The sequence below is a fragment of the Tenrec ecaudatus genome, chromosome 4, assembly GCF_050624435.1.
Source record: "Tenrec ecaudatus isolate mTenEca1 chromosome 4, mTenEca1.hap1, whole genome shotgun sequence".
Lineage (NCBI taxonomy): Eukaryota > Metazoa > Chordata > Mammalia > Afrosoricida > Tenrecidae > Tenrec > Tenrec ecaudatus.
In genome coordinates this window covers 200,460,682-200,568,622 of record NC_134533.1, presented here as the reverse complement: position 1 = coordinate 200,568,622, position 107,941 = coordinate 200,460,682, and the positions used below count along the sequence as shown (strand labels likewise).

The window sequence follows — 107,941 nt, the reverse complement described above, 5'->3', positions numbered from 1 at the left end:
TCTGATATGAAACATACAGAACAGGCACATACACAGGGACCAGCTTATTAGAGGTTGCCAGGGGCAGGAGTGAGGAGAAAACAAGGGGTTATTGCTTCACGGGCGCTGCGTTTCCCGTCCCGGTAGTGAACACAAGTGGAAGCAGATCATGGTGCCGGTTGCATAGCAAGGTGAACAGAATCAACGCCACTGAATTGTACACATAAAACAGTCAAAATGACCACTGATTTGTTCTTGATAAATCTCATCACAAAATGACGTAAAAATAAAACCAAGGAAGGGCAAGGAGAATTACGAGCGCTCTCTTTATTTCTTTGGTTTCTTAACACAAACATCATGCGTGCTATAAATAAAAAGGGGAGGGTTCTTGGGAAGCAATACGTCGGAGAAGGGCAGAACTCCCGTCCAGGCGCTTCTCTGGGGTTGTCAGAACGCTGGTCTTCAGCTCCCGTCCTGGCTTTGATCTTGGGCGAAACCTGGAAGGCTCCAAGTGTTCTTCAGGGGGAAATGCCCAAGGAGCGTGGGCACACCAGTGTCCTCTGCTCAGAGCTGGGCTAGACCCCAAGGCGCGTCGAGTGCCATGTCTGTCCTACCTCCTGACTCAACTCTTCCCAACATCCTGCGGTGAGGCCTCCTGCTTCAGCGATGTTGCCACAAGGGTTCCAACGCCCAAGAGCCAGATCAGCAGACCAGCCATTTGCACATACTCATTCACCGTCTGTCCGAGGAACCTGTGTTTGTGTGTGTGTAAAATTTGCTCACTTGTGCTTGATCTTACTTGAAAACCCTGACCTCGAGTACAGCTGTGTGAGGCCCACACCAACAGGTGGGAGGGTGGGACTGTCCTCCAGCCCCAGGAAAAGGAGCCATCTGGCGCAGGTGTTTGAAGGACCCAGTGAGGCTCACTCACCAAGCAGCACACAGGCTGTTTCCGAGCCCACTTCACAATCGAGGCCTCAAATTCACCGGCGACGATGGGCATTTCTCTGTAACGGGAGATTCGGAGCCCGCCCTCCGTCACAAAGTCTACTCCTAGAGGCAAAGCCTGCACAGGGAAGCACGTGTGGGCTGGTGGGCGGAGAGGGTGCAGCCCCACCACGGACCCAGGTCACACCATATTGGATGTGAGTAATTTACAGTTAAAAATAAAACGCAACGTCAACACCAAAATCCCCACCCTGTTTTCAAGTGCTTGTGGCAGAGGCCCCGCTCCCACGTTTCGGGTGCAAAGGTCCTTTTCCCTTTGGATGGATGCGTGGCGACTGCACCACAGGGAACCTGAGGGGTCCCGGGCTGGAAGGCTTCCCACAGGCTTCTGGGTGCCCCTCCAGGCAGGTGCAGAGGGGAGGATAGCCAGATGGGGAGTTGGGACCCTAAGACCCAGCATTGGGTGACAGGGGTCAATTCCTCCTTTTGTGTCGACCGGAAGAATTTTGTGAAACCAGATTTTGGCAGCAGCACTTGAAGGAAAGGCCTGAAGTACCACAGACTTGACGGGTTTTCTCTCTTAGTCCTTCCTCCTTCTCCAGCTTGTTCTGGCTCGATTACAAAAGCTGCAGGGAGGCGGCGGCTCCAGTGCCGCCCAGTGCACGGGTTAGAGAAGGTGTCCCCCCTTGTGTGAGGCTCCGCCAAGGGAGGAGAAGAGGAACAACAGGCCTGGGGTCCTTTCAGGAGGAAATAAAAAACACTGTTGTTCTCTGCAGCAGCGGCCAGACATTCTTTCGGCCTGTAGTCCATAAAGTGGTGAAGTCAGCTTCACCTGACTCAAAGGTCTGTTTTGCTGGTCAGTCGGAGGGGGCCAGACCCCTGGATTGGGCGAGTGGGTGGAGGGGCAGTGGGCTGGCAGAGTTGATGAGGGTACTGGGCCAAGCCAGCTCCCAGCTGGTGGACAGAGCAAGTCCCTAGTGAAGGGACTGGAGGTACAGTCACTGTCTCCAGAAACATCGCAATGGGTAACATGACCCCAGAAGGAAAGTGAGAATCTGCCCAGACCAGTTTGTTCCCTGGGCCAGACCAAGGAAAGGGTCCGAAGTGGGGTGGAGGCGGGCGGGGGGGGGGGGGGCATCCACCAGCCTCTGGAGCTGAGCTCTGGGCTGGGGCTTCACTCTGAGAAGGTCGGCAGTCATTCGGCAGACTGGCTGAACCACAGATTTAAAAAGTCCTCCGACAACGAGTGTGAAGACAAACACAGGAGCACCCTGCTTCAGGGGCAGGCGAGAGGGCACCGACCACACCGGAGCTCCGAGGGAACCCCAGGGCAGAGGGACCAGGCCTTGGGGCCCTGGGCTCCGCAGGTGGGAGTGAAGGCTGCACTTTGCACGTCGGGCGGCCTTCCGTGTTCACGTGTGTGCCTTTTAGTGTCTTTTGTACTGTTCCCTTCTGGCAAAAAAAAAATCCACTTTAAAAAAGGTGTTCTTTTTCTTTCCAGTTTCTTGCAAGTGTTCTTTGCTGTTTCATGTCCCTTCTGTTTCGTTCCAGGCTCTTTTCTGACTCTTCTACCTCTCCTCAATAATAAGGTGACGACAATACCCACATCAACCCTCCCGGGATCTCCGCTGCCCGGAGGTGTGCCCGGTGCCTCCTGTGCACGCGCACTTCCTCGCCGGCCCGGCCCGCAGCCACCCCAGAGCACGCTGGCCACCACACGGCCGGCCGGACACGGCAGGCGGGGAGGGCGGGGCTCGCCCCGTGGTGGCAGGTGGGCGCAGGGGCAGCGGGGCCCAGAGGGGCTTCTTGGGGCCCCGGCCCTGCGTCGTGATGGCCTAGGCCCGAAGGGCGCAGGGGCAGCCCAACAAGGACGGCCTTGAGCACCTAGAAACCCCATACCTGGGGAGGGGGGGCGCACCCCACCTTCGGGTCCACCGCTTCTCCCCGCGGGGCTGTGCCGGAAGGAGCGTCTGTGTGTGAGGCAGACCCCCTACCACCCACCCCTGCGCATCCCACCCTCTCGGCCTCAGATGGTGAGGGGGATGCAGCCCACACCGACACCCCCCTCGTGACACGCCATAGGCGCCATAAAGGTCCAGCGGTCCAACTCTGGGTCGTACATCTCCACCGAGCTGAGGTTCGACTGCCCGTCGTAACCGCCCACGGCGTAGAGGCGCCCGCAGCTGGCCACCAGGGAGACCCGGCTCCGCCGCGTGTGCATGGGGACGATCAGGCACCACTGGTCGGCCACCGAACTGTACACCTCGGCGATGCTCAGGAAGCCGGAGCCGTCGTAGCCCCCGCAGACGAACAGCTTGCTGCCCAGGGAGGCGGCGCCGTGCCGGCAACGCTTGTTCAGCATGCTTGCGGCCGGGTGCCAGGTGGCCGTGTGGCGGTTGTAGTGCTCCACCTACGGCAGAGGGAGGGGACGGGCAGGCAATCAGGGCCAGTGCTTAGGCCACTGGGCCGGCAAGGGGGGGCACTGGCGGGTAGCCCAGAGAGGAGGGCCTCTGCCAACGGCACACCTGCCCTTGAGCTTACAACCAGGAGGGTGAGAGGTGCCCTAATCTGACCCCTTCTGTTTACAACTAACGATTAGCCCAAGGGTGCACTGCCCATGGGGGTCTCAACACAGCACTGGCTGGCTCCACAGAATCACTGGTCAATGGTGGTTGAGTCGATTTTGGGGGACAAAAAAAATGCAATTTCAAGCTGATTGCACAGAGGAACAGAAAACTATTTTAAAAAATCACTGCCATCAAGTTGATTCCGACTCATGGTGCCTCTACCAGACAGGGTGGAACTGCCCCTGTGGGTTTCCAAGACTGTCACTCTTTCCAGGAGTAGAAACCTGTCTTTGTCCAACAGAGCAGCTGGTGGTTTGAAACTGCTGACCTCACGGTAAACAGCCTCAGCAGCCCAACACGCATCCACCACTGCCCCCAGGCCTCCTTGCAAATTCACGCTCTGTGCCTGAGATTTCTCTGAAAGGGGTTTCACAAGGGCTCATCAGCCAAGGGTGGACGGCTGGGCTTTGCGCTCCTCCCTCCAGCCCCCCACTACTGTGGGCCCTGTGCACTCTGGCACCTTCCTCCGGAATGTAAGAATTTCAGGGCATGTGCACGGTGCTCTGGGATCTCGGTTTGTCTAGCTATGGCCAGCTACAGCTCTCTGTCTGAATGACTCTTGAGAAGGGAGGAGGGGCCCTTAGTCCAGGGAGCCAGACTCACACTGTTGAAGATCTGCAGGCCGTCATGGCCTCCTGACACGTATATCCTGCCCTCGAAGACTGTGACCCCCGCAGCGCTGCGATTGGAGCTCATCGGGGTCACCACAGTCCACCTGTAGGGGAAAGCCAAAATGGGAGGGGCGGCGTGAGCACCATGTGTGTCCCCGTCCTCCCATGGTGGGCCGTGCTGCCCTCTCATCTTACGCTGAGCTGTGCTGCGTCCCGCTGTGCGCTGGACTGTCTCTTCCCCTCCGCCCCCTCTCCTCCACCCCCCACTGCTGATTGCTCTCTCTGGCTCAACATCAGCATGTCCCCACACTGCCTCCATCTCCCACAGACCTGTTCCCGCCCTGCGCTCCCGTGCGTGCAGGGCACCACCCACTATGTGGCACTGGCAAAACTCAGGATTTTCTCGGGCTTCTGGTCTCTTCATCTCAGCGTTCTCGTGGTCACCAAATCCCAGCTAGTTTGACTCCCAGCCACCGCTCTTCCCACCCCTGCTGCCCAAGTCCCAGCCTGCCACCAGAACTACTTTAAGAACCCTCTCCCCAACCCCCAAAGATGGTCCAGTTTTCACTGGACCTCATCCTAACCCCACAGAGCCAGAGGATCCTTGATGTTTCCTGGAAGGTGGGACTAGGTTCCCTGCTGAGGTTCTGCACCACCAGCTCAGGCCTACTTTCCAGTTTCCTCTGGGTACTGGCCCCTACGCCCTTCTCCCACTAGATGATGCTGTCTTCAGTTATGCTGAGTGCTGTCCTGTCCCTGAGCTGCTCCTGAATGCACGGTTCCCACTGCCCACCCACATGGGTCTCACTGCAGCAGACGCCCACCTGCTATGTCCTTCCTCCCAGCCCCACGAGAGGAAGGTGCTCCTACCCTGCACCCAGCAGCTCTGGATACAGGCCTCCAGGGCGAGGCGGTGAAGGCACCCTTGGGCTCCACTAGACTCGGCACTGCGCCCGGACCCTGGACACCTAGCTCCCGCCACGGGGAGTAAGCAGGCTGAGGGAATGGATGGTGTTGGCTGACAAACACCCTACTGGATCCACTCACTCACTGGATTTGGTTTTATTACATAATTACCAAAATAGCCAAAGTGCGGAAATGAAATACCATATAGACTCGAGTATAAGTTGAACCGAACATCAGCCGAGACACCTAATTTTACCACAAAAACTGCATTAAAATGTGCTGAAAAACTCAGCTTATACACGAGCATACACAGTATCGAGGCTACGTTTTACCAGAGCCCTCCATAAGCAATAATAGGTATTATATGGAATGCCAGGCTAAACAGGCTTCTCTGCAGCAGAATTTTGCAGAGCCTAACACATCCTGCTACATAACGTTGAAACCACTAGTGCATCTTAGAAGAACAGGACTTTGTGGGACTGCCAAACATACTTGGACCATATTACCTTTTTCTCTCCACCTGCCTGCTCTCCGACCCAATCATATCCTACCCACTTTGGAAAATGCAGCTCATCTATGTTAGCCCTCTTATCTGTATTTACATAAAAGGGGGCCGATTAAGCTGAGAGCATTAAGGTCTCCCAGGATCAATACTCTCGTCTGTTTTCAACATTCATTCATTCATTTACTGAGCCAACAGTTATGAAATACCTATTCCATGCAAGACACTACCGGCCTCAGAAGGTCAGACATTATCTACTCTTGCAGCTGTGACTTCTCACTCTGTTTAAGAAGGTCCGGCTGCCCCGTGGCATGGGTGGGTGGGAGGGGGAGGCTACAGTCCTTACTTGTCCGTCTCGGGCGAGTAGGTCTCCACAGAGTTGAGGGAGGAGTTGCCATCGTAGCCCCCACAGACGTAGATCTGCCCATCCAGCACGACTGTCCCCATGGCACTGCAACAGACAGAGCTGTCAGCCGAGAGAGCCACAGGTGGCTGGCTCAGCTAGAAATGTACCTCACCATCACCTGCCAAGTTCCCGACTAGGTGTAAACTCCAGGTGGGGACTAGAGGGGCAGAAGCTTTCCTGTGGTTCCCTCACATCTCTTACCCCCCCACTCCCCCACCCCGTTACGGGCTCCCTCCCTTTATCCTCTCTTCTCAGTTCTTGATCTCCTGAAATGCCCACCTGCCACTGCCACTGGGCTGTGCCGGTGCCTAGGTCAAATTCCCCTCTTCTTTTCCGGAAGTCACTGAGACCACCCAGCAAGCAGCGCTCTCTCCTGTCCCCACTCTCCCTGAGTGCCAGGCCACGCTCTTACGGCACCTATCTATCACAGGTGCACATGCATCGAGCTGTGGGTTTTCACCAGGCCCTCAGCAGGTGCACTCTCCTAGGCACAGTTTGGAGTGGTAAGCCAAATGCCCCTGCCCCCTGGCTGCTTACACTCTGGCACCATGGGGAACCAGCATCTGATGCTCCCTGTAACAGGGAGGCCTCCTAGAAGGCAGGGAAGGGTCTTCACCTGTGAACCTGGGCTGCGCTTAGCATGGTGTTTGTCCACAGCAGGCCCGCAGGACATGTTTGTTGCAGCTCTAATTTTCCAGACTCTGTTTCAGAAGTCCAAGTTCCCTGCTCCCTGATTTAACCATTCGATTCACCATTAAGCTTGCCAGGTGTCTCGTCATTACAGACAGGGCCTTGCACGGCTCTGTCTTAGCAAGTGAAGCCACAGCTCCTGCAGGCTCTGCGCTGATGACATGCATCACGTGCTCTGCATCTGTCATCTCAGCCTGCAGGGCAGGAAGCCTGGTCATCAGCACTGGGCAGCTGAGCAGCTTCAGCTCGGGGAGGCTGGGCTCTCCCCTCAGAAAGAGGGCTGCTCAGGTATAGGCTGGACTCTGAAGACGTACAGACCATCAGGCCAGGCTCTCTTAATATCAAAGACCCAGAGAGGCCTGGAGTCACTGAGCAAATCTTTCACTCTACCCAATGCATCACGCAAAGTTAAAAAACAAACCCCAAGCTGTGATTCTGTTTTCCAACCTGAGGCTGGGGAGATGCAAAGTGAATCTGGGTGTGGGATACACAGGAAAGAGCAACTCAATCGGGCTCACTGCCCCACTCGGTCTGCAAGAGGGAGGGAGCCTGTCTTGGGCACAGACTGTGGGAAGATCACGCACTCACAGATGCAGACACAGACAAACAGAAAAAGCCGAAACACGGGCTCAACCACATGGTCAGAGGGGATGAAGAGAACCACTGAGCGCAGGGCACAGGCCATCCGGGAAGCGGTGAGCCAAATGTGATGAGATACAGGGGGACGGTCTGGCGGGAGACGACGTCTCACAGGTGGTCTGGGAGAAGGAAAGAGGCAGCAGGAAGGAGGCTGTCACCGACTGTCTGGGCAGACAGCCGGTGGGTTGTTAGGGGAGACTGGAAGAACTTTTGAAGGCAGCCCGTGTTTGAAGGGGATGAAAGCGAGCAGGACCCACGCACTAGTCTGAGGGCATTACCCCAGGCCGGAGAAGGCTTACCGGAGGGCCCTGCTCCCGGACCATACTCCAGACCCTGTGACATCGAAGCCAGCAAGGGCAATGGGTTGTTCTGTTCTTTCCGCAACAGAACCTACGCTGAGTCCCGCCTTACAGGTTTAACAGCTGTTCCAGCTGTGACCACACACGGCGGCACTGCTGCGTACGGAAACTGCTGCACTTTTAGGTGGCAGGGGCTTTCGAGGCAGCCTTGATCTGACTAACGGGGCCCAAGCGCAGTTGGGCAAAGAGGTCTGTGAGGTGAGCGCTCAGACCGCACACGATAGAGCAGAAAGGGCCTAGGAACGCGTCCAGTCTGGCGATTGCCAACTGCCCCACTTTCTCAAATTTGTGTAATTAACTAATTTTCCCCTACGGTTAGGCATATGCCAAGGAAGCCGAAGGAAAGAGCTTCTGGTGAAACGAGTAGGGGCCTTGGCTGGTTGGCTGATAGGTTGGGTCCCTGAAGAGGGTGCCACGTGACACCAGATCTGGTGCAGCCTCGCCGAGGGCAGAGGAACGGAAGGTCGTCCGTTAACCCCCTCCAAGCTCACCATGCCCGAGCCTGTGCTCATTCAACCCCACTGCTAACGCCCGGAGAGACACTGCCCGTCCCTTCCGCACTCGGAAGGCCACCTGGAGGCACTGTCTGCATGCCCTCCGGTCCCACATCTTCCGCAGGAAATGTGAGTGGGCAAGTGGTGGGAGGAACAAGCAGCTGACCTGCATTCTGCGTGTGACCCACGAGCTTGGTCTGCCCGGCAAGTCCCTGTGCACTCCAGCCCTGGGGAACGTGTGGTGACCCTGAAGTGAAGGACACAGCGTTGGCTTACGTAATCCCCCAGATGGTGAGAGCGCAGGTGGGGTAGGGCTGAGGGGGTGAAGAATGTGCGTGTGTATGTACAGATGCACATATCTGTATCTATCTATAAATAAAATCCTGGATTTCCTTTTACCTTTAATGAAATTAAATCCTCCTCCTTCACATTTCAGCTCGAATCTCAAATTTCTGTGAGATCTCCCCACAGCTCTAGTCCCGTTTCCCTCCTCAAGCCTCCCCTCCCACCTGTTTCCAGCTCTTTTGTCTGGCAGGCAGTATAGCGGAGGACGGTCCTGCCTCGACCCCCCAGCTCCCTGGAGGACACACAAGTATTTCCTTCCAGGCAGACAGGGCTCGCTCCCAGGAGCTGCTGCCAGTGGCCGGCCCGCTGCCAAGAGTGCCTTTAGTTTTGTGGTCTCTCTTTGGCACTCCCCAGGAGCGAGGGGTGTGTGTGTGTTCATTCGGGCTGCAAACAGGAATGTCCAGGAATACCTTCTCTTGCTATTCATACTCCCCACTCTGGTCCAGGTGTCTGTCTCTGGGTTGTAGACCTCCACAGTGCTCAGCCGGAGCTGCCCGTCGTAGCCCCCGATGGCGTAGAGCAGCCCGTTCACCACGGCCACGCCCACGCGGCTCCGGGCAGTGGTCATGGGGTGGCACTTCTCCCAGCGATTGGCGATGGGGTCGAACACTTCCACCACGTTCAGGGAGTCACCTGCATAAAAATTTGCTACTCACATGAAAACCCGTGTGGCCACATGCCTGGATCAGTTCTTGGGCACTGACTTACGCGAGGATTTAACTCAACTCTCTTAAATCTTCCCAAAGACCTGGTCAACCCAAGAGGGCCTGGGAAGCCATGTCAGCCAGTGACATGAAATGAAGTGTGTCCCCACTGCTGAATGGAGAACTGACTTGCTCTGGCTTCACGGGGCCTCGAGCCTCATCCCTCAGGGAGTCGGACTCGGAGAGGAGGCATTGCTTTCTGGAGGGCAACTCTGTTACCATCAAGCACGCGCTAAGCCCGAGATGGACGTTAGTCAACTCTGAGTGCCCCCAACAGGAGGCATGCCCCTCTCGAAGGGCTCAAGCTCTCCTGGCTAATCCTCATCTGCCTGTGGGTGACCCCAGCAGGTGGCTTTGTGTCCTTGTCCCCAGAATGGGAGGTGGGGCTGCTCTGAAGACTGAGGGCAAAGCATCGAGCCTGGTCTGAGGCACAGTGAGCCAAGCTGCTGCTGTGGACCCTGATGCATGGCCGCCCCTCATGGGGCAGAAGCAGAGCTGAGCTCCAGCTAGGGCTTTCTTGACTGTCATCTTTATGGAAGTAGCTCGCCAGGTGCTACTTCCTGTGGTGCTGTGGGGGTGGGTTTGCAGCAGCCTCGAGGTCAGTAGTCACACGCCGCCTGGGAGCCCGCAGAAATAGCAGTCATTGCAGTGAGGGGAAATGAGCAGGGCGAGGCCGTCCCTTTCACCAGGAGTCTGGGAAGACCCGGTGAGATTCCTGCCCTCCTGGGTTCATTCTGCTCTGGGACCCCCAAGGGCACCTGCCTCGATGTCAGCAGGGGAAGGCCCTGTGTGCTCGGAGAGGGGCATTCTTGCAGTCTAGCCTGAGATTCCTCATATGACTGACTGTGACGAGCCTGGTACACCGACTTGGCCCCAGAGCTGAGTACGGGTCGGGAGCCACTATGATGTTAGGGACAGTGTGCTGGCTCGGGTGTCCGGACACCAAGTTCTGGTCCTCTGCCTGCACCATCTGTGTGAGCAGAGGGGCTCTCTGGACCTACACAGTCCCATCCAGACAGGAAGAGCTCTCCCAACAGTCAACACCCTTTAGCTCTGATATGCTGAATCTGAAGTCTAACCCCCAACAGGCTCTCCCTGCATAAGGCTGACAAAAGTCAAAGAGGGCCAGGGTGGGGCCAGGCCCACGGAGAGGACCCCGGAGGGCCAGGCTGTGTCCCGGTGCCTCGTTGTCCACGGAGTCTAAGCCAGGGCTCTGCAAAGGGGAGCTGCAAGATACCTGCTGAGTTGAGGCCGCCCACAGCATAGATGAGGCCCGCGATGGAGGTGCAGCAGCGGGGCCGAGTTCTGAAGGCTGGCAGGTGGGGCCGGCGCTCTGGCATGAGGTGATAGTCCTTCGCTTCATCCACCAGGTCCCTGGAATGAGGAGGGGAGATGCTAGGACGGGAGTCATGCTCCACACCTGGTCCACATGTGCACTGTTTGAGGCTGGCTTCTCTTTCTCCAGTGGGAAGGAGGAGCCTTCCAGATGGGGTGGGCTCGAGGAAATGAGGTGACTTTGAGGGGCTGCTGAGACATGCTCAGCGTCGGAGGGCGGGGCGGGCAAGCAGAGTCTACTGTAGTCGGCAGAGTCAAAACACCAAAGCAGGGTGGGGGCTACAGTGGCGAGCTTCTGGAGGGTCGGCAGCGACGGTCTGCATCCCACCTACACTCAGGTTGGGGCCTTCCTTTTCCCAGGATTGCACCACGGCTGACTTGGTCTCACCTGCATTTGTGGCAGCATCGCACCAGGTCATCCTGCTGCACTCGGTCCGACAGGAACTGGGGTCGGCAGAGAGGCAGGCGGATATTAGACAGCAGCTCAGGCAGGCAGGCCCCTCTCTGCTCCCGGTCATATCGGATCCAGGCCAAAGCAGCTTCAAAGACCTGCCAAGGCAGAGGTGAGGCTGGCTGACGGGAGTGTCGCCTCCCAAGCAGAGGCCAGGCACCCCACTGCACTGCCCACTCTCAAACCCCACACCCTTCTCCACTGGTCCCCTGACTCCGCAGCTCCCTTTCTCTGGGCCCTGCTACTCTGCCCGGTCCTGTCTCTTGAAACTGAAGCCATGGCTCCTGGGAGCAGCTTACCTGGCTTCCAGGACCACTTGCTAATAAGGAAAACCCAGCTTCTTGCTCCTTTTTGCTCTCCCTCGGGTACTCTCACCCGGAAGGAAAGCTCTGCCTGCGGGAAGTCAGGCTATTGAGAGTCAAGTCCCCCTCTGCTTGTCATGTCGGACAGAGGACATACTGGTGGCCACTCCTCTTGGCTACGGCCTGCTTCCTATGCAGCCTTAGTCCCTCGGTGTCCCCCCTCTCACTGTCTCCTCTCCTAAAGGATCCTTCACATCTTTTCTCCCCCCTCCCCCACCCCCTTTCTAACCCTTCTCCCCAGCCTCACCCTCAGTGGAGAAAATGGAAAACCAATCAGACAAGGTGCCTATAAGCCCCTCCCAGCATCTCCCGGTTGGTTGTGGGCATGGGCTCCCCCTGCATTCCTATCAAAGACGAACCCTGTGGGCCAACTCATCCCAGCAGCTATGCCCCCTTTGCTCCTGCATTTCCAGGTGTCTCTCTCCTCGAAAATTCCCCCTGGCAGACAGCTTATGGGATCATCTCTCAGGAACAAAGCCCTCTGGGCTTCACATTCCCCTGAGCCACACCCCGACCCCTGTTCCTCTTTAGAACAACACTTTCAAAAGAGTTACCTTTACTTGCTATTTCTAGTTCATGGCTGTTTCGAGAGGAAGTTTTGGTTTTGATAGTAAGTATTAGAAATAACACAAGCATCTAAGAATAAAGAAATCTGGGTTGATCAAAGTCAATGGAACCTTAAGATACTAAAATTGGGGGGGGGGGAAAGAAAACTAAATAAAGCATATGATAAAATAAGACCAACCCCATGAGGTACAGCCACATATATAGCATGACCTTAACTTTACAGAGAGAATGAATGAAAAATAAGAATTATTAAGAAAAACGACATTTCACCTGTCACTTCCCAGTGCCCACCTACCTGCTCCTCCGATTTCACGTTCAGCTCGTCCCGGGACACCAGCTCCAGCACGTCCTCCGGGGGCAGGGCCAGGAACTCCTCCGACATGGACACTTCCACAAAGTGCTGGTGGACGAAGCTGTTGGCCGCGTCGTAGAGCACGGCACACATCATGGTCTCGGCAAACTGCCGCACACCCAGGCAGTTCTTGGGGTGAAGCCTTTTGGCATACAATGAGACAAAAAGAAAAACCTTATGGGGCAGGGAATGGTGTGCCCCCTCCCATCATTCTCACATTGGTGCTGGGCGGGGCCACCAAATGAAAACAACCGTTGGTGTTGTGAAACGTCCCATGAGACAGGAGGTGAGCGACTTCTACAGGTGGAAAGTAAAGAGAGATGATCCTCTCTATGGGTCTCGGGGGCCGCAGGAGTGGGGGTATGCTGTCCGGGAAGGAGAGCAGAACACGTGGTGGAGAATCTGCCAGCTCTCCCTCCTTCTGTGTCTGGCTGGGCATCAGAGGCCCTGCTCCCCAGGGGCTGAGTGCCAACGTTGTCAAGAAGGCAAGGACTTCATCAGCCTTTTACATACATTTTCCCAAGTTCTGTGAACAACCCTGTGAGTTTAAAGGGGCTCCGTCTTAGGTGGGAAAGCGAGGCTCATAGAGCCTGAAGCGTTTATTTCTTCACTGTCCTAGCCAGTTTGTGGTGCTCACAAGCCTTTGATCGAGGCTTGGGGACATCCTGGCCCTGTGACTCACAGGGCAACCCGGGAGATGGCTTGGGCTTCCCAGGGGTTGACAGTTCTCTCCATGTAACAACTCACCTCCTTGAGTGGGGGCCACGATGAAGGAAGAATGTGAGGAACTACGGGGGCAAAGTCACAAAAACCTCCAAGACATAACCACACACCTGGAGGGAAAGGGTCACTGGGCCGAGGGGCTCGGGAACACGGTCTCAGGGTGCACCAAGGTCGCTTGGCGCAACATCGCCCAAGGGGACATGCTCTACACCCTCCTTTGGTGAGTGGTGACAAAGGTCTAAAAGGCTTGAGTGGGTACTGACGGCATAACTCTTGGCTCCTCTCCATCCAGAGGAGAGAAGAGTAAGACCATCCAAGATGTCCGGGCACAACTGGCCTAGTGGACACGTGAGCATCACCCCCACAGGTCGGAAGAACGAGATGGATCTTACCGCTACCAACGGCTCTGAAAAGGATCACAACACAGGCTCTGGATCAAACGGAAGGGGCGCCGGGGTTACGCACCGTGGCTGATAACCACGGGGGCTCAAACCCACCACCTCTGTCTGCCCCATGGGAGCAGGATGGGCTGTCTGCTTCCAGCAGGAGCGGGGCTACCATGTGAGGTTACTGTCAGTTTAAGAATCGACTTAATGGCAGTGGGTTTGGGATAGAGAGAGAAAAACAAGTAGATTAAAGCCCCAAATAATGAAAAAGACCCAGCCAGGCTTGCAGGCTGGCTTCAGACTGGTGAAAACCCCCCAAGATTGTGGCCCTCAGCCACCCTTCAGCTTGGGACATGGGAACATAACCAGGCCTTTCAGATCAAAAGGGCAATCTTCACCCCCAACACTGTGGCCTTGAGTCTCCTTCAGGTCTGGAAATGAACCCCCACTCCCCAGCCCCCCGAGTCAATTTCCAGCCCAACAGTCGTGAGGTCTCTAAAGTGAGACATTAACACCAGTGAGGTATGCACTCTTTGGAATATGCTGCCGATTGAGATCCAAAGGGCAACACCAAGCCCAGGGCAAGCAGGAAGCAGGAAAGAGGGAGGACGGGACACAGGACGAAGCAGGAGACTGGCAATACGGTCAGTGAGAGGAAGCAAAATGGCTATGAATCGTTGAATAGAAAACTGATGTGCTGGACGAGCCCCCAGTGGAACGACTTAAAAGGAAAGAAAGTTGATGTGCTTGGCAAACCTTCATCCAGTTAACAACCAGGACCTTCAAGGAAACACAAAAAGACCACAGCAGCCTGCAGGGAGCACCTGCGCGACGCTGACGGCTGTTTCTCCTGCTGTGACTGCTCCCTATTACTTTTAGTATAATTGATTATTAATGGGGAGTGGGTACACACATCCCTTCATCCCACAGTTCTGTCAGGGCAAGCAGGCTTGCAAGATTGCTACCACACTCCTCCTATGACTCTTGAGCCAGAGTACGGTTTGGGAAATCTTGGCGGCAAAAGCAGATCCTCGAGGGGATGAGCCTTTTCTCCTTTTGGTTTTGTGATGATCATCCATCAGTGGTAAGAAATGCTATGTATCAGATGAGCAACTGTCCAGGTTTACTTTCCTCCATTATAATGCTTTGTTTCTGTTTTGTTTATTTTCTCTCTCTATGCTGATTTAAAATTATAGGCACAGACCCATACTGATTAAGCACTCCGTTACCGTTGTCCCCGCGGAGCCAAAGGCTTTGGAGTGCCAGTTTCTATGCCACAGGCTGAGAAGGACGGAGAGAGCAGTCTTTAAGGAGCCTGGCTATATGAGAAGTCTAAATTCTTCAAAACTGATGCTACATTCTAGTCTGAACTGTCTGTCCACGATGGTGGAAACCTACGTGAATTTCTAAGACCAAGAAAACATGCATGCTGAGCAACACCCTTTGTAAAGCAAAGAGGCTGCAGAATGAGATGCGAGGCTTTCTCTGCACCACCCAGCCCCTCAGAGGGAGGGAGCAGTGACTTGAGGCAATTCCTGGTGCGCTTCACTGACATTTCTGGCCTTCCCATCAAGGTCTCAGGGAAAAGTTTTGGAAAATACCCGTCACCAGTGCTCACCTAAAACAAAGAGGCCCCTACATCCAAAGGTCACAGGGAAAAATCTTCGGCTATATATCTAAAGCAGCAAGTGGAATATCTGATGGCTTAGGAAAGATCACTCCTAAAAACACCGATGCCTTCCTCCCTGGTTTCGGCACCCAGGTGTGCCCATCTTCTCCACGACGCTCTCGCTCCTCAGAACAATCCCCTGGAGTCATTCACAACCAGACCTTTAGAATCAAGGCTTGACACAGAAGGGCTCGAGGCTCATCTTCCAGGACACCCGAGGAGAACCCAGCACCTTCTGCAGAGCAATGCAGGAGAGAACACGGCGGGCAAAGGCAGGGACAAGACAGAGAGCTGAAGGAAGAAATGCCAAGGAAGGGCGCCAAAATATCAGGTTTTACATTTCATGACGTGCCCCTCTAAGGGGCTCTGCTCGAAAAAACACTGTTCTCAATAGGCATCTTTTAAGGTGACGGTACTTTGTGGCAGGGCTTGGAGTTGGTTCAAACCCACCAACCACTCCGCAGGAGAAAGATGAGGCTTTCTGCCTCCATAAGGGGTGGTATGCGTCAGAACTGACCAGATGGCAGTGGGTTGGGGTTTGGAATCAGAGTGGACAGCAATGACCTCGACAGCCTCTGATGGGGCTGCTGTCCTCTTGGTGAAGGGCAGGGAGAACACTCATTTCCAGTCTACTTCCACAGAGACTCAGGGTGACACAGGTAACGTCTTTGGCTGTAACCCGAAGGGTCTGTGGTAGAGTCCACCCAGAGGCTCCTCGGAAGAAAGTTCTGGGGATCCACTTTTGAAGAACCCACCATCACAACCTGCAGTTCTACTGGGACGGTGGGGCTGTCTGTCGGACTCAGCAGCAGCTGGTCTGGTTGGCTGGACTCTCTAGGCTTTGTGGGGACACAGATATGTGTGTGCTCCGCCCCCTCCCCATAGGCATCTCTCCGACCCACCCCTCAAAAGCATCCTGGGTTGGGGACGCAGCTTGGTTCTGGGGGCCTCTCTCATCCTGCTGTCTGGATTTGCAAAAACCAGAAACACTTATCTCAGCAAAACCCACCCCCCGCTGGCATCCGTAGGCAGGTGCCCTGCAGCCCAGCCATCATTCCCACAGTCATGCTGCCTGGCTGCATACACAGCAGTGCTCCGGGACACCTGTGTGGGCAGGAGGGCGACACAAGCAGGGAGCAGGGAGCTGCTGGGTGTGAGGGAATGAAGGAGCAGGAATGAAGGGTGGAGAGGGCAGGGCTTGGAGGTGAGCTGCAGGCCGGCAGAGATGAGGTGGGAGGAAGCTGGTGGTCAGGACGGGGACAACCAGGTGGTCACAGAGGGCTCCAGTGGAGGCAGGGGTGCCTGTGTGTGGCCTTGTCACCCTCGTGACCAAGACTCTGGTGGTTCAAGGGCCTCTGCCTCATGACTAAGGGCTCTCTGACAGCCCAAGGCCCTAGAAGACCTACTAGACCCACTGCCACATGTTGGGAGCAGGTGAGAGTGCTTGGTCCTGTAAGGGGCCCTGGGGCCCACTGGTTAAGTGCTTGGCTGCTCACCAAAAGGCCAGCAGTTCAAACCCACCAGCTGTTCCATAGGCGAAAGCTATGGGAGCCTGCTTCCATGAACTCTGTCCTATAAGGTCACTGTCTCCAGGAGAGACAGACCCCTCAGGGACAATCACAAGAGGAGCAATACCAGGAGGGGAAGGGGAAAGTGGGGGAACAAGGGGGAATCAATCACAATGACCGATGTATAACCCACTCCCAGGGGGATGAACAATAGAAAAATGGGTGAAGGGAGACAGCAGTTAGTGTAAGACATGAAAAATAAAATAATTGATAAATTAACAAGGGTTCATGAGGGAGGAAGGGTAGAAACGAGCTGACATTGAGGGCTCAAGTGGAAAGAAAATATTTTGACAATGGTGATAGTAACAAATGTACAAATGATCATGACATAATGGATGGATGGATGAATTGTGATAAGAGCTGTACGAGCGCCCGATAAAATGATTTTTTTAAAAAGGTCACTGTCAGATGCCAACAGATTTTATTTGGTTCCTACTCTTAAAGAGCTTTACAAGGGTGAAGGGTATGTGTGGGGGTGGCGGTGGTGTAGTTTGTGTATGTGTGTGTGTTTGTAGGGCAGAAAACCCCAGGAGGTGAAAAGTGGGTTGGCTCTACAAGAGCTGGAATAAAGAGTAAGGTCAAGAAATTCAAGGAGGGTCAAACTCCACTGCCCGAGGGTCCATGCTGACTCCCCGTGACCCCACAGGACTGGGCAGAACTGCCCCTGTGGGTTTCTAAGACTAACTGCTCCTCCGGGAGTAGAAAGCCCAGGAGCGACTGGTGGTTCCCAACCGCCGACCTTGCAGATTGCAGCCTGGCATGTAACCACTATGCCAGCAGGGCTCCTACAGAGCAGGCATGGGTCTCCCAAAAGTCAGAGATAGTGGTGGGAACAGTAGAGGCAGCTCCATTCATGGCTGCTCAGACTGTCAGGCCAACAGAGGGAGCGTTCCCAAACCCAAGCCCCCACTGCCACCGACTCAGAGACCCCATGGGGCAGAGGCGACAACTCCTCATGGGAGCGGACGGGCTCATCTTTCTCCCATGGAGTGGCAAGTGGGTTCAAATGATTGACCGGGAGGTTAGCAGCCTGGTGCCTGACCCCTGGCACCACCCAGGCACCTTAAGGGAGAGTGGGCAGAATCATATTCTGCAAAGGGTCACACCAAAGCAGTGGCTCTGCTTGGTGTCGACGTCGCAAAATGTCACCTGTGCAGAGTGACCTTCCCAGCTCACTCCTTTCACATGAACAACACGCTCCAAGGACAAGGACGCAGCCAACCTGGGCAGGGGGGTCCCGAGATGAGAGGACCCGTCCCCGGGCGGAGCCCCTCACCGCTCTCGCAGGAACGTGCAGCAGGCGTCTTTGATGCTCTGCAGCTGCAGGAAGCTCGCCCCCATGAGCAGCGACTGGACGTTGTGCTGGTCGATGGCAAGGTGGCCGTTGTAGGCGAAGTTGATCAGAGCCTCCAGGGCGCTGGAGGGAAGAAGGGGAGGGGAGGGTGAGACGGTGCTCGGAGCGGAGACTCGGCCCTCACCGAGCTGACACTACGGCCCCAGGACGGATGGGCCCCACTTGAAGATCCGATTACCTTCTGCCCTCTGAGACGCCCCCTGAATGGAGACACCACTTTCTCACGGTCAAAGGCTCATTCTACTTCTGAAGTTGCTTTATTCACCAAGTGGTTTTACTACAGAAATGAAGGGGGAGCGGTTTTCACCCAGCATCTAACAGCTTAATGAGTCAGCGGCGGTCACCTTTCTAGGTTCCTTTTCCGCCCGTTCCGCCGCAGCCTTAACCTACAAGACGTTTTTGCCCATGTTCCTGCGGGGTCTTTGGGTTTCTCATTTTGGGGTGGCTGCTATCTAATATTCCAACATCTAAACGTGGAATAACTCATTCCCTTTATTGGTAGGCGTGATGGCTACTGTGATCTTGGTGCCGTGCTAAAGCATGTTTTTGGAATATCAGTACGTTGGTATGAATTTCCAGAATGAGCTTTTTCACATTTCTCCAACCATCCAGTTCACACTCAGCATATACCCTAAAGTGCTCCTGTGAGGTTGCATGTGGCCTGGTCTCTCTCCCCCTTTCTCTTTTCCATCCTCACCCTCCTCAACGTGCTGACTTCTCTCGGTCAGGGCCTTTGCATTGGCTGCTCCCTCTGTTGGGCTGGAGGGGGATGATGGTGGGGTGGTGGTGCTTCCTGGAGGGCTGACTTCAATTAAGCCTTAATTGGTTCTCAACCAATTAAGTGGTTCTCAACCTTCCTAATGCTGTGACCCTTTAATGCAGTTCCTCATGTTGTGGTGACCTCCCAACCATAAAACTATTTTCGTTGCTACTTTATCGCTGTCGTTTTGCTACTGCTATGAATCAGGCAACCCCTGTGAAAGGGGTCATTCGACCCCCGAAGGGGTGGCGACTCACAGGTTGAGAACCACCGGTGTAGGGTGTCTTAAACCGGTCTCTTTTGGGATAGAAGAGAGATTAAACAAGTAAGCAGGGAAGAGATGGAGGACGAGAGATGCCAAGACACATGAAGATCCCCTAGGAGCAGAAGCTCAGAGAGACACAGGGCCCACACACAGAAAAAAATCTTCCCCAAGAGCCAACCCTTGACTTCCTCAGTCTTCCAGCCTCCTAAATCGTGGGAAAATAGGTTTGTTTGGCAAAGCCACCCGCTTGCGGTATTTCCATGAAAGCAGCAAGAGCAGGGCTGGGACTGTGCGGCTCCTTCGGCTACAGACCTCAGAGAAAAAGGGTTCACGCCGTGTCTGTCTTGACAACTATCTGAGATTACGGCCATGGGGTGGGCATGTGATTACTGCTCCCACTTACGGGGGGCAGAGCAGCTTCGACCACCCACAAGGGGTCACACAGTCTTCTGGCTCTTTCCCCTCAGCCCTCACCACCCCCCTTGGCAGGAGGCTAAGCAACAAGTGACTAAGGGATCACCTCGACTTGACCTCCTTCTGACCCATGACATCAAGATAGTCCCTACCATCTTCTAGTCAACACTGCCCAATCTAGGAACTACTGGCCACAGGCAACTATTTCAAATGAAATTGAAATGAGACTTGGAATTCAGTCCCGCAGGCCCACCAGTCACATATCAAGGGGTCCAAGCCGAGTGTGGCCACCAGTTACTACTTTGAACGGTGCAGAACGAGCTTGCGGGCAGTACTTCTCTGGACTGTGAATGAGGCTATCTGTGAACTACTTTGCCAGCTGGAATGGCCAGCACAGAAAAGTCTAGAGGATAATAAACCACCTTGGACCCAACACCTGGTTTAAAAGGCATCTTAGATCCTGGGTCTCATTACAAAGTGTTACTCACCAGTAGTCACCTAAGAACAGGATCAAAACTTGCTTCACGTGTGTCACTGTGCTAGGCCCTGTGTTCTGCTGTGTGCCCTCCAGTGACACCCAGCCCCTGGTGGACGCTGCACTTTGAGGGCAGTCTGTGTAACCTAGGGGAAGGACTGAGTACCTTGGGTCCATTCCTTGCATGACAATCTCATCCTGCTTACACTCCATCATGTCGTTTGTAAACATCGCGTGGAAGTACGGGATTGAGGCTGCTAAGACGATCCGGTGAGCACTGAATTTGTGGTCCCCAATCTGTGGGCAAAGTGAAATAAAAAGATAAAACACTGAGGATTGCAAACCACCAAAACCCAATCTGCCCCCTTCCACTGCCTGGTTGTCTGCCCACTGTGATGGTACCACAGGTGCCAGGGCAGGGAGCTAAGGATCATCAAGAATGGCGTAAGAGCCAACATACTCGGGATGGCAGACCAGTTTACGCTGGGCATTCTTTTCTCTATCTTTTTAAAAAGTTATTTTATTGGGGGCTTGTACAACTCTTATCACAATCCATCCATCCATCCATCCATTCATCCATCCATCGTGTTAAGCACATTTGTACATTTGTAAACGGATTAAAAGGGCTTTAAAAGGGCTCCAGTAGAAAGCAAATGTTTTGAAAATGAAGATGACAGCATATGTACAAATGTGCTTGACACAATGGATAGATGGATTGTGCCAAGAGCTGTACGAGCCCCCAATAAAATGATTTTTTTAAAAAGGGTTAAAAAATGTAAGCCTAAATGCTTCACAGGGTACTTTTCATGTCTATGGCGGTCTCCACTACATCTAGATCCACCTCAAACTCCTTTCGCACAATATCCCAGCCCCACCCTGTCTTAGATGGCAGATGGATGACGTACAACGCTCCTTGATATGACTGAATTATTGAATTGCATGACGTGGATAAAGTGCTAATACAACTGTTAAATTTTTAAAAAAAGGCAGATGGAATATAGCAAAAAGAAACAAAAACCAACACTGAAAAAAAAATCCAAGGGGGGGGGGGCGGAAAAAACATCCAAGAACCCAAGAACACTTAAGTGCATTAACAAGAGTAATAACTTAGTGGTAGAGGGAGGTGAGGTGAACCGCGACCACTTGAACAGCAGCATGCGAGGGCATCAAGGGCAGAGTTGGCACCCTAAGGCGGAGGCGGAGGAGTTGCGGTGGATAACAAGCCTGGAGCTCCTGGGCGGCAGCTCTGGCCGGGCTCTGCAGGACCCACCCAGACGGAGGCGGCAGTTGGTTTGTAGCCAATCCCCATCCTCATTCCCTTGGCTTGAGTGGTTCTATAAAGTGTCTTCCAACTATCCGCCAAAGGATTTTCCCTTCAATAATGTTGCCATTTATAGCTCCCAAGTCATATAAACATTTCCACTTAAGAACTTTTCCACTCCTTGGAAACTGCTAACTGATCATTTTTCTCTCCCCCTTCTTGGTACCACACTAGTGAAAGGCCAGGGCACTGCACTACCCGATGACTGTTTTTTCTTCAAGTCACAGCTATTCAAAGATTTCAGTTCCGGTTCTGTCACTATGTCATCTTTACATTCAACTTCAGGTTATCTGTAAAAGGACTTATAAGAACACACACATCTAGGTAAACACGATCTTTTAAATGCAGGGAGACACTGATCAGATTCGTTTTTGCTCCCCCATGTAATTCGTGCATGTGAAAGTTGGACACTGAATAAGGAAGACTGAAGAAATATCCATGCATTTGAATTGTGGTGCTAGAGAAGAATATTCAAGGTACCACAGACTGCTAAAAGGACAAATGGGTCTATCTTGGGAGAAGTACGGCCAGCATGCTCCTTAGAGCCAAGGATGGCAAGACTTTGTCTTAACTACTTTGGACCATATTGTCAGGAGAGATCAGTCTGTGGAGAAGGACACCATGTTTGGTAAACTGGAGGGGCATGGAGAGAGAGAGCCCCTCAACGAGATGGAGGGACACAGTGGCTGCAACAATGGGCTCAGGCACAGGAGCAGTTCTGCGGATGACACAGGACTGGGCAGTGAACCGATTTGATAGCATCTAACAACATGTAATTCAATTGTTGCTCTATTGTCGGGGACATTAATTAGGTGGCGGTGTGCTTTGGGGGTTTACTTATTTCAACAGTATATATATTTCTGAAAGTTGCTCTAAGGCTCACAATGAAAACCAGCAGTGTCTGGCTCTCTGATTACAACCCCTAATTCCGCTGCCAAGAGAAACTTCTTGCAAGTCAGGTGTTTCTTTTTGGTATTTTCCTCCATTCAAGGTGAGCTCCATGTCTATGGGAGCCAGCCTCAAAGGTAACCTCAATGACCTCTGCCTCCTGGTATTCACACCCTTGGATCATCCCTTCCAGAGGAGCCACAGCGCTCAGTGCTTGGCTGCTGGCTGACAGGCTGGTAGTCTGAGGCCCTCCATGGAAGAGATGCAGCCGTCTGAGCTTCCGTGGAGACCACAGCCTTGGAAACCCTATAGGTGGTTTTAGCCTGTCCTGCAAGGTCAATTACACACTGGTAAGGAGCACACTGCCCTCTCACGATGTAGCAAGGGCTGGTCTGTCGGTCAACAGCATACAGAGGAAATGATGAGGTTAGGTCGCAAAAGGCACAGGAAATCTCTTTTATTTCCTCTCCTGCATCACTTGCTGTGGAGGAAGGCAGGTATTAGTATCCTTAAGAGAAGCCCATGTGACCCGGAACTGAAGCCTCCTTCTACCTAAGGTAGCTTGGAAGTAGATCCTTCAGCCCACCAAGCAAGCCCTCAATGGACAGAAGCCCACACAGGCATCCGGACTGCAGCATCCTGAGACCTGAGTAGTCAGAAGTACCAAGTTAAAGTGCTTCCAAACCCCTGACCCACTGTGAGATGCTAAATGTTGTTTTAAGGAACCAAGTTGAAGGGTATTTGGTCATGTAACAAGATAAAACCAATCCATTACCAATTTAATTCTTATTATGGGAGATTAAGATTTGGCTAGCTCCCCCTCCGCAGTATTCTACTTAACTTTATCTTTCTAATATCGTTATGTCAATTCTTAGTAAATCAGGTCAGTAATAAGAGTTGCATTAGGCTTAAGTGACTGTTATTTGTCATCTATGTATCTTGTGTAATACATCTTTAACTCTCCTGAAGGCAAGCCAGTGTAAAACTCCCATGCCTATGCTCAGGCGGCTACTCATCAGCTGTTTGCTTTTTGGGACATCCCAAGGAAATTCTCTTTCTGAAAATTCCTAATTTGCTTTCACTTTATTTATACTGGAGCTCCTATTTATTGCACCCCATTTAGCCTTTTTAAATTTATTTTTTATTATTTTATTTAGTCCTCTTTTTAACCGTTTCTCTTGAACTGGTGCAAAGTGTCTCCTCCCGGAACGGTCTCAGCAGGTGCATACACAATAGGCCATTCCAAAACCAAACTCACAGCCATCGAGTCAATGCTGATGCACATGGACCCGCTAGGACAAGGGCCCTATAAGACAATGATGCCCCCGTGGACTTTCGAGACTGTAACTTTGTAAGCGTAGGATGCCTGATCTTTCTCCCCAACAAACCACCACTATCCTCAAGTTAGTCCTGCCCAGTTTAGCTGGGTATACAATCTCTAAGTTGGAAAGTTTTTTCTTGTCAGAATTTTTAAGGTATTCTTTTTTAGTGCAGTGTTTGCCGAGTGGGCGATACCTCCCCCTGGGGGGCACTAGATGACAGGGGGACAGCAAAAGCGGAGGCCTACATTTTTATCCTGGATTTGGGGCTGCAGTACAAAAGTTTGTAATGGTCAGGGGGTGCCAAGTATTTTTTCTGAAGAGAGGATAGCAGGTCAGTGAAGTTTGGGAGACCTATTTCGTCCCAGTTTGCTGCTCCTAAGAAACCTCTCATTTTAATACCAACTCTGAGCATGTGATCACTACTTTTCCTCTAGCATATTGTAGGACTTGCTCTGTGTTCCTGGAGTTCTGAAATTTCACGATGCCTGTGTGTTGGTACTGGCCTTCTTTCACTCATTGTGCTGAATATTCAGGTGCCCTTTCAATCTCCAAAATTACTTCTGTTTAAAAAACAATAAAAGTATATAAAATCATTGTCGTTTTACTTTTTATGTGATTGCTATGATAAATTCCTCCCCTCTATATCCTCTATTTCTTCCTAAATTTCTAGTAACCAGGGACTGGGCTTAGGATAATCTAATTTTCTTATCTGTTCTTCACTGACCATACATACTCGTGAATAAGCTGAGTTTTTCAACATTTTTACGCAGTTTTTGTGGTAAAATTAGGTGGATCAGCTGATACTCGGGTCAACTTATACTCGAGTACACACAGTATTTCTTTTGGTCTGTCCTCTAGGAAACGTCAACTTCCACCTTTGTTCTACTAGCCACCCTATTTCTAATGTCTAACACGGCTCCCTTGGTTTTAAAGGCCCCTTTTCTTCTCCAGGAGGATTCTGCTCATCTTCCATGCGCGCGGTATTATTTCTAGCCTCTCTAGATAGCACAGTTTAAAAATAACCACCTTTCCCCGCCTCTCCTCCCTGCTGTCACTGCCGCCTGTCCCTGAATCCCTTTCTCCCCACCGGCTTTGGCTTCGACCTTTTATATGAGAGATGTGTGCCTAACTTGGAGAGCTAACTGGGAAGCTGTGTGTGAGGGGACTAGGTCGTGAACATGTGGTCTTCCAGTTAAATGTGACCAGTCAAGGACCTGGCACTTATTGGAGACCCCTGAAAGTATTAGGACTTTTTCTCTGGGTCTAATTTTATCAGAGAAGGGTCCTGTAATCCAGTGGTTCTCAACCTACCTAATGCCGCGATGCACATGTTGAGAACGCTGCTCTGATGTCTTGATCTCCTGAAGGAGCCTAATCGACACTTGGTGGAAAGGAGGATAACAGTTCTAGCTCTTAGAATTTTCCCCTACAGTCTATCCCTCTATGTGTGATGTGCTTGAATTTGGAGCCTCTGGTCCAAGATCTAAGACTAAAACTCCCCCCGAGAGAGTGAGGGGTGCTGGTGGTGATGGTATAGGCATCTAATGGCTTTTCACACGGATTCCCAGCTCATGACCGTTTCCTGGAGTCGGGGGCTCTAATTCTGGAGGTGCTCTGCAATACAAATCCTTTTTCTCTGAGTGCCTCACCTTAGCAGGCACTCAGCTCCCGGTTCTACTGGCCCCTTCAGCCTGTCACAGACTTCCCTAACAGCCCTTTGGTGTCTGGGTGCTGATCTCTCTGACCCACTTTACTGTCCTTTAGTACGGTTATGGAAGGAGATGCGCTCAGTTTCTAGGGGTTTACTCCCTGTGTAGAAATAAACATGGCTAGAGACTATGCTCTATTTCTAGCAACCAGGTAGCCTGGTTTCCAAAAACAGCTCAAGTAACAAGAAGAAAGGCCTACCTGGCCATTTTATTAAAGACCCCTAAAGGAAACCAGGTGACACCTACAGTCTGTGTTCAGTTAAGAGCAGTAACAAATTTGACACTATCTAAAAGAGGGAAACCAAGGTGGGAAAGGGTATGAAAAAAGACCAGAGGAAAGCTAATTTAGTAACGACAATTTATGGGATGATGAGGAAATGGTGTGGAGGCCACACCTAACCTAAGGAGGGGAGGAGAGCCCAACTCCTTAGCTGCCCAGTGACAGTTCTTAAGATATGCCTCTGCTTCCACCCTCCAGCCTTCTTTACCCGATTCGGACACCAACCATCCATCCCCCTGATGGCTCTCTACTTCTCTGCTGGGTTTGACAATCTGTTGTAATGGCCACACAGAACTGATATAAGATTATAATTTGGGGCAGCTACTAGGGACGTAAACAGCCAGGATCAGAAAACATTAAGGATACAGTCCTTTTGTCCAAAGCAGCACCTGTTCTCAGCCATGCTAGCAGCCAGCCACATGATCCCTTGGCTTCAGCCTAGCTCCGACAAATGTTACAAAGCTCCTTTAGCTCTGCAAAGTGACCAAAGAGCACCCCAAGTCTGCAAGCTAGTCTCTTGCCCCCAAACCCTCTTCTTTACATGGCCCGGAGGTCCACTATCTGTCTTATGGATACGGCGCCATGGCCTCTGGTACCACTGCCACTTCACTTCAGGCTGCCACCCCTTCACCCAGGGATCCTGAACTTGCTTGCTCAGTTGGTGGTTCTTCTTGTTGGTCTGGGCTTTTCTCTTCCTGCTTCTGAAATGGCTCCCCTGATACCCAGTTGCAAACAACCAATCACTAAGTTAGAGTCTTCTACACCTTATTTGCATGCTCCCACCAAGTTGTGTGGTGAGAATGGATAGAAGAGTCATACCATGTAATTCAACTGGGCCGCAGATCTGGCAGTTACCCTCAAATACAGGAAGGGCCAGCACATGGATGAAGATAAAACTTAATGACAAGGAACGAGATTTCAGCTTAATATAAAGAATATGAACCCGCTACCTAATGATATTTAGGGAGATCTTGGACTGGTTCTAGGACTATTAAGTGACTACGTAAGAGATGTCTCAATGCTAGAATTCTATGATATTATTTTGTGTGTGAAAGGCTTTTTAAAAGCCACACACTCTAATTTATTATTTCAGTTTAAAAATGTCACACACACACACACACAAAGGCAGGTGGGGGGATGCTTATTGTGATAGATTTTGCTTGGGCCAGGATTCTCCTGACTTGACCTAACACAATGCAATTACCTCAAGATTAGGCTAGAATGTAACACCCTGACTCAGGTTACAACCTTGATGCAGTCAATGGAAAGGAAGTTACCTTGGGGGTGTGGTCTGCTTTCAATATAAATGGATACTGTAGAAAGCTTGTTTGCTTTTTGGATCCTCCCTTTGGCTCATCAACCTCTACTGCCTGCGGAACCTGAGAGTTACCATGGACTTGCCATCTGACCTGCCAACCTTTGATTCCGCCACATCTGCAACCACCAGCCTGCCCTTTTCCTGCCTATCTTGGGTTCATCAGCACCCCTCCTCCCCACAGCTACACGAGTCAGGAGATGGCTCCAGGCTGACATCTAACCCACAGAACTTGGAATTGCCTGAACTTTCCCCGAGGATGCGTCACTTTCTCGATGTAAATTTTTCTCTAAAGACACTTCTAAAAAACCCCAAAATAATTTAAAGATACTTGTAAACCGTCACTGGTTTTGGTCTTCTAGAGAACCTAGCCTGAGATGTGTACTTACTGAGTTCGCTTGACAGTCTCTGCACCAGCGACCCATTAAGCACAGGCTTGTGTCTTTCCTTCTCATTTCCCTCCTCCCAGCAACCCCCTGAAGTAGAAAGTTACCATTCATTCCGTTTTGTGAGGGAATCAAGATTTTAAAGCATTGTTAGCTTGAGCTGCTTGTGGGTGGGGTTTGTGACGATGACCCCAGACCAGGCATTGTGTTGTTCGGCTGTAGGCGGGGCGGCTGGGAGTTAGGGTCGACTCAGGGTTACCTAACAGCAGCACCCACAGCTTCTGTGGCTCCGTCAAATGCCGGTCTCACCCACCATTCTCAAGGACCTTCACATTTGATCGTCTCAGAAGCTCGTGAGAAGGCAGAGGAATGAAATACGAAACGGATCTCCTTTTAGAAGCTGGGAAGCCAAGCTTTGAGGGCGGCCTTCATGGGACACCACAGCTGATGAGCTCCTTCCTGCTCACTCCAAGCATGCAGCTCTGGTGGTGTCCGTGTCCCACTGCAAGGAGCCCTCGTGGCACAGCCCTTAAAGAGCTTGGCTGCGGACTGAACGGGTGGAGTTTGAACCTGCCGAGGCGTTGCCTTTGCAGAAAGGTGTGATCATGGTTTCTGTAAAACGGACAGCCTTGGAAGCCCAGCGGGGCAGATCTGGTGGCTACCAGTGGACCAGACTGGACAGTCCATGGTGGTTTGGATTTGGGCTTACCACACCACCCAGGGGACGGACCGCTGCAGCTCTACTTCATTGGGCTCCCTCCTCCTCCTCCTCCTCCTCCTCCTCCTCCATTCTGTCCCTCTTCTGTCTCCTCTGCAAATTCACGCTCCACAAGTAACCTCTAGATACTGGAGTTCCTCTTTTCACTGGAGCTTTCTCCCGGATGGATCTCTCCTGTCTCTGCACGGACGACAGGCACAGAATGACTCTCAGTTGTGAATGTTCTCTAAGCACTGTTTCCCGGTCTGCTAACATCTTGAAGTAAAATGCAGAATCCTTGATTGACCTTTACCTTCTCCAAACATCACTTTTCATATCTGTACTTGCCTCATTTTAACATTTATCAAAACAATAATAGGCTTGTTTCAAAAACCAGATACAGGGAGATACCACAGATGTACACTTCGTGACTCTAAAGATGGCCTTAGGCAGTGTCTGACCTTGGCCTCAGAAGACTCAGCCTAGAGCTGATGTTGCTGGAAACTCTCCTTTCTGCAGTTTCCTAGGTAACTTTCTTCCCTGCACCCTTGAGCCAGTTTCTTCACCAGCAAAATAGAGCAGTGCAACTGGACCAGCTTCTCCAGTAGGTAGGAGTTGTGCTTATAAGAGTCTCATTGTCGTCGCTTGATGCCAACGCAAAGCCACCCTGTAGGAGGGAGCAGAACGGCCTCTGTGCGTTTCAGTGTCTCTGCGACTAAGTCTCTACGGGAGCAGACAGCTTTCTTTATCTTTCTCCTGTGGAGCAGGTGGTGGTTTAAAATTGCTGACTCTTCACTTAATAGCCCGGCTTGGAGTCCACTATAGGAGCCAACCACAAATCCAGAGCCTGCTAACAGAGAGGGTGGAGGCATAAACTCACCAGAGGCGGCTCAGAAGAAAGGTCCGCAGATTTGCTTCCAAAAAAGCAAACACTACAAGGCGCACACAGCCCTTTCCTGACACACAGAGGAGCCCCTGGGTAGGAGTGAACCCCGTGGCTAGTGGTTGGGGCCACGTGAATTTGAGAGCCCATTTGTTTTTGTCATGATAGCATCGATCTAGGAGAGGGCGTCAAAAGAGTTTGTAGAATCTTTCAATTCCATTTTCCCACATGTTTTGAAACCCCCCTCGTATATTTGAAAATTAAACAGTAAACACAAGTAAGAAATATTTACCCTGTTCCTGATGGGTGCACATATGGATTTTAGGGCACCCCTGCATCAATCCTGGGGAATCCCTGAGGCCTGGAGGCCCCTTATAAGCTATGACTAACCAAGAGGAACCACAAACCGTGGGCACCTCCCCTGACTACCTTATCACTGTATGTAAACACACACACACACGCGCACACACATGCACACACGCACACACGCACACACACACACCACCCCCCACCCCCCTGCCCACTTTCCCATTTTCTTATTTTCTTTCTTGGAGAGGCTTGGAAGCTTTCCGTTCCTGGCCCTGCTCTCGGGTGGTACAGCATGACACGGAAAATGCTGCTGAAGGCCTGATCGGGTGGGTGGGACTCAGGACGTGCAAGCAGCTAATCACCTGCTGATTCAAGCAGAAAAGGCCAGGGCAAAAATCTGAGTCGGGAGTCATGTGAGACAATTGTGCCCAAAGAAAGCAAAAGACATACTCAGAATAGGTTCCCCTTTGTTAGAAAACATTTTGCTACTCCTGCTTTCAAGGCAGGAACATAAATAAAACAGTAAGCAGACAGTTAGGTGCCCAGCCTGCGCGGGCAGAGTACCTCAGGGAGCAGTGGGGCTGCGGTGAAGCTTTGAGGCAGCCACAAGGGAGGAGGAAAGTGCAGGCTGGGCCGTGATCCATCATTTTACTGAGGCACCAATCTGAGCCATCAGCATCTGAAGCTGGGGTGTTAAGAACAAGTCTAGGAGCCCTGGTGGTGTAGTGGTTACACAGTGGGTTGCAATCCACAAAGTCTGCAGTTCAAAATCACCAGCTGCTCTGTAAATAAACTGGAAAAAAAAATGAGTCTATACAATGGCAAAGTTGTAGGAACGGATCAAATGATCCCTAGAAACCTTCTAGGTTAGCAAGTCAATAATAATGCTAAACTCTTTTAAGTGAGACAGCATGTGTAGTCCCAAATAAGAACAAGTACTCTGGAGTCCAATCGAGGGTCTCCTTGTTTACCAGCTTTGGGGCCCTAGACTGGTTGCTGAGCCTCTCTGTGCCTCAATTTGTTCACCTGTCCTATGGGGGAAAACGGCACCTCTTTCATGGGGTGATTATGAGAATCAAATCAGCTGGCATTTAAAACAGTGCAGGGTGTGCAGCAAATGCTAGATGCGGGGTAAAGCAATAAAATGATTATCTGCGACAGACAACTTTCAGAAGTCATTCCTATTATCTGTAGGGGAGGGGACAAGTCTGGCCTGCGTCCTATTTTTATGTAGCTTGTATGCCAAGAATAGTTTTCCATTTTAAATGGCTGAACAACAAAAAATAACACAGCCAAGCCCACGCAATGGCAAAGCCGCCTACCTGCGGCAGTGTCCAGTGGCAAAGTCAGAGGCACTGTCTGCCTGGACCCTGTGCAGGAAAAGTGTGCCGACCTCTGCTGTGGAGCAACAGGAAACAAACAGTCTCCCTAGGCATCCTGGGAGATTGGGTCCATGACCCCCATGGATACCCAACCCTGCAGGTGGCTCAAGTCCCTTATATAAAATGAGGTCACATGGAAGAAGCACACGAGCTTGAGTGATCCAAAGATGACAATAACAAAATCCAAATACAAGAAAGGGAAAAGTATCAGAGCTAAAATTATGAACTCAATTTGTAGAACACTGGAGAACAGTGGGAGCCCAAAACCCATCTGCAGAATATCCAGTCAGATTAAGCTGCTGGCTGAGCCCTCTACCCCAACGGTTCTCAACCTGTGGGTCGTGATCCCTTTTGGGGGGGTGGGGTGGGGGTCGAACGACTCTTTCACAGGGGTCGTCCAATTCATCACAGTAGCAAAATGACAGTGATGAAGTAGCAACGAAAATAATGTGATGGTTGTGGGGTCACCACCTGAGGAACTGCATTAAAGGGTCGTGGCATCAGGAAGGTTGAGAACCACTGCGAGCCAAAGGCAAGGGTCTCAAACAAACCGATCGTTGTAATCCTGATTGCGTTGGCTTGACCTGGATACTTGCTCAGTTGCCCTCCCCCTCTTGACCCAACCTGAATTTGCTCTAGATGCAAGTATTTCTTGACAAAAATTTCTTCCCTGGCTTTTTCACTGCTGATGGTGCTCTTTTCTTCTTACTCATTATTTGTATTATCTTTATATTATTATTCTATCGATGTCCCTTTATTTTGTTTTTTTTATTGTCTCTGTTGGGTTTCCCAGTTTGTGAAGCACAGAAGGAGCAGATGCATAGAGATAATAACTGAAGCAAGGGTTTATAGGGCGGGAGATCCGGAGGGTGAGGAGATTTGGAGAGCAAACAATGAATGAGGAAGGGCGGAGGGAGCGCCAGACCTGACTGTGAGTGTGCAACTCATTTTAAAAGTGATTTGATCATGGAAGTATGTGATATGTGAACACTGTATCAAGAAAAACGTGAAGGAAAAAAAAGAAGAACCCGAACTTGCCCAATGGCTACCATAGGTGCAGGGGAAAGAGCTGTTGCCTTGGGTGCACCGAGCGTGTGTCAATGGCGGCAGAATAATCTGGCAAAGGAAATCAATAGTGGCTGTACAGCACAAAGAGTATAATCGATGACATGGAATTACACAAGTAGAAGGTGTGGTAATGGGGGATGTTCCGTTGTGTATATTTTTGCCACAATTAGAAAAAAAATTACACGAATAACTGACTACAAGGAAGAAAATGTTCTAGAATTGAAAAAAATTGATTAATGAAATAAAATGGGGTCATATTTGCAGATCACACACACATCCTCCCATGGACTTTAAATCATCTTTAGATTATTTACTTACATATTGCCTGGTACAATAGAAATGCTATGTTGATAGCACTTTGCCCCTGCTCTCCCTCAGCCTTTGAGAAACTGCGTTGACCACTTACCTGATCTTCCCTCAAAGATCTTGGCTGGATCGGTGGATGCACAGCACAGCAGTTGTAAGCGGAGGGAAAGGGGCGGAGACACAGTCTACAGAAAACAAGCTGCTGACCTAAGACCCCCAGCCCAAATCACACCTCATCTTCCGCTGGTGTCCGCGGACTCCGCTGTTGAACCAGTAAGGACTGGCCAGCCTTTAGGGAGGTCAACTCTGAAATAAACTCCTGTCTCCTAGGAAACGCTGTTCCTTTTTAGAAATAAATGAGCTGAGATGGAAACAGAGGTATTCACACCAGGCCTGGGCAGGCCTGCTAACCACCAATGTGCTTTTTAATTAAATTCCGTCTCTTGATCATGCTTACACGATCCATATTCTCTCTCTCCATCCCTCCCCAGCCCTGTAGGGTTTAAATGCTATTTGGCTCCAGCACATAATGCAGCCGTGGCTACCCCGAAATGAATGAGGGAGACTGCACACCGGAGACACCGCAGATATCAAGCAGTCCTATTCAACCACATAGGGCGCCAGCCCAGCCCTAGACCTCCGCCAGCAGCTACGGTCTTACTCAGACGTTGGGGGCAGGGGTCTTGCACATCCAGAGAGCTCAGTAAATACTGGCTGAAATTAAAACACCCGCTCTCTTCTCTGGTAAAATTCAGCACCAGAGATCCACCCTTCCTTGTGAAGACAGATTACCCTCCCTGAATCGCTTCTCGGCCTTTTGGCTAAGATCAGGTGTAGAAATTACCCTCCCTGCCCTCTCAAAACGATGGGGGGAGTTTCACTAAAGGCTGTCGTCAAAATGAAGAGCAGGCTGCCGGGTACATTCAGAACAGAGACTGGAGATCAGGCAGGGGGCACAGGGATCTCCTACTCATTTCCCTCCAGCCAGTCTGTTAAAATCTTCAATGAACTGTAACGCTTATTATAATAGTAAAATCTAATGTTACATATTAGTTAACCATTACCGATATCAACAATGTTCAGATTGATTAACTATTTAGGATTACTTAAAAATGAACAGAAAACACTTTGATTTAAATGTCTGCCTCTAGAAATCTTACTAGAACCTATGATTAGCTGCAGACTCCGCCTCATACCAGCTGTCCAATGCTCTGCCTCCTTCTCAGGTCACATGACCCAAACAAGTGCAAGTCTTTCTGAAAGGAAACAGGACGATCCTTTTTGAGTAGAGGGGGGTGGGGGAGCTACAATGCATCAAGTCTTAACAAGTGACAACAGAAGACTCATCAGATGACTGGGACCCCTTACATATTAAACGCTTGTCAAAAAGACTTGGTCTAATCTCTAAGATATATAGGAATCTTCCACAACAGAAGGACAACCCAATTCATGTCCACAGGCAAAGGACACAAACAGACATTTCACCAAAGAGGGCATTCAAGTGGGCATCAAACATAAGCTCAGGACCCGTAACTGTTCCCATAAAGCAAGCCCCTGCCATGGAGCCGATTCCCAGGAGAAGCAACCACTGAGAGCAGAGTGGAACGGCCCCTGCGGGTTCCAAGGGTGTCACATCTTTCTCCCACAGAGACGGGTAGCCTTGAAGCACTGACCTTTCAGTGAGCAGTGCAGGACTAGCCACTGCACCATCAGCGTCCCTTTATTGGCCATTACAACCCACTGCCACCCCACGAGAGTAAGCAGCCTCATCTTTCTCTCGCAGGCTGGTTGTGGGGTTTGAACTGCCAGTTTCACAGTGAACCATCCCACACCTAACCCACAGCACCACCAGGGAGATGCAAATCCTCTTACTCCTGCAAAAATGGCACTGATAAAAACAGACAGACAGCTGCAAATGCTGGCAAGGGTGTGGGGAGGACTGATACCCTAAACGCTGCTGGGAGGATTGCAAAGTAGCACAAATGCTACCCAGAGAAATGCCCTGTAAGACAGCATTTCTACCCCCAGATATACCCCTGGAGCTCTAGTATAGCAGCACGGCAAATACACAGATGCACGTGTTCATTCCGGCGTACCACAACAGCAAAGCAATGGGAACCACTGAAGTATGATCCACCAATTGTGGTATATACATACGACGGAATACTACAAAACGGTTACAAACCAGACGGAGCCCTGCTGGCACAGACTTGCACTTTGAAACCACCGCTGCTCGCCAGACAAACATGGGGCTGTCTGCTTTGGGAACTACTTAAAGTCTCGGAAACTCACCGTGGCAGTTCTACTCTGTTCTATAAGGTCACTGTGACTCGGAAATGACTCGATGGCAGTGAGTTTTCTCTTGTTTTGTATAAAATATAATGATGAGTCCTGGTGGCATACTGGCTACATGTTGGGCTGCTAGACACAAAGTCAGCAGTTTGAAACCAGCTGCCGCTCCTTGGGAGAAAGACGAGGTTTTCTATTCCCGTAAAGAGTTAGTTACATTCTCAGATGCCACAGGGGAGGATCTACCTTGTGGCGGAGTTGGAATCGACCCGACGGCAGTTGAGAATGAGGCGTCTGAGAAACACAGCATGGGTGCATCGGGAAGACATGCGGCTGGGTGAAATAATTCAAACACACAATGGCAGACCTTGTAGCCCTTTTATACAAGGATGGTAAGTATCCACACAAAGCACCCTGTGCCCCCTGCTTAGATCCTTTCCCCTTAGGTTTCTGGTGAACTATTCCATCATCTGTTTATGATTCAGGTTACGTGCTCCCTCTTCTGAGGGGTCTCCCTGACCTCCAGGTAGTCAGTTCGCCCCTCTGTGACACTGGTCCAAGCCTCATCCGAGCCTCCACTCTTACTTACCCTGGCCCTAGGGAAGGCTTCTAAATCTAGGCACAAGTTCCTCCCAGGGAAAGGGCAGCCTTGTGCCCTGGCACTGAGCCCAGTGCCTCAGTTTCAGGTGTGTTTACTGAGTCCCAAAACCCATTTCACCTGGAACAGGGGGGAGTGCCAGGCTGTATCAGGCCTGTGAAACCATCAGTACCACCTAACCTGGCGTCTCTCACCACCGGGAAGCAGTTCTTGCCACCACATTAGGGGTGAGCTGATTAAATGTTTAACCAAATGTAGTACGCTCATTTTTAAGTTGGTGATTTTGCATGGCCCACGAATGATGGTATAACTATCCAAATGGTCCTTGATGGCAAAAGGGTCCCTGCCCCCAAAGGGAAAGGGAGTCCTGTCTTTGCCTGAGACGAAAACAAGCAACAGCGTCCCTCGTCGGCTGCATTAATCCGTTTCCAGTGTCCACCATGTGGCCCGGGGCTGGGGAATCTGGCGGCGGCGGGGAGGCACAGAGGTGGAGACCAGCATGATGAGTTACTCTCTAGCCTCATCTGAAAACTGAAGTAAAGAGTTCAAGAAGTTGGCAGGGCGTGGAGCCAACTTGGGGAGGGCTCGACTTCCCAGCCTAGAGTACACGAACCCGGCTCTCTACAGCTACCTTATTCAGGCAGATTTCTAACAGGGTGGCATGTAGAAACCTGAGGGCGGAGGATGCTGTGTTCCTTGACCTTGCCTACTAATGGCCGCCCCACTGGCCAGGAAATGGGCAGAGGGTCACTCGTCCCTCCGGACACAGGCAGGAAGAATCAGTCCTCACAGCAAGCAGAAGGGACGGAAATGCTGCAGTCAGTCCTGGGTTTTGCCAACATTCTGAAGCGCACTGTCTGAGAGCCTCTACCGACACAACTTGGATTTCTGTCCTTAGATGGGAAGTGACTCAGGAAGGGGGTGGGGAGTGGCGGTAAGGAAGTGGCTGATCAGCTGGTACTTAAAAAAAAAAGACGAGGCTCGAGTCCCAAATATCAAACATGCTGAAACCCTCAGGTCTGCCCCCATCTCTTCCCACTTCCATCCAACAAGGCAGCGTCTTCAAGAGTCAGTGAGGTGAATCTTGGTACGATTGTAAAGGACACACCTCACTGTACCAACAGCATGTGACGAACGGAGGCCAGACTCCATACCGTGAGGACTGAAGAAGCTCATGATCTGCACCCAAGCCGCTTCCCCAAACTCCCTTCCCACCTTGATCCTCCAGGTATTACAAGTTTGGGAAACACAGCAAACGCCCCCTTTCATGTTTGGACCGTTGCATAACCTTTCCCCCAGCCTGGAGCTCGGGCCTCCCACCACATCCGTCATCCTCTTCATCCTTAAAACACCAATTTTAATCCATAATAAATAATTCTCTACATAAACGATCCCAACACCTCCAAATTGGACATAACGACTGCCTCTTAGGCCCCCAACAATTATTTGTGCAGTTACAGTAGATCAATCACACCTGTGATTATTGGAATAACGATGTAGCCGCACACCTGGGACTGACTGGTAGCTATCCCACCTCCCCACCATGCTATAGATGCCCCCCAATGCTGCAAAAGACAGGGCTGACTTCCACGCAGAGCAGTGCCCCGGGCACCTCATAAAGCCAGTACCTCGGTATGTTGGCTGAGGGCGCATCTCGAAAATAATGCCAGGGGCCCTTGGGTCACTCAGCAAATACTTGTGAGCACCCGTCACCGGCACAGACTGTGCGAGGCAACAGATGGTCCATGTGTGTCAGTCTGGGTACACATTAGAGAAACAAATCCACAGAAATTCATATGTATAAGAGAGAGTTTTATATAAAGGGTAAGTGCACATCAAGAAAACATACCAACCCAGTGTCGCCCAAGCCCACAAGTCCAACGTTAGCCCATATGTCTAACACCAATCCACAAAGTCCTCTTCCATCTCACAAAACACACGCAAATTACTCTGACTGCAGGAGGAAAGCCGAATCAGTGAGCGTGTAAGCATCTCAGTGCTGGCAGGGGTCTCCACATGGCTGCTCCAGCACCCTGGGCTGCATCAGGGTTGGTCCATATGGCTTCTCCTCAGGGATGTGTTGCAGGAAGTGAACCTTGACAGCTGAAGCAGGGAACTGGCTAGGGCAGCTGCACCCTGGTCTGACCATCAGAAAGCGAAATACCGGAGAACTAGAAAGGTGAGGCTCACTGGGCCATTTATCTCCCTGCCCTTCAATTAACCCCACGTGTTTATTAGCCTAGTTGGCACAATAAACTTTAAATATCTACATGAGCTTCAGGAACTCAATGTCTGGAGGGGAGCGAAGCACTCCCACACACCAGTAAAACAAGGCAGTAAGAGTATAGTGTTGAGGCAAGGCGGTCCGTGCTTCCCCATGTATAACTCATTGCCATGATTCACACTGACCCCACAGGACACGGCAAAGCTGCTCCACAGGGTTGCCAAGGCTGTAAATCTTTGTGGGAGCCTCATCTTCCTCCCTAGGAGGTGAGTTTCGGCCGCCAACCCTGTTGTTAGCAGCCTAGTGCTTAGCCCACGTCAGCTCCTCTTTTTTTCCCCTCCCTTCTCCACCCTTCCACCCTGGTGAGTCCTTGATCAATTACATATTGTCATTGTTTCTAAAGCACTCAAGTGATGCTGATGCTATTGATCCTGTAAGGACATTTGTGAGTAACAAAGGGTTAAGGTACCATGGAAGTTAAGTGGCGGAGCGACTCACTGCACCTGGATGGATATGACATGACTCTGTAGGGACATGACTCTGTAGGGATGGGCCGTCATACAACCACTCACACTTTGCCAGGGTCAAAGCCAGAAGATGGCGTGGGTTTCTGCCACAAGCAGCACAGGCTGGCATGGAAATAGACCTGCACACTTGTGACCATAAGACAATGCTAAACGGACAAGGCTGTCTAACGCTTCAGGAGGCCAATGGATGGAGTGCTGGCCCAGAGTGGGAGCAAAAAGGACCTGGGGCTGCTGGCCCTTCTCTCGCGGAGATCTCCTCTTGGGGAGAGAGAATGTGGAAGAGCCTGGGCAGGATGCAAGGACTGCACCTGGCACACACAGGAGGATAGGCCCAGCCAGAGAGGCGCGCAGAGATGCCAATCACAGAAACACAGGTCGTGAACAGACGCCAACGCGGGCGGCCATGGCAACTAGGGAGAAAGGCAGAGGACCAGGTCTGTAGGACCTGGAGCACAAAGGGCACAGCAGGCAGCCCTAGAAACCCAGCGGTTGGTAGTGCTGGTAGTCCTCAACAGCAATGGAATTTCCTTACGCTTCCCCTTCTTGAGTTCTTGGATTCCGGTGAGCCAGCTTAGAATGAGCAGAGGTTCAATGAAATCAACAGCCCCTTTTCTTAATCCTACAGAAAACCGGTCACCACCTGTCACTCCTACACCCCCATGATCTGCCTCCACCAAGGGAGGTGGTCTGTCTGGAAAAAACATCTCCTCCCAGACATCTTGCTGACTTAACAAGGTACCACATGAAAATTATAGAAGAGAGAGAGAGAGACAAGCTCTACCCCAAACAGGGTAAACCACCCACTGCCATCAAGCCCGTTCTAACTAAGCGTAACGCTGTAAGACAGAACAGCTGATTCCCTATGGCTTCTGGAGGCAGACAGCCTTATCTTTCTCCCACAGAGTGGCTGATGGGTTTGAACCACCAAACTCTTGGTTAGCAGTCCAGTGCTTAACCCACTGTTCCACCAGCACTCCTTAAAATGGGGCCAGGGAACTGCTAAGAACTACCAGGAGTGGAGCTATGCTCTATTTCAAAGACGAGCCACGCTCCGGCTGTTAGCATCCTTTCTTCTGAAGGGACATCCTGTGCTCTCCCTGGATGGTTGACAGTGGATCCATCGTTCTCCAGTACAGCCGCACCCCTAATAATCTTCTTCACTCAAAAGTAAGTGGATGAATGGTTACTCATTGGCTTCATTCTTTCAATGAGTATTTACTGAGGCATTTCCTGTGCCGCTGTGCTCCGACCATGCTGGGCCTGGGGGCGGGGGAGGGAGAAGGGGAAGTGGGACCTCTCTGGCCTCCTGTGCCAACACTTGACTATGTCACTCCAACTGCAACGTCTTGCTGTCTCTCAAAAGTACAGAGAGGCTCCCCTGAGGGACTGTCATTCCTTCTGCCCGCAGATCCCCTCCACCTCATAATTTGCCCCCACACCCCTCAGATCTCCACTCGGCAAGGCTAGCTTGGGTCCCTCACTGAAAACAGCACCCTTGGTCCACTTGTGCTTTCTTCCTCACAGCACTTCCCACTAGCGGATACGTTGTGTAGATGTGCTTGTTTCTTGTCCTCTGGCGCCCCACCACCCACCAGAATGGAAGGTCACATCCCAGGGGCTCTGGCTACCCTGCTTGCCTGGGGACGTGCTCACGCATGGCAGGCGCTGACAGAGCTGCTGGGAAACCTGCTGTGTGAAAGTGAAGTGAAACGGGAAGTCACTCAGTGAGGGGCAGGCAAATGACATGATCAGAGCTGAGCCTTCAGAAGTGAATCTGTCAACAGCACAGGGCCATTCCCTAAGGGATCTGTCTGTTAGAATGCTCCACCTGCGAGTAGAGTTAGAGAGCGGGCTAGGAAAGGGTGAAGGAGATTTAAGTTAAGGACGGAGGCTTATTGAGCACCTTTTGTAGAAACAGGAGCCCCAGTGGTGTGGTGGTTAAGCACTGGGCTGCTAACTGCAAGGTCAGCAGTTTGAAACCACCAGCTCCTCTGTAGAAGAAGACCAGGCTCTCTACTCCCCTAAAGAGTTCAGGTTCTTATGAAATGACTAATAATTTATCAAGGGGTCACGAGGAGGCCAAGGGCTCAAATAGAATATAAATGTTTGGAAAATAATGATGGCAACATATGTACAAACATGCTGGATACAATTGATGCAGGTAAGATCCCCCAATAAATGATCTTTAGAAAAAAGAGTTACAGGCTCAGAAACTTGCAGGGGCAGGTCTATCCTGTCCTGTAGGGTCACTATGAGTGGGTACCGACTCGATGGCAGGGAGTTGTTTTGGTTTACTGTAGAGCTTCCCCCCCCCCCACTACATGCAGTTATTGACAGTCCCTGACGATAGGGCATTACAATTCTGCAGATAAGTATGGCACTGATTGGCAGAAATGCCACAAAACAACACAGCTAAGAGAGGACGAGAGAGCGCCAATTCCAGAGTCCCCAACCTGCCTGCCTAGACGACCCTTACACCAGGAGGAGCAATGGAGTGGTGGGTTTGAAGGGAGGGCAGCCTGATATCAGCCACAGTGAGAGTGGGAACCCACAGGACCCATGGAAACACGGCGCTAGCATTTGGGAACAATATAAGGGGTGGACATGGACTGGAAAGCCAGTGATAAGACTGTGGCAACAAACATGGGCAAAACTGCTGTCACATACAACTGTTGTCACACACAACATGTTGACAACAATTAAGGGGGAAAGTGCTGATGCCAGCAGAGCTTTGCTTGAAAGGCAAGCTGGCACAGCATGTTCTGCGGGTCCTCAGGACAGTGTCAAGGTTCCACGACCTTTAGATTTTATGCATCAGCACAAGAGAAGTAAGCTCACTGCGAGGGAGCGCATCACCGAAATGCCTCGCTCAGAAGTCTCCTTTTAAGTGGCCATTCGAAGAGCAGCTACCGGGCGGAGCGAATAAGTAAGACCAGACTCCTAAGCGCTGAGGCAGCAAACTACAGAAATCAAAGGAAGAAAGATCAGCCTCAGTCTCCAACGCTTCTGTGCAGTCGGGTGGGACATATAGTTTGCAGCGCTTAACAAGGGCTTTTTTTTTTTAATGAGTTGTTTTAGGTTCACAGGAAAATTGTGCAGAGAGTGCAGAGTGCTCCCACATACTGTTACCCCCACCATCACCACCTGCCCCCTGACACCCACCCACTGTTTTTGAGACCATAGCAACTCAGCACCCGTCGTTTCCCAGAATGTAAATCTACGGGAGTGGCCAGTGGGCCTGAATGGCAGTCTTGCCCTTAGCAGCCTAACCCACAGCACCACCAGGCACTCTTCCTTCCCCTTGCCCCCCCCCCCCCCATTTTCCCTCTTACTGATACTGATGTATTATATGGGTTACAACTGATGAACCGCTATCAATATATTATTAGAACGAAAGTCCATCACTTACAAGAATCCCTGTTACCCAGTTAAGGGTGACATCTTTCAGTGACTAACCCAAATGTTGACTGTTTGGGTTCACCCAGAGGTGCCTCAGTAGAAAGGCCTGGCAATATACTTTGGGAAAAACAACCAACCAACCACTGTAAACCCTACCTACAGAGCACCGTTCTAGTCTGACACATAGGGAGTTACCAGGAGTCAGAAGCAACTTGTTTATTGAATGTAGATGACCTCGGAGTTCCCTCTATGTTGCATGGTTATACAGGATTAGACAAGACTCCGCCATCATGACAGTCTAATACCCAATAGTTCCACTGCCCTAAACATCAATGCCTCACCCATTCATCCCACTCCCACTCTAAATCTCTGGCCATCACTATCTGTCTCTATGGTCTTGCCTTTTCCAGAATGTTCTACAGCTGGAATCATGCTTTCCTGAGCCTTTTCAGACTGGCTTCTTTCCCAGACTGTTGTTCTGCATCGAGTCGGTTCCGACCCAGAGTGACCCTATGCACAACGGAACAGAAAACACTGCACAGTCCTGTACCATTCTCACAATTGTCCCTGTGCTTCGGCCGACTGCTGTGCCCATCCATCCATCTGGTTGAGGGCCTTCCTACATGTCGCTACCCCTCCACTTTACCAAATGTGATGTCCTTTCTCCAGGGACTGGTCTCTCCTGGCAACGTCCAAAGCATGCCAGAAAAGCCTGGCTCTCATTGCCTCTACGGAGCCCTCTGGCACACAGATCAGTTTGTCCTTTTAGCAGTCCACAGTACTTTCAATATTCTCCAGAGGCACAACTCACATGCATCAATTCTTCTTCGGTCTTCTTTCTTCAATGTCCCATTTTCACAAGCATATGGGACAATGGAAAACACCATGGCTTGGGGCAGGTGCATCTTAGTCCTCAAAGTGACGCCCCTGCTTCTCAACACTCTAAAGAGGTCTGTGCAGCTGTACCTAATGCAACACACCTTTTGATCAATGCTGTTTCCATGAGCATTGATTGCGGACCCAAGCAAGACAAGATCCTTGACAACTTGAACCTACTGTCCAGTTGTGCGGATTTGAGTCTTTGTTACATGGAGTTGTAATCCACACTGAAGGTGGCGATCCTTGATCTTGTCCACAGCAACGTGTAGTTAAGGTCTTTCTACATCTTTTCATGTCTTGATGGGTCATCTCTTTTTAGCTCCGAGAATTATTTCATTGTATGATTGTGCACGTCTGCTTACTCATCATTTCCTTATTCAAGGTCATCTTGGCTGCCTGCAAAGGAGCCTTGGTAGTGTCATGGGTCAAGCAATGGGCTGCAATCAGAAAAGTTCCAACCCACCAGCAGCTCCAGGCAATGTCCTTGGAGACTCCATCTAGGAGACCCTGTGGAGCAGCTGTCCCACAGGGTCACGATGAGTCGGAAAGGACTCAGTAGCAGATTTGCCTTAGGTTGGTTCCAGTTTGGGGTAATTATGAACAGACTAGCTATAAGCAGTCCCGTGTGGGTTTTTGCATGGACGTGACTTTTTCTGGGTAACTATCAAGGAGAATGCTCTGGCAGTTGTAAGAAGCTGCCCAATGGTCTTCCGATGTAGAGTACCACTTTGTCTGCCTGCCTGCCCGCCCGCAATGATGGGGCCTGCTTCTTGAACAGCATTTGTGTGTTCTGATCAGCAATTACACACTCTACCCAGGTGTCCCGCTAAACTGGGCAAACTACAATGATCCCTCGACTCTGCCTGCCCAAAGCCCAGACTCTGACCCTTCCCTTCAAAAGCCTGGATACCCCTGGCCAGGTGCACTGGGACACAGGAGCCACCATGGTCTCCCCACTGGTTCACCACTTGGCAAGCAGCCTCAGCTGCAACTGAGCCGGAACTGGAGCCGTGTCTTCAGTGAATGCCTTGGAAACACTGAGCTTCAAGCTGCAGCAGAGCGAGAGCAAGACTTCAAAGAGGAGATGCCACAGTTAAGGGTAACTTCTGCTATGTCGGTTATTTCACAGTTGACTAGTGCAGGCCCACGACAGCTGGCAGTGATATGGAAAAAGGAAGCGTTTCACTTCTGGTGAATCTACAGTCTTTCTTTAACAAGAAATGCCTGCAATTCCTGGACACGGTGTTGAAACTATAGAAGAATATGTTAAGGGCAATAGGGCACTTGTAAACTACTCCAAACTTTACCACAGGGGTCAGTGAACTATACCAGCAGGCTTGGCCCACACCCATTCTGGAGCAAAGCCAAACCTATTTGTGCATGACTGCCTACAGCTGCTTCTGTACTCCCAACAACTGAGTTAGTTCAGTTGCTGCAGCTGGAGGCCTGTAAGGCTTACAAACCCTAAAATATCGACTACCTGGCCCGATAGAGAAATGCTGCCAATACCTGGTAGCCTACCCTAACTGGGATTGTGTGATGATGTGATCGGGTATTTGGTGGGAAAGGCCTTCCTTCCTCAGTTGCTGCAGGAAAGCCAGATGGTTCCAGGTCAGAGAGGCAACGGGAGTGCCCGACACTCAACACGTCAAAAGTGGGAAAGGAGAGGCCATGCTGTAACGTGGTAGCTACATAATCTGTTGTCAATTTGAGACTTAAGAGTGAAGGGGTGGAGTGTAGCCTGTTACTCAGGTGGTAGCTTGATGACTTCATTTGGAGGCGCTGCGGGGACAAATAGCTCACTGAAGGAGGGACACAGGCTCACTTCCTGGGAGATGTTCCTGTAGAAAAGACACATGGAGCTAAAGGAGTCACGTGAAAACCCCTGCCAGAGCTGAGATGCTTCCACCACCACTGGATCCACAAGACTTTCCACCCACTGGCCTGTGATCTTGCTGCATTTGTGTCATTGCATGTGTTCCGTGAGCCTGAAGAGGAATTTATGGACTAGTATGGACATATGGGGTAATATTGGACTTGATCTGGACTGGGCTGGGATGTTTTCTTAATGTACAATTACTCTTTTATATAACTCTCTTTCTTACACACGAGTGTCTATAAATTTGTTTCTCTAGTCAATCCAGACTAACACATATAATATGTATGCGGGGCTAGGAACACACCTCTCAAAGCACACTGTGGTCTCATTTTCCACCAAGCAGCCTACAAGCTGAAGCCAGTGCAGCCAAGGGACAGATGATGGCACATTGAGGACAATGAAGCACCCTGAGCACAGACTTCTGAAATGCTCTCAGCCTGCCAACAGCCCCAGGGTGGCCTACCCGAAGGCTGCTTGGCTAGAGACCACCGTCCCGGGGTGTGCCCCCAGCCATCCTTCCCCATGAACCCTTCCAGCCAAGGTCAAGCTCTCGCCTCCATCTCCAGTGCCCTGAATTAGCAGCATTGCCCTCAGTATTACTTGAGCAAGATCACAGGCGACTTTGTAACAAATGAGTCTCCATCACAAACGTCACAGTAGGACCACAATCTTCCTCTCAGTTCTACCTGCTCACTAAAAGGGCTCACCTAAAAAATGAGCACAAGTCCCTGAACAACTGCCCAGAGAAAAACTGGGCATGAACAATGTTCAGAGGCACAAGTTGTCCAATCTGCCGCAATTTTGTAAAATCTAAGAGTCAAGAGTTCATATGCCTGAAAGACCAGCAGAGGATGGCCACGCTGCTGCACTGGGAGACACATCACCAGCCTCGTGTGCAGAACGATGGTATCTGTCCCCTCCTCGGCTTCGCATCACCAGCAGGTGGGGGAGTCACCCAATCAAGGATGTCAAGTCTCACTGCCACCAACAAACAGATGAGTTGGATTTCTGATCCTACAGCTTTGTCTCCTGGGCAAACCCCTTAAGATCGCTAAGCCTCAGGGGTTTATTTCACCTGTGGAGTGAATGCCTCCGCTAGAGGACCTCTCCGGCTCCTTTATGATTGCTCTAGCCCGACGATCATCCTGGTGTTCCTCATTAGATGACGCCCGGCATAAAAATGGCATGCTTCCACAAATCTCTTCACTTCCTGGTGGACTTCGCCTACTCTTTCATCACAGGGTCACCGAAGTAACACAGTAGGCCAAGGTCATGCAGCTCTGTGAAAGAGGCGGTGGTGGTGTGGCTGTCTGTCGTCTTGTCTAGGCCTGATCGGGGCACTTCCAAGTGTGCAAAAAAACCCCTCTCCCACCAGAAAGTGACCCTGTGGTGCTGCAATGCCTAAAGCACCCTGCTGCTCCCATAGAGTCCGGTGGCTCAAACCCACCAGCTTCCCCCTGGGAGGGAGGAGGTGGCAGTCTCCTCTGTAAAAGATCAGTCCTGAGAACCTCTGTGGAGCACTCCAACTGCCCCACAGGGTCACAGGGAGGAGGAGTCAATCCCAAGGCAATGAATCTAGTTTGCAGGTTTCCAGGCTGTGAGCTTTCAGCAGCAGATCGCCAGGCCTGATTTCCTGGGTGCATCTGGATAGGCTTTGCTTGACTACTTGCATTCCCCAGGGACCCCGGAAAACCATGCACTTGGCTTTCATGGGTCAAGTGGGGCTCTTCCAACCGGGTGCCCTTCCATCCCACACAGAGAGGACATTCCATTCTCAGGGTAAGCGTCTCAGACCTGGGTTCCGGAAAGTCAGCAGGGCTGTGGGAAAATGCTGAGGGGAGAACCGTAAGTGGATCTTTCGGAAGCCATTTATTACGGGGTGCCATACAAAGGTGGAGGCTGTGGGTGGTGCCAGGGGTTAAGTGCTGGGCTAGACAATTCAAACCCATTGACAGGGCTGGTGAGCTGCTTTGGAAAGGTCACGGCCTTGGAAGCACTAGGGCGTCCTGGGACAACAGAGGAAGGAGAGTCGGGAAGAGAAGGAAGAGATGGAAAGGGTGGCTAAAGGCCTCCTCTGCCAGAAGACCGAGGAACCCTGCAGGCGCAGCATAGTGGGTGACACATTAGGCTGCTAACCATGAGGTCAGTAGTTCAAACCCACCAGCCGCTCTGTAGGAGAAAGCTGAGACTTGCTGCTCCCAGGAAGATTTACAGGCAGGGATACCCTCTTTTTAGGCCCAGTCACTATGAGCTGAAATAGATGCAACAACCACAGCGTGGTTTGTTTGGTTGTCAGAGGCCTAGAAGAATTGAGTGGTACTCGGTTGCCATGGAAGGGAACATTTTGATCAAAGATTTCATGGAAGAATCCGAATCAAGAGGGAGAAGACACAAAATGAGGGACTGATATCAAGGGCTCAAGTAGAAAGCAAATGTTTTGAGAATGATGATGGCAACAAATGTACAAATGTGCTTGACACAATGGCTGTATGTATGGATTGTGATAAGAGTTGTATGAGCCCCCAATTAAATGATTTTTTTTAAGAGAAGTTGTAAAGTCAGTGAGAAATGTTCAGGGTAGCTGCTACATAGTTTCAGGTCTGCTAATAAGCGCCCAGAGTGGCAGAGCCTCTGCTATAAGCTTCAACACATTCAGCTCAAGCTCCTTGGGTCAGCAAACCCAGCTCCTTGAATTAAGTGCCCAGAGGTACCCCATTCCAGTAACCCTGTGCCCAAAGGCACTAGGCTCCACTTTTGTGAGTCAGCATGTCCAAGTTCCCCAATTAAGTGCCAAGAGGCACCCCACTCCACAAGGCAGCCTCTTGCACAAACACACTGAACTTGCCCCATGGGTTGGGAAGTCCCTTCCTCTGCCCATGCTCTGGCTCCCTGCTCTTCTGCTACTCTAACGGTATAGCTGTCATCTTGGCCCAAGAGGTTCACCAAACAGTGATCTCAGACCCAGAGGACATGCTCCCTTCCTGACTCCTGCTGGTGATGAGATCCCTCCTCCTGCTTCTCAGAGGCTCATTTTATGCACCGCAGGATGCCACTCCAGGGAATCCTGTTTGCAATTACTTGAAGGCGAATCCTATCAGCACCTCCCTCCACCTTCTTCCCAGATCCATGAAAGGAAAGGTTATTTGGTGGAAGTTAGAGACTTTGGCTAGAGAAACCATATTAAAGAATTCACTGGCCCTACAAGATTACCTAATGGTGATAGTTTCAGAGGTTCACCCAGCCTCATTGGCCCCAGAAAGTCAATGTGTTTTAATAAAGCTGCCCGATGATTCTGGGACTCATTAAAGTTGGAGACTCACTGCATACATGGAGGCCCCTTGTCAGTAAGTCCATCCCATACCAAGATGCTTCCAAACAACTTTTTAGTGCCTCTCTGTTTACTTGGAAGGTAGGAATCACCAGAGATTTAAGGAAAGACGCTATAGCCAGAGAGAGAGACCAACACAGATACCAAAGTGCAGCTGGTGCAAAGGGAAGAGGCAGGAGGCTTGCTTGGCTTCTCCCCACCCCTATCATCACACTGCTACTGAGCTGCTCCTCAGGTGCTGCACAGTGGCTTACAAACCAGGATGTCAATGTTCTCTATGATCCTGTCCAACTCTACCATAGGCCTGTATACTGATCTTTATGTAAACCACACACACACACAAATTAAACTCACTGACTCACAGTAACCCTATAGGGCAGGGTAGAACTGCCCCTTTGGGTTTCCGGGGCTCTAACTCTTAACGGGAATAGACAGCCTCATCTTTCCTCCACCAGGGCTCCTCTTCATGTCCCACACCCTTGAAATTAAGAAAGCAAATTTAGATTAGTATTCTTGGTTAGAGCTACCATGTGATATTTCACTTGTTCCTTTGAATGAACAAGTCAGTATTTTAACAGAAAAATCATACGGGCATTTTTTTTTTCTGCTAAAGCTTTCCCTGGTCTGTTATTTCATGAAATGCAGAGTAAAAACACAGCTACGAATTACCACAAAGTATCTGTGACTATTCAGCCTTGTATGCCTGCCCCTTTTGCTTCTCTCAGTCTTAAATACTTTCTCACGCTCACACCTACAACCCCAATCTAAATTTAAAAATTCTCTCCAATGGCTGCTTTACACCATTCTCTACTCTATGGCTTCGAATCAGGTCCTTCAGGTTCACAAAGCTGCTGAGAAGGTGCCTTCCTACCCAACAACAGGCCCTCTCACAGGTGATTCGTGTGTACCTGGGGCTTCTGTAAGCATCACAGGAGGCTCTTGTTAAAAACTAGGTTATGATTCTGTACATCTGGGGCTCAGTGGGGTGGGGGGTGTAAACCAGAATGAGCAGGCTTGTAATACGCACCCCAAGTATTACAGCCACAACCACACCTTTCTCAGACTAGCGGCATGGACATCGTCCACCTTGTCATCGCTGCTGACAAAACCCTCATTTATTCTTATTCCTTCCCTGGCTTCCATTATCCTGACAGGCCAGTTTTGTTTTTTTTTCTCAATCCCTCTGGTTCCCCTACCAGGCCACTTCACTTCGGCCCTCTTCAGGAGAGGTTTGGGCACAGTGAAACAAAAATATGCCAGGTATTATGCAGTGCATGCTGCAGATATTCTCATGTAATCCCCATGCTAATACAAAGAATTAGGAATCACCCCTATTTTTACTTTTGGAAAAGTAAAGCTTAGGGAGATTAAGTCATTTGCCCAAGGTTGCAAGCAGGAATGTAATCCAAATCCTTTGACTTAAACCCATACCCTCAGCCATTCTGAGCGACCGCCTCCAGAAATCTCGGCTCAGTGCATGGGAAGGAAAGTTTCCTGAAGCCAGGGAAAGACTGTTTTGTTCTGCTTTGTTTCTAAAACAGAACAAAACAGGGGGGCCTGCACAAATGCTGGGAGCTTGCCAGCCCAAGTACGGCAAGACCACGGACATGCAGCACCCTCTCCGCCACCGCCCCCCACCCCTTCCCGGCTTCTGGAGGAGGGCTCCACGCAGCTCCGCGGAAGAGGAGCGCACGTGCCTCTCCCAGCAGGAATAGATAGGAAGCTCCGGAGAGAGACAGGCTCTGGAGACCAGAATGCCTGTGGGGAACAGGAAGTTAAAAGATCTCTCCCACCAGGGCAAAAAAAAAAAAAGATCTCTCCCTGTTGATGTCAGCACCCCTCCCTCTACACAGCCAGCCCATCAGCCCAACCTCCAAGGCTTTTTTTAAAAGGGAGGAAAAAACAAAAGCAAAAAAACAAAACCCGGGTGGTGGGGGTGGTGCGGGGAGAGGATGATTCCAATGTGGGGCGGGGCAGGGCAGGTAGCTACCCACCTCCAAAGATTTCCAAAAACTCCGGAGACAAAGTGATCATCTGAAAATCAAGGCGAAGCAATGCTTACTAAGGAGAAGCCCACGCTGCTCCCAAAGCACAACCAACTTCAAGGGGTACAGACAGGTTTATGAGAATGAAAGATGTTTCAGGAGTGCTCATCGGAAGACACAGTCTGCCACCGCCCCTTCCTCCAGCGAGGGGCTGCAAGTCCATTTTCTCAGTGTAACCGAAGAGGGAGGCGGGCACCCCACTGCCCCCATTCCTAAGGCCTAAGTCCGGCACCTCCCCGCGTGCCTGGCACGAGCTGGGGAGCTGTCCTTCACCCCTTCTCCCACCAGATCTAATTGCCCTCCTCCTCCCGGGAGGCATCTCTCTCCCCGCGAACTTGGCCCCTCTCCCACCTCGGCTCAACCTCTCCCCTACCAGCCCTCTCTCCTCCCCACCCGGCCGCGCTGCCCTCAGCTCCGCGCCGCCCAGCCGGCGCGCGGTACCTTGAGCGTCACGTCGCACAGCTTGCCCTGCCGCCGGATCTCCTCCATGACTCCGTAGCCGCGACTAGGCAACTCGGACACCGAGAAGTGCACCAGATCCTCCAGCTCCTCCGCGCCGTCCTCCACCATCTTCCCCCGCCGCCTCGACTGCGCAGGCCTGACCCGCCGGCTCCACACTCTGTAGGGCGGGGCGAGGGCGTGCGCCCGCTGGAGCGCGGAGCGCGTTGTCGGAACGGGACGGGCCTGTGCGGCCGCCGTACAGCAACTCCTCTGCGCCGGAAGCCCTGAGGCCCCGCTTCCTGGCTTAAAGCAGCCTCCGTTCCTGCGCTGTCCCGACTCTTGCTCCTCGCTGGCAACGGCTGCAGCCTTCCTAAATCAGTCGCTGCCATTTCCCGTCTTCCAGTTTGGCCCTGTCGTCTTGGCCGAGGACCACGGACTTCATTTCCGCCACTACTCGAGACTTCCGGAACCCCCGGAAGTGACCGGTTGCCATGGCGACAGAGTACACAACCTGTCAGCCTCCCGTGGGGCGTCCGGGTCGCGTGCCCGGCTTCAGCCGCTACAGCGACCCGTGGCACGCTCCGGCTTCGCGAGCGGTGAGCAGGGCGCACGCAGCGCCGGGGGGCTGGGCAAGGGTGTGCGCCCGCGTGGTGGGCAGCAGCGGGGGTCCGAACGTCGCTCCCCCCGGAGTCCTAGGGCTTGGCCTCGCTTGTTTATGCAGCGAGGGCAGACAGCACAGCACCCTGGCCGGGGCTTGGGGCTTGGGGTGCTTGAGGCAAGCGTTCCGTTGGCCTCGCGAGGGTCTCACGTCACGCCTGCGTCCAAGGCGCGAGAGCTGGGGCAGCCGGAGGCCATCTGTTCTTCGGCGCTCGTCGGCTTTCAAACTGGAGGGCGCTTCGGGATCGGCAATCAGAGCCTTTCGCTTTACGGACGATGAAACTACTTCAGAAAAGGATGGGAGTGGGCTCAAGCGGAACTGCCGCTTGGTCTCTAGAAAGGGGTCTGGTACGTTGAGTCACAGAGGGAAAACGCTAGTTCTGCTTGGCTTCTTCGCGTCTGTGTGTGGCCCTGGGCTGAGTGAGGTTGGGCTCTCGTTCTGATTTCAGTAGCTGCCGCCGCTGTAGCTGTTGGGAGTGCCGGATGAGGGGGTCGCCTGGGCAGGGGATTCTGGTGGAGGGCAGAAAGGCAGGGGGTGCCCCTGGTGCCTACGGCTTGAGCCGCCAGTCAATCCCTCTCCTCTTGTCTAGCCTTCAGTAGTGCTGGGCGTTCATTTTGTTCTTTCTCACCCCCCAAAACAAACGAGAAAACGGAGAGCCTTGCAAAACAGAGGACTCCTGGTGGTATCTCAGAAGCTCCCCTTGCCTGGTACACCAGAGAGGGGCCTTCCCCACAAGGTCACGAGGGGGCGAGGATGCTGCTAAAACACTGCACAGAGCTACCGAAGAGGGCTTCTTGCGAGTGAAAGGGTAGAAGCCAAGTGCCCTCGGAGGGTTACGGGCATTTGGGCTTGAAGGTGATCTGGGAGGGGAGTTGACACCTGCTCCTTGGGATGTGAAACTAAACCCCTCTTTCAGTAGTGACAGAAGATGGACTCACCAGTGGAGATGCCTCCACCCTCTGACGTCCAGCCATGACCATCACCACCACCAGTCATCATTTTTGGTGCACCTGCTCTGCCCGGGACACTGTTGTGGATGTTGTGGGGGGATTCAAACCATTTAAAAGGCACAGGCCCTGCCTACAAGCAGCTTGTCATTTAAGTTGGGAGCTGAAACTCATTCAAATGAAGCGGCGTAAGAACAGTAACAAGCGGTATTTCAGTAAGTGCAAGATGGCGTGGGGTCCCCAAATGTCTGGGTCTTGGGGGTCTGCGGAGTAGAGTGTGGGTATTAGGGAAGGCTTGTTGCATGTCCAGAGCCCAGGGGCGGGCTTTGGGAGTGCAGATGGAGGCAACTGCATGTGCATGTGCTTGTGGCAAAATGCAGGGCTGAGGAGGGGCAGCCCCTGGGAGGACGGGGCATGCTTCACACTGCCTGTGCTGAATTTCCTTGTGCTGTTAATGGACAAGACCGCCTTAGAGAGAACCTGCCTCCAGAGCTTCCCTGCTTCTGGAGGGTTCCTTTCTAAGGACACCCTGAGGCAGTACCCGGACTCCCTGGGCAGGCAGGATTGAAATGCAGAGCTTGAGCACAAGTGTTTCCTTGAGCCAAGGCACAGCTCCCTCCCTCTGTGATCAAATTCCCAAAAGCCTATACCAGTGGTGGTCCCCAACCTGTGGGTCTCAACCCCAACTCCCACCCCTCATTTGGGGTTGCCCAATTCATCACAGTAGCAAAATGACAGTGATGAAGTAGCAATGAAAATAATGTGATGGTTGGAGGGTCACCACCACATGAGCAACTGTGTGAAAGGGTGGCGGTAGGAGGAAGGTTGAGAACACTGGCCTAGACGAAAGTGAGCTTTGGTCGTTTCCTTCCTTGAGGATACAGGTTAGAGCTGGCAGAGGCTTTGTACTTATAGAGCTCAATTTTGCCCACGCAAATATTACAACATAAATTCGGCAGGCCATTATCCTTGATTACTACAATACATTTCATATTCATTTTCTAAAAATTAAAAAATCTCAACAATCCCTTGGCCGGGAAAAGACGTCTGTGACATACTTACTTGAAGAATGTAGGAAGCATGTACACACTCTGCGATAGATAAATATGTCAGGGTGGCATCGTGAGGTAAGCATTGGGCTACTAACCTCAAGGTTAGCAGTTTGAAACCATCAGCCGCTCTTCAGGAGAAAGATGAGGGTTGCAGCCTCAGAAACCATGGGGTCTCTTCTCCCCCTCCTCTTCTCAATGATGGTGAGTTTGGTTTTTGAGTGTATGTTCGCTTATTTGATATGATGGTCAAGGGGCTTATAAACAGGAATTTGATTAAAACAATTACAGTTGCATTTCATCCACACGGAAGCTGTGAACTATCTATTTAACTTGCTGAAATCAAGTTTCTCCCTGCCACTTGATCCTAGGTAATGCGGCTTGCCCGTGGGTCAGCACAACATGTCTCTGGAAATGTGGAAGGACATGAATAATTTTAAAATCTGGACTCATCGGGGTTAACGCTCATAGAACCTCTTATACAGCACACGTAAAATGCTGTCACTTTAAACATTCAACATGCTTTTTAAAATTTCTAAAATCAGCAAAAAAGTAAGAGAAGGAATTTATGTCAGGCACACACAGGAAAGGTCTGCAATATTCGTTTTAAAAGAGTGAGCACCGCATCAGTGTATTTCTGAGAGTGCTCAGCGGAAGCACAAGCAGGCCATTTCCCCCTTCTTAACAATGTCGATATTGCTATTTTCTGACTTGGAGATGAAATTGAATTAGCTCCCCTAATTCTTGTCATAAATTCTGCAGATTCCTCTGCTGATTATCTTTTACTCAAGTTCTCAAGTCCTTTCTCTGGCCCCAGGGGAAAACAGGTTGTTTTAGGATCAGAAGCCTCCTTTCTTGTTGAACTACTCCAACCCAGACAGGAAGATCAAAAGAGAAACAGAACACATCCTGACCCCTGGTCTTGTCTCCATTGTTGTGTAGCTCTAATGCTAAATGAACTCTTCAACAGTTTTTCTTTATTCTCATAGCCCTCTCAAAAGGCATGACTGAAACTTGAGAACTGAATCTCAGGATGATGCTACTAGAATTATAAAAGGAACAAAACAGGATCCTAACACATTAGACAATCTTAGAAAGGAAATTTTATTTACACGTGAAAGTCCAAATCTTGGAACTATTTTAAATGGTATTGTGTTAATTTGCCTAATGCTGTGAACAATCAAGTTATATATTTTAGAAACCATGTTTTCTAATATTCCTTAACTAGACTTAATACAATGAGGACTACAGGTAGATTTTTTTTCACATAGTTTATTTTAGAACTGTCAGCATTTTCTTTCAATAGTTCATCCTTTATCATCAGTGTCGATCATTGTTATCAAAGTGTGCAGTCCAATGCACTGGGGGCCCTGGGACGGTCCAGAGGGCTGCAAAAGCAGATCCCCATGCTTTATCTTGGATTATGAACTATAGTATAAAAAGTTTTCAATTGCCAGGGTGTGCTGAGTAAACTTTTTTTTTTTTTTTTGCCTAATAGTGGGGTGGTAGGCCAAAAAATTTGGGAACCCATGGTGTAAATAATGAGACACCTGAAAAACTGATTAAGTTGGACATTCCCTTGAAGCAATTAAAATCGGTATAATTATCACCTGTATTTAATAATCCTTTTTGCTCCTCCGTGCTCTGCGGATGCTAGAACCAAAGTTGGCTGCCTAATTAGTATTACATATTTTTACACAGGCAGCCCCAAGAGAGGGACTTAGTGTGATTTGACCAATGGGACTAAACCCAATAATATAAGAGAGCTTTCAGTTATTATTAGGAAGATTGTGATGCCATTCCATCTTTAGAAATGCTTACAAAATATTTTCATTTAGAAAGAATCTTAGGGATCAGTTAACCTACTCCATGCAACATTCTCCTTTGCAGGTGTTTATGGTTTTTACCTTGAGAAGATCTTTTCCGTTATGGGGTCAAACAAAACCAAACTGACTGCTCTCAAGTCATTTCTGACTCATAGTGACCCTATTGGACAGGGTAGAACTGCCCCTGTGAGTTTCCAAGACTATAATTCTTTAGGGGAGTAGAAACTCCTGTCTTTGTCCAGAGGAGCAGCTTGTGGTTTTGAACCTCTGACCTTATGGTTAGCAGCCCAACTCGTAACTACTACCCCACCAGGGCTCCTTTATTTATGGGACGGCTCTCAACATTAGGAAAGCCATTTAGCTGAACCTACGATCCTGTAATCTTTATATGCTTGCATTCTATACCATCAAGCCATATAAGATATATTTAACTTATTTTACTATATATGGTAATTATATGTAAATAAATGAGAAGATAAATGCAGTAAATTCTAGTTATTCATGCTAGTTATGTTCTGTATGTTGCAAACACTAAATTAATGACTACTGAATCATTGCTTTTAGAGGGGATTACAGGGTTGGGTTCCCACAACCCTCTGGTCACATTTTCATCAACCAGTCAATATATAACCATATGTAACACTCTCATTTTCATGGTCAGGCACGTCACAGCCTTCTTGCACTTAGGAACACTAGACTCTTACTATGTGTGATATGGGCCCCCCTTAAACAGTGAGCCACCAGGCAAAAGCACAAAGTCCCAAAAAGACATGACACTAAATAGACTGCAAAAAAGGACAGTTGTTTACAGTTCCCTTAACTTCATAAATTCAGCAAGTCTATGAGAGTGAATTAAGACATAGTGACACCTTGTTGGCTCTCACTAGGAATTTGCATATCAGGCATCTCAATATTTTTTTAACTGCTCTGTGCATGTCCATAGAAGAGCCAGGAATATTGATTTGGGGGAACTGGAATAAATTTGAGCAAGTAGGTGAATTCACAAAGGACTCTGAAGAATGGGGATTGACTGTACATGTGTGGCTGAAAACAGATGATGGGGACGGGATCACAACGAGCTTGGGGAGGAGATAGGAAGTGTCTGCGATTTTTCTTTCCATAGAGCATTGGAGAAAAAAGCTTATTTGATTATGGATTAGATTAATTATTAGCACTGTGTACTCTAGAGGAGATATGTCTGATCTATTGAGAAAAGAAAATGAGTTTTAATGCTTTTCACGGTGCTTTGGAGTAAAAGAATAATACATGAGTCAAAACTCCATCTGAGATGAGTCTGCTAAGAAGGGCGTGCTCTGCTTTATATGTGGGTCTTGGATCGTGAGTGGAACATGAAGCCGCGCTGGTTGCACATTGAGCTGCGAGCTACAAAGTGAGCGGTCCGAACCCCTCCGTCGCTCCGCAGAAGAAAGACGTTGTCAACGCCTGGAAAGATATAGACTCAGAAAACCTATGGGGCTTTTAGATCTTATAACTACAGGGTCTTTATGGGTCAAATTGGACTCAGCAACTGAGTTTAGTGGGAAATGGTCAAGTACCCGATAAGGTAGAAAGGACACTTCCTTACTGAGCTGGGTTCTGTGGATCAAACCCACAGCCGTCAAGCCAATTCCAACTTCTTGCGACCCGACAAGACAGTAGAACTGCTCAGAGGATCTCTGAGGCTGTCAGTCTTGATCGCAGGAGCCCTGCTAGTTCAGTGGATTAAGCGTTGGGCTGCCGGCCACAAGGTCAGTGATTTAAACCCAAACGCTCTGTTCCCTACTGTGTTGGACAGGCAGCTCAGCGGCCTCGAAACCCCAGTGGGACAGTTCAGCCCTCCCACAGGGTCAGAGTGGGAATCAACTTGGTGGAACTCAAAAAGCTCAGGGCCATGGAGTCAATTCTACCTCATGGCGACCTGGCAGGACAGGGTGGAACTCCCCAGTGAGTTTCTGAGGCTCTGGGCCTTTCCTGGAGCAGCACGCTTCCTCTGCTCCCTTGGAGCTGCTGGCGGTTTTGACAAGGTCAGCAGCCTTGATTCGCAGGCAGTGGGTTTTAAGTCTTTTCAGAAGCAAACCACCTTACCTTTCTCCCTCAGAACCGTTGATGAACTTGAGCCACTGGCTTGTCTGTGGATGGAGCACGGAAATGTCAAAGGGTTGAAAGAAAGGCTGTCCTAGCTGCCTAGGAACAACAGGACCTGCTGCATGCTGCCCTTTCCTGTCTGTCTTTCTTTTCTGTAAATCCAAGTGATTTTTTTAAGGGAAAGGAACGTTTCAGGTATGATAGTCTCCAAAAGGCACACGCTACTTCTGGAAAGCATACGCGGGGACCGCGAGGGAGCTTCAAGATGGAAGATGTGCATGCCACCCTTTTCTGAGCTGAATGAGCCGCGCCTCCCTTCTGACTTGTGTGAACATGTCACTGTTCTCTCCTCTTCAGCTAGAATGAGCACTAGGAAAAGAGTCCATGCTTTCGTCAGAGTCAAACCTACGGATGACTTTGCTCATGAAATGATCAGCTACGGAGAGGACTTCAAAGTAAGTGCAGCGGGTCTGCTTTCCCTGCCCGGGCCTTGCTCTGTCCTCCCTCGCTGCTGGGTGGCTCTGCTTCCAGACGACCTTGTCAGGAAGGACCAACACTGAGTTGGAAGGTGTTCAAATAAGACTCCAAACTCCTCCCATCCCCACCCTTTCATTGATGAGGAAGCTCGTAAACTTGCCTTTCAGATTGACTTTTTGATCAATAAGTTTACCATGAGCACAACTGAAGCAGAAAAACTGGTATTCAGACAGTCCACGATTAAGAAAGTTTTCATTTACATAGTCTCCCAGGGGGTTTCATTGATCATGGTCAAACATACCAAAGCAGTGAGGGGATTTCATGTCAAGAGAGCCAGAAACATTTCTCCATCCCTGAACCCTCGCTCTTTGGGGCAACGTGAGACTGGCAGGTGTCTTCATTCAGCCTCTGTGGGCAGTTCTGAGTCAGTCTATGCCGGAAGCATTCAAAGGCAGGCCATCCAAACAGAGATCAGCACCGCCCTGTGAAAAGTGCCCTGCTGGATGTGGTTTCCAGTGAGTCTCACTGGGTCTTCATTTTGCTTCCTGGGCCAGGTCTTGGTTCCTGTGTGAGGGGCAGTCAGTGCAACAGTTTAACCAGTCTCTTTACAGTAGCCATTCCTGCTGACTCCCAGGCACCTCTCTAAGCCAGCTGACACTTAGTGGAAACCCGCTGAATACTGACAGGTTGAGCACTCTCAGTTTGCCCTAGTGAGTAGCTCTGAGAAGTCCAGGGTCTTGTCTGTGGCGCCCACGCCATCATCCCTCACGTTGGCCCATGGGTTGTGTGCGATGCTGAGCTGGGGGAGCCTCCTTGCCAATCACCCGAAGCATAGGCCTCCAACCCACGGGTCTCTGCAGCCTCCTTCAAGGCCTTCCCGGGAGGGAAGCTGCTTTCACAGGAATAGGATGGTGCTGCTGCAGCCTCTGCAGAGGCGCGCCTGTTTCCCTCCCAAAGCTCCCATCAGGAATACCAGCCCACCCGTGGGAGTCTCCGCTTCCTCAGGTTCCTTTCTTCAATTCCCTGTAAGTCAGGCCTCAGCTGGCAGTGGCCTAAAAAAAAAAACAAAAAACCCCATTTCCTAACAAAGAACATCTTTGCTCTCTCTCCCTTCCTCGCCAGAGCATTGACATTCATTTAAAAAAAGACACTCGGAAAGGAGTTGTCAATAACCAGCAGACAGACTGGTCGTTCAAGCTCGATGGAGTTCTTCACGACGCCTCCCAGGACCTGGTTTATGAGACAGTCGCTAAGGATGTGGTTTCTCAAGCCCTGGACGGCTACAATGGTAATGCAGCTCATTCACCATTAGCCCTGGCCTTGCGCAAGAGCCTGTAGAGCCCCTCCCAGAGGAAGATGAGCCAAGTATTCTGTGGCAAGCCAGAGGAAGTTATCACCTTTCTTTACTACACACTTGATTGCCTCCTTGTCCGTCTCCAGGGTCCCGCAGGTGGAAGACAATGCACTCAGTGCAGTTGTGGGCCCGGTGCGATCCGATGACCCGAGACACCCAACCTTCACAGGAAGGTTAAGTGACCCCAGCTCACAGTAGGGCACAGGGTTCTGCTAAGATCATGTCTTAAATCCCTCAAGGATTAACTCTTAAAGATGGACCTTACGATCATTTTGGAGAGTGAACTTTTTGCTATCGACTATTGGCTAAGTGCAATTTCTCCATGTTTTACTAGCATGATCCATCCACAATTGATACTCATATTCTGGTGTGGAATCCTAGTATAGGATTATGATATTTGAGTACAGAGTATTCATATTCTAGTCTGGAATCCCTAGTATAGGATTGATAGTCTATTATAGGATTCTAGTAGGGGATTATTCTAGCATAGAACATTCATATTCTAGTGTAAAATACTCACTGCCATTGAGTCAATTCTGACTCACAGAGAAGCTGCAGGACGGGTCTGCTGCTGTGGGTTTCCGAAACATACATCACTCACAACTTGAGAGTTTGGCTTTCTTGACACATTAAGAAACAGCTTGAGAAAATCTGAATACAACTTTTTCAAGCTAAGGGTTTTGTTTGTTTGGGTTTTTTTTTAATAGACGTTATCCTTCAAAGAGCACATCGCAGTTTGTGTACACTCTGACCATCTGGTGGTTGCTGTCTAGAATGTCTTATTTTGCAATCCGTGAGCTGGGTTTCAGACCTTCTGTTTCGGAGTCTGTTGCATATGAATGTCTAAATATTGTGGCTCTTTGCACAGATGATACATAGATGTGGTCCCATTAGCCCAAAGATGTTCTCCTTGGTTTTCATGGCTCCCTGAAGGGCTGCATCCGAGGAAGTAGAGGCAGAGAAGCCTAGAGTCTTGGGCACGGCCCTGAGGACACCATGTGAAGGGACTGATTCCCCTGGGGCCTGATTCCAACTGAAGTGACCCCTTCCTGTTCATTTGTAAATAAATACTGTTTCTGGCCCCAACTCAGATGCCGATCCATGTTAGTCCTTCTTGTATAAAATCTCTCATCCCAGGAACGAGGAACGAGCTCATCCATGTTTCAAAGGCAAAAACTGATTTTCCTTGTCTAGCATTGCCTGCTGGGTAAATATCCAGAAGTAATCTTCCATATGGGGCCTGGCTCCAGGCTGCTCAAACCAGGAGAAAAGCAGGTGGGGACTGGAATCCAGGTGACTGGGGTTCATGTCCAAGAGTTGATGGCAATGACAGACTGAAGGATGGAGGTGGCAGTCTTTCCAAGGACATCAGTGAGATGAGACCACCTTGGGTGGGTCCTGATTGTGGCGGTCCATTTTCTAGAAGTTGCATGGGACCAACCGGCAGCCCTATTTGGGCCTGGATGAGCTTGTAGTCAACAAATACTTTCCTCCAGTGATAGGAAATGCCTTTACTACTACATCTCATCCAGGGAATGTTGAAAAGCCCTCTCCTTACCCACGGGGCAACGGATGCCCTCTGCCTGACCAGTCCCACGGAAGGCATGGTTCTGAGACCCTGGCAATTCACGACCTAGCTAAAGAAGAGCTGGAGTCTAGTGCTTGGTCTCTACCTTCATCTTTTTAGGAAAAATCTGGTTCTGAATCGTGAGGTTCCCTGCCCTGCTCAGAAGCTCTAGAGTTAGAGCCTGGTCTGGTGAAGGGAATAGTAGAGCAAGGCTCGGCCCGCAGATTCGGAGCAGAAGCTCCCTGTTCTCCTACCCACTCCCCTGCCACCAAGGCAGGAATCTCCGATGCTCTTGACTTCTCCCACTGGCCTCCTGCAAGACAGTCCTCTAGCTGACCCTGGGTGTGTACCGGACGGCAAGGGACAGCATCCTGAGGGATGGGAGAGTCATCCTTAGAACGACCTTCCTGGACGTCACCAAGGTGTGTTTTAAATGTTTGCAGGCACCATCATGTGTTACGGGCAGACGGGAGCTGGCAAGACATACACCATGACGGGGGCAACCGAGAATTACAAGCACCGGGGGATCCTCCCGCGTGCCCTGCAGCAGGTAGAAAATGGACCCAAGTGGGTTTCGACACAGGTCCCCCCTCTCTGCCATTGATGTAGCTCGCTCGCTCTTACACACACACACACACACGCACGCACGCACACACACACACACACACACACACACACGGCCAGCTACTGGACACAGCCAGCAGGGTCCACTCCTCCAAGGAGTCCGAATCTGTATAAGAGACAGGGTCCTCAAGCTGGGGGGTGAGGGCGGGGTGCAGTATCAGAGGCGTGGTATAGTTCCTGTTTGGCTCTGACCCACACCCGACCTGAGCTGTTTCCTCCTGCTGCAGCTAGAGCTCTGGGCGTCTGACTTGCCTGCTCCTCTGCAGGTCAGAGAAGCTGTCTGTAATTAAGGATTTGGAGGACCTAATCATGCGGCTCCCTGGTGTTAATGAGGGGGTGTGGTTCCTCCAAGAGCTTCTTTCCGGCCAGCTCCAGCTTCCTCAGCAGCCCCTGCCTCTGACCCGGGAAGAAGCGGGCAGGTCCTTAACTCTGGACTGGCTGAGCCCTGGGGTTCTAGGCGGTGTGAGTGGAGACCAGGCCTGCCCTAGAGGTTCAGGAGTGTGGATTCTGGAAGCACCTCAAGTGGGGCAGAGGTGGAGGCCGAGGGTTTCCTCCTGCCCCCTTATGGTGTCCCCGCCTGCACTGTAAGACAGATAGACCACATACCGGAATACAATGTTGAGGGTTTTTGTTTTTTTTTTGTAGCCATATTTAAGAACATTTTTTAAAAAGCAGGGGACATGACATTTTTTCAAATCATTTTATTGGGGCTCTTACAGCTCTTATCACAATGCATCATCCATCCATTGTGTCGAGCATCTTTGTACCTAAGTTGTCATCAGGAACATGAGTTTTGTTAAAAAGATCTTATACCTAAAGCATCACTTCAACACATAATCAGTGTGACCATTCTTCATTGAAACCAAAAAACACAAACTCGCTGTCATCAGCCAGTGCCCCTCAAAGCAGCCTTCTCCCGGGGCCGAGGCTGCTGGTTTCTTCCTGCCCATCTGGTGCATCCCAGCCCAGCACTTACTCAACCACTCTGCTGCCTAGGGCTCCCATTGTTCCTAAGATGTTGTACATTCTCCTTCTCCCACTCAGTGTTTGCAATGTGGTGTGCATTTTAAACTTACAGCCCAGCTCAATGTAGACAATAATTATTCACCAGAGAGCCTGGGTCTGTATTTAAATTTCAGAAAGTCCACCTCTGGAAAAGTAGATTCCCATCACCAAATTGTTCCACACGACACACTTAAAAGTTAATAACCACTTGAGCCTCAACTTTGCAATTTATATAAATTAAGATCGGAGGCAATGAAGGTTCCACTTCTTTTTCACACGGGCCACTTTTCAGTTGCTGAGCAGACTTCTGTGGCTAGTGTGCCCACTATGTCACGGCGCAGATGGAGACAGGGAAAGCAAGTCCCCGTTTGATGCTAAGAAAGGGAAGGCCCAGAGAGGAGCCATCTGATGATCCCTCTTAGTTCTTCGTAAGGAAGGAGGCTGCTAGGAGTCAAGGAGATTGAGTCCTGGCTTGGCTTTGAGCCTGTCTAGCTAAGGGACCGTAGACCAATAAATAGCCTTATTGCCTGGAGCGTCCACAAGTGGGTATTGACCTTGCCCTGCTCCCCTACCAGGAGGGTTCTGAGGATGGAATAGCATGCTGGGTATCAGAGAGGCTTACAAGTGGTGAAACCCCAGCCAGAGGGGAGAGCTGTACGCCACAGCCCTTTCCATCATGGCGCTTCTTCTGGGGCTTGTACAATTAGCCAATCTGTAAGCCAAAGCTCAAAAAACAAATCTACGAAATGATTTTGAAAAATGAAAAGAAAAACTTCCAAACGATAACTGTCTCATGATGGACCAGTCATGAGGCAATGGTCACCATGCCAACGCCACTGCGTGTTCTGTTCTCTGAGAACCGGGATTGTCTCGACCGTCTCGAGGTTCCCTCCCGAGGGGAGAACTCCTGCAGCACGGACGGGTTGTTGGAGTTCTGCTCTTGGTGACTTACATCCAATCTCCCATCTAGGTTTTTAGGATGATTGAAGAGCGCCCCACACATGCCATTACTGTGCGTGTTTCCTACCTGGAAATCTATAATGAGACCCTGTTTGATCTCCTGTCCACCCTGCCCTATGTTGGACCCACAGACACTCCAATGACCATCGTGGAAAACCCGCAAGGGGTCATCATCAAGGGCTTGTCAGTTCACCGCACAAGTCAGGAGGAGGATGCCTTCAGCCTCCTTTTTGAGGTGAGGCGATCAAATCGCAGGTGTCCTTACTCTTCTGTTTCTCTCCCAAGCATACCTCATTTTATCCTTCAACTTTATTGCGCTGGGCAGGTCCTGTGGCTTTGACAGGCTGAAGGTTGGTGGCATCCTGAGTCAAGAGAGTCTGCCAGCGCCATGTTTCCCACAGTGTGTGCTCATTTGTGCCCCTGTCATATTTCAGACTTTTTCATATTGCTTAATTAAGAGACAACAGTATGGTGTAAACATAACTTCTTCATGTAGGAGGAAACCAAGAAATTTGTGTGACTCCCTTCATGGTGATAGTAGCTGTATCGCAGTGGTTCGCCATGAAACCCGCGATATCTCTGAGACATGCCTGGTGGTACTCTGGGGTCAGCACTAAGCTGCAAGGTGAGCGGTTCAAACCCTCCAGCTGCTCTGCTGGGGAAAGTGATGTTATCTGTTCCCTTAAAGATTTACAGCCTTAGAAACCCCACTACACAGGGTCCCCATGAGTCAAAATTGACTTGAAGGCAGGGCTGGGATCTGTGTCTCCTTTTGTTTCTCCTTCCCTCCTCCTCCCTCTCCTTGTCTCTTACGGTTTTAGTTATTTGATCATCAGAATGAAAATTAATAGATGCAGGTTGTAAGAATTCAGATAGTACTGAAAAATATATATTTTTGTCATCAAGTCAATTCCGACTCATGGCGATCCTGTAAGACCGAGTAGAATTGCCCCTGTGGGATTCCAAGATGGTAAGTAAAAAAAACTCATTTTATTGGGGGCTCGTACAACTCTTATCACAATCCATACTCACATCCATTGTGTCAAGCACATTTGTACATTTGTTGCCATCATCGTTCTCAAAACATTTGCTTTAGAAAAAAAACAAACATTTGCTTTCTGTTTGAGAGCCCTTAGTACCAGCTCATTTTTTTCCCTCCTTCCCCGTGACCCCCTCCTTCATGAACCCTTGATAATTTATAAATTATTATTATTTTGCCATGTCTTACACTGTCTGACGTCTCCCTTTACCCACTTTTCTGTTGCCTGTCCCCCAGGGAGGGGTTATATGCAGATCCTTGTGATCTGTTTCCCCTTTCTACCCAACCCTCCCTCCACCCTCCTGGTATTGCTATTCTCATTATTGGTCCTGAGGGGTTTATCTGTCCTGGATACCCTGTGTTTTCAGTTCTTATCTGTACCAGAATACACCCTCTGGTCTAGCCAGATTTGTAAGGTAGAATTGGGATCATGATAGTGGGGGTAGGGAAGCATGTTGTATGTTTCATCGGTGCTATTCAGCACCCTGACTGGCTCGTCTCCTCCCAGCAATCCCTCTGTAAGAGGATGTCCAGTTGCCTACAGATGGACTTTGAGTCTCCACTCCACACTCCCCCTCATTCACAATGATATGATTTTTTGTTCTGACGATGCCTGGTACCTGATCCCTGCAACACCTCGTGATCACAGGCTGGTGTGCTTCTTCTATGTGGGCTTTGTTACTTCTCAGCTGGATGGGCACTTGTTTATCTTCAAGCCTTTAAGATCCCAGATGCTATATCTTTTGATAGCCGGGCACCATCAGCTTTCTTCATATTTGCTTATGTTGAGAAGGTGAGTATCATGGAATGCCAGGGTAATAGAACAAAGTGTTCTTACATTGAGGGAGTATTTGAGTAGAAGTCCAATGTCCATCTACCTTAACACTAAACCTATAAATATATGCATAGATCTATTTCCCCATCATATAAAAATATATTTACATATGTGCATGCCTGTATTTAGACCTCTATAAATGCCTTTTGCCTCCTAGTTCTTTCCTCTATTTCCTTTTCCCTTCCTCTTGTCCCATTATCATGCTGAGCCTTCATTTGGGTTTCAGTAATTCCTCTCGGTTACATTGCCCTTGATCAAGCCCTAGGAAGCCTCCTACACCCTTCTCAACATTGATTTTGAATCACTTGTTGTTCCCTTGTCCTTGGGTTTGTTAACACCACTTATTTCCCGCCCTCCCCCCATGTCACACACCCCAATTACTCGTCCCATTGTTTTCTCCTCCACATTATTTTTCCCTCCTATCTTATCTAGATAAACCTGCAGAGATAATAATACTCACAAAATACAAGGCAGAGCAAAACATAGCAACAAAAGAAAACAAAACAATAAAAAGACAAAAAGAAAGACAAGCCTGTACATAGTTCAAAGTCTGTTTGTTGACCTTTAGGAGTGTTTTCTGATAGAGTCTGATGAGGGTGCCACACCCTGGCCCCAAAGACTATTTTTGGTACTCCCGGGAGACTTCCTTGCTCTGTTCCCCTTGCTGTTCTGTTTCATGCCCTTAGTGTTTTGCCTCGGTGTGGTGGGGTCAGATCGGATACAATTCCAGCACTGTTTCCTGTGTTGGCCCCCGTAGGGCTCTGGGTTAGTGGGGGATGTCGTGTCATAGTGGGGTCAGCCATATGGTTCTCTCTGTGCTTTGGCTGCTCTGAGCAGGGATGTCATCCTCAGGGCTTGGTGGGCCGGGATGTGCTCCACTCTCTCTCCTCCCCCTTTGTTTGCTCCCATGTGCTCTGATCAGACATGTCCCTCTCCCTGAGCTGCAGCTTCAGTGCTGTTCTCTGAAGTGAATTCTTCTGGGGAGAGCTCCTTCTGTTCTAAATTGTCTGTGAAGAATTTTTATCTTGACTAAGTATTTATTCATACTTTCTTAGAATAGCCACTCTTCTGACTTTTATGGTAATCATTTCCTTGTTTTTGTTTTGTTGTTGTTGTTTTCTTCCTTGTTTTTTAAACAGCTATACCACCTATGCATAATTCCATATACAGCATGGTTTCATGTTTTTTTGAACTTTATATTGAAACGAAAGCATGTGGGATGAATTCTATCATGTCTGGTTACATCTTGCCTACTAATTAAAAATTCGAGTTGTTGCTGTAATTGTTTCATTTTCATTAGTGTATTCATTTGGTTGTCCTATTTCTGATAGATATCTGGGTTTTCTTGGTTTGAGCTATCATAGACAGTACTGCTGGAAATATTCTCGTTTGTATATGTGGGTACACATCCGGTAGATTTCGTCATGCTTTAAAACACACAAACACTGGGGTAAATGTCCACAGAACAGTTATCCAGTCAGGAGTTCACACACTTTGACTTCGTGGCCTTGATTTGATGACAGGCCCCACAGTGTCACATCACTCAGTCCACTACCTCCCTGTGTTTTCCGTTTATTTCACCCCTAACCCGCTGAATTTTGACCTGGGACAAATGCTCACTAACCCTTCCCCAAAGAACGCTGTGCTCTTCAGTTACACCATGTCAAGGCAGCAGTTTGAATATAACCCAAATTATATTCTTTTTAAATACTCTTTGAGTTCTCGGAGATACCAGAAAGGACAAAGTTAAAGCTCTAGAATGGTTGGGGTGATGTTTCCCTACAGAATTTTCCTGGGATAGCCCTTGCTCCCCTTGGAGACTGCGCATTGTTGTGACGAGGAGGGAAAAGCCTCCGTGTAACTTTCGGGACGTTTTCTCACCTCTGTGATTTTCCATTCTTTTTCAAACTTCATCACAATAAGCCCCAGTCATGGTCCTGTTTCCTTGGAGAAACTCTGTCAAGATTACCGCTAACGCCACCGAAGGGACTCCAGCGTCGTCACCGCAGCCGGGTGTTTCTGAAACTGCAAACCTTTACAGGCACAGACAGTCCTAGCTCTCTCTCTCAGGACTGAGGGGGCGGTGAACCTTGCAGTTGGCAGGCCAACGCCACCCCAGCACCACCAGGGCCCTTTTCAACAATCCCACTGCCTTCAAGTAGATTCCGGCTCACAGAGGACAGAGTAGAGCTGACCCTTGGAGTCTCTGAGACTAAATCTTTATGAGGGAAAGCATCATCTCTCTCTCTTGGAGTGGGTGGTTGATTCAAACTGCTGACCTTGTGGTAACACAACTTGTAACCTACTACACCATGAAGGTTGCTTTTAGAATAATAGTAATAAGAATTAAACGTCGGCCATTGAATACAGAAGACCAGACCGGTCATGCTATAGAGTTTGAGCTATGGTGCCGTGAAGAATATGGAAGTCAGCGCGGACCACCAAGAGAAGAACCGTGTGTCTGAAGAAGTTCAACCAGAATTCTCCGCAGAGGCGAGGATCGTAAAGCTTTGGCTCATGTTGTCAGGAGAAAAGTCTTCGTGCCTGGATTGGCAGAGGGGCAGTGGGAATGAGGGCGGCCTGGGCAGGATGGACCGACACAGTGGCAGCACCAACGGGCTCAGTGATGACGGTGCAGGCGCGGGTGGTGTTTCCTTCTGCTGTCCACAGTCACTGAGAGCTGGAGCCGACCCATCCACACCTGAGAGCAACAACACAACCTTCTGAGCTCACCTCCTCTGCCTTGAACATGACTCGCCCAGTAGCCGCCCTCCGAAGCCACTGTTTCGATTGGGCCTTTTTCTCTGGATCATGATGGTAAATCCAAGACTCTGGTCATGATCGGTTCCAGAAAGCAGTCATCGACTGATGGCAGAGCCGTGTGTAAGTGCATTTATTTGGAAGGCACTTGTGTGTTTGAACTGGGGCCCTAGTCACCCGTGCGTATTCTGGAAATTGGGTTTTCAGTTATCGGAGCTGCGGATAGCTTCTGTATCCTGTGATCCGCCTTTTTTTTTTTTTTCAATGTCTTTTTTTAACTTTTGCCAAAAGGCATTTGATGAACAGCAACAACACAATTTTAAGCTAGCTGAATGTCTATAAATTTCTTATTTTTGCTTTTTGCTGAAAGAACACATTAGGAAGATTTTGGGTTTTTCAGTTCTATTCTGATCATCTTTGCCGATCTGCGTTCAGTGTAATTGCGGATGTACTGGGGTTGAAGTCTGTCGTATAATGTGTACGTTTGTTTCATCTGTTTGGGTTTTGTTTTTGAACTTGGTTTTCTTTCTCTTTCTTCCAGCGCGGGGAAGAGCTTTGCCGGATGGCTCTCGTGATAAGGGCATCTGTGTGGCTGCTGGCGAGGCAAACGTTGCCCTTTTCAAACTGGTGTCTGTTTCCCTTCCTCTCCAGGGGGAGACCAACAAGATTATAGCCTCTCACACCATGAACAAAAACTCTTCCAGGTCACACTGCATCTTCACCATCTACGTGGAGGTAAGTACGAGTTTGTGGCGTGGCCTGGGAAGGCCCGTCCCGTTCCCCTGAGGTGGGGCCTGCTTAGTCACAGGCTCCTCCCTGTCGAGATTCATACCTCACTTTGGGTATCTCGTAGGCCCATTCTCGGACCTTATCGGATGAAAAGTACATCACTTCCAAAATTAACTTGGTGGACCTAGCAGGCTCAGAGAGGCTGGGCAAGTCTGGGGTAAGTGCAGGAAGCAAGTGGCTCCTTCTCAACTAGCCCTGGGCCCTGTTTCTGGCCTGGTGCTGGCTAGCTCATTGGACCTCCCTGGACAAAGCGGTGGCTTGACCCTGACAAATTTGACCTTGACAAATGTGGGCTTGACCCTGAAGAGCTGGAGGGGCAGAACTAACAGGATGAGAAAGCTGTTACACTGGGCTGGTCCTATCCCGCGGGACTTCTGTAAAGATGCAAGGAGAGACTGCCCCTCAATTTTTAGTAAGATGCACATCGCCCTGGGAGTGCTTCGTAAAGACTCCGTGTTAGTATTAGTGTTTCTCTGCGTATGAATATTCGCATGAATATTTGTGAGTTTAAATATTAACCTCAGTGTTCATGAGTATTCAGATGAGTATCTGTATATACTTTCATATGCATCTAGTTGCACAAATAGTCTCTGGAGTACCTGCTGGAATATTTGTACAAGTATCTGCATCAGTATCCCCGTGTGTATTCAGACTGGTATGAATCTCTGACACTGAATGTAAATAAGTGTTCATATTCACATTAGCACTCAAACGGGTATCCCTATGCATATTAGTTTGACCATTATTAGCCCAAGGTGGGATGCAATCTCCTGACCCAAGAGGAAGATCCTGGTTCTAGTAAAGGGTGTTCCAGTCTGGCCACGGGCCTGCTGCGTCCCTCCGAACTGGAAGGACAGCCGTTCTTAACGGGGCCTCTGGTTTATAGTCTGAAGGCCGAATGCTGAAGGAAGCCACTTACATCAACAAGTCGCTGTCATTCCTGGAGCAGGCCATCATCGCACTCGGGGACCAGAGGAGGGACCACATCCCCTTCCGGCAGTGCAAGCTCACCCATGCTCTGAAGGACTCGCTAGGTGAGGGTGTCATGGATGCCGAGGGGAAGGTCTGAGCAACCCCGCCATCGGTGGTCCTGGGCTTGCTCCCTCCCTGTTAACGCTGGCTGACCTGCAGTCCTTTCACAGTGGCGTTAGACACACCCAACCCGGCAGAACCCAGCAGTACCCTTGCCCTCTGAAGCTCAGAACATGCTGTGCCAATTCACTTCTCCAGACCTTTGCCTAAGTTCATGCCTTTCCCAAGAATGCCTTCCCTCTGTCCCTGTCCTCAGACTGGCCGGCAGAATTTGTCATAGCCTTGAAGCCCTCACAGAGAGGGGCTCTCCCCCTTGTCCTGTTTCCCCTGAAACTGAGGGCCCTACCAGATGCAGGGGCTGTGGGTACCCTCCCCGTGTCCTGGGCCCTTTGTGTTGAGCCAAATAGCACAATCATGGGTGTCAGCTTGCTAGCTGAGTGCCCCCTTGAGCAAGCCCCTAGCTCACACCCCCCCTCACCCTCACCCTGGCCCCCACCATCTCTCCTCTGCGCTCTAGCTCCAGGGCTGGGTCTTCTCTCTCCCATTCCTGCCCCTCCCCTTTGCCTCCCAGCTTCATACCTGCTTGAGTGTCTGTTGGCAGAAGACCCCCGTGGCTCACAGCCCTTCTGCACACTCTGTCCTTCAGGGGGTAACTGCAACATGGTGCTGGTGACAAACATTTACGGAGAAGCCTCGCAGTTGGAAGAGACGGTGAGTCCAAGTGAGCCCACAGGTTGGGTTGGAATCTGTCCTGCAGGGTGCCCGGGCTGGGCAAGGCTGACTCCCTCCGGCCTGGTTAACTGAGCACAGCCCCGCAGCCGCAAACCTGGTGAAGAGCAGAGGTGTGCAGACGGTGAGTGGGGGCAAAATTGCAGAGGGCGGCCCAGGGCTGAGATCCAGAGGCCGAGTACTAAGGGGCAGAGAGGTGCGGAGGGAGAGGGCAAAACAGGGCATCAGGCGAGGCGAGGAGACTGAAAGCAGCTTTGGGGGTGGGAGGGAGATGATAGTCCTGGGGACAGAGCACTGCATAGCCACATAGGAAACATCTTCCAGGCTGTGTGAGCGCCGAAGGACGAAGCACCTCCATGGGCAAGGAGGGGAGGCGCACCAGGGAAGAAATGACAGTCTGGCCCAGAGAACCCAGCCTGGAGAGGAAGATAGCCATCGCCCAGAGGGAGGAGGCTGAGGGGACGCTTTCCTGCAGCATTGGTGGGGCCAGTCAGGCTAGGGCTAAAGGGCTTGCTTAGAGATTTCCCTGGCAGAGAAGGCAAGGCGGTGGAGGCAAAGACATGCATGGCCCACCTCAAGGCGGACTCTCCCAGCCTCCTGCAGAGGAAGGGTCCAGAAGAGAGCTAGCGAAGAGCAGACTGCAGAGGCCAGATGGACTTCTCCTGGGAGGAAGGGCGGGCAGGGGGCTGGGGCTGTCCCAGGGTCTGAGTAAGCAAGGGCTGGGTCCAGAGTCATGGCCTGGGGAGGGCTTCAGACCCAGGACTGTGCTGAGGCCCCAAGGGAGGTGCGTGTCATCCCACATAGAAGAGAGTCTGGCAAGTTCCCCTTGGAAAACATTGCCAGTGTGGGTGTCGAGAGCACGTCTCCATCCTCTGAGGAATCTACCGACACCGAAGGAATCATTTCCAGGAATGCTGCAGGGTGAAACTCGCCTACAGGGCCTCCCAGCTGAGGCCCTTAGGGACGTCCCAGTTTCCAGGGGGAGCTCCGCTGACACACACCCAGCGGCCTGGGATTTGGATGGCCCTGGAGGGGAGCTGCGGCTGACGTGCAGGCAGCATCCCTGGAGGAAAAGTTCACCTGATAACAAAGTACCCTTGAACCCCAAGAGGGGCCATAAGAAACTCGGGGCCCCTTCGCTGCTTTCTTAAGGAGACGTATGTCGTCCAAGACCGGTGGAAAGCCTCTCTTCTCTCCTTAAGGACTCCCTTGCTGCCCCCCGCCCCCAGATGGTCACAGTACACGCAGATCTCTTGGCACGGCACCTGCTGCCCCTCAGAAGTCTGTGTGCTCACAGCGCAGGGTCTCCACCCAATTCTGAACCTAAAGAGCAGGTGTGGAGTGGGGTACCCTGGAGGAATTTGCTAAGGTTCGGGATGGCGGAGAGCTGACAAGTGTCCGTCTGATCTGTTTTCAGCTGTCTTCTCTGCGCTTTGCCAGCAGGATGAAACTGGTCACCACTGAGCCTGCTATCAACGAGAAGTTTGACGCCGAGGTACTGAGAGGCGTGTGGGTAGAGCCCGCCCCATGGGGAGGATGTGTGGGTTTGCTGCCCAGGTCCGTGAGCCTGGCTTCTTCGCAAACAGCCACATAGCCACGCAGACTCGCATCTGTTTCCTCTCTGGAACAGACCAGCATCTGCAGAGACCTTGCGGTCCTCATAGAGGGGAGTGGGCTTGATCAGGCGACCCACTCAGTTCATGCGTGGGGCTTCGGAAGTGCCAAGTCGCCTATGATGCTGGGGTTCCAGGGCTCAATCGGTGTGAACCCATCCTTCAAATTTGCCTGGCTGTGTGACTAAGAGCCTTATGTGGTGGGTCTCCCCACCTTTTCCTGGTCTCCTCCACCCCTTGCCTGGAGGGATGAGTATGACACAGAACCCAGCTCACCCAGCACTGGTCTCACAAACTAGAGGAATCTCCAGAACTGTCCCTCTATGCCAGGGCTGGCTGTGCTGGACACATCACACTGAGGCCTGTACCCCAGGTTCCTCGTGGCAGGGCGGAGGGTAGAGGACAGGAAGAGGGGACACTCTGGCTGCTGTGGTACAGACAGATCTGCTGGCCATGGTTTGTAGGAGCAGGAGCTGAGCGTCAACCCTGGAGAGCCCTTTGAAGGGCTGTGAATGCCAGGGAGCAGGCAGGTCTCCATGAAGGGAAAGTTTCTCCACCTGTGAACAGTCACAGCCTCCAGAGGGGGAGCAGAAGCGGGAGGGAGGTGCAGGCCTGGAGGTTTGGGTGAGTGTAGGGAGCGAGAGGGATGAGAGGACCGTGTTGTTGGCAAAGGTGTGGATGTGGGAATGGCTGTTCCCTTTCCCTAGAAAAGAGATGCAATAAAAGAAAAGGGATTGAGGTTTTTTTGCGTTCTGTTTTTTTAACCTTTTGATGTCTAGAACTTTCAGCGTATATAACAATAGAGGACAATTTAATGAGCCTTCTTAAGCCTCTCATCCACTCCGCAATGATCAGCCAGTCTGCCCCCGCCTCTATATTATTTTGAAGTGAATCTCAGCGTCCCAATAAATACTTCCATATGTAAGGAGGATCTAAGGAGCCCCAGTGATGGAGTGGGTTAAGCACTGAGCAACCACAAGGTCGGCAGTGCAGACTCACCAGCCGCTCTGTGGGCGAAAGATGAGACTGTCTGCTCCTGTAAAGACTTACCGTCTCAGAGTCCCTAGGAGCTGTTCTGCTCTGCCCATCAGCATCACTACTTGTTGGAATTGGCTCAATGGCAGTGGGTTTCAGGGTGATCTCATTTTAATTATTCTGCCAGCTTTGGGGTTTTTCTTAGGTTCCAGCTGCCCAGGTGCCAGTTAATTTATCTGCCAAGGAAAGAGGTGGAGATTATTCCCAAGGGCCTGGGGCCAGTTACCCGGCCAGGGTCCCCAACCCTAAAATTATAGTACTAAAGGAGCACCTGAGCCGATCCCTGAAGAAAACACGGACACTCGGTCACCACTCACTAATTGATGCTCCTGTTCTTTCCTCCACCCTGCACCTGGGCTGCTCTTCTCTGAAGCAACACTCCTTTCATATCGGGATGGCTCAGCGCAAGCAGTCACCAAAGACCAGCTGAATGGATACACTGCCCCAGCAGGCCCATCTCTCCTGGAAGGCCCGGGCAGTGATTAGGGACCCAGAGCGGGGTCGGCCATTCCTGCTCACTGAGGGCTCCGGGCCAGCTTCCCTTTAATGCTTCCAGCCTGAGAGACCCTCCCAAGCAAGCAAAGGTGACCAGTCCCTGTAGGACACTCAGCCTCACCATTTCCTAGAGAAATGCAAATGAAGGCGACAGTGAAATACCACCCATCCCCAAACTCACTGCCTTTCAGTCATTCTGACGTACAGCGGGCCTATAGACAGGGCAGAACATGTCCCTGTGGGTTTCCAAACTGCCGCCTCTTTCGCCTGCGGACCTTCCAGGGCTCTGACTAGCAAAAAGTAAAATTTTCCTGACAATATTTAAATTGATGGAGAAGGTATGAAGAAACAAGAACTCTTATCCACTTCAAGTCAGGGCATACTTCAGAAAACCACTTCAACACAGCTACTTTGGGGGCATTTTGACAATGTGTATGTGTGTATGGTGCATGAAGTGTCATTATATGCAGTAAAAATTTAGAAACAAAATCCATGTCTTTGATCAGCCAAAAAAAAAAAGTTCCCATTCCTCCATAGAAATATTGAAAAGAACCACCAGAGAATCAGAATTGAATATTGTTGACTACATTGGTATTCTCGGTATCCCTCAGGCTGTAAATTTAAGATGTCAATTTTAATTCTCAAGGCAACCACTAGGACAAATAGGAAAAGATAGAAGAAAAGAAGAAAAACATACGCTACAAAATATCACCTAAACATGTTAGAAAGCAGTAATGGGGTGGGGAGGGGGAACCCATGTGAGGCATATATAAAAATTTAATTAAATGGCAAAAGTGCTTTGTTATTAGTGATTACTCTAACCTGGAAAAGTGCCATTACCAGCAACCAAGCAAATACTAATGAAGAAAAAGACCAAAACCAGTAGTAAAGCTCCGGTGTTGTCAAGATTCGGCTCCGCCCATAACCCGCCCCCACAGCTGTTGCTGGAGGTGGAGTGGGCGCCAGCGCTGCTGTGCCAGAGGTGCTGAGGACCCCCTCCGCGCGATGGCTGAACACATGGGATTCGCGAAGCTTCAGAGCCACAGACAAGCCCAGGCCGTGTCTGTGTGCTCGCATCCAGCTGATGAGCCCGCGTCTGTCCAGTGAGTGCAGGGCCTGAGAGCGGCACCCCACGTACACCACGTCGACCCCAATGAGGCTGATGGCAAGAACTGACAGAGGAGGGCAGCCCCGAAAGCAGTTGGTTGCCCTTGTGTGGTTGTGAAGGGCCCACGGCAAAGAATCTCAAGCCAAAGATGTTATTGAACAATACTTTAAATGCAAAAATGAGCAAATAAAATTTTGCTAGTTGTTTTCCTGTTTTTATTGGGGGGGGGAGGAAGTAGGAAAGTTTTAATTGGCCACACCCCCGCCCCCCAGCAGCGTTACAGCAGACTTGAAGATGGCAGCGTGTGATGGCAATCATGTCCCAGCAGAGCAGATGGTATTTACAAATCACTGTGCTCGTCTGTTTCGCCTAACAGAAAAATGGTAGGCAATGCTCAAAAACACTGTAAGGCATCAAAATTTGCAGTCATCTGGACAAAAGATTGTGGCTGAGACTATGGGAAGCCTGGGAGAAAAGGCCCCAGGGAACATTTTTTTAGGAAACGGGACCTTCCAAAGTACTACTGTAAGGTGATCAGACATTCCGATTTTTAGCAATTCTTCCCATGTCCTGTGGCGTTTTTTTAAAGTCCTGATTTTGGGAAAGAATGCATGACAAGCTAGGGTATACCGTTTTCTGCTGCCATGGGGCTATTTCACCAGGAAATGAGTTTTGTCAGTGGTGTCCGCTTTGCCATTGTTAAAGTCTGGTCACCTGAGCATACTGGGGGATTTAGAAAGCCTGTGCATGCCCAGGACAGGGGCAGACTTGGAAAGACCTGTCCCAGGCTTTCCCCACTGACCGATGGAGGCTCAGTACAAGCAGGCAGTGCAAGCCGCGGCAGCATTGCAAACAGCCTCGCCCAACAAAGCCAATCCCCGGAAACTAGGAGAAAATGCTCGCTGTTGTGGCGGTTCGCTTTAAGCTGCTGTGGTGGAGGAAAGCTCAGTCTTAGCACCGGCTGAATGTAAGCTAAGCCTTTAACAACTAAGAATGGCAAATCCTGGGGAAGGGGGGTCATCCGGTTCCCAGGGTTATCATATGGTTATATGCAAAAGCCCAATTTTCAACACAATAAAAACAGAAGACATATATGGAAATGGGAACGTGGGCTCTTCCAAGGAACAAAATTACTGGTAATTGACAGAAAACCCACCTGTGAAAGCCCAGACACTGGACTCGTTAGACCAAGGCTTTAAGACTACCTTAAATCTCCTCAGACAGACAAAGGAACCCACAAATAACTCAGGAAACCAAGACCCGAATGTAAGAAAAACATGAGACTGTCCATACAGAGTTCTAAAGAGGAGACACATTTTAGCGCTCAAAAATACAATAACTAAAATCTGAAAACTACAACAAGAGCTTCATAGATTGGAAGATACAGGAAAATCAATGAACTTGGAGATAACTGAAAGTATTAGTCACCTGGGCAGAAGAACAAAGTTTAGGGGGGGGGTAATGAAGAAAGGTGAACATGTGTTCCACACTGTAAAGGGAACCCAGACCCACGTGAGCAATACAGGAGTGCCAGGAGGCGGAGAGAGGGAACAGAGCAAACATAGTTGACTACGTCATGATCAAAAGCTTCCCACACTTCATGAAGGACATGGTCCTGTGCATCAGAGCAGCTGAATGGATTCCAAGCAAAAGCAACAAAACCAAAGCGTGCTGATCAGTCCCGGTTGTGTGGTATTATTTTCTGTAAGCCCAAAGCTCTCCTTTGCTTCTTTTTAACAAACGTTAATTATTTTGTTGTTAATAATACATAGCAGCAAAACATACACCAGTTCAACACAACCATTTCTACATGAGCAATTGAATGACGTAGACCGCATCCTTCCTTAAATCTGTGCAATCATTCACAGCCTCTGTCTCTGCGCTGTCCCTCTCCCGTGAGCATAAATTCAATGCCCTCTAATGTCCCTACCTAATCTTTCAATTGCTGTGGTCAATTTGATCCCGTAGAGCTGATTCTTAAAAGATCTTAAAGCCCAAGGCACACATTCTTTACTGGTTAAACTAAGCCACTGTCTGACATTAAGAAGATTCCAGGGAATAGTGTGGTTTAGCATTGAAAGATTATCTAAAACAATTAATAATAATAAAAGATGATCTCAGGGCAGTTGTTTCAGGGGTTCATCCAACTTCCATGACTTCAGAAAGTCCGGAGTCCATGAAAATTAATTTTTTTCCAACAGTTTTTTTTGGCATATAATTCACATGCAATTCAATAGTTCAGTCACATCAAGAAGAGTTGTGCATCACCACAGTCAGTTCTAGAACATTTTCTTCATTCCTGTACTCATCGTTAATAGCTCCCGATTTCCCCCAATCTCCCTTGCCATACCACAAAGGAACCATTCATCCAGTTACTATCTCTATAGATTTACTTATCCTGAATTTCATAGACAGAAAAACATTTTTAAAAAACAATAAAACAAGAATAAAGTAAAACATAAAAATCTCAATTGGAAAGCAGAAAATATTAAAACCTGGAACAAATTTAAATGGGTCATAAGGGACATCCAATGACGATGCTAAATGTCAACCTAACTGCATCTGCAGCCGTCCACTTTCTGATGCATCCTGCATGTTAGCAAGGCGAGTCACATCCCTGGCCCATGGTCAGAGGGGATTCCGCAGCAGCTTAACTCACATGTATTTCTCCTCCTGCTGTAAATTCCAACTGCAACAGCTTTAAATTGGGTTGAATGGGAGATAAAATGACACTACATTCTGACCTAACTATGGCTGCCATAATCAACTTTACAATGCTGTCTGATAACAGAGCTCGTCACATCCCTCAACTGTGACTGGAGGGGGTTACTGGAAGCTTGATCCGTGTGTGGACCCGGCAAATGGATTTTGAGCTGCCACTGTCATCCATAGGTTTCTGTATCCTTCTGCAAACCAGGTGTTCACAATTTAAGCTGTGATGTCATCCCCTCCTTAGGATTTGGACTATATTATTTGTAGCCCTTAGATCACACAGGCTGATGGGCTTCTTCCATGTGGACTTGGTTGATACCTCACTTAGATGACTGTTTGAAAACAAGCCTTAAGACCGATTCTTTCTGATAGCCAGGCACCATCTAGTTTCTTCACCACACTTTGCTATCGCACCCATGTTTTCAGTGATCTCTTCATGACTGTGTGCATCTAGCTCGGCCATGTCATAAGAACTAATTGTTCTTAGATTAGGGCTAGAATTAAGTGAAAACCCAAAATCCACTCGTGTACTTAAGGCTATGGTATATATGTGTCTAGCTCACCTTAGGGACATCACTGTCATTTTATGTTAGAGAACTTTATCACTCATCCCACTGTGGCATCACTTCCACTGCCATCAAGTCAATGCTGACTCATAGTGACCCTCTAGGCCAAGGTAGAGCTGCCTCTGTGATTCTCAGAGCCTGCAAATCTTCACAGGAGTAGAAAGCCTCATCCTTCTGCCAGGGCTGGCTGGTAGTTTTGAACTGCTGACCTTGCAGTTAGCAGCCCAGTGTGTAACCACTACACATTAATGTAATTAATTTAACCAATGGCATAGAATTTAAAACCCTGTTGAGAAAAGGAAATTATATAAGTATAGACCAGCTATGAATCGCAGTACATGAATTGTTTTTTACTTGTACAGATTAAACTAAGTGACTGGACACAATGTACACAAACAGGGGGTTGGTGGTAGGACAGATCTTCCAATAACATTCATTCACAGCAGCAGAGCCAAGCCTACCAGATTGATGCATTGTCATAATAATGGAGGGTATTACAATAGTAAGTGTATGGTAGTTCTGGGCCACCATTCACTGGGCACCCTCAGAAAATGTTAAATTCTGTTTAGCATTTGCTCCCCCCACCCTTTTTTTTTTTTTCAATAGCTTGAAGCTTTTCTGGTATTGATTGGTGTTTTCTCAGTCCAGGGTTACCAGGATGCATCTATGGACCTGGGTAGGGGGCACTGTGTCTGACTAGAAGGACTTGTGTGTGTGTGTTTTATTAATTATTTTATTGGGGTTTTTGCAGCTCTTATAACAATGCATACATCAATTGTATCAAACACATTGGTACATATGTTGCCATCATCATTTTCTTTCTGGTTGAGCCCTTGGTTTTAGCTCTTTGACTTTTATGGTTTTTTTAAGAGGCTTGACCCAAAATCCAGATATTGATTCTGGACAGCCACATTCAATGTGAGTGATGTTATAACCTTGGTAAGCATCTCTCTTTATAAACATGAGGTCTTGAGACAGACAGATAATTTTGCTTGGTGTCTTGCCCAGGTAGATGTGCCCAGAATGCCTTATTTCCAGCACCAACATTAGTATTGGCATCTGTTTTTAAGAGGTGGCATCGTTTTTGCATAATTTTCTTGATTGGTGGGGCTGAGTGTAAAACAGGAGACCTGAGTTCTCAGCCCACCTCTGCCTTAGCTCTCTGTGGCAAGTTGCTCAGTACAAGAGGCTGGACTGCAGACCTTCAGTGAGTGTATGAGGCAGTGAGAGGGTTGTGAGCCATGGCCATCAAGAGAGGATGGGGAGAGAGAATCAATGTATCCCACTCTGCCCAGAGAAAATGCGCCTGCAGGAGGTAGTGGGGTCACAACTTGCAGTGGCATGGGACTTAAGCAGAATTTACTGAATTAGTCTCAGGACATTTATGATAAAAATGCCTGACCATCAGAGAACTTACACCAGTCTGTCTAGTTTCCAAGGCATTATTCCATTATTAAGGAGTCCTTCGGCCAGAGGGGCTGCCAGAGCCCACCTCTAGGCATCTGCTCATCTCACTCAGGGTTGGAGGCCACTAGGTCTGCCAGGCATTAGAAGTGGTTCTCACACCCCAGGGTATGACATGGAGGCTGGTCCCAAGAGAAGAAAGGATGGGGACCCATGGAGGCAGATTGTCCATTTTCCAACATCTCTTCTAATTGACCCTGAGGTCTAAGCACACTTCAGCGCCACCTACACAGAATCATCCAGCTGAGGCTCCAATAGCTCGCTCCCTGACTGGGGCACAATGCATTGTCTAGAGCCAGGAGCCCTCACCTGGAAGAAGGGGTGCTGAGAAAGGACAAGGATTGGCCACCACGCATCTCCCCTCACTCCAGAGGAGATTCCCCTGAAGAAGACCTCCTTGGGGTTTCCCAAAGGGGCAGAGTCAAGGTTTGACCCCAGATTGTGTGTCTGTGTCTTGAGTCTCAGGCTCTGTGCCCTGAATTGCCAGAATCACCAGGTTGCTCTTATGTGTCTCCAAGCACTCAGTGTTGCTGTGCCCTGGCCTTACTGCCTGCCCAGGTGACCGGGCTGGGTAAAGAAAGGCTAGCACGCCTTTGCTCTGGGAGAGGGCCCCTGCAGCTGGTTGTGGCCTTGATCAGCAGCGCGAGATCCAGCTGTTAAGGGCTGGCTCCCTCCAGTGGTTACTCCTGACTACTACAGGACGCCTTTGAATGCAAGGCTTGAACACCCCAAAGAGTGCCTCTTTGGTGGAAGCACTGGGGCAGCAGCTAGGAAATGTAAAAACACTTAGCAATCCTTTTTCTAGAAATGTGCCACCTCGCCACCTAAAATGTATGGGCACTTCCTATGTGCCAGGTACTTTCCAAGCCCCCAGGAAATAGGAGTGGAGGAACAGAAACCCAAATCTCTGCCCTGGAGAGGGAGGGAGGGAGATGGGTAATACTGAGGCGAGCAGATCAGGCCCAATACACCAGACATGGGCTCCTCATTCAGGCTATTTAAACGAGTTAGAATGAAGTCAGATTTTACTTCCAAGTTGTACATGTAAACACTGTAAAAACAACAACTGTTGTTACCTATCTAGGTACCATGATGAAAATTGTGTTTATTTTTTTTTCTTTTTTTACACCTTATTAGGGACTCATACAACTCTTACCACCATCCATACATATACATACATCAATTGTATAAAGCACATCCATACATTCCCTGCCCCAATCATTCTCAAGGCATTTGCTCTCCACTTAAGCCCCTTACATCAGGTCCTCTTTTTTTTTCCCCCTCCCTCCCCTTTCCCCCCTCCCTCATGTGCCCTTGGTAATTTATACCTCGTTATTTTGTCATATCCTGCCCTATCCGGAGTCTCCCTTCCCCCCTTCTCTGTTGTCCCTCTCCCAGGGAAGAGGTCACATGTGGATCCTTGCAATCAGTTCCCCCTTTCCAACCCACTCACCCTCCACTCTCCCAGCATCGTCCCTCACACCCTTGGTCCTGAAGGTATCATCCACCCTGGATTCCCTGTACCTCCAGCCCTCATATGTACCAGTGTACAGCCTCTGTCCTATCCAGGCCTGCAAGGTAGAATTCAGATCATGGTAGTTGGGGGGAGGAAGCATCCAGGATCTGGGGGAAAGCTGTGTTCTTCATCGGTACTACCTCGCACCCTAATTAACCCATCTCCTCTCCTAAACGCCTCTATGAGGGGATCTCCATTGGCCGACACTTGGGCCTTGGGTCTCCACTCTGCACTTCCCCCTTCATTTAATATGGTATATATATACATATACACATATATACACATACATACACACACTTATATCGTTGTTTTTGTTTTTTTTTTGCATGATGCCTTATACCTGGTCCCTTGGCACCTCGTGATCGCACTGGCCGGTGTGCTTCTTCCATGTGGGCTTTTTTGCTTCTGAGCTTGATGGCCGCTTGTTCACCTTCAAGCCTTTAAGACCCCAGACACTATCTCTTTTGATAGCCGGGCACCATCAGCTTTCTTCACATTTGCTTATGCACCCATTTGTCTTCAGCGATCCCATCATGGAGGTGTGCAGTCAATGATATGATTTTTTGTTCTTTGATGCCTGGTAACTGATCCCTTTGGGACCACTCGATTACACAGACTGGTGTGTTCTTCCATGTGGACTCTGTTGCTTCTGAGCTAGATGGCCGCTTGTTTATCTCCAAGCCTTTAAGACCGCAGTCACTATCTCTTCTGATAGCCGGGCACCATCAGCTTTCTTCACCACATTTACTTGTTCACCCACTTTGGCTCCAGCCGTTGTGTCGGGAGAGTGAGCATCATAGAGTTCCAATTTAATAAAAGAAGGTATTCATGCATTGAGGGAGTGTTTGAGTAGAGGCCCAAGGTCCTTCCGCCACCTTAATACTTGACCTATAAATATAGACACATAGATCTATTTCCCCATCCTCCTATATATATTTGCATGTACATGTCTTTGTCTAGACCTCCATGAATGCCCTTTGACTATCTCCCTTGACTTTCCTCCTGCCCTACTACCATGCTTCATCGCCACCTGGGCTAGAGTATACCTCTTCTCTAAGCAACCTTACCCTTGATCATTTCCCACCATGCCTGCCACTCCCCCTTCTCTACCATTTGGGGTCCCATGTTTTTCCCTTGTCCCTGGGTTTGTTACCACCACTTCCTTACCCCCCCTACCCCATGTTTTGTTTTTTAAAGAAGTAATTGGTTGTTGTTGCTGCGCAAGCTGTGTTTTAAGTGCTGAGTGGTTACGCGGGGCTATCTTGTTGGGAAATCCCATCTGGTCAATTCCAGCTCATACTGACTCCATGGAAAGCAGAATGATATTCTCCCAGGTCCTGCCTCTTCCTCAAAATCCTGGCTATGTGTGAGCCTACTGTCGATGCCACTGTGTCCATCCATCTCACTGAGGAGGCTTCCTGGTTTACTCAGCAGGATTTTCTTTTCAAAGTACATCTCACCATTCTCACTTTCAAAGAGCTTTCTGGGTGTACTTCTTGTAAGGCAGATTTGTTCATTTTTCAGGAAGCCCATGTTCTATTCAGTATTTTTCACCAATGACATAATTCAAATTCTCTGGTCTTCCTTATTGTCTAGTTTTGGCATGCAGATGCAAAGACACCTCACTCCTCAACGTGGTCGATGTCTTAGCCTTCTAACACTTCAAAGAGAGATTTTTCGGCAGACTTTCCCAGTGCAGCAAATCATTTGATTTCTGAAGGCTGCTTCCATGGCCATTGATCGTGGATCCCTGGAAACTGTCTTTTTGCTGCTTGTCATGATGTTGTCTCTTGGTCCAGCTGTGAGGATTTCAGACAGTGTTTTAAATTTTGAGCTGTAATTTATCTTGGAGAAATAAATCTTTGGCCTTCACCAGTAGGCGCTTCAAGCCCTCTTCACTTTCAACCAGCTAGGTGTGTCACCTACACATCACAGGTTGTTAATGAGCCTTCTCCAGTCTTGATGCCGATGCTTCTCCATACAGTCCATCTTCCGGGTTATTTGCTCGTCGTACAGACTGACATGATGAAAGGGTACAACTGTGACTCACACCTCTCCTGAGTTTCAGCCATGCAGTAGCCCCTTGTTCAGTTTGAGTGACTGCTACATATGCACAGGTTCTACATGAGCACCGTGGAGTGTTCTGGAATGCCTTTTCTTCATGTTATCCGTAGTTTGTTATGATCCACAGTCAATCACCTTTTCATAGTCAGTGAACTGCGTACACGTGTTGCTTGTATTTTCTGCTTCCAACTGACATCAGCAATGATATCCCTTGTTCCACGTCCTATTTGGAATCTCCCTTGAATTTCTGGCAGTTCCTTCTTGACATAGTACTGCAACCATTTTAAAATTATCTTCAGCAAAACGTTACCTGTGTGACACTAGTAATACCGTTGTATACTTTGTGCATTTCATTGGATCTCCTTTCTCCAGAGTGAGCGCGAAGACAAAGCTCTTCCAGTCAGTTAGCCAGCTGGCTGCCTTCTACATTTCTTGACACAGGCAAATGAGCATCTCCAGAATTGCATGCCCCTTTCCTTTTAAAAAAAATTATTATTAAATGATCATTTTAGTGATAAGCATTGTATGAGCCTCCAATAAAATTTTTTAAATAAATAAATGATCATTTCATTGGGGGCTCTTATAACAATCCATACATCGATTGTATCAAGCATATTTGCACATACGTTGCCATCATTATGTTGTAAACATTTACTTTGTATTTGAGCCCTTGGTATCACCTCCTCTTTTTTTACCTCCCTCCCTCTCTCATGGCCCCTTGATAAATTATTATTTTCATATCTCATATCAACCGCGGTCTCCCTCCCCCCACGGTTTCTGTTGTGTGTCCCCCTCGGGGGTAGGTGGTGGTGGTGGTGTGTTGATCCCTGGATAGGGTCCCGCATGCATTTTTTGAAGCAACTCAATTGGTATTCCTTCAGTTCCTGAAGCCTGTGTTCTACTCAGGCCTCAGGCCTCTTCATTCCATTTATAATCCAATTCTTAATCACTATGAAATGATAGATGTCTTAACTCCCAGTGGATAATAATTTTTTTAATTCTTAGTCAGATGCTATTCTGAATTTGGTTGAATTTCAACCAACTCTTTTTGGTTCGATGACTGTGCATTCCTTCTACCGTCTTTGCGGACTTCCTACACTGCTCTATATTTTGTAACTTGAATTTTTCCCTGGTTCTTCCAGCTTGAGATATGCCCTCCTGGTTCCCTGACTTAAGGTCTGTGCACATTTCATTTTAATACTTTACTCTCTCGCCTCAAACCACCTTTGGAAACCTTGGTTTCAGCCCTTGACCTTTTATGTTTTTTGCTTTAGTTTCTTGACATTCAAGGGTAAGGTTCAGCGTCTCTTTCATACCCCTTTTGGTCTGTTCTCTCTTTCTTTTTTTGGGTGGGGTGGGTGGTTTCGCATGGAGAACTCTCGTTAAGGCTCTCCCAGGAGGGCGAGTGAGAAGGCACAACCCCAGTGCCCATGACTGGCTCCTCGGTGCTGCGCTCCTCTCTCTTCTGTCTTTTTAGTGACCTTTGGCTTTCCTCAGGTAAGATGTCCTCGATGTCAGCCCACAGCTTAGCTGGTCTTGTCATTGATGTTCAAAGCGTCGACTCTGTTCCTGAAATGGCCTTGGCGGTGCCAGGCTGCTGCCCACGGTGTTTTCACATGTGGCCGGTCTGGGCCGCCTGGGACAGACAGCTGTAGAACACTCTGTCACCACAGAAAGTTGTAAGAGTAGACGATACGATACGTGCGCTGAATAAGAGCAGACCGAGCTTGTGGTAAAGGGCTACAGGCTGCAACCTAAACCAGGGTAGTTGGGGTGTGCCTAACTTAGAAAGTGGCTGGTGAACAAATCCTTGCAGTAGGTGAGGAGGTGAGCCATGGCCTGTCTAGGGGAGGAGCATCCTAGACAGAAGGGACAGAAAGCAGAGGCGGGGGTCAGGGCAGGGAGTTTCGAGAGTTGCATAGGCCGACTGGCTGGTGTGGAGTGGGGTGGGAGAATCTGTGGGAAGGATTGTAGAAGCAGATCACAAAACCGTGTAGCCCAAAGATGTTTGTAATGTTGGTAGCAGCCCAAGTTGGAGATGACGTCGTGACTACCAGCGGGGAAGGGATTGGAGAAGTTAGGCTGTCTTCATGTCGTGGTTGGAAAGGACGAGGGTCCTGGGTGTGTCCAGCAGGAAGGAGCCAGGCGGCGGCGGACTGCACTGATAGAGCCACTGTCCTATTAGACCGGAAGCAGCCCCTGGGAGTTGGGGCTCAGGGTAGCCCCATTGGTACTCACTCGGTCCTCAGTCACCTGCTGTTGGAGGCAGAGACATGGGGCCTGCTGAGGTCCTCTTCAACCCTAGACCTACCTCAGTGCTGGGAGCAGATCCTTGGATGGCCAGGAAGGGCCAGGACATGGAGACACGGTGGGGAAGTATACAATTGATCCCGGGGAGGCAGGGTGGGGGGTTGTACAGTCGTTGCTGGGGAGGCAGGGTGGCTTCTCCGGATGCTCGCCTGTCACACCTGCTCCCCCTATGTGTCCCCCACAGCGGATGGTCAAGAACCTGGAGAAGGAACTGGTGCTGCTCAAACAGGAGCTGGCCATTCATGACAGCCTGGTAAGGGCCGGAGGCAGGGCTCCGGGGAAGGGGGCTGCTGAAAGCTGGGGGAGCCCAAAGGCTCTGGGGTCAGGGCTGCCAGGTGGGAAAGTGGCAAAACCCAGGCAGAGGTGCTGGATAGGCAGAGGCCGGTAGCTAGAGGGGCTGAGTAGCCAGGAGTGAGGGTAATAGAGGCTCTGGGGCAGATGTGCTGAGTGAGACGTGTAGTGGGTGGGCGAGAGGGCTGGAGAGAACTTCAACCAGTGGGGCTTAGAGAGCCAGGGGCAGGTCAGAAGCAGAGATCTCAAGTGGCCAGGGGCACAGGGGGAGCAGAGGCATACTGGGAGGGGCAACGAGTGGGCAAGAGCAGAGGCAGGTAGTAGTGGGTATGGGCAGTGGAGGAGAGAGCATGATAACCAAAGTCAGAAGAGGTGGACAGGCTGGGGATGGGGAGGTGGTTGTGGTTTTAGGGGAGAAGCAGGATACCATGAGGGCAGTGGGTGGCACAAGAGGTGGGCCTGCTGGGCAGGGGCAGGAGCAGGGGTCCTTCTTATGGCCTTCATCCTGTAGTGTCTTCCAAGACTCATTAGGCAGAGTCCCATTTCTAGTGGCTTCACCCATCCCACTGTCCACTTAGACCTAAGCACCTGGTCTGCATGTGAGGGGAGTGCAGCCGGCTCGGGTGGCTGGGCCTGGGGTCAGACCCATTGCCTCTGCTCTCAGAAGGGCCCGTGCTGCCCCCGGCTTTACTTGACTCATTGGAGCGCATTGACCTGTTTGCATCCTTCCCAAAGGCCAACCGCACCCTTGTGACCTATGACCCCATGGATGAAACCCAGATTGCCGAGATCAACTCCCAGGTTCGCCGGTACCTGGAGGGGACCCTGGAAGAGATTGATGTAAGGACACACACACTCTTCATCACAGGACAGCTAGGCCCAGCCGGCCAGAGCTGCCCAGTCCTGCACCCACCTCCCTGGACCATCTCACTGAGTGGTTTGCAGGCGGGGCAGGAGGGCAGTGCCAGACATGACATATGAAGCCAGGCCCTGTAGCCGACTGTGGGCTTTGTCCACACTTCGTCTGATGCAACAATGAGGTGCAGTGAGAGCGGCCAGTGACCTGGAATACGTGCACAAGCCAGGCTGCTGAAACCCAATCTCACCATCTCGCGCCTGTCCCCTCACCTGTGCAGTGGGGCAGAGTCGCGGACTGGGACGAGTTCAGCTACAGCTGCCCGGTGTGGTAGCTGTGGGTGGTGGTCATGGTGGTCATCTACAAAGCAGACTCCCCCGGGAGAGATGCGTCCTGTGTCCACAGTGCAGCCCTCAAACCCCTCCTCTGAGAGCCACATGGGCCAGTCCCCTGTCCTGTCACTGTGGGTGATTGCAGGAGACCAGCAGGGAGGTCACCGTGGGGTGGGAGGGGTGTGCATGTCTGTGTGTCTGGCCCACACAGAAAGGTTTGCGGAATGGGCTCACTCGGAAGCGGGAGAGAAATGAGAGAAAAGGTCTCGTGACTGGGTTTCCTTAGGAAGTAGTTCCAAGAACGGTCGAGTCACTTTCATGTTCTAGAGAGCACCTTTGAACAGGCGGTGATTATAGCCTCAGTGGGTACTTCGCCTGGCAACTCTAATCAGGTGTTCCTCCACTCCCTCCAGGGCCCAGCCAAGGGACCCTGGCTTCTCTCTCAGCGCCGACACAGCCAAGGCCCCACGAGTCCCACTCTAACCACTGCCTTGCTTTGTGTATGCCTTCTCTCCAGATAATCAACCTCAGACAGATCCAGGAGGTGTTCAACCAGTTCCGGGTGGTGCTGAGGTGAGGAGCAGCCTGCCCCCGCCAGGTCAAGCCACCCTTTACACTCCCCCCCGCCCCCCGCAGCTGGCAGTGTGGGGGACACCAGTCCACTGGAAGGCCACAGTTGGGCAGGAGGTCTTTCTGGAACGCCAGCCTTGAGGGCGGGGCGTGTGGGACATCAGGCAACTCCCCACCCTGCTCCTGGGAAGCATTTGCTGGTTATTTGAGGACAGGGGCCCCTGTGGCCTGAGCTGCTCTTGCAGGGTGGTGCCGCCGGAATCAGTCACTTGACTCCAAGGGGCCCATTAGAGACAGAACCCAGGTGCTGGCTGGTGGCCCTGAGGCAGCTTAGACCAGCATACCTTGCCGCACCCCACCCCACCCCACCCTTCCCTGTATTTTGCTTCACCAACACAGTGTTTTACTTCACAGATTTCGGCTTTGTGGCAAGCCTGTGTCACAGGTCCACAGGCACCACTTCTTCCACAGCACGCACTCCTCACGTCTCTGTGTCACATGGTCGTCATTCTCACTGTTGCACTTAACAGACTAGAGCAGCGTGCACACATAACTCTTATTTATACTGGGAAACGCAAAATTTTTGTTTGCCTCACCTTATTGCGACTGTCGCTTTATTGCGATGGTCCACCTTATTTCTGGGCCTTGAACTGAACCACAGTATCTCCGAGGTAGGCCTGTAATCCTTGCAGTTGCTCCTGATGGCTGCGGGAGCCCCCGCAGGTGGGCGTGTTAGAGAATGAGGATGTGATTCAGAGGTTCATTAGGGAGGAGCTCATTTTGTCTCTTTCCGCTGGTCTGGAGGCTCCAGGAGCAGATTTCGAACCCTGGAACTTGGTTCTCGCCCCTGTGGGGTCAGCTTGGCCCCAAATGCAAGGTGTTGTAACGCTTTTTCTCCCAAGCCAACAGGAGCAGGAAGTGGAATCCAATTTGCGCAGGAAGTACACACTCATAGACAAGAATGACTTTGCAGCCATCTCAGTCGTGCAGAAGGTACGGGTCGATTGCCTCTTGCTGGGAACAGGCTTCGCAGCTCACCCCCCCCCCCTCCAGGCTGTTTCAGAAGCAGCAGGCATCCCTTCTTAGAACAGAGCTAGGATCCCTGGTGGCATCGTGGGTTGCTAACCACAAGGTCAGCTGTTCGAAACCAGAACAAAAAGGCTTTCTACTCCCATAAAGAGTTAGTCAGGGGCAGTTCTACCGTAATTTACAGGGTTGCTATGAGTCAGAAACAACTCAATGGCAGTGGGTTTGATTTGGTTTTGAGGTGCCCTGCTGGCAGCGCTGTCTAATCGGTGTTGGAAAGTTGATGGTTCAAACCCACCCACTGCTCTTCCAGAGAACGTCGAAGCTATCTGGTCCCATGAAGATTTACAGCCTGTCAGGGGCTCTAGGAATTGATACCCACTCCTGAGGGCACTGAGTTTCAGGGGTGCCACAGAGGACAGTAACGCCGAGCTGAGCGTGACCCCATTAGAGAGAGAATGGTTTCAGAGTGTAGGACTGCTGGCCGCCAGGTTGACAGCTCCAGCCGACAGCTGCTCCATGGGAAAGGAGAGGTGGTGTGCCCCCCAGAAGATTTACAGCCCGGGAACCTTAGGTAGGGTCGCCGGGCTCAGATTTGACCCATCGGCAGTGGATGGATGGTGGTGGACTAGCAATACAACTGACTCCTGGAGCTGGGTCAGAAACAGAACACAGAACTGAAGATCCTTGGGTCACAGAATGAGCCTCCAGGCCAGTCAAGAGTGAATAGGTCAGGAGGAGGCTTGGTCAGGGACAGGCTGAAGCCACCAATGGCAGCCAGAGCTCAGTGTTTCAGACACACATGCTCACGCAGAGCCTTTGGTCCCTACACACTGGGGTGGTGTTTGGACAGATTTGCCCAAGGGACCCAAACCCTCATGCTAGCTGATGATCCTGGGCTGGCCTCTCCATCCAGGCAGGGCTCGTGGATTCTGAAGGGCATCTGGTGGGCGAGCCCGATGGACAGAGCTTTGGCTTGGGAATCGCCCCTTTCTCCATCAAAACCGGGAAGAAACCCAAATCCAAAAAGGCCTTCAAAGACCTGCCCAGGTGAGTGACCTACTTGCTCCGCACGCTCCTCCCGGTCAGAAAAGAGTGAGGACACGAGCTGTCTCTCGTGTTTCAGTCACTGGGCGGCCACCGTGGGCATCCCTGCTGCCAACTCTGGCTATGTCCTCAGGATGCAGAGCGGGCCTGGTTCCGAACCAGCCATATGACCCAGGTGTGCCCCTCACCCTCACAACAGCCCCACCAGGTGGCAGTTACCCTCTTCATGATGCTAAAGAGCAAGCCAGGCTGAGAGAGGGTTATCTTGCCTGCCAGGCCACTCCACCAAGGTGAGGCAGAGTCCTGGCAAGAAGCCTGCAGCAGCACTCCAGAGAGGGCAGCCTGCCCACCCCCACGGTGTGGTCTTCTCCTGAGCCAGTAATCAGACCTGGAAACCCCAACTCCCCTTTCACGCAACGTTCATTCATTGATTGAGTCCAGGTGGCTGTGGAACGACGGCTGAGCACAGGCCCCACAGGCAACGTGTGAGCTCCCTGCCCGACTCTGCTCGCCTCCTGCCTCAGGGCTCACCTGGGGCAGCCAGGTCTGGGCCTGCGCCAGGCTCTGTGCTTCACCCTACACGGCACCGAGATGGATTGACAAGGTGGCGGCACCTGCAGGCACAGCATAAGAGCTGCGAGGGTGGCGCAGGGCCAGGCAGTGTGCCCGCTGTGCCATGCGCACAGGAGAAGGGCGCCCTGAGTCCTCAATGGCGCCTGGTGGTCACCTGGGCCGCAGCATCAGTCATTACAGTGGTCGTGGTCCTGCGGTCGAGCGAGCCAATCCCACCCCGGCGCACACAAAGTTCTCCCTAGAAATACATCCCTACTGGTCTGAGCACTTGTCCAAGGACATGGGGGCACTGTCCCATGCAGGACAGCAGTTGGATTACAGGGGTTGTCGGGGGCCCTTGACCACCTCCTGTCCCTTCAGGAAGGGCAATTGCACCCTAGTCCCCTCTGTTCTGTTGCTGGGTAGCCACTGCAGGAACAGATGGTTTGAGGCTTGGTCTCTTGAGCCACACCTGTTGCGAGAGGAAGAGAGGATAAGGAAGCAGAGGAGAGCGTTGTGAGCATCCTGCTGCCACCCTGTCCTGTGTGTGCAGATGTCCCTCTCCCGGAGGTGGGGTGGGGGACACACAGCAAGAGGGTGGGTGCTGCTACTTGGGCTGGTGTGGAGGCTGAGCTAGGTGGGGAAAGTGGGGCAGGCCGCCCGTTCTGCTAATTTCCTACACCCAGACCTCTCCCCTGGGAGGTGCTCTGCCGACAGTCTCCTGGACACCGTGTGGCTGACCCCACAGCAGCTATGGGGGTTCCTGAAAGACTGTGGCCACCCCCTAGCCAGGGACTCTTAAGGCCTGGAGCTTGTGCCGGTGTCTCCCAAATGCCTCTTGCTGAGGCTGCTAGGCAGAGAGCTCCTCATTCTGATACAAGGGAGCAAACTGCTCCCCGGTGCTTCAGAAAAGCTCTCCATAGCTTAGGGCCATGCCCAACTCCAGAGCTGAAACCGCCCCCCCCCAAAAAAAAACCCCTCAAAACTACTCCATCTTTCAACTTGAAAGCAAAAGTCCTCCCTGACTGCTTCGTGCGGAGAAAGTCGGGCTGTCCACTCTCATAGAGTCGCAGTCTCAGAAACCCACAGGGCCAGTTCCACCCTGTCCCATAAGGTCCTGTGAGCTGGCATCTGAGTCAAACCCAAACGTAAGAAGTGCCTGCCTTGAGTGCCATGCTCTTGTCAGCGCCATCTCTTCTGGGGGGTCAGGTTCACACCACAGCTTGGGGACAGTGAGTTTATGTGACTGGAGGGAGAAAACTCGAAAAAGGGAGGGGAGAATGGCTGTGCAACTGGAAGGAGGGAGTTGGGGCCATGGAACTGGTGTTCGTTCTGTAGTGTCTGGTCTCAACGAAAACCTAGCAGCGGGAAGCCAGGAGTGGTACGGCATGGCGCTCTTGGTGGGGTGAGGGCCGAGCAAGGTCAGGCCTCCTTGGCCCCTCCAATTCCTCCCTGCCCGTGCCTGGGCCCTGAGTTTGCCTTGCCTTCTTCCAGCCCCTCTTCGAGAAAGGAAGGTGCCAGCAGCCCTGGGAGTCCCAGGGACATGGAGACAGTTTCCCTGTCCAGGACCCAGCTGGTCACCTCTACCAAGGATGGGGACATCAAAGACATGCTCCTACGTGACCGGGAAACCTCCAGCACTGAGCCCCTCCCCTCGGACTCCCCAAAGGAGGAGTCTCGCTTAACCAGGTAACCTCCTAACCCTCACTCCTGCATTTGATCAGCCAAAGCCAGAGTGTGATTCTCAACAAGCAAGACTGCCCTCAGAGAGAGAGAACGAAAATAAAGACAGCACCAGCTGCCCCACAGGAGAAAGACACAGGATCCCAGCCTGGGAAACCCTGTGGGGCAGTTCCTTCTATGGGGTCACTGTGAGTCGGAACCGGGACGGCAGCCAGGAGGCAGAGAAGAGGCCAGGACTGGGAGTACCGTCCAAACAGAACAGATAGGATCGTGTTTAGTCATACAAGAGGGTCCCACCTCAGGATGTAGACATGAAACATGGAAAGATACATACTTAAACATGGAATCTTTCTAGACACTGCAAACAGCAAAGACTTAAGGAATTAAGTTTACTTATTTTAAAATAAATAGCATTCAAAAGGTACACAATTCTCAATATGTGAAAGTGCAAAACACACACACACACACACATCCCGCCAATATTTTCCAGTCATCGAGTTCCCCTCCCTGGTGAGTCAGTCAGTGGGTATGTGGGTCTCTAAGGAAATAGACTTGGTCAATTACGTATGCAGAGATGTTGGATGCATCTCGATTATGAAAGGAAAACGAAGACATTCTCCGTGCCTGGCCTTAGGGAAGGGTTAAGTGAATTAGCCCTTGGAATGTGCAGGGATGTGCACGACAGCTTTGCTTCCCAGCCTGGAACATTTGAATTAACACAAGAGGAGTTAAACAAACTATTCAGCAAACACACATACAAGGGAGTATGCCCCCCGAAACTGGATCCCGCCAGACAAACCTATGTATTTAAACAATTCCCTTCTTGGAAACTTTTTTTTCAAACTCATCTGTTTGGATGGCAGACAGCACCTCCCTTATATTTTTTCTTCACCTCTTCTGGTCATCAAATCGCTGTCCTTTCATGTCCCTCTTCATTCACAGAAACAAACCAAAAAAAAAGTCACATGGAGCAAGGTCAGGTGTGTGGGGCAAGAGAGGCGTGCTGTTTTTTGCCAAAAACTGGCACACTGAGATGGCTGCACAAGCAGGTGCACTGTCATGGTGACAAAACCAGTCCCCCGTCTGCCACAAATCAGGCCTTTTTTGTCACACACTGTTACACAATATTTTCAGAACCTCTCAGTAGAAGCTTGATTAACAGTCTGACCTGGTAGAATGAACTCCAAATGCACTCCGAGTAGACATTTTCATCCAACATGTCACCTTTTTTTGAAACAAGTAAACCATCCGTACACTTGAGATTTTCCCCATAGCGTTGTCCTTGTAATACTGTTCAACATCACAACAGTTTCTGCGGCATTTTTCCTGAGCAGGAAACAAAATTCCACAGCCGTACGCTGTTCCCTTCAATCAGCCATCACAAAAACAAGACTGCTTTTATGGAGAAATTGACTGTGACCAGAGGGGACTTTCCCAGGCGATGCCACTGGGTGCTTTCACTCAGGGCATGGCCAGCTCGCCGGGTGGGAAAAATGCACACTACGACAGCTCGCTCTGCTAGCAGTCCCGTTCTCTGGGGGTACCCCTTCGTATACCAAACCCCTGCTTGATTTTGTCATTGACATCCTCCGGGAGTCTCAGGTTGTGCAGACAAGCCGAAAGGTGAGTGGTCTGCCTCCACAGGGGTCCCTCAGAAGAAACACCTGGAAATCCATTTCTGAAAAGTCAGCCATGGGAAGCCTGAGGGGGAACAGTTGCCCTGTCCCATGACACACGGGGTTGTCATGAATTGGGGTGGGTGGGATTGGTTCTGTACTTGCTACATCCTATTTCTCCCCCACCCCCCCATCCACCTATGTCATTTGGGAAGGGGGGGCATTCAACCACCTTCTTTAACACTTTAACATTCATTGCAAACAACAACACATTCCCCCACCCTCCTGTCCTATACCTCATCCTACATCTCATGAACTAGAGTGCTCAGCGTTTCTGAGAGCGTGAATGGAACTTTCTGTGTGTGTGGGTGGGGGTTGAGTTAAGATGCAAAGTTACATATACTGCATGGCCTCAACTATTTAAAAACATGATGATGAATTCCTGGAAGGAGCCAGGCTGAAGGGTGGTGGAAAGCAGGCAGTGAGGGGCTCTTGTTTTATCCTGTTTTCTGTCCCACACACTGTTTTGCTTTTTTGGTGGACCGCCGTGGGCCTGTGTTCCTTTGTGTGCCAAGTCAGACAGAGATGAGGAAATGATTCCAAATCAATTCAGCTCCCACCTATGGGAGGATGTGCCCAGGACTGTGGCCTGCTGTCCACAGGAGCCCCGGAGAAGGCAGGTGAAGTGCCAGGTGGCTCCAAGGCAGCCACCCATGCCCGTTTCTCCCTCGGTCTCCAGGCCCAGCACCCCGCCCTCCAAGCCCATAGCCTTCGAGGAGTTTAAGAGTGAGCGAGGCAGTGAGATCAACCGCATCTTCAAGGAGAATAAGTCCATCCTGAATGAGCGGAGCAAAAGGGCCAGCGAGACCACACAGCGTATCAACGCCATCAAGCAAGAGATTGATGAGACCAAGGAAGCACTCGATTTCCAGAAGTCACTACGAGAGAAGCAAGGTGAATGTGAAGGGGTGGGGGAGGAGGGTGGCAGCAGGGGCTCTGTGGGATGTTTGAGTCATATTGCCCCAATGGGGTACCAAGATGGGTGAGAGAGTCAGCAGGAACCAGGGGGTAGCCTTCACCCATGGGTCCCCATCCCACTTGGCTCTGGTCTAATCTTGAAGACTCACAGAACCCCTCTCCAGCAGCCAGCCTCTGACTGTGGGTCCCCTATCATGGCATTATCTCAGTCCGAGGCCTGCTGGGCACTCCTGAACTTGGAGAAACACGCTCTTGAACCTGCACAGTTTTCCCCAGGGAGATGGGTGGCTGGTGACACCACACACATACACACACACACACACAGAGTCCCAGGGAGCTCACCCTTGCCTGAGCTCTGGTGTGGTCTCCTCACTGCTCATGGTGGTCAGACTGGGCTGGGAAGCTGCTCTGGACCATCACAGTCTGAAGAAGGAAACGAGAATGTAGCTATGAAGTGCCAAGGTTTCACTGGCACCTAAAAGCTTCCCTTATTCTAAGCATAAAGGATAGGACTGTGCATGGTGGGCCTGCGTGGGGAGCTCAACTGATTGTCCTCATCCCAGGGGCAGGCTCTAACTGAGTGTGCCCGGCCGGAGCCTGCAGAGGGTGCATCGGAGTCCCAGACCCTGCCAACCAGTGGTTCTGATTCAGCAACCTGCAGTCAGGCCCACAATGTCAGGGGGTTGGGCGTGAAATGCAACACTGACTGGGTCACAGAGCTGGTACAACAGAGGGGGCAAGTCCCTGGGGTGTGGCCTGCGCCACATTTTATCTTACAAGAGAAAAAGAAGGCAAGAATGAGCAAAGCCCCAACATGAAAGAAAAGGTCCATCCTCTGGACCTGGGCCCGTGCTGAGAACCGCCTAGACCAGGACATGGCGGGACCACAGATGTTGAAAGGAGATGAGCAGGCAGAGAAAGGACACCTTTTCCTAGAGTTGGCCTGCTGCATCCAGACTTCTAATCTTGGGAACTTTGGGAAAATGACAGTCTGTTCTGTAAAGTGACCCACTGGTGATATTTCTGTTACGGCAGATCTAGAGAGCTAAGATCAGTGTCGAGAGGGCACCCACTCTACCCTTTCCTCTACTCAGCCCTCCCTCTTGTCCTAAGGGCCCATGGGAACCCTTCAATCTGAGACTCCAAACCTGTGAGGCAGGTGTCCTGGATGCCTGGCCTCCCCGCGAGCGCTGTGCCCTGCTCCACACCCTGCCCCGCCCCACCCTTCTTCTGAGCGCCTCTCTCCTCGCTTTGCCAGCACTATGGGATCTTCCCACAGTGCCTTCCTCCACCCACCCCAGAGGAGCAGCTCTTCACTGACTCCCTGACCTCCTCTGTCTCCCCTCAGGTGACTATGAGAACAAGGGGCTGATGATCATCGATGAGGAGGAATTCCTGCTGATTGTGAAGCTCAAAGACCTCAAGAAGCAGTACCGCAGCGAGTACCAGGAACTGCGCGACCTCAGGGCTGAGATCCAATACTGCCAGCATCTGGTGGATCAAAGTCGCCACCGCCTGCTCACAGGTGCCCTAGTTGGGGAGGGTGGCTGACTGCAGGAGGTCCTGGGAGGCACAGGGCAGGGCCACAGCTAGGTTCTGGGAGTGACTTCAGAGCCACCCCCCTGGCAGAAGCTGGAGCCAGGCAGCGGCTTCAGATGCGTGCTTTCCAGGACAAGTTAGAACTGGAGACACATGGGGACAGGGTGAGACTCTTCAGGCAATGAGAGAGCCGGGGACAGACAGACAGACAGACAGGCATGTGTACACAGCATGTGCTGGCTGCCTCAGAAGCCCCCTTCTCCTCGCAGAATTTGACATCTGGTACAACGAGTCCTTCATCATCCCTGAGGAATTGCAGTTGCCCCTGAAGCAGTACGGCAGCATCCGGCCAGGCATGGTGCCTATCAGCAGGATCATGTCTCTGGTGAGCCGGGCAGGGGCCATGGATGAGCCATGAGCAGTGAGCAGTGCCCCTCAGCCTCTGGACACAGATACGTGGTGTCTCAGCCTCTCTCAGGCAGGGGGCAGCTACTGCCCTCTCCCCAGCTACTAAGCAGCGGGGGAATTGCAGACATCACCCTCGCTGCTGGCACTCTTCTGGGGTGGCTCATCCTGCCTATGGGACAGTGACAGGGTATCTCTGGGGATGGAAAAATACGGGGCTCCAGAAGGTTGGCCCTTGCCCTGAGCAGCAGGTGAGAGATAAGTTCTGGCCAGGCTGAAGGGACAGATGAAGCAGCAGGTGAGAGATAAGTTCTGGCCAGGCTGAAGGGACTGTGGTCGGTGTGGGCCTCCCCAGGGAGAAGATGACCAGGACAGATTCATCCAGCTGCAGCAGACAGTGCTGCCCGAGGGCCCTGACTCCATCTCCTTCTACAATGCCAAAGCCAAGATCGAGCAGAAGGTAACCACCACTTAGTGAAGAGACTCTTCTTCCCCGCCACGTGGACCTAGCACCCTTGTCAAAAATCCGGTGACCATAGATGTGTGGATCTACTTCTGCAGTCTCAATCCCGTTCCGTCAGCCGATGTGTCTATTGTGGTACCAGTACCAGGCTGCTTGAATTACTGTAGCTCTAGAGTCTGTTTCAAAATCAGGATGTGTGAGTCCACCAAGCTTACTAGCTATTGGGGGCCCCTGGCCTTTCTCTATCAAGTGGAGGATTTTGTTTTTGTTTCTGTAAATCCATTTATCTCCATTGTTCATGCGAGCTCAGGTTCCACTGAGAGTTTCAAGTTCCTTCTGCAGGCCCCTGCAGCACGTTTCAGCAGCCCTCCGAGGGCCCAGCTCAGTGCGGCCGCTCCACTTTGAGCTCCTCCACCTTCTCAGGGACGTAGGGCTCCACGCCACATAACAGGCTGCTTTACTGCTCACCTGTGTGCTTCAGCTTGCTTTGGTCACCTGCTTCCCAGCAACCTAGTAGTGCATTCAAAGTGTAGGTTTGTGGACACCTACCTAGTTGACTTGTGGAGAGAGGACCTTTCAGAGCATCTTCACCACACACACACACACACACACACAGTCAGAACCCTCTTTTTGTCTTTCTTTGAATTGAATTCACCTAACTCTTGCCAGAACCTTCAAGTGGGCCCTTGAAACACACATGCCTCCTTTTAGAGGTGCCTGCCAGAAACACACAAAAGCCATTGTAAAACCCTCCTTTAAAAAAAAAACAAAAAAAAAAAACAACCCTCTTTTAGATGAGGTAGCGAAAGGGATCAGACAGAGGGGTCCTTGTCACAGAACCAGGACTAGTTAGAAGGTACCTCTCTTGGGAAGGATGATGAGGTGGACATGGGCATGGTTCTGAGCCCTTGCGATGTCCACACCTCCTGACCAACTCCTGCATTCTCTCTTTCTCTGTGTCCAGAACAATTACTTGAAAACCACCATGGGCCTGCAGAGGAAATAGTGTCAAGACCGCCAGCAAGCCCAGCCTGCCCTAGTGGAGCTGCTGAATCATCTGCCCAGAGCTCCAGCCACCTTGCCCAGGGCCAGAACCTAGCTGAGCGAATTCACACCAGCCTGCCTGCCTGCCTGCTTGCCTGGAGCACCCTCCACAGCTCGACATCCCTGCTCACCTCCACAGAGCACTGTGGGTCTCCCTGCTCTGCCGTACACGCAGGGACAAGATAAAGCAACTTGCCAGTTTGGACTTGTAGTGCTCATCCAAGGGAATTGTTTTCTCTCCATCTGGGAGGAAATCTCCTCTGTGGACATTGGGGGTTGGAGCTGGGTTGCGAAGAGCACAGTAAAAACGTGACCCCACCATGCTCCTCCACAGAGCTCTCTGTCTCACTGGCCAGCCTCTTTCCTCTGCTGCATGGGTGTCTCAGAGGAGCTCACAGCTCCCTCAGACCATGAGGCTTCGCAGGGCATCCTTCCTGTGCCCCTGAGCCAGCGAAGGCAGGAGGCAGTCCTCCTTCCACAGCACCTGGGAGAAGACGGGTCAGGCACTAACCTCAAAAAAGGATGGGGGCATCACTGGGTTCACAGTACCAGGGAATGTGTGTGTATGCGCGCGTGCGTACACTGCAGAGAAGCACAAGTGAACGTGGCCAGTGTACCCTGGAGAAGAGTGGGGTACACTGTGAGGGTTGAGCAGGAGCAGGAAGACGATCCTCTCTAGTCACGTCCTACCAGACTGGTGCCCTGAGTGGTTATACGGGAAGGCGAGAGTTCGCTGCCCTGCTCAGAGAATTCCCTTCAGGCTGTCCGAGGGCTTCCAGGCTGACACCCTGTTCCTGGGCTGGGAAACTGAGTTTCCACTAGGTGAAAAGTTTCAAAGCTTCTTCAGAATTTCCTCTCACACCAATCTGTTCAGGGTCATGGCCTTGTTCTCTGTGAGCACTCCTGGCATCCGATACCACCTCAGCAGGTCCTAGATGCCGCCGGGCTGGGAGCCAATGGGAAACGAGTCCAGGCCACCGGTGTCAGGTTGGCTTCTCTAGAGAAGCAAAAACAGTGACGCTTGTATGTGTGCACAGAAAAGGGATTCGTGTCCAGAAATGGCTCATACAGTTGTAGAAATACGTAAGCCCAGTCCATTCCAAGGCAGCTGCCCTGACTTGTGGAAGCTGACCAACAGGAAGCCGGCTGATGGAGCAGACACAGAGGGGGACACGGGTTGGTGGGTGCAGAGGTGATACGAATCCGTCAACTGAGTGGCTCTATCGTCAGTAGTCCGTAGACAGCTCGTGGGCTCATCAAGTGACACGACAGGAAATCAAGGAACCAGAGGCAGGATTCAGCTCCAGCCAAAGGCCAAGGGCCCAAGAGAATTCAGTTCTGCTGCGTCTCCCTCTTTCATACAAAAGGCCAGACCCAAAGAAGTGCCGTGAGGCTGTGACCTGTTGGGCTTCACCCCTGTTGTTACCCAGGGATGTCTAGTTGGCACAGTCCCCCTCACCATCACCCTACCCCCACCATTGGGCGCTACGAAATAGCCCAGGCCACACCTGGTGGGCAGTAGCTGGCACGGGCCCCTTATACTAGCAAAGATGAAGCAACCAGCTCTGGGCTGGAGAGGGCGGAGAATGAGACAGAGGCTTGGGGGGCGTTGCCAGGTGGCAGGGAACAAAGGGAATTTGATTGCTCCCTTCAGGGTTCCCAAACAGCGGTTATTAACCTGTGAGTTGCGACCCCTGGAGAGGGGGGGGGTTGACGACCCTTTCACAGGGGCCGCCTGATTCATTACGGTAGCAAAATGACAGTTATAAAGTAGCAACAGAAATAATGTTATGGTTGGGGGTCACCACAACATGAGAACTGTATTAAAAGGTCGCGGCATTAAGAAGTTTGAGACCCACTGTCCTAAAAGGTAGAAATGGCTGAATGGCAGACTAATCTCCCAATACGAGGAGGCTTACGATGGAGTGTTCCAGCCCTGGAGTTAACGGTGGGCTGCACTGCTGCCGGCTGTCTGGCAAGGAGGCTGCCCCAGTGGAAGGTTGACTGGCGGCATCCAGCTTCGTTCCTGGGCCCATGGGTTTTGTGAGAGAAAGCAGCATGGCGTTGCTTGAGGCCTCTTCCCTCCTCCTGCCTCAGCCTCCCGCTGACTGACACATGATGATCCTGAAAAGGCTTTCCGACCCTTGCTAGGTTCCCCGTGCACCTCTGAAAGTCCCCAACTTCATTTCCCCAGGTGACGCACAGTGACCTGCACTGATAGGGTGCACACAGCCTTGTTGGTCAGTCCTGGTGCGCGATGGTGGCCAAGCAGGCGGGTCTGTCCTGGCCTCGCCTACCTTCCCAGCCATGGAGCCCTTGGGCAGAAAGGTTCTGATACCTTCCCTTTCGGTCCCCACCTTTACAGGGGATTCCTGGGTGTTCGGGGCTTCCTCAGGAACCAGCACAGCAAACAGGAAGGTCTCTTCTTATTGGGCTCATAGGAAGCGGCTGTTTGTGCATTACCAGCCCCCATTCCCTTCAGTCCCCATCACTGGTTGGAAGGGCATGGTTCTGATGGACAGCCTGTTCACAGGAAATGCTGGACCGCTGACCCTAGGGTCTGTTGTCCCGGGAAAGCTGGACCTCAGTAATGGAAGTTCGCCCTGGCTGCTGTCACATCCGTCTTCGGCTCATTCAGGATGGGCCGAGCCACGAGAATACACAGGATGCCCCTGGGTGCATCCCTCCACCCAGCTCGTCTCCGGAGCAGATGCTGCCAACACGACACGGAGCTAGGAGCCACTGTGTCCACTCGGTGGCCGGTTGTTCCCGGAGATCCTCCCTGGTGAGCCACTCTGACCACCCAAAGTCACCTTACAGGACTTCTAATTCCATCAAGGGGACCCGGGAGTGGGAGGGGAGATTGAAAATACCCCCTGCCATCACTTAGAGGTGCTGGTGAAAGTATGACTTTTTTTTTTTAATGCAAAGATAAATTTGCAAGGAAGGACGGACCTTCTAGGAGCTGATATAAAGAGATAATGAAAAGCAGAGTGGTTAGCACATGAACTAGGGAAGGAGAAGCATTAACGTCTACATAGGCATGAGCAACGACACTTTGCCCCAGGCCAGGTCAGAAACTGGAAAGGGGACACTCGCCCTAGCGCTGTACGGAGCCCTCGTGTAGTGGGTTACGCCTTGGGCTGCTGACCACAGGTCAGGGCGCCAACCCACCTGCTGCTCTGTGGGAGAACCATGAGCCTTTCTGCCCCCGAAAAGATCTACAGCCCCAGGACCCCAAAGGGGCAGTGCGATTCTGTCCTCCAGGGATGTTCTGAGTCTGAATCAACTCGACGGCTGTGAGTTCGGCTTGGAGTTGCTCCGTAGAGCCGGTACCCCAAGGTTTCATCCTGGGTCAAGAAGTGAGCTAGCTAATGAGCTGCTCTTGAGTCACTTCCAACTCATGATGACCTCATGGACAACAGGAGGACATGTGGCCTGATTGCGTGTCACCCTCATGACACCTGGCATGTTCCAGTCCGTTGTTGGAAGCTGTGGTGTCAGTCCATCTCACGAAGGTTTTCCCTCGAGCTCGCTGGCCCTCGACTTAACCAAGCATGATGTCCTCCTCCAGCAACTGGCCCTCCTGGTGATGTGTCCAAGACAAGCGAGTCAGACAATCCTGTCATGGTCATGTGTCCCCGGACTCCTTTTAGACATAGCTTGCCAGGCCTTTCTGCCTAATCTGTTTTAGTCTGGAAGCTCCACTGAAATCCCTGCACCCTGGTTTAACTCTGCTTACATTTGAAACATCTCAGAAACACAGCCCCCGGAGTATGATAAACTGACATGTGGTGGGAGAGAGCAAGGTAGCTTCCTCCCAGGTAAGAAGAGAGCGTTCCCAGTGAATTTGCAGCACTGCACAGGTTTGGGGCTCAAATTTACACTGTCGTCCAGGAAGCGTTAGACTGAGGAATAAAATAAGCATAGAAATTAGCCCCAGGCTGGTTATAACACTGGGACATCTAGTAGAATTTAGAAACCTACACCTGTCCTTCATCCAGCCACATCGCTTTCCATCACACAAAGCCCTGGTTAACAGGAGCTCAAATCCAGAGGTTGAACACATGCATGGAAACTATGGTGGGAAGTCAGCAGACACTTGGAAGCAGGACTGGAAAGCAAATTATTTGATAGAAGCTTTATACAATGTAGAAGTATGTTTTTAAAAGCAAAAGTGGGAAGTAAAAATATGAAGATCTATTTTTGAAAGGAGCTATATAAAGGCTGCAGATTTTTTAAAAAAGCAGAACTAAGAATGGGGGGGAAATGTAGTTCTAGAAAAGGAAGATAACAGAGCGTGAGAGAGAATTAATGACGGGAAATTGGGTATGAGGAAATTGCCTCAAATACAGGATGAAGAAATAAAGAATGGGAAGTTGATAGTAGAATGAGAAGATCCAATCTATGAGGACATCCACAGGTCCAGAAGGCAGATTGTGAGCCCACTTCATCCAGTCTCAGAGCTTTAAATGCCATCCACAGGCTGACTCCCACTTTTACATATCCTCATGCATTCTGCTCTCTGGAATTCCAAAGTCATCTAACCAACTACGATCTCCCCTTGACATCTCCACTTGCACGTCTCATAGACAGATACAAATCAGTACCTTCAAATCTACACACGTAACTGTCCTCCCATTTTGAACTGTTCTCTCTCATTTCAAAGCCCTTAGTGTTATCCTTGATTCCCCTCCCCCTTTCTCACCACTTCTCATACAGTCTATCAGGAAACACACTGAGCTTGACCTTCTAATTATATCCAAACTGACCACTTCTCCCTGCCACTGATGCTCCTACTGAGCTAAGCTAACATCCTCTCTTGCCTAGTTACTGTAATTGCTTCCTAACTTTCTCTGCGTTTCCCTGGTGCCCTCATAGCCTATTTCCAAACACGGCTCCTAGGTGGATTGTTTCAAAATATAAGATCACCACGCACCTCAGACTTCCAATGGCTTCCATTTCTCAGAGGGAAACCAAGTCCTTTAAACAGCTCACAGTCCCTACATCTTTGTCTCCTGGGATTTCTCCACTCCCGTTTCCTCTGCTCTCCCACTTGTTCACTCTGCTCAAGCCACATCGGACCCTGGTTTTTTCTGGAACACCAGGCAGCTCCTGCACCGGGGTCTGTGTTTGGCTGCTCCCTCTCCCTGAAACATTCTTGCTCGGGGTCTGACTTTCACGTGCATGAGACCATGGCTTGGGTTAGGTCACCTTAGTCCTCAAGGTCCTTGCTTTTCAGCATGTTGTTTAAGAGGTCGTGTGCAGCAGATTTACCCAATGGCATGTGTCATGATGTGTCTTTATGACTCAAGTTCTTTCAGGATTCTGCCTCCCATGTGGCATATTTTAGGAGGGAATGAAATGATTTCTTTGTATGTAACCAATTTTTATTCTTGAGAAGCTTTTAGAATTCCTCCCTTCCCCCCATTTGTGTTGTGACATCGCCAAGGATCTTGATATGGATTTATTTCCACCCACTTTTTGGACAGTGGATGAGTCCTTACATCTAGAAAATCTCAGTTCCTAGGACTTTTTGAGAGCCATTTTACAGGTGATTTCCTCTTTCCCTTACATTTTCCTCTCTCTCAGGAATCCCTGTGTTTCCTGATACAGGATTCTCTAGACTTGTTTTCAATAATTTATTTTATACAGTTATTGAGAATATGAATCAGTGGGATTTGCCATGAAATTATAATATGAAATATTTAAAGTTGCTTTCATGGTGTTATTTTATAATTAATTAATGTTATATTACAATATATGAGGGGGTACTCCCAAAATGGGATTTTTTTCAAAGCTTTGTATTTAAATTTTTTTACAAAACAATCTTATCACCTTCAAAGTCCTCTCCATTACATTTAATACATTATCAAATCTGTGATTCCATTCTTGGAAACATTTTTCAAACTTTGGATGGCTGACAGGACCTCCCTCATTCTTTTTTCTTCACCTCTTTTATGTTCTCAAATTGCTGGCAGTTCACATCCCTCTGCATTGACAGAAACAAAAAGAAGTCACACGCAGTGAGGTCAGGTGAGTAAGGTGCATAGGCAAGAGGCATGCTGGCTTTTTTTGCCAAAAACTGGCACACTGATATGGCTGTGTGAGCAGGTGGATTGTCATAGTGGCAAAACCAGTCCCCCATCTGCCACAAATCAGGCCTTTTTGTCCCACACTGTTATGCTATCTTTTCAGGACCTCTAACAAGAAAGCTTGATTAATATTCAGACCTGGTAGAATGAACCCCAAATGCACTACCAGGAGATATTTTTTTTTCCATTTGGGAAATTGACAGACATCAGAATGAGGTTTGTCATCAATCGACATTTTACTTTTTTTGAAACAAGGAAACCACATGTACACTTGAGTTTTTCCCATAGTACTTTCCTTGTAAGCTATATTCAACATCACAACAGTTTCTGTGGCATTTTTTCTAAGCCGGAAACAAAATTTCATAGCCACACACTGTTCTCTTAAATCGGCCATCACAAAAAATGAGGTTCAAGCAAAACTGCTTTTATGAAAAAATTCACTGTGACAACTCACAGAGAACCTTCCCAGGCGACTGAACTAGGTGCACTAACTCAGAGAAAGTTTCTGGATACTTGCCTGGCAGGAAAAATGCTTACTACAAGAAAACTCCACTCTGCCCAGTGCAATTCCTTTTTTTTGGTGGACCCCCTCTTATATAATACATATTATAAGTAACATTGTAATAATGTTATCAGTAATCTATTGTAACATGGAATGCAGAGTATAAGAGGATATTGAGAAGTATAAGGTTGAAATAATGTAGCACCTAAGGATCCTGAGTTCAGCATTGGAAGGTTCCAAGAGTCAAGAGAGGCCAAAGAGCTCTGAGAGTCTCCCACAGTTCCACTACCTTTATTTTAAAGAGCTCAGCCATTCCTGTGACATTTTACAGAAGTAAATGCCATTATGAGCAGTCGTAGGGACATCCAGGTGTCTTGGGTCTAGGCCACACTAGAACTTGGTAGCAGAGTCTGGGTCTAAGCTTTTAAGAAGGCAGACTCCCCAGAGTAGAGTGACCCGCAGCAGGAGAGACTGTCAAGATAGGCAGGGAATAGGCTCAAAGATCAGGGGTGTTCGTTGTAAGTGGGTAGTTTGTTCTGCCATAGCAACGCACCAGTCAGTCTTACACCTGCGAAGAAGTGAAAGGACCGAGTTCTATTGAGGACCAGGGGCGCACGGTGCAGCAGCTGCCGCTGTTGCCCCCCCCCCCCATGGTGTACCCTTTCGCCCAGTGCCTCTCCAGTCTGGGCGATCTCTCTGCCTGGCACTCTGTAGCAAGCAATTCCGTTTTCTATCAAAATATGAAATGATGGAGCAAGGTCCAGTGTGCTTGCGCCGATGGATGAAGATGGAGGACTAAAGATCAGAAAGTCAATAGAACGTGGCTGCTGGCTGGAGCTGCCCAGCAGGCCGGAGGGCTGGAGCAGGGCACTTGTCTTCTCTGGGTTGTGGATACCGGGCTAGATCACTTTCAAGGAGGGTATCCTCGGCTAATGGCAGCAAGGTGATCAGACTGCCCACCCCGCTATCCCTTCCAGCCCCAAACGTCGGAATGACAGCCCTGAGGGTACAGGAAGAGAAGCGGGTCCGGAAGCTGGTAGCAGTGCTAACTGGGTTACCCCACTCCAGGGGAGTGAACAACAGAATCGCCTGCGAATGGATACAGTGGATGGTGTAAGAGATGGCAAAAATAAATGAATACTGTAAATAAGGGTTCCTGAGGGGGTAGGGGGAGGGAGGGAGGGGATACAGGGGAGCTGATATCAAGGCGTTCAAGAAGAAATTGTTTTGAAAATGACTGTGGTAGCAATTGGACAACACTGCGTGATGTGATTGAACTATGGAATGTTATGGTAACTGTAAGAGCTTCCAATAAAATGATTTAAAAAAAAGAGTTCTATTGAAAGGTAAAGATACTTAGGAATTAGGAGACACTGGCACCCAGGCGGGGAACGCTAGTGTTTCAAACTGCGAGAAGAGAGAGAAAGGTGTGCATCCAGTGGAATAAGTCAACGATGATTTACTCGCTGGTACCAGGACTTGATGACAAAAAGCTGTAAGGGAGCTGTTATGCTGCAGTCTTTTTCATTTTCATTGTGCTTTAGGGGAGATGTTCTTTTGAGATCATATCACTGAGTGTTCTGAGGTGTTGCTACATATTTACCTGGCATAGCTATCGTTCGGCTGAAAGGTAGTCTTTGGGAATAGCTTCAGTTTGAGGTCAAAAGAGTGTCTTAGGGTCATAGTCTTAGGGCTCCTCCAGTCTCGATTGGATCAATACGTCTTTCTTGTTAATTTTTGGTTATTTTTTGTTCTACATTTTTCTCCTATTGTGCTTGGGATCCACTGTTATGACCCCAGTCAGGGAAATTGGTAGTGGTAGTTAGGCACTGTGGCAGTTACATAATCGTGTGTGTGTGTCTCAACTAGGGACTTTGACTCATTTTATTATTTTTTAATGATTAAAGAATATTTTATTTTTTAAATGAAAAGATCATTTTATTTTACAACTCATAACAATCCATATGTCAATTGTATGAAGCAAATCCGTACATGTTTCCATCATTATTTTCTAGATATTTACTTTCTATCGAGCCCTGCGCCCCGCCCCACCCCAAACTCCTCATAATCTTTTGTCAACTTGAGCGAGATTGTCAATGAGGCCTCCCTGTCTTCCTTCCTGGAAGGGGGACACAAACTCTCTCTGCTACACATTCCTGTTGACAAGTAACATGGAGCTACCCTGATGGAGCCAGAGCCCTGGAGCTGGAGGAGCCACATGGAGACCCACGCCAGCACCGAGATGCTTCCACTGCCACTGAATCCACAAGACTGTCTGCCCACTGGCCTGTGGCAGGTATCATTACATGTGTTGTGTGAATCTGAAGAGGAATTGATAGACTGGTATCAGGCATATGGGCTAATATCGGACTTATGGACTTGGTCTGGACTGGGCTGGGATTTTTCTTAATATACAGTTACTCTATATAAAGCTCTGTGTTAGTCCGGGTTGACTAGAGAAACAAATTCATAGACACTCATATGTGTGTAAGAAAGAGCCCAGGCAGGGCTCCCACATGGCTTCTCCGTTCCATCAGTCTGGCTCCATCAGTCTCTCTCCTCGTGTCTTAACTGAGATGTCTCGCAGGAAGTCAGCAGAGAGAGAGACAGAGAGATAGAGAGAAAGTCTCCCGCTGCCAGAGGAATACAGAGGTCCCCAGAATCCTAAGGAAGGCCATGCCCAGACAGAAGCCTCATTGGCTATATCCTGATTGACAGGGTAGACTCTACCCCTACATTAAAAAAAATCATTTTATTGGGGGCTTGTACAACTCATATCACAATCCATACATCCATCGTGTCAAGCACATTTGTACATTTGTTGCCAACATCGTTTTCACAACATTTTCTTTCTACATGAGCCCTTGGTATCAGCATCTCATTTTCCCCCTCCTTCTCCCACCGTCCCTCATGAACTCTTGATAATTTATCATTTTGTTTTCATGTCTTACACTGACTGATGTCTCCCTTCACCCACTTTTCTGTTGTCCATCCCCTTGGGAGGGGGTTATAGGTAGATCATGATTGGTCTCCCTATCTCTTTCCCCCTTCCCTTTCCCCTTCCCCTCCTGGTATGGCTACTCTCACTATTGGTCCTGAGGGGTTTATCTGTCCTGTGACCCTGTGTTTCCAGCTCTTATCTGTATGCATGTACATGCTCTGGTCTGGCCAGATTTGTAAGGTAGAATTAGGGTCATGATAGTCAGGGGGAGGAAGCATTAAAGAGCTAGAGGTAAGTTGTATGTTTCATCAGTGCTATACTGTACCCTGACTGGCTCGTCTCCTCCTTGAGACCCTTCTGTAAGGGGATGTCCAGATGCTTACAGATGGGCTTTAGGTCTCTACTCCACACTCCCCCTCATTCACAGTGATAAGATTTTTTGTTCTGAGTCTTTTATGTCTGATATCTGATCCTATTGACACCTCATGACCACACAGGCTGGTGTGCTTCTTCCATGTGGGCTTGGTTGCTTCTCAGCTAGATGGCCGCTTGTTTATCTTCAAGCCTTTAAGATCCCAATCACTGTATCTTTTGATAGCCAGGCACCCTCAGCTTTCTTCACCACATTTGTTTATGCACCTGCTTTGTCTTCAGTGATCGTGTCAGGAAGGTGAGCATCACAAAATGCCAGGTTAATACAACAGAGTGTTCTTGCATTGAGGGAGCACTTCAGTAGAGGCCCAATATCCATCCGCTACCTTAATACTAAACCTATAAATGTATGCACATAGACCTATTTCCCCATCGTCACATATATATTTACATATGTACATGCCTGTATTTAGACCTCTCTAAATGCCCACCCCTGCATTCTTAATCCTAAAATTGACACCAGATTATGTAACTACCATGAGCTCTTTCTTATGCACATATGAATGGCTCTGGATTGGTTTTTCTCCTTCACCCAGGCTAACGCAGGCACACTCTAGTTCTTCTGTTCCTGGAGTTGGGTCGTTGTTGTCAGTTTGGACTCAGAGCAACCGTACGAACAACAGAATGAAACACTGTCTGGTCCCGAGCCCTCTTCACAAGTGCTCTTAACTCTGAGTCCATTAATGCAGCCGCTGTGTCAGTCCAGCTTGGTGAATAGCTTCCTTTTTCACTGCCCCAGGGCTTCTCCGGGGACTGGTCTCTCCGACAACATGGAGCTGTATAGGATGTGGATGATGTGGTCCGTTAATCCTTTGGAATAATTGGTCCCTCGAGTATTTGTTTTTGCTGTTGTTGTTTTCATTTTTTTCACTCTCCTTTGCTCCTCATAGAAAGAGACCTGGAGTTGTACGTCAGGGGCCATTCACTGCAATTCTTAACATGATCCTTTCTAGTCTTTACCTTTCTGGAACACGTTCACCTAAGCATTTGGCTCCAATTCAGCTTCACGAGCAAAAAGCACCAACATTTTAAAAATTTATTTATTATTGAAAATTAATACATCTATATCATTCCATAGTCCAGTCATGTCAAACAGAATTGTACAATTGCTACCACTAGCAGTTTTTAAACATTTTTTTAAAGACCATTTTATTTGGGGGCTCTTACAGCTCTGACAACATCCATACATCAATTGCATCAAGCATATTTGTACATATATTGCCATCATCATTTTGTAAACATTTACTTTCTATTTGAGCCCTTGGTATCAGCTCCTCTTTTTTCCCTGAACATTCTTTTTCTTCCTGGACTCCTTGGCATTGTCTCCCTTTTACACACCCCCCCCCCAACACTACCTCCCCCCATGACCATAAGCTTGCTGTCCCTGCAGGTTCCTCAATCCTGGGTTCCAATAACGAACCAACATCATTTACCAAACAATTCCTTGCACAAGCTAAAATCCCCACCCTTGTTCCTTTGGATTGCAAGTGAAAACTTTGACGAGAGACGGAGTGGTTCTGTTCAGAGCAGCAGACGCAGAGGTTGGGGCCAAGCTGTAGCACTATTAAAAGGCAAGTTCAATTT

General features: G+C 50.2%; 2 protein-coding genes and 1 long non-coding RNA gene across 8 annotated transcripts; 1 reads left to right on the top strand and 2 right to left on the bottom strand.

Moving 5' to 3' along the window:
• Positions 1-291: 291 nt before the first annotated feature.
• Positions 292-49,811, bottom strand: KLHL18 (kelch like family member 18). Of its 2 annotated transcripts, none has more exons than XM_075547249.1 (10): positions 49,367-49,811; positions 20,058-20,188; positions 17,900-18,040; positions 12,221-12,419; positions 10,934-11,094; positions 10,448-10,584; positions 8,917-9,154; positions 5,920-6,024; positions 4,158-4,269; positions 292-3,337 (listed from the first exon to the last, which is right to left on the bottom strand). In XM_075547249.1, exons 1-10 carry the CDS (start codon positions 49,493-49,495, stop codon positions 2,954-2,956), a joined length of 1,737 nt encoding a protein of 578 aa, XP_075403364.1. In that variant the 5' UTR covers positions 49,496-49,811; the 3' UTR covers positions 292-2,953. The 2 variants fall into 2 exon arrangements, with proteins under 2 accessions (XP_075403364.1, XP_075403365.1); XM_075547250.1 differs by having other exon boundaries at positions 8,917-9,139.
• On the top strand, positions 49,650-96,716 carry KIF9 (kinesin family member 9). Of its 5 annotated transcripts, XM_075547245.1 has the most exons (22): positions 49,654-49,962; positions 50,941-51,186; positions 56,289-56,386; positions 57,531-57,696; positions 59,773-59,879; positions 61,929-62,153; positions 67,204-67,287; positions 67,406-67,498; positions 68,228-68,375; positions 69,020-69,084; positions 70,520-70,597; positions 84,170-84,238; positions 85,012-85,116; positions 85,982-86,037; positions 86,937-87,027; positions 87,977-88,110; positions 90,154-90,348; positions 92,698-92,912; positions 94,285-94,461; positions 94,745-94,860; positions 95,236-95,340; positions 96,308-96,489. In XM_075547245.1, exons 2-22 carry the CDS (start codon positions 50,997-50,999, stop codon positions 96,347-96,349), a joined length of 2,559 nt encoding a protein of 852 aa, XP_075403360.1. In that variant the 5' UTR covers positions 49,654-49,962; positions 50,941-50,996; the 3' UTR covers positions 96,350-96,489. The 5 variants fall into 5 exon arrangements, with proteins under 5 accessions (XP_075403363.1, XP_075403358.1, XP_075403360.1 ...); XM_075547247.1 differs by lacking the exon at positions 95,236-95,340 and having other exon boundaries at positions 49,656-49,962; XM_075547243.1 differs by lacking the exons at positions 94,745-94,860; positions 95,236-95,340 and having other exon boundaries at positions 49,651-49,962; positions 96,308-96,716.
• Positions 56,665-71,923, bottom strand: LOC142445430 (uncharacterized). The gene is made up of 3 exons (XR_012784022.1): positions 71,766-71,923; positions 68,953-69,199; positions 56,665-57,460 (listed from the first exon to the last, which is right to left on the bottom strand). It is a non-coding gene; the product is annotated as an uncharacterized LOC142445430 (long non-coding RNA).
• Positions 96,717-107,941: the final 11,225 nt, after the last annotated feature.

What these genes read in the sequence shown, in the direction of transcription:
- KIF9 (XM_075547243.1), top strand. Translation starts at nt 50,997, where the DNA reads ATGACCATCACCACCACCAGTCATCATTTTTGGTGCACCTGCTCTGCC. An exon ending in CCTTCAGCCTCCTTTTTGAG is followed by an intron (nt 62,154 to 67,203) that starts GTGAGGCGATCA and finishes CTTCCTCTCCAG; the next exon opens with GGGGAGACCAACAAGATTAT. An exon ending in CCTCGCAGTTGGAAGAGACG is followed by an intron (nt 69,085 to 70,519) that starts GTGAGTCCAAGT and finishes ATCTGTTTTCAG; the next exon opens with CTGTCTTCTCTGCGCTTTGC.
- KLHL18 (XM_075547249.1), bottom strand. Translation starts at nt 49,495, where the DNA reads ATGGTGGAGGACGGCGCGGAGGAGCTGGAGGATCTGGTGCACTTCTCG. An exon ending in AGTATGAATAGCAAGAGAAG is followed by an intron (nt 6,025 to 8,916) that starts GTATTCCTGGAC and finishes TGTCTGTTGCAG; the next exon opens with TGCCATGGGGACAGTCGTGC. An exon ending in TACTCGCCCGAGACGGACAA is followed by an intron (nt 4,270 to 5,919) that starts GTAAGGACTGTA and finishes TTTCCCCTACAG; the next exon opens with GTGGACTGTGGTGACCCCGA.